The sequence below is a fragment of the Aquarana catesbeiana genome, linkage group LG01, assembly GCF_042186555.1.
Source record: "Aquarana catesbeiana isolate 2022-GZ linkage group LG01, ASM4218655v1, whole genome shotgun sequence".
NCBI classification, from domain to species: Eukaryota; Metazoa; Chordata; class Amphibia; order Anura; family Ranidae; genus Aquarana; species Aquarana catesbeiana.
The window spans coordinates 569,037,542-569,153,196 of NC_133324.1; the positions used below are offsets into that span (position 1 = coordinate 569,037,542).

Below are 115,655 nucleotides of genomic sequence, written 5' to 3' on the forward strand. Positions count from 1 at the left end.
ATGGTTGTTCTTCTGGAAGGTTCTCCTCTCTCCACAGAGAAATGCAGGAGCTCTGTCAGAGTGACCATCAGGTTCTTGGTCACCTACCTGACTAAAGCTCTTCTCCCCTGATCGCTCAGTTTGGCCAGGCGGCCCATACTAGGAAGAGTCCTGGTGGTCCCAAACTTCTTCCATTTATGGATGATGGAAGCCACTGTGCTGATTGGGACCTTCAACGCTACAGAAATTTTTCTGTACCCTTCCCCAGATCCCCCTTGGACTTCATGGCTTGGTTTGTGCTCTGATATGCACTGTTAACTGTGGGACCTTTATATAGACAGGTTTCCAAATCATGTCCAATCAACTGAATTTACCACAGGTAGACTCCAATCAAGTTGTAGAAACATCTCAAGGATGATCAGTGGAAACAGGAGCTCCATTTTGAGTGTCATGGCAAAAGCTATGAATCCTTATGTACATGTGATTTCTTTGTTTTTTATTTTTAATAAATTTGCAAAGATTTCAAACTTCTTTCACGTTGTCATTATGGGGTACTGTTTGTAGAATTTTTTAAAAATAATGAATTTAATACATTTTGGAATAAGGCTGTAACATAACAAAATGTGGAAAAAGAGAAGCGCTGTTAATACTTTCCAGATGCACTGTAGTTTTGGTCAATGTTGTCATTCATTAGTTCATTTGGGACTTCATTATTTTTGCACTTTGTTTACATTTTCTTTCTTCATTTTTATATATTTATATATTAAGCCCTGCAATTTATGTTTGACTTTGCAAGAGAAGATTCCCTTATTTTAGTAAATGAGGCAAAGTTCTGCTGACTTTCATCATCCAATCATGTACGAGAAAAAATACAGGTTTTTTTTATTTTTCTGGCATGTGATTGACTATTCCTTGCAAAGTGATTATATACTGTATTTATATATACAATATATATAAAATAATCCCATTTTGTTGCTTTGCAGCCTAAAATAAAGACAGGCACTGTTTTTTGTTTTATCCAGCTGTGCAGCTTATAACATCCAAGTGAAAGATATAACACCATGTCAGAAAAATGTTTAAAAAAATTCAAAAACAGAATTACTAAGTTCGAAAAAGGATCACCCCCCCCCCCCCACCTCCTAAAAATGACTTGTAAACTCAATCAAGGTGTAGCTAATCACCTTCTCAATGGCACACAAACCCATTTATCTTTCAACTGTTATTAGCTGTGGTCATTTTGATTAGCTCAGCATGAAAAGAGCTTTCCTGGAGCATTTTAATCCCTGGTAGTGCAACTGAAGCAAACAATCACTTATGGGTTGCACCGTCAAATGATCTCCGGGATAAAGTTGTGGACAGGAACAAGTCAGAAGATGGATACAAAAACATTTCAAAGGCTTTATCAATGCCAAGAAACAAAGTAAAGTCTATTATTAAGAAGTGGAAGGTATTTGGTACAGAACAGACCCTCCCTGGATCAGGATGCTGTTCCAAATTTATGACAAAGAGTAGTCATTGTGTGCGTGTTACAACAATATCAGAAATTCTCCACAAATGTGCCTTGTATGGGAGGGTTGCAAGAAAAAATCCACTCCTCAAGAAAGGCCACATGCAGACATGACCGAGCTTTGCCAAAATGCACCTTGAAGATTCTGAGGCCACATGAAAGAAGGGTGTTATGGTCAGATGAGACTAAAATGGAATGATTTGGCCTCAGCACCAAATGATATGTCTGGTGGAAATTCAATACAGCTCACCATCCAAATAACACCATTCCTACAGTAAAGCATGAAGGCGCTAATATCCTGTTATGGGGGTGTTTGTCTGCAGCAGGGACTGCAGCACTTCTCATGATAGAAAGAAAATGGATGGGGCAAAATACCGTTGAATTCTTGAGGAAAATCTGCAGCCCTCTGCCAGAAAGTTGTCAATGGAAGAAGACATGACAATGGCCCAAAGCACACAGCAAAAATGACCACATAGTGGTTTGAGAAGAAAAGGGTGAATGTCCTTGCATGGCTTAATCAGAGCCCACACTTAAACCCCATGGAAAATCTGTGGAAAGTAATGGCCCGGAGACAGAGGAACTCTAGGGGGAGGGCCAGCATGACTTGGGTGGGGCAGTGAGGCGGAGTTGTTAAGGTAGTGTAATTAGGATAGGAGGTGCTGTGGGGGGAGTTTTAGATAAAAGTGGGGGGCGGAGTTATATCAGGGTCAGTGTGAGAGAGGAGCGGCCGTTAGAAGAATTGGAGTAGAATCGGCACGGTCTCCGCGTTACAGCATGGGTGACTTGGAGACGCTTCTGTCTCAGCTTAGGGAGGAGGCGGCGGCCAGAGGCACGGGATGGCTGCAGGCTTCCGTTGCTAGTTTGTTACAGGGCCCCAGCCAGTCCTCCTCTGCTCTCCCCACCAGCCCCCCTCCTCCGGGCCGCACACGTGCTAGGCGGTCCAGGCCGCCGGAGCGTTTTAGCCCTGAACCGGATCGCTCAGGGAGTCGGGCAATGGAAGTGCGGACTCCGCCGGCCAAGCGCAAGTCAGCAGTGGCGGCGGCAAGCGGGGACAGGCACGGAACTCGAGCGGTGCGGGAGACGAGCGGCGCGAAAGTGTCAGGTACCGCCCCCCCTGCAGACAGTATGAGACGCATGGCGGCTGCCACGGCGGGCTCTCAGCCTGGCCGGAGGGAAGCCCGGCGAGGGAGAGATGCCTCGGCGGGTGACGGCTACGGGGCCGTAACGGCCGGGGCCCGTATTCCTGAAGGGAGGGGAAGAAAGAAAAACTCGGCGGGTGCCCCGCATGTTCGTGGGGACTTGGATGAGTCACAGTCCGGATCTACGGCCAGGCGGGCTCCCCCTGCCCGGCCCAGGGCTCAGCTACAGTGCCTTGAGGAGACAAGTGATGGTGCGGCGCGCAGGGATGACGTCTCTGTGTTGCGCTCAACGGCGGCGGTGAATCCTGCTGTGCGGCCTGCGACGGTGGAGCGGAGAGAGGCTGGGAGTTCCCAGGACAGCCTGTCTGAGGGTGAGCTGGATGATCGTGCGGAGGATGAACTACAAGAGCCGGCGCGTGCAGCGGGGATTGCGGCTGGATGCCCCGTGCGGCAGCGGCAGCCAGGTGAGCACCCTTCTGTGTTGTCTTTGTCTTCTTCTAATGTTAGTAAAGGGGGGTCTGTTATTGGTGATGTTGTAGGGGTGTCAGGGGCTCAGGGTGTTCTAAGTAATTTAGGGCAAAGTGTGGGTTCCACGTCACTGGGGTCACAAGACGTGGGGGTGGTGCAGACATTGCTGGCTGGTTTGCGGGAGGTGCTGGCGCGCTGTGAGGCTGGTCAGCGGCCGGTGGCGGGCGCTTCTCCGGTGGCGGCGTGGGCTACGGCCCACGCGGCCGCACCACAGGATGTGGTGAGGGTGGGTCCGGCATCGGGTGCAGCGGCCAGCTCGTTGGTTGCTGGGGTGGGGACGGAGATTCCTGTCACACCGCCGGCGACGATAGTGGCCGGTGCTGCAGCGAAGGTTGGGGATGCTGCGACGGCGGGTAAAGGGACAGCGGGATTGGATGGGGTACGTTTGGCGGATTCTGCCAAATGTGAAGTATACGTCTGTTTTGAGGGGCCCTTGGGCGCTCATTTAAAGACAGAAGTGAAAGAGCGTATTTGGAAGGGTGAATATGTCGAAATTTTCTCCTTGTTGCCCTTGGAAAAGTTTAACTTGGACAAAGTTAAGCCGGACGAGAGCAAAAAAGAGGAGGAGGAGAAGCGGCGTTACCGTTTAATACCGCGCACTTTTTCAAATTGGCTCCAAGCGTTTGCAATTCTGGCAAGCGTTATTGGGGAAAAGTCGCCCGAGCATTGCTCTGCTCTTTTCTGCTACCTTGACTCCATTGGCGAGGCGCAAAGAGTGTACGGCGGTACAGCCTGGTTGCGCTACGATGAGCAATTCAGGCAGAGGAAGGCAGTACGCCCTGCGTTAAGGTGGGACCACAAGGACATTAGTCTTTGGATGAAGTTAATGTCATCTCCAAGAGGTTCTTCGGCTCCCTTTCAGGGTGGGGCCGGGGGTTCGGCTAGTTCCGGACAACCGGCCAGCAGTCGCATGGGTTTCTGCTGGCAATTCAATGCCGGTAACTGCAAATTTGGGGCAAAATGTCGATTCCGGCATGAGTGTTCAGCATGTGGAGGGTCACACTCACAGTTCAGGTGTTTTAAACAAGGCCGCGGAAAAGCGACAGAGGCTGGAAAAAGGGATGACACCAGTGAGGGTAAAAAGGATGGCTCCTTTTTTAAGGCGGTACCCTGATCAGAAAGCAGCCGAGTTATTAGAGTTGGGATTTACGGTCGGTTTTAGGTTGAGTAGCCGGCTTATAGTGGTTCCGCCTATGGCGGATAATTTGAGGTCGGCCAGGGAACACTCCAGCATTGTTACGAAAAAATTGTTAAAAGAGGTTTCATTGGGGCGCATGGCGGGCCCGTTTGAGTCCACCCCAATGCCTGATTTGGTTGTTTCCCCGTTAGGTGTGGTCCCTAAGAATGAGCCGAACAAATTTCGGCTCATTCACCATTTGTCATACCCGCGAGGGTGATCAGTTAATGAGTCAATAGACCCTGATTTGTGTAAGGTGTCTTACACATCTTTTGAAACGGCGGTCGTGTGGGTTCAACGTTTTGGAAGAGGCGCATTGTTGGCAAAAACGGACATTGAGGCGGCTTTTCGCCTCTTGCCGGTTCACCCAGATTGCTGCCGTTTGTTGGGGTGTCGCTGGCAAGGCAAGTTTTTTGTTGACAGGTGTTTGCCCATGGGGTGTGCGATTTTATGTTCGTTGTTTGAACAATTTAGTTCCTTTTTAGAATGGGCAGTGCGGGATGTTTCAGGCTTGTCATCCGTCATCCATTATTTGGATGATTTTCTATGTATAGGGCCTGCGGGTAGCTTGGTGTGTGCGTCATTGTTAGCTACAATTCAGCAGCTTTTTGAGTCTTTCGGGGTTCCGTTGGCTACTGACAAGACGGAGGGCCCAGTTACGGTTTTGTGTTTCTTGGGGATTGTTATAGACACGGTGGCTATGGAATGCAGATTGCCATTGGACAAATTGGAGGGTTTAAAACGGGAGGTGGCCGCGGCGTACCGGGCAAAGAAGATACAGCTTAGGTCTTTACAATCGCTGCTAGGCAAATTGAATTTTGCCTGCCGCATCATGCCTATGGGGCGGGTTTTTTGCAGGCGCCTTGCCGCCGCTACGGCCGGAGTCCGGGCCCCACATCATTATATCCGGTTAAGTAGGGATCATAAGGAAGATTTGAAGGTATGGGATTCCTTTTTGGCTACCTACAATGGCCGCTCGTTGTGGATGGATGCGGTAGTTTCAAACTTTGATTTGGAACTTTTTACTGACGCAGCAGGGTCATGCGGCTTTGGGGCTTTTTTATCAGGGGAAGTGGAGTGCTGGGGAATGGCCGGTGAGTTGGAAGGAGGGTGGCTTGATACGCAACTTAGCGGTATTGGAATTGTTTCCGATTGTGCTGGCGGTGGAGCTTTGGGGCTCAGACTTTGCGAACCGTAGGGTGCGTTTTCACTGTGATAACTTGGGGGTTGTACAGGCCATTAACAATAACACTGCATCTTCCCCCCCAGTTGTGCGTTTACTGCGGCACCTGGTGTTATGCTGTTTGTGTATTAATTGTTGTGTGTCTGCGATTCATGTTCCGGGGGTGGACAATTCTGTGGCTGATGCGTTGTCTCGTTTCCAGTGGGACAGGTTTCGTCAACTGGTGCCGGGAGCGGATGTGTCCGGGATTCCTTGTCCCGAGAGGTTGTGGAGCATCGCATTGCCATCGCTCAACGGTTGATACATCGATCGATATCCGCAGCCACTCGGGCTGTGTACAGTAAGGTCTGGGAGGAATGGGAGGCTCTGATAGGTGAAGTGGAGGACAGTTCCCAAGATGAAGGGAGGATTCAGATGCTGCTCTATTTTATAGGCAGGAACTTTGAGGAGGGAGTGTCTGTTTCTTCTATGTCTAGTAAACTGTCGGGACTGGCCTTCATGTTCCAGTTGGCTGGGCAAAGGGACGTGACAAAGGCATTCATGGTTCGGCGTGCTATGCGTGGATATCGCGCTGGTCGAACGGCTGCCGACAAACGACGCCCGGTTTCATTTGAGGTTTTAAGGGAGGTAGTTGGGCAGTTGGGGGATGTTTGTTTTTCGCATTTCGAAAAGGTTTTGTTCCGGGCCATTTTTGTAATGGCTTTTTTCGGAGCTTTTCGGGTAGGTGAGATGGTGAGTAAGAATAAAAAGGGGGATGGGGGGTTGGAAGTACAGGATGTTTGGTTAAGGGGGGACACGCTGGGGGTATTTTTGAAAAGGTCCAAGACGGATCAGTTAGGGAAGGGGAAGTGGGTGAAGTTAAAAAGCATCCCGGGTTCCCCTGTATGTCCGGTTACGGCAGTTGATGAGTTTTGCGCAATTAGGCCTCGTGTAGGGGGGGTCTTCTTCCAACATGAGGATGGTAGGGCGGTCTCGCGTTTCCAGTTTCAGGCGGTTTTTAAAAAATGTTTGGAGGCTGCGGGTTTAAATGTAGAGAATTACTCTTCTCACTCATTTCGCATTGGAGCAGCTACGGAGGCGGTTCGGTGGGGATTGGATGAGCAGGTGGTGAGGAGTATTGGTAGGTGGGAATCATCTAGGTTTAAGTTGTATGTTCGTCCTCACTTACTTTAGTAATATAATCCTACAGGGTTGGGTGAGGGCTGCTGTGTTGACTAAACATAATAATGATAGACAGCATTTAAGTTCAGAAAGCCAGGGGTTTTTAGCTGCCAGGGAATGTAGGGTGATGTTCGTTTTTCTCCTTGTATTCCTTTTGTTTGTTTTCAATGTTTTTTTTCAGATTCGGACTCCTGTTTGGTGTGGATCCTGGGACACTCTTATGTGTATTGGGGAGCCAGGAGGGCTGATGTTAGGAGGGGGGGCAGGTTGTTGGGGCTGACAGAAGGGGAGGGAGTAGTACGTTGGATCGGGATTCCGGGCATGCTCTGGTCCAGGGTAGTACCCGAGATGCATAAGTTCGCAAGTCTGGATCGCACTCCTGATGTGGTTGTGATTCATGCGGGTGGTAACGATCTGGGGATTCGATGTGCGAGAGAGCTTATACGGGACATTAAGTTCGATCTGCTTCGGTTACAGTCATTTTTTCCGGATACCATTTTCATTTGGTCGGATATTGTGGCCAGGTCGGCTTGGCGTTTGGCTCGCTCTGTGGCAGGACTGAACAGAGCAAGGATAAAGGTCAATAAAGCCGTGGCAAAATTTTTTGTTCGTAATGGCGGTTTGGCAGTGCGTCATCGGGATTTGGAGGAAGAAACCTGGCGTTTTTTGCGAGCGGATGGTGTACACTTAAATGCAATTGGCCTTGACCTGTGGCAATTGGCTCTGCAAGACGGTGTACACCGGGCATTTCGGGTGTGGAGGGCGACACGCACGTAAGGTGTCACGTGCGCGTGCTGTGGCGGCAGGTCTATGGGGTCCTTGAAGGCGGGGCTGAAAAATAATGGAGGTTTAAGGGGGTTGGGCCCTACGGAGGTATGGGCGTCCTTCTCCCTGGTATGGAAACAATGGTGGAGCAAGTTGTATCTGGAAGGAGGTAGCTGTTTGTCCCCGAGCTTTCGTAATTACACGGCGGGGGGCCGTTTATGGGTATACCGATACAACTAGTTGGTGGTAAAAAACATTGATATTTGCCTTCAAGGATCTCTAGACCAAAAAAGGTTATTAGGAAGGTTCAGTTTGGTAAAATGTTTATAAGAATATATATTATGCATTAAGTTATTTGTTCACAAAGTATTTTTTGTATTTTATTTTGTTGTAATAAAAGGCTGCTATGGCCATTCGACTCCAATAAGAGTAGTGTCGTGTGGTCAATGGTGGGTAAAAAGGGGGGTAAGATAGAAGTATCAGTATTTCACGGTAGCCTCACTTATAGACACATCCCTTAGTCAAGTAATGGCCCGGAGACAGAGGAACTCTAGGGGGAGGGCCAGCATGACTTGGGTGGGGCAGTGAGGCGGAGTTGTTAAGGTAGTGTAATTAGGATAGGAGGTGCTGTGGGGGGAGTTTTAGATAAAAGTGGGGGGCGGAGTTATATCAGGGTCAGTGTGAGAGAGGAGCGGCCGTTAGAAGAATTCCCACCCTCCCTCCCCTTTTTTCATTGATGGATACAGTTACGGGTATTAGGGGGGAGTATGGGATGTTTATGTTTCGGGTTATTGTTTATGAGGTAAGAATTGGGGATGGTTAGGATTTTGATTGTCGTAGCAGCGGCAGGTCTATGGGGTCCTTGAAGGCGGGGCTGAAAAATAATGGAGGTTTAAGGGGGTTGGGCCCTACGGAGGTATGGGCGTCCTTCTCCCTGGTATGGAAACAATGGTGGAGCAAGTTGTATCTGGAAGGAGGTAGCTGTTTGTCCCCGAGCTTTCGTAATTACACGGCGGGGGGCCGTTTATGGGTATACCGATACAACTAGTTGGTGGTAAAAAACATTGATATTTGCCTTCAAGGATCTCTAGACCAAAAAAGGTTATTAGGAAGGTTCAGTTTGGTAAAATGTTTATAAGAATATATATTATGCATTAAGTTATTTGTTCACAAAGTATTTTTTGTATTTTATTTTGTTGTAATAAAAGGCTGCTATGGCCATTCGACTCCAATAAGAGTAGTGTCGTGTGGTCAATGGTGGGTAAAAAGGGGGGTAAGATAGAAGTATCAGTATTTCACGGTAGCCTCACTTATAGACACATCCCTTAGTCATGACTTGAAGACTACAGTCATCAAACTTAACAGAACTTGAGCAGTTCTGCAAAGAAAAGTGGGCAAGTCAAGATGTGCAAACTTAGTAGAGACATATCCCAACAGACTAAAGGCTGTAATCAAAGCAAAAGGTGGTCCAACAAAATACTGACACAAGAGGGTGATCCTTTTTTCCAACCCAGTGATTTTGTTTTTTGTTTTTGGTTTTCTGACATGTTGATGTTATCACTTTTACTTGGATGTTATAAGTTGCACTGAGTAAAAACAGCTGGATAAAACAAAACATGTGCCTGCCTTCATTTTAGGCTGCACAGCAAAACAATGGGATTATTTTAAAGGGGGTGATTCTTTTCTATATCCACTATATACAGTATCTCACAAAAGTGAGTAAACCCCTCACATTTTTGTAAATATTTTATTATATCTTTTTTATGTACACTGCAGAAATTAAATTTTGCTACAATGTAAAGTAGAGAGTGTACAACTTGTATAACAGTGTAAATGTACCGTCCCCTCAAAATAACTCAACACACAGCCAATAATGTCTAAACCGCTGGCAAAAGTGAGTACACCCCTAAGTGAAAATGTCCAAATTGGGCCCAAAGTGTCAATATTTTGTGTGGCCACCATTATTTTCCAGCACTGCCTTAATCCTCTTGGGCATGGCGTTCACCAGATATAAACAAGGCAAAGGACAAATCCAAGGAAAGATCCAAGCTTACTCACCGACCAGCCCGTTGACAACTGAATCAACCTATCTAACAGTATGCAGGAGGTAAGCGAGTGGGGATGGGTGGTGAGGTTGGCTTCAGGTACAATATATACTAGGCTGTGGAGATATCAATTGACAGTAAGTACCCATGCAGCCTAACTACACAGCCTATGTATATAATCATCAGTAGCGTGATTATAGTTTACACAAAACATTTTAACAGTTCAAGGTAGAAAACTGAGAGGTAAAAAAACAAAACAAACAAAAAAAAAGAAAAAACAAAACATGTTAAAGGATAACTAGGATCTGAACCTGTGCAACCCAGGTAGGGTTGTGGGACCAGCAGGGGCTTTCTGTCCATTTGGATGTACAGAGTTCACATTGGGGTATAAGCCGCTGGACCCCAGTTGTATGGAACCTACAAATGCTAGGCAAGGGTGAGGTTCCTCATGGAAATACAACCAGGGATAGTTCACAGAACGACGGAGAATGACACATTTCGCTCAGTCTGGTATGAAGGCCTTAGGATGTCTGAATCCATTGGCTAGTGCCCGTGAAGATTTTTCCTCTTAAGTGGGATTTTAAAGGGTGGAAGTCTCAAGAAAAAGGTATAACAAAAAGTATAAAAAATTATCAAAATTTTATTGTATCAAAAATTTAAAAGAAAAACATGTGCTAGAATGGAAACAATGGATAAAAGCAACAATGGATGCCAGAATTAACAAATGATGAAAAATACAACCAGGATATACATGACAGGTCGACAGAGCTACACAAAACCCCACAAAGGCTATGTCAGCAAGGAGCCAATTGACAGTGCAGGTCCAACGCGTTTCGAGGCTTTATATAAGGATTGCGACCTCTTCTTCAGGGGCTAGAGGTAAGGTGTATATCTGTCTGCGAAACATTGTTACAAAGAAAGAGACAAAAAAGACACACAATGAAAAACATATTGATGTCAGAAAATCATGCATATATACAACTATTTACATAATCAGATTGTGATGTAATTACAAAAAATGTATCCTAACCATGCTATTGCAGGGTCAATACTGTATGGCATCCACCCCAAACAAGGGGGAAGGGGAGAACGGTAAGCCACCGGGGCCCAGATCCGAATATCAGCGACGCCGCCACACAACCAGGACCGCCAGCAGATCAGGACCAGACACAGAGGGCGTCACGTCCCTCAGCTGTATTTTAAATTCTCTTTATCAAAATCTTTTTGATAAAGATTGAGATTTTGATAAAGAGAATTTAAAATACAGCTGAGGGACGTGACGCCCTCTGTGTCTGGTCCTGATCTGCTGGCGGTCCTGGTTGTGTGGCGGCGTCGCTGATATTCGGATCTGGGCCCCGGTGGCTTACCGTTCTCCCCTTCCCCCTTGTTTGGGGTGGATGCCATACAGTATTGACCCTGCAATAGCATGGTTATGATACATTTTTTGTAATTACATCACAATCTGATTATGTAAATAGTTGTATATATGCATGATTTTCTGACATCAATATGTTTTTCATTGTGTGTCTTTTTGTCTCTTTCTTTATAACAATGTTTCGCAGACAGATATACACCTTACCTCTAGCCCCTGAAGAAGAGGTCGCAATCCTTATATAAAGCCTCGAAACGCGTTGGGCTTGCACTGTCAATTGGCTCCTTGCTGACATAGCCTTTGTGGGGTTTTGTGTAGCTCTGTCGACCTGTCATGTATATCCTGGTTGTATTTTTCATCATTTGTTATTTCTGGCATCCATTGTTGCTTTTATCCATTGTTTCCATTCTAGCACATGTTTTTCTTTTAAATTTTTGATACAATAAAATTTTGATAATTTTTTATACTTTTTGTTATACCTTTTTCTTGAGACTTCCACCCTTTAAAATCCCACTTAAGAGGAAAAATCGTCCATTGTATATGTATAAAGGGATGCGGGTTGGTTGTCTCATTCCATAAAGCTCTTGTCACCACCAGTTTCTAGTGCCCGTGAAGAAGACCCTTTCCGGATAGAGGATTGACCCGGCTGGGTGCGCTTCGGTGTAACGGTATAGGGGTGAGCGGCCGAACGGGCTGGTGTTCGGGGCAACGAAGCCTCAGACATCTGGGCAGGGGCTGCCATTTGCAGGGATTCCAGTAGGCGCTGCAATGACTCAGGTGAAGTACAAGAGTGTTGCTGACCCCGATAGGTAAACTGTAGGGCAAACGGAAATCGCCATGTGTACTTGAGCTGGTGCTGCAGTAAGATTTAGAGCTGGGGCTTAATGGCACGACGTTTGGCTATAGTGAGGGGAGCTAGGTCAGAGAAGAGTTGGTACGTATGAGCCTGGAACAGGAGACCACCTTTATTGCAGGCAGCAGATATGATTTGCTCCTTTGTACGGAAGAAGTGCAGTTTGAGGATTATGTCACGAGGTGGTCCTTCTGCTTGGCGGACAGTAAGGGCCCTGTGGATTCTATCAAATTCCAGGCATTCAATTAGTAGCGATGGAGCCAGTTCTTGGAATAGAGTGGTGCTAAAAGATGTCAGGTCATCAATGGTTTCAGGGATGCCATGGAGCCGCAGGTTAGATCTGCGTGAGCGATTCTTTGCATCCTCCAGATGAGAAAGGAGCATATTGTTCTCATCACAAAGTGCTGCATGCCCCTGGGCATGTTCCTGCATTGTAAACATCATATCATCCACCCTGGTTTCTAGGTCTGCTGTGCGCTGGCCCAGCTCCCTGATCTCACGGGAGAACCTATTGGTGATTTGGTCAGAGGTAGTTTTAAGGGCCTTCTGCAGCATCACTTCGATATGCTTAAGGAAGTCTTTCTGGAACATACCTGACTGTGGCAGCGCAGGAGAGCCACTCATGTTGAACTCTGCATCGGCCTCATCGTCGCTGTCCATCAGTCCAGATCTGGCTGGTGATGCTGCTTGCTGCTGTGCTAAGGCCTTAGCTGCCACTTTGGAGGTGGCACGGGCCAAAGCCTCTTTGATGAGTTTCGGTTTATTTTTACCTCGGTGCCCCGTCAAAACCATCACGAGTGAGCAGGCCGTGTTCCGGAGGCTGATCGCGGGGTGTGCCGGTATGCAGAGTGGTTCAGAGCCTGTGTAGAGTCCCAAAGATGCAGCGGGGAATGCAGAGCTCTAATGGGTTACATCCACCATGTCGAGCCTCGTGCATGCCAGGGAACCTTTGATTTTTATACATGTCATGCAACATGTGCTCCCAAAGTCGGAGCGTATGTCGCACTGGTGTGAACCGGGCCTAAAGGTGCAAATTCTAATATATTGATCACATTCTGAAAATGTAACCAATTTTATAGATCTATGACTTTTATATAATGACTTGTGTTGATCCATAAACCTACTCAGACTTGATAAACATACTATAGGCTGCCAATAATTGAATATGATTTATTAACCTTTGGGAAATTAGAATTAGATAATTTAATGACCAACAGTAACAAAATAGGATAATTTGAACAGAATAGAATTGCTTTCCCTCGTTTTGCAAATCCAAGAATGGAATTCTTTTCGTGTGTGTGTTATATGTGTACAGAGAGACCTGAAAGAGGTGAGAGACACACACACACAAACAGAAAGTATGCAAGGTTCAGTTTGAAAAGGGAGGTGTCATCAGTGGAGGAGGAGGTGGAAAATGAATGCAGAGAAGACAGAACTGAGTCTCTTGTTCAGTAAGGCAGCTTATAATGTGAAAAAGATTCCCTACAGCTAACAAGAGCCACCATGATGAAGAGACTTCAGTGATTTTACACTTGAATTAGATGTTACAGGAACTTTAAAAGTAATTCAAGAAATGCAGTAGATTTAGGACACCTTGCTACCTGGACTGATGCAAACAACAGTGATATAACCCTTATGAACCAGTAAACTACTTATTCAAGCCAAGGGAAGTAGCAAGATTGAGAATCCAACAACAGATTGCTGAGTCAAGTGTGTTCAAACCTGAAGCAAAATTTGAACATTCTTAAATTTACAGTGTCTGTAAAAACCTGCATAGAATAATGCCTCCTCTCTTCTTCATCCCTTTCCTTTTACTGCTGATGTCACGTGGAGCACAACCTGATGGCCCTAGAGGTTCCTGGCGTCGCAGATTTCGATGGGAAAGTAATGGACGAGTTTTCAGCCTCCAGAGCTCAGGTTCTGATCACAGAGCTGGTACTTTCTACATTTCAGAGGTACATAACCCTGTTAAACCAAGGAGACCTGCAGGATCTCAGACAAGAGACATCATCAGTAATAGTAAACCAAGTCATGCTGAAGAACAACTTAACCTCAGTCAAACTCCCACCCAAAGGAGTGATACTCCTTTGAGAATTTACACAAGCAATAAGGAACATATATTTTCTACCCACAAAACCAAAGGAATTCAGCAAGAGTCAATGCAAAGAAATGATATCACACAAGTATACCCTACAACAATTAAGAGTAAAAAGCAGACTTCAACTCAGTACCTGGCAGTCACAGAAACAACAAGTACACAGAGAAATGAAGCTATGCATAGGGTATCTACGCAGAGCAGTGCAATGCAAACAAGTAAAGCAACTCCACAGTCAGCATCCCAGAGAAGTTATGCAACTTCTGCACAGGTTAGTGATGTTCTGCTGAGAAATGATATCCCATTGCATAATACTATAACTCAGAAGAATGATGCTACACAGCAGAGGTCTGTCACCCAAAGGAATGAAATTACACATCGGACCTCTGTCAATCCAAGGAGTAACATTACACAGTGGAGTCCTGTCACCATGAAGAATGAAGTATCAGAAAGCACTGGCATCACTCCAAATAGTAATGCAATTCAAAGGGCAATCACCACGCAAAGACAATTAAATTCTGTAAGCTCTGACAGGGAGACACCCTCAAATGCCCGTCCAATAGGCTCTCCTCCTGTCGCACAGAGAATGGCTGGAGATGACCCACGAAACCCTTACAGACCTCGAAATGTTTTGACATCCAATTTAGCCCCTGCAGGTAGAAGACCAGGAGCACGGCCCTATCAATATGGTAAGTTTATTTAGGGTTTATGGGGCCAGTTCACTAGGTTGTGAGTTTAACACGTGATCATTTTTTAAAATTAAAATGTACACATAAACAAATAGGTCACATACAAAATCATTGCTTAGGTGCGTAATTGTTGTTTACAGCCTCAAATAGCTATATAAACTTTGCAAGATTTTATTTCTCATAAATAAATGCTTTTTTTTTTTTTTTACTCACAAAAAGTTAACTTACCTTCCCCTCAAGGGGAAGGGCCCATTCACACTTGTGTGTTGTGATAATTGCCACCACAATGCATGGCAATGCACCTGCTCTGCGTGCGGTGCTTTGTAATTCGATGTATATGTCAGCCAATGCTCTGTACCAGGGGCGTTGCTAGGTGGGAAAAAGACCAGGGCAGGGGCTTCAGCCCGAAGTCCGAGCCCAACACCGGGGGGGGTTAAGTGTTGTGTGGCGGCAGTGGGGGGTAAGCTCATTTGCTGGTTGCTGCCTGGCTTACCAGTGCCCATCAATGCTTACCACTAAAAACTGAACTACCTGACCCACACTGACCTACCTGACACACACTGATCATTACACTGACCTACCTGACATACACTGACCTACTTGACCCATACTGACCTACCTGACCATTACACTGACCTACAGTACCTGACACACACTGACCTATATGACGCACACTGACCTACCTGACGCACACTGACCATTACACTGACACACACTGACCTACCTGACACACACACTGACTATTACACTGACACACACTGACATGCACTGACCTACTTGACCATTACACGTCAGACTTCAGGTGGCCGTGACCTCCTCCTGCAGCTCAGCCGTAGTGTGTGGTGCACCCATCCCAGTAGACAGCAGGCAGCCAGGCAGAGACAGGAGAGGACAGGAAAGCCGCCGTGCAGGGATCTCGTAGTGCTCAGTGCAGCCGCATTGTAATTCCCGGCTTATGGAGCCTGCAGCACCTATGATGGACATCATACATCCCGCGGTCCCGGCATTGGACCAGTGGGACGTCCATCTTAGGCGCTGCAGGCTCCAGAAGGCGGGACCTGCTATGTCACTTGGCCACGCTCCGAGTCAGATCGGTCCCCACTCGGGGCCAATAATAGATTTGTGAATGCCCGAGACCTGGAGCCTTTTGGGGGCCCACTCGGGGCTCCAGCCCCCCTTAGTCCCCCTCCCGACGCCACTCCTCTGTACACTAAAGTCCAATGCACCACAATGCTAGGGGACAAGGTGGAGAGTGTGACGTCACCGCACCATCTCTACACCTTGTCCAAATCAGAGAATGCTTTGCATTAAATTCAGAAAATGCAAAGCATTCTTTGAATGGTGCCCATGCCAGGCGGCTAAGTAGTGGTGCCTACTTCAGTGATTTCTAGCTTTCAGGGGCATCAGCCAGGTATGGTATATGCATAGTTACATTGGTTTAAGCTTAACCAGTGTAACTATGTATAAAATATCCAAACCTGGAATTTCTTTTTAAGTGTGATTGAGCCCTTAGATAATTTAAAATATATTGGTCTTAATTTATAAAGCTGATACACCAGGATGAGGGCCTTTGTCGATGGTATCAGTTTGAGACGCTTCTGAAATCATTCAGAATTTATTGACAGGTACGTTACTTTGTTCTGACCTGTATTTTATTTGATTCATGGGGGTTTTGCATTCACGTATATATAGAAATTTAAAACAAGTTTGAAAGAACAAAAGCCAATATACACCAACCCTAAATGCCTAGTACACACAAGAAAATCGGACAAAAAATACCGCTCTCTCAGCGATTGTCCAATAATCTGATCATTAGTACACAGTTTTCAAGAACAAATCACGACAGTTCATACAAAACTGGATAAGCACGAAACTTTTCTTGTACGATAACAGAATGAACAATTTTTATGTAATTAGTATGGTATGTGTATAAAACAAATTGTGTGACCATGCATGCTCAGAAACAAAAAAATACATTACAATCAATACAATACATTACATCACTTCTGAAGTTGTATTCAGTCGTATGCAAATTTTCGGAACTTAAGAAACCTATTAATAAACGTATTCAAATAGTGAAGCGCTTTCCATCTCTATTTTAAGTGATACATTTTATAAAGTGAAATCCAAAAATTCCCCATCTCAAACCACCTCTACATATTCTAACCAATTTTCATATATGCAAAATAACAAAATTTATGTCAATATAAAGTGAAGTACAATCAAATAAAATGTCCCATACACCATCCAATCTTCGTGCAATTAGTAACTTATAATCAAGTTTTTGAAAAAGTGATTCCTTCCACATAATCAAACACACCCAAGTGCCCTTCACCACAGCTTTTGGGTACCTTCTCATCTGACAATATGGACCCTCCTGCTATTAAGGGTCAACTGCACTTTCTTTACAAAGATAGGCTTCCCCTCCTCTTCATGTGCTGAAAATACTCAGAAACACGATTCTCCAAAGGTAGATGGACCAAAAACGAAATACAGAGAGCCCAATAGTGCAGACTGATAATATGTATTTATTTAAAAGATTAACATTGCACTTACATATCAAAAGATTTCACAGGCATATAAACATATCCACTTAATATCAAAAGATGGCGTCTAAGCTCCGCCCAGCATGATGAAGTCTTTGCGATAGCCAATCCGAACGCAATGCATCAGGCAGGGCGGTGACGTCATCACAACGTATTTTCAGCACACGGAGAGAAGGGCAAGCCTATCTTTGTAAAGAAAGTGCAATTGACCCTTAATTGCAGGAAGGTCCATATTGTCAGGGGAGAAGACACCCAAAAGGTGTGGTGAAGGGCACTTGGGTGTGCTTGATTATGTGGAAGAACAAGAACTATTGGACATACTACAAGAACTTGAGTATCGTTCACTAATTGCACGAAGATTGGATGGTGTATGAGACATTTTATTTGATTGGACTTCAATCTACAGTATATTGATATAAATTTAGTTTTTTTGCATATATGAAAATTGGTTATAATATGTAGAGGTGGTTTGAGATTTTTGAATGTTACTTTATAAAATGAGATGGAAAGCGCTTCACTGTTTGAATAAGTTTATTTATATTTAATGGTGGTGTGATAGCACAGTAAGGTGCTAGATATTTATTTATTTATTTAGACCCCTTTCACACTGAGGCGTAATTCAGACGCTAAAGGGCTAAATAAAGCGACTGTAACGCGCCTGAAAAACGCCTCCCTTGCAGCCCCAGTGTGAAAGCACTCAGGGCTGCTGCTTGCAGGACGTTAGAAACAGTCCTGCAAGCAGCATCTTTGGAGCGGTTTAGGAGTGGTGTATACACCGCTCCTCCACCGCCCCTGCCCATTAAAATGAATGGACAGTACCGCGGAAGCCCTTGCAGAGCGATTCGGCAGCGGCGCTTTTCGGGCGCATTTAACCCTTTCTTCGGCAGGGGCGAAGTTAAAAGCACCCTGCTAGCAACCGAAAAGCGCCGCTAAAATGCGGCCCGCTGTTAGTGTGAAAGGGCTCTTATACTTAAAAATATTTTTTAGTAAGCGTGGGGATCTTTTATTTATTTATCTTATCTTAGTAACCTATTGGTTTTCGATATGAGACTAGCATGCAAAAAAAAAAAAAAATAGCAACGATCATTTGTCCAATAGTCTTGTCGTGTAAATGAGGCTTAAGCATCTCAGTTATGTACATTACATTTTCAGCTAAACCCAATAAGTTGTAAGAATAAGTCACTTTTCTAAAACAGCTTTGTGATATGACCCTAATATGTGACCATAAAAATGAGCAAATCATTTATTTTATTTATATAATAAAAAGTCCAGCGCTAGAAAATATCAAATGCAAATATACAAACTGGAAAAGGTGCAGATGTGCACACGTGAACCGTAGTTAATATATAATATTCATGTGAATATAAAATAATGCAAAAAAACTAAAAATGGCTAAATTGCAAGCAAGAATAAAGTGCAAATTAAACACTTATGCAAAAAGTTCATTGGTGATAAAAGTTCATAAGAAAAGATCCTCATGAAGCATGGATCCAATAGGTGAAATCATGTGAAGTGGAAAATATAAACTTGACCACGTGAAACCCGTCACCACAGAGAGATAAGAGGCTTACCAGAGAGCCAGCGACCACCCTTATTCAGGGGGGTCAAAAGGCACTTGTTGGATCTGAGATCCTGTGAAACGATGACACGATGTCCTGGTGCGTCCCTCTGCAATCTGGGACCTTATAGAGGGATAAACCGATGTCCAGGTTCATCCCTCTCTGGAAATCCTCACAGGTACCAAGCAGTGTTCAGATCCAATACAAATGAAACCAAGGCCAGATTGCAAAAAATGCAAATATGCAAAAAAAAGGAAAAACTCCAATAGTGCAATAATGCCTCGTGGGGTTACTTTAATAAAGAGAAATGCAATGCTGCATGTAAAGCTAAGAGACCCACGTACGAGTCAGGCATTAAAAATGGTAAAATAGAATTTCAAACAAAAGTAAAATCACATCAACATGTGAAAGCGACCGCGCATGCGCAGAGCGTGTGTGCGTAACGTCCTGACGATCGTTGCGTCAGATATGACGTCATCAGGGATACGCCCACACGCCTGCGCCAACGCTCTAAATAGTCACCTAGCAAGACAGAGGAGCACTACCATTGGCTGAAACGAACGATCCAAAGGCACTCATTGGATAGATATAATAGAAAAAATAGGAGGGCATGTCTTGTGTATGTTGGTCAGACCATCACAAAAGGGAGTCCGTAAGCCAATAAAAACACAGGACAGCAAAAAAACATGCCAGCCCTCTATAAACCGCATGCACCGCCATGTGGACAAATGTGAACAATTAATCTGTCAGAAAAAAGAAACATTAGTGATAACCACCCCAAAGACGGATAATTTTGAAAATTGGGTGGAGGGAAGGGGACATCACTGTTATTAATAAAACAGTTGATGTCCCACTCCACATTCAAGCCACCAGGCACATGGGACCCCAATTTAAGGATCCAGTTAGTCTCGGCCCTGGAGATGTTTTGCTTCCCATTGCTCCCATGCCAATAGGGCACATATTTTATATTTTTCAAGGGCAACAAAGGTAGTACCCCTACGGTACCAGTTATGCTTAAGGTCATAATGTTTTGAAACATTATGCTTATCAAAGCCATTACGAATGTTCCTTATGTGTTCCCCACTCAAACATGCAACATTTGTTTAGTACACCCTACATATTCCAGGTCACAGGGGCACCGAAGAAGATAAACCATACATTACTTCTCAATGGGGTAATTGACCCCCGTTCCAGTCGAGGTTAATAGATTGATCTTCCTACCCCGATGGGCATTAACCCCTTCCCGCCGACCGTACGCACATCTGCGAACTCGGATTTCTGGGGTTATACCGGGATGATGCCCGCAGCTGCAGGCATCATCCCGGTACCATTGTTTCGAGCCGGCGATCGGCTACCCGTATATAACAACCGATGCGGCTAAAAGCCGCTCGGCTGTTATACCGGGGGAGCGGGAGGGGACATCCCCCCCTCCCGCCGCCTCCCACCGCTCTTACCGGGCCTCCCGTGCGATCGGGAAGCCCGGTGTCCAATCGGCCGCCTTTGGCGGCTGGGGGCGGGCTGGAACGAAGCTGTGGGTGGCTTCGTTCAAGCCTTCTCAATGTAAACACGGAAGCGACGTCATGACGTCACTTCCTGTTTACTCGGTTGCCAATGGCGCCGGTTTTTAAAAAATATACAGTGTTCAGAATCGCCGTTTTCAGCGATCTGAATACTGTGAAGTGCAAAGGAGGGATCGGGGGTCTTTTAGACCCCCGATCCCTCCATAAAGAGTACCTGTCACCACCTATTACTGTCACAAGGGATGTTTACATTCCTTGTGACAGCAATAAAATAAAAACAAATGTTTTTTTTAAACACAATTTACAAGTATAAAAAAAAATAAATAAATAAAAAATTTTTTTAAAGCGCCCCCGTCCCCGCGAGCTCGCGCAGCGAAGAAAACGCATACGGAAGTTGCGCCTGCATATGTAAACGGTGTTCAAATCACACATGTGAGATATCGCCGCGATCGTCAGAGTGAGAGCAATAATTCTAGCCCTAGACCTCCTCTGTAACCCAAACCTGGTAACCGTAAAAAAAATTTAAAGCGTCGCCTATGGAAATTCATAGGTACCGTAGTTTGTTGCCATTCCACGAGTGCGTGCAATTATAAAGGGTGACATGTTTGGTATCTATTTACTCGGCGTAACATCATCTTTCACACTATACAAAAAAATTGGGGTAACTTTACTGTTTGGATTTTTTAAAATTCATGAAAGTGTCCCTTTTCCAAAAATGTGCATTTAAAACACCGCTGCACAAATACCGTGTGATATAAAATATTGCAACAATCGCCATTTTATTCTCTAGATTCTCTGCTACAAAATATATATATAATGTTTGGGAACTCTAAGTAATTTTCTAGCAAAAAATACAGATTTTAACTTGTAAACACCACATTTCAAAAATAGGCTTAGTCATGAAAGGGTTAATCTTACAGGCATAACACTTGCCACACAAGTAACACCCTTGTAGATCACCAAAAAAAGTGGGTCTAATAGGAGGATCTGGAACATTCGGAGCAATTGTGTTCCTTTAAATTGGGAGCACCCCTAAAGATAACACGGGGCCGCTCAGATAAGAGAGGACCTAGGACTCGATCATTCTTAATGATCAGCCAATGCTTTTTAATGATCCTGTTGATCGCCCAGTGTTGACTGGAGAATGTGGTAAAGAAAGCCAAACCATAGTACTCCACGTCAGCACCCTTGTACCACTCTCTCCACCAGCAGTTCCCAAAGTTCCCTATTACTGACCTCAATTATAAGGGAGTCCAAGGCTTTGCTATCGTAACCTTTAGCTACAAACCTAGTTTTTAAAAATGCAGCCTGCTTAAGAAAGTCTCCTGGATTGGTACAGTTCATTTTCAAGCGTAAAAACTGACCCTTAGGTACTGCCATTAACTATGAGTGATGGTGACAGGAATCCAACAAGTCAGTTTGTTTAACCACTTGCCTACTGGGCACTTACACCCCCTTCCTGCCCAAGCCATTTTTCAGCTTTCATCGCTGTCGCACTTTGAATGAAATTTGCGCGGTCATGCTACACTGTACCCAAACACATTTTTTATCATTTTCTTCACACAAATAGAGCTTTGTTTTGGTGGTATTTAATCACTGCTGGGTTTTTTCATTTTTATAAAAAAAAAAAATTTGAAAAAAAAATGTTTTTTACGTTTTTTCTGTCAGTAAATTTTGCAACTAAGTAATTTTTCGCCTTCACTGATGTGTGCTGATGAGGCGGCACTGATAGGCTGCACTGATGGGCATTCATGAGGTGGCACTTTTATGGGCACTGATTAGGTGGCACTGATGAGGAGGCACTAATATGCCACACTTATGGGCACTGATATGTGGCACTGATGAGCACTGTTAGGTGGCACTGATGGGCACTGTTAGGTGGCATTGGTGGGCACTGATAGGCAGTACTGATGGGCACTGAGAGGCATTGATGGGTGGCACTGATGGGCATTACTGATGGGCATTGATTGACAGCAGTGATGGGCATTGATGGGCAGCACTGATAGGCGGCACTGATTGCCAGCACTGACTGGCATCGCTAATGGACACTGATTGGTGGCACTTGTGGGCAGTGGTGGGCACTGATTGCTGCCACTGGTAGGCACTGATAGCTGGCATTGGTGGGCACTGATTTGTGACACTGTTTTGCAATATTGTAATCAGGGCACTGATGATCAGTGCCCTGATTACATTCCTAAATGTCCCCCTGCATGGAGATGCTGCTGATCGGCTCGCCTCGCCACACACTCTGTCAGTGTGAGGCGAGGAGCGCCGATTACGGCACCTTCTTGTTTACATGTGACCGGCTGTGATTGGACACAGCCGATCACATGGTTAAAGAGCCGCGAATGCGGCTCATTACACAGACCGGGGTCGCGTCGTGTCCTAGCAACAAGCCCCGCGGGCGCACGAGAATGGCTGTTCTGGAAACCATCATATGACGTCATCCCAGAACGAGAGCTGTACCTCCCCGCTGTCATTTGGCAGTGGGCGGGCGGCAACCAATTAAAGAAGGTAGAGGTGACTATTCTACCTTCTTGTATTGTGATCTTTAGATCCGGAAAATGGATTTCTGTGGGACTTATCTCATGGCTAAGAAAAATTCCTCTGTCATTATCATTCAAATGGGTCAGAAAAGCTTGAGCAGATTCAATGTCACCATCCTAAACAAAAATGATGTCATTGATGAATCTTTTTCACACAACAAGCTCAGGGCGTCTGTTGCGTAGAATCATATCCGGTTTGAACTTTAAACATTACAAATCCTTTACCACCAGGTCAAGAAAGACATAAATAATAGGGGCCATATTACCTGGATGGTTGAACATTGATGCGTTTGACAAGTCAGAGTGAGTGGCAGATGTGTCCCCGGCCAACTGTCTAGTTGGATTACTCAAAATATACCTTTTAATATTTAATTTACGTGTATATTTCTGTATGTCAATAAAGGTCTGAATTTTTTTTTTTTTTTAAATTGCGTGGGGGAGTATATTATCAGACCTTTATTGAGAATGGTTATCTCTCCTTCAGACAGTTCCTTAGTGCTGAGGTTGATGATACCACTTTCGCCTAGGTGTTCTCTCTCTTGCGTCTCCATTTCTTTTGTGGCCCCCTCTGATTCCCTCCTGAAAATCCCATTGATAGTGATTCCCTGATAGATACTGATTGTGTGAAGGGTAGGGAGCAGGGTGGCTATTTATAATCCTAGGTTCCATCTCTCTCACATTGTTGCCAAGAGGTGCATACCTATTAAAGATATCCACCCTATAATAATTGGTGGAATCCCTCACATCATGAGAACCCCGTGGGTTTGAATTGTCATGATGTGTATGATTCCCCCCACAATGACGCCATGGTGGAGGAGGACTTCCATAAGATGACTACTGATTGCGTCGGAAGCCAGATTTACCTCTATTTGTGTGTGATTATAATATAATTTCCCAGGAAAGGAAACTCTTTAGAGCTTACTTTTGGGACATGTCACACTATTGATCCATATAGTCACTGGCAACAACTAGACAGCAACAGATAATATTTACCTGGTTTTACACTTTGCTTCCTCGCTGGCAGGATGAGTGACCTCTTGCTGGCAAGTGACATTTTGCAGTGTTTCCATCAGTAATGAAGTGATGGCTCATATGGACAGCAGAGTTACTGTACATATGGAATCAGGGAAGTATTTGCTCTGCATAGTGATTCTGTTTTATTATAAGGGACAGGATTGCTAGTGCAGCATGGCCCTTAGGGCTCATTCAGATTGGTGCTGAGTCTTGTCCTCCATGCAGAGCGGCTTTTTGCTGTGTCTTCTTTGACCTAAGAACTGCAGCCCGTAGAAGCGGATGCAGATGCAGTGGCTACATGGACACAGTTGCATGTCAAAATTTGACATGCGGGTAGGAGGGGGTGCATGGATCCAAACATAGACACTGCTCAGAGGTGGATGCAGAAGCAGCAAAAAATGGCTCTGCAGGATGGGACTCAGCACCTGTCTGAATGAGCCCTTATCATGAAGTCAATACAAAACATAAAGTTAGTCTATTTATTTCACTTACAGCAACTCATAAAAGTGAGTACACTCCTCACATTTTTGTAAATATTTTATTACATCTTTTCATGTGACAGCACTGAAGAAATGACACTTTGCTACAATGTAAAGTAGTGAGTGTACAGCTTGTATAACAGTGTAAATTTGCTGTCCCCTCAAAATAACTCAACATACAGCCATTAGGTGTCCTTTTATGAAAGTGCGGTAAAATACCGCTTTTCAGTTCTCAGGCATTCTCAGAGGAGATCGCTCTCCTCTGAGTGCCTGTTTATGAAAGTGTGTAGATCGCTTCTCATGTTGAGTTGAGGAGCGATCTACAAACGCCGGGAACTCCTGAGAATGGCTTCTCTCACTATAATCTCGCGTGATATAGCGGGATTACAGTATGAGGAACCATAAAATACAAAGTGTAACACAAATCAGCACACATTATTCCCCAACATATTAATAAAATAATAAAGTTAAATTCCCCCTACACAATATACATTAACCTAATTATAAAAAAAACATTGTTTTTATCAATATTTAAAGATCATACATGTCCCTATTTAAATGTGAATGGTGTATAGTAAATGAATGTAATGCACATATGTAATGCAGCTATACACCATTCATATAAATGCAAAATACATTTATAATCATTAAAAAAATAATTTTAATAAAGTATACAAGTATAAATATTTATTAATAAATTAAAATAAAATATATTTCATAATTGATAAACATAAAAATTAATAAACTGGTGCAATGCGAGAACACTGCGAATCCACTGCGGGTTCCCGCATCGCACCGACTCGCATGTCAGTTCACACTGCCATATGCGAATCGCTGGGGAGTGTCAATACATTGTTAACGACACCCCCAGTTCAGCTTGCATATCGCACTGCGAACTGACAGTCCGGACATGAATCGGATCGCATATGTGTGAACACACATGCGATCCGATTCTGGTCCGAACAGAAAAAAGGGTCCTGTGCGTGTTTGCACCGAATGCGGTACGATATCAGCCATACTACCTGTATAGCTGATATCGCAACGCACAGACATCGCATGTAATGTGAATGGCAGTGTGCTGCGAATTACATGCGATGCCTGTGCGATGTCCGGCATCGCACAAGTGTGAACTGGGCCTAAAAGTTAACAACACCCCCAAATCAGTTCGCATATCGCAGTGCGATCTGCAAACTCGGACAGTAATCGAATCGCATGGGTGTGAACACCCATGCGATCCGATTCTGCTGTGGACCAAAAAAAGGGTCCTGTAAGAGTTTGGTCCGAGTGCAATGCAAATTTAGCAATACTATCTGTATGGCTGAAATCGCATTGCACAGAGATCGGATGTGATTTTGCACTGCAGTGCGGTGCAAATCACTTCCGATCTCGGACACCGCAGCAGTGGGAACTGGCCCTAAATCATATTGCATTTGCACCAAAATGGTACAGGACCCTTTATTTGGTCCGCACTGGAATCGGATCGCATGGGTGTGAACACCCATGCGATCCGATTCCTGCACCATTACATAGTTCGCACTGCGATCTGTGAAATGATCTGGGGGTGTCATTAACTTTACATTGACACCCGCAGTGGTGCGCAGATGTCAATGTAGGTGCGATGTGAAAACCCACTTAGGAATCACGCTGGTTCACGCATCGCACAAGTGTGAACCCAGCCAGAGACGTGAACATCTAAAAAAATATATATACATATATCTATATACTGTATATATATATATCTATATCTATATCTATATATAGATATAGATAGATATATATATATATATATATATATATATATATATATATATATATATATAGATTATATATATATATATATATATATATATATATATATATAGATTCTATATATATATATATATATAGAATCTATATATATATATATATATATATATATATATATATGTAAAAATATATATAATAGATGTATCTATCTATAGATATATCTATAGATAGATATAGTCTATATATATCAATAAATATCTATTTACCTATCTATATATATATATATATATATATATATATATATATATATATATATATATATATATAGATATATAGATATATACATATCTATATAGATATATACATATCTATATAGATATATCTATATATATCTATATATCTATATATATATATATATATACACACACATATATATATATATATATATATACACAATATAAATTCCTATCCTGCTGGTTTTGGGGTGTGTACTTTCTCCAGAATATCAGCCATTTTCAGGCTTCTCACTCTGATTCTCCACTTCTGAAATGGTGAATCAGAAAGTGAGAATTCTGCCACAGATCGCCAGTGAGGTGCTGAGATAGCACCTTCATAAACTGGCCGTTTCTGTGAAGTCAGTTACAAATTCTCACTGTGCTGAGATAATCAGCGGAGAACATGTTCTCCACTGATTATCTCAGTTTCATAAACTGGTAATGAGCTGAGATCAGCGGTGAGACTCGGGATCGCTGCTGATCTCAGTTTCATAAAAGGACACCTTAATGTCTAAACCGCTGGCAACAAAAGTGAGTATACCCCTAAGTGAGAATGTCCAAATTGCGCCCAATTAGCCATTTCCCCTCCCTGGTGCCATGTGTCACAAGGTCTCAGGTGTGAATGGGGACATTAAAGACAAAAGAACAGCACCAATCTAAGTGTAGTAGTTTAAAAGTACATTTTATTCACAAATAGTCGCACTCACTGAATAGCAGTTGTATGTGGGCACATCATAGGGTAGCAACCAGAGGGTGTCACAGGAGTCCAGGGAATCTTTTGGCAGCATGATCCTGTCAAGCTCGGCGGCGCTGGTGGTTTTCCGTGTCCCAGGCTTGATGTGGAGGGCGCAGATTGCCTGAGGAAGGAGCACGCATGCTCCGATTGCATGCATCACTTTGTAACCTCCCACCAGCAAACCACCTGACACAGTGACGTCTGGCTGACTTCTGCTCTCCAGCCAGCAGCCTTTCTAGTGTGGATCTCCAGACTCTCACTAACCCTGAGGTTATTACCCAGGATTTATGGACTTTTAACCTTATTTTGATTTATTTTAACTTTGAGTTACCCACATATTAACCATTTTGTTATCTTTGAATGTTTTTAATAGTTCAATTGCCTCCACCACTATCATTTTTCTTACTCCCTCCCCATACTATACATTTGTGTATGGTTAGAAGGCTGACTTGCCTTTATCCTATCCCAACTTGTGCCTGGGAGTGCCCTGGCGCGACAAATATTGTTTTTTTTTTTTTAGGTTTGAATGGGGAGCAGGTGTGTTAAATTTGAAGTTATCGCTCTCACTGTCTCATACTGGTCACTGGAAGTTCAACATGACACCTCATGACAAAGAACTCTCTGAGGATCTGAAAAAAAGAATTGTTGCTCTACATAAAGATGGCATAGGCTATAAGAAGATTGCCAAGGGCCTGAAATTGAGCTGCAGCACGGTGGCCAAGACCATACACCGGTTTAACAGGGCAGGTTCTACTCAGAACGGGGTGGGTGTTTTTTTTTAAGCACGTGATTAGAGCCAGAGGCTCTATTAGGCTTCGAAAGAGGGTGAGCTCGGGGCGCAAGCACTGCGCCCTGAGCCTACCCAGTTGTGTGACAATAGCGAATGAACATTCGCTATTTTCACACTGAATCTCCTCCCCGCCAATCAGGAAGCGGGTCATGAGACCCGTTTCCCAATTGGCCAAAATAACAAGCGATCCTATTGGTGAGGAGAGAGGAGAAAGGAGAAGACATAGAGGCTGCCAGAGGAGACGCAGGGGATGAAGCTGGCGCCTGGAGGGAATCGCTGCCTGGCGGTAAGTGCGGGGTACATCGACCGACGGTAAGGGGGGGTGCTGGTGGCCTGACCTGAATGACCAGGGGGTGACTGTGAGTGCATTGTTGACGCCCTTCATTCTCCCCCCCCCAAAAAAATTTACCACCAGCTGCCACTGGTTACTATCATATAATAGTGGACACATAGGGGTTGATTTACTAAAAGCAAAAGCGCTGTTCACTTTGCAAGAGAAGTTACCCTTTAGCATGGAAATTTTCCACAGAACTTAGTGAATGAAGTGAATCTCTGCTGACATCCACCATCCATTCATGTGCATACAAAGAATGCCGTTTTTAATTTTCATTGCACACGATTCCAGAAGGAACAAGTTCTGTTCTGATATGTTTCGTGCTAGGCACAATGTTTTTCTCTTTGATAATGTGCTGTGCCTAGTGCAAAACATGTCAGAATAGAACTTTGTTCCTGCCGACTCTTTTAAAAAAGGAAGATTATTATTTTGCATCTCGTGTACAGTAGTCCTGTTGCTGCTACAATTGTTTACTTCAGTGGAGCGGAGCTGAGCCAAGCCAGCACCTGAGATATGATCTTGGACTGTGAAGCCTGATCTCATCTGGAGTGGCATGTGAAGTATTGACAACGTGTAGCCAGCATAATGACATCACAATTACATCAGGTATGTTACTAAGGTACCAGGGGAAGCGCACCCAATTAAAACACCTCTACTTGTATATAAATAATAAAGCACCACCAACTGAATTTATATACAATTATCATATTAGTACTCCTATGTCAGTCAGTTATCTGTCCTCAACTGATTTTGCTTCTGATAAATCTGATTTGTTACAATTCAGTAGTGGTGTATTTCTCATGTTAGCTTTAATTTGCAGGTCTTCCTGATTTGGTTCCTGATGCTCTATTTATCCAGAGTGCCACCTATATACAGAGAGTACCCATGTACAGCCTTCGGTGTGCAGCAGAAGAAAACTGCTTGGCAAGGTAAGAGAAAATTAGGCACATTTAGCTACAAAATAAAGCAGAGGTTTGATACTGATGAATGAAAACTTGATATTACTTGGACAGCTACTTTTCAAGTATGATGCAACAACGTTTAGGTATGCGTATGTAGTGCTTATTCCTGAAGGAGTTGCTTGATGCGTTGGGTCCCCTGTCCCTGTGCCTACGATTCTGCGACTAGCACCACACACACTAACACACCTGACTGAGCAGGGAAATTTTACTGCAGATATCTGTATATACCCCCCCAATGGCTTAAGGAGCATAGAAAGTAGGAATGACACAGCAAATGGTCAAATAACAGCAAATAGTATATTGCAACAAGGTAGACAAAAGAAGAAATATACTGTAATAAATCATCGATTAGAGAATTATACTGCACTGGTTAAAAAAGTAGGAGAAATATACTATGAAAATTAGGCAATAGCAGTAATATACTGAGGAAACAATAATTGTTATAAAGCACAACCTCTCCTAATGCCTGTCATGGACAACCCTAACTAGGGGTATTTATATATATATATATATATATATATATATATATATATATATATATATATACACACACACACTATATTACCAAGAGTATTGGGACGCCTGCCTTTACACGCACATGAACTTTAATGTCATCCCACTCTTAGTCCATAGGGTTCAATATTGAGTTGGCCCAACCTTTGCTACTATAACAGCTTCAACTCTTCTGGGAAGGCTGTCCACAAAGTTTAGGAGTGTGTCTATGTGAATGTTTGACCATTCTTCCAGCAGCGCATTTGTGACGTCAGGCACTGATGTGGACGAGAGGGTCTGGCTCGCAGTCTCCACTCTAATTCATCCCAAAGGTGTTCTATTGGATTGTGGTCAGGACTCTGTGCAGGCCAGTCAAGTTCCTCCACTCCAAACTCACCCATGTCTTTATGGACTTGGATGCATACCTTGGTTGTAACTAGAAGTTACGGTTGTCTTTCTATCATTTCAAGCCCATTTTCCTCTGACCTCTGGCATCAACAAGGCATTTTCCTCCACACAACTGCCACTCACTGGATAGTTTCTCTTTTTCGGACCATTCTCTCTAAACCCTAGAGATGGTTGTGTGTGAAAATCCCAAAAGATCAGTTTCTGAAATACTCAAACCAGCCCGTCTGGCACCAACAACCATGCCACATTCAAAATCACTTAAATCCCCTTTCTTTCTCATTCTGATGTTCGGTTTGAACTTCAGCAAACTGCCTTTACCGCATCTTGATGCCTAAATGCATTGAGTTGCTGCATTTGATTGGCTGATGAGCAATTTGTATTACCAAGCAATTGAACAGGTGTAGCTAATAAAGTGGCTGGTGAGTGTGTGTGTGTGTATATATATATATATATATATATATATATTTATATATATAGTCAGCAGTGTTCAACCCTATTTCTTCTACTGGCCAGCTCATTGGGGCCCAGCTATTGTGGTGGAGCACTCAAGGTAATGTCCCTTTAAGAACTGATGAAGGCACTGCTTCTGTAGTTCTTGCAAACAATTCTGTTCCTTATTTATCAAGGTGTAAAGCAGGTTTGGTCAGTGGCCTCTTACCACTCTAAATCTGTAGGGGATCTTTTTCTACTCACTGGCAAAGTGTACCCCAGTCAGTGTCCTCAGCGTCCAGCTCCTCAATTGGGCAGTTCCACCAGCATTCAGGTGGTCCTCTGATGCTCCAGGATGGCTGCCACTGTCTCTCTTTTATGCAGGTGAAGTAGTCCACTCGTAGCTTCATTCTCTCTGCAAATTATTCTGTGACAGACCTAGCCAGAACAGAGGCTGTTAGAGAGGACTATATGCAAGCCTGTTGCCTTTCGATTATGGGCCCTGGATTTTCAATGGAACAATACTCTTTGTGAGGTGAATGCGAAATCCAGGCTGAACTGTACTAATCGGACTCAGTCGTGTATATATGTATATATTGTATGGGGACTCCTTACTGTAGATTTGTGTCCCTGAAGAGGGAGGGGGGATTCCTCCAGCAGCCCCCTGCTGATAAGACTGATTCATTCTGTTGGGACACATCCTGTGAGGAGATGCTGGTGTCATCAATTCCAACTACCTGTGTTTATGTTAATTGAATGAGCTAATGACATTGTCCTCTATACAATGTAGGAGACGGGACGACTGCTATTGTGTTGATATAACTGTGTGAAGCTCGGTGACCACAAGTCTGGGCGAAAGGTCATGTCTCAGTCACCTAGGCTGTATAAAGGATTAGATAATTGGCTCATGTTAATTAGGTTACAGTTGTATTGTTAGAGGAGGTTCCAACGGCATATAAAGTCTTGTAATTTTGATTCTAAATAAAGTGAGTTCTTGGTAGCAACAAGCAAGTGTCGCCTTGTTTGTGCTCAGAGAGGTTGGGATATCTGTATACAGACTGGGAGGAAGTGGTATATGACGGAAGCACTCAAGCGGAGTGTGGGACAATCCGTGACATATTCCCTCTTCCTTTACTCTGGGAGAACTTACAAAACTCCTCCTCCTCCTTAGTGCCTCTGAGAATTTCAAGAACAAAACTGTAGCACAGTCTAAGTCACATTTCTCATCAGAGTCTCTAGCAGTCCACACCCTTAGTTCGCCCCATAGTGGATGGTGCTGTGTGTGTCAATGAACACACATAGACTGGCTCGAGATCGAGCCTGAACAAGCCCTCACATAACGGCCAGCGAACCCCCCCTCCGGAACTTTCGAGCATTGCAAATGTCCAGAGACGAACAACGAACCCCATTAACCCCTTCCCGACCGGCACACGCCGATGTACGTCGGCAGAATGGCACGGCTGGGCAAATGGACTTACAGGTACGTCCATTTGAATTCCCCACCGTGCCATTGCGTGCACGCCGCCGCCGGCCGGGAGCTCTGTGAGTCTGGTCACGGGTCCCGCGAACTCGATCGCCGTGGGGATACCCGCGATCGCCTCACAGAGAGGACAAACAGGGAGATGCTGATGTAAACAGCATCTCCCCATTCTGCCAAGTGTCACTGATCTCTGCTCCCTGTCATCGGGAGCAGTGATCAGTGTAGTGTCACAGCTAGCCCATCCTCCCTACAGTTAGTAATCACTCCCTAGTACTGACTTAACCCCTCCCTGCCCCCTAGTGGTTAACCCCTTCACTGCCAGTGTCATTTACACAGGAATCAGTGCATTTGTATAGCACTGATTGCTGTATAAATGACAATGGTCCCAAAAATGTGTCAAAAATGTCCGACATGTCTGCCATAATGTCGCAGTCACAATAAAAATCGCTAATCGCCGCCATTGCTAGTAAAAAAAAATTATTAATAAAAATGCCATAAAACTATCCCCTATTTTGTAAACGCTATAACTTTTGCGCAAACCAATCAATAAACGCTTATTGCGATTTTTTTTTTTTACCAAAAATATGTAGAAGAATGATCGGCTTAAACTGAGGAAAAAAATGTTTTTTTATATATTTTTGGGGGATATTTATTATAGCAAAATGTAAAAAATAATGCGTTTTTTTCAAAATTGTCACTCTTATTTTGTTTATAGCGCAAAAAATAAAAATCGCAGAGGCGATCAAATACCACCAAAAGAAAGCTCTATTTGTGGGGAAAAAAAGGACGTCAATTTTGTTTGGGAGACACATCGCACGGCCGCGCAATTGTCAGTTAAAGCGGTGCAGTGCAGAATCGCAAAAAACGCTCTGGTCAGGAAGGGGGTAAAATCTTCTGGGGCTGAAGTGGTTAAAGTCTATGGGACCTGAACTGGAAAAATCAAAAGTGCCCATTTTGAAGGCTTATATGCAAGTTATTGGGCATACAGAGGGTATGGGGGTCCCAGTACTGCCCTAGGCGACATATAGTAATGCAAAAAACGTTTAAAAAAAAAAAAATTTTTTAAATGAGCAGTGACTTAATGATGCTTAAAGTGAAACAATAAAAATGAAAAAATCCTTAAATATAGTGCCTGTAAAGTGGCGCATCTGTACAGTGTATAGAATCTGCTGCAGCAAAAACTAAATTTCTAAAGAAACAAAAATGAAATTTTCCCTACAAGCTTTCCTTATTTTGTAAACAATGGCCTGGGGAGCCAGTCTGTATGATGAGGCCACAATTTAGTGTACTTGGAACAAAATTTGAGATTTTTTGGATAAATTCTGGTGTCTGTTTTGCAGACTTTGGATACAAATAAGGTGCAGAAACATTGGGCTTTGGGTGTTGGTGGTGCCTTTACACCATAACTGTTAGGAAAGGGCTCACCTGTTGGTGGCACTGTGGCAGATCCATAAAAGACACATCTGAGCATGTGCAGGTCAGCTACCCTACCTGCGTTAGCTAGCCTTCCCAAGATAGACAGTGCAGGAGGGGGAGGATCTGTGCATAAAGGATAAAATAGCCTTTTTACACAATGCAGATGATTAACCCCTTAAGTTCCACAGTGAGTATAACAAGCATGTACATATATACAGACTGATTTTACTGTTGTAGGTTTAGTAACACTTTAAGTCCTGTCTGTCCTGCTCTGGTTGCTTTGGTGTTTTGGTCTCCATGTGCCCCTGACCCGTGTCCCTGTGATCCTGCACCCTGCATCCCGTTTCCTGTTCCTGGACCCCTGCCTTGCAGCCTGATGCCTTCCCACCTGCTCTCCCTGTGTCCTGTTACCTTTTCCCTGTCCTGTCTGGCTCCCAGCTCCCTATGCTTGATCTCCTGTGTATGACCCTGGCTCTGCTACAATTATGATTTTGCATTCCCTACTTGCTGTATATACTTAGTTTAGGCAGTTGTTCATCGCGTGCCACTATCTGTTTGGTTATCTGGTTTGTTTTACACAGTTTGGCATGTTGGATGTGCGTTTACACTTATGCTATTTCCTTATCTTTTAAATAAATGAAATTACTTTATACTGTACTTGTGCCTGATATTCTCTGTAGCAGTCCACACATTTCTGGTCACACTGGTTCCTCACAGTAACCCTATAGAGGTACTGTAGATGAAAGCAGGAATTGGCCTTGCTGTAAAAAATTGAAATTATATGCCCCGGTCAAACATTGGGGGAAAAATTGGGCTTTGGGTGTTGGTGGTGCCTTCACACTGTAACCCTGTAGAGGTACTCTTGATGAAAGCAAGAATTGACCTTGCTGTAACACATTGAAGTGATATGCACCTGTAAAACAGGTGCTGATAAATTGGTCCTTGGGTGTTAATTTCAGATAAAATCAACACCCACAATGTTAGGTAGCCTAGACAGTCTTGCAGAGATTCCACATCAGCGACATCTGCATCAGACGCTTGATAGCTGCTGCTAATCCAGGAATGATTCATTTTGATAAATGTCAGCCAGTCAACAGAGTCATTTTTAAGCTCCTGAATTTTCGTGACAAGGATCTGGTGCTGAAGGAGGCCCAAAATGTGGGGGAGCTAAAGTTTGAAAATTACAAGCTTCTCATATTCACCGATTACTCCATTGAGACCCAGAGGCTGAGGAAGTCCTTTGAGCAGGTCCGAGCATGCCTCAGAGAGAAAAACCTCAAATATAGCATGCTCTTCCCTGCTAGACTCCGGGTTCAAGATGGAGACTGCGTGCGCTTCTTTACATCACCCGAGGAGGCGTCCTCCTGGTTAGAGACTGTTCGTCTGAGATAAAGACGGCCTCCATCTTCAGTACTCCTGCTCTGACCTCACTCCCACAGGTACTGTTTGCCTTTGGTTTTCCTTTTGTTGGGAGCACTGTTTGCTGAACTGTGGATTGGGCAGTAAGTTATGTTCTACTACCTCCTCGCTGCCTTTTCTTAACTGACCGGAGCAGGGGGCTCTCGCCTATTGCCTCATTGGCGATGTCCTGTTGACCCGTCCTTAATAATTTTTGGACCTGAGCCCTATCCCCTGGAGTCCTGAGAATACTTACTGTGAATCTTACGGCCCATTCTACATGGACCTTTGGCTTGTATCCTTCCTGTCCAAGACGTGCCTGGAACCGTAATGAAGCCTTTTACCCCCAGCTTACTGGGAGGGAGACCTGCACTCCATTTATCCTCCGGATGACCCTAGCTGTTGAGAGTTAACAGGCTAGTGTACTGCATGCCTTTTGCACATGCAGCCCCCGTTGCATGGCGGTTTGCTATGCCTGGGTTGGGAACTTATACCTGCCTTCCACCCAGAACTAGGCTGTCTCCTGATCGCCGCTCTACACACGACGGCAGGGGAGAAAAGACTCAGACAACAGTCCAAGGATCCCAGGACCCCCCCAAGTCACCAGCCTGAGGCAGAAGATACCCCAAGCCCCAGCCCAAGACCACACCCACCCGACGACCTGGAGGAAGGAGAGGTGGAGGAAGTGTGTGAGGTTTCAAGCCCACCAAACTTATTATGAGCCCTGGAAACCTGTGACCTTTCATGAAGTGATGTTAACAACAAGCTGCTGGCAAAGAGTTTTATTCTGAATGCTTTATTACTCCCCAATTCTGGTGAGTTTAACCCCCTAGGGGAGAGTGTTTGCACCGGGTGGATTTCCTAGCGATCGGTGGAAGGTGCATGCGGAGGAATGTTTTCATGATCACCTGATCACCTGATTAATATTTGTGAACAACACCCTGAACTTTACATCACTGCCCTTTATAAGGGACTTTCTCCTAAGGGACTTTTCTGTTATAGGATTTTCCTTTGCATGTGTTGTTGGCCACATGTTTTAGTTGCTCAACATTAGCGCTGTCTAGTGTGATGATTTAGTCTAATTTTGGATTATTTTCTAACACAGTGTTCACATTGACAGCTGCTTTGCCTTATCCCGGGTCTCCTCTCTGCTTAACGGCAAAGTGGAGTCTAATTTAATTTTATTTATGTATTTATGAATGGTTTTGAATATTTATATAGCTGCAAATTGATGTTTATTCACATTTATGCACTCTTGAATATTTTTATACATCTGCATTTCGGATCAGCATAGTGACCTGGCGCTGAGTAGTGTTTCTGCAGGTCTGGTGAAACACTTTTAGTTTTTTATTTTGGGAACTTATACCGCCTCCAGTTTTAGGGGGGGTCGGTGGGGAGGGGGGGATGTTTTGTTTTGTTTTCTTTCTTTTTTATTGTTGTTACCTTGATTTCTATGATTATATGTATGTGACACGAGTACCTGCCGACATTTTATGCTTAATCTTGCTGGAATGCTCATCGAAAGATGTCTTGCCGCATGGTGCTGGTCGACCTAAACGAATGCTGTCCCCTAAGTATCCTCATACGTTGCTGACTCCACCTCTTCTATGGCGTCCCTCACTCTGATCTCCTGGAACACCAGAGGCCTTATTTCTCCCATCAAAAGGTCACTGGTATTCCAGTTTCTGAAGACCTACAAACCTCACATCTGTGTGTTCCAGGAGACCCACCTGGTGGGGCAGAAGACGCTCGGCCTTAAAAAACCGTGGGTGGGTCACCAATACCACTCATGCTATTCTAACTTTGCCAGGGGTGTAAGTGTCCTTATACGTAAGTCCTTACCATTTAGGCTGTTAGACTTAGTGATCGATCCAGATGGACGCTACGTAGTGCTGCATGCTATGCCGGAGTCATTAGAAGTAGTGTTCATAGGACTTTATATACCTCCCCCAGCCTCTATCAAACTACTCCATAAGCTCACCTCTCTTATAGCCAAATACGGTACTGACAACGTAATCTTTATGGGAGACTTCAACATGCCACCTTTTCCTAAACTTGACCGCTTCACCTCTGGGGGAGGCTCCTCATCAGATCTCTCCACGTGGGCAGATGCGTACGGCCTGGTGGATCTATGGAGGTGGAAACACCCCCTTGACAGGGCCTTCACGTGTCACTCCGCTACATATAAGTCTTTCTCCCGCATTAATTTGATGTATGCGGGGGGCCTCATCCTCCCTAAGGTTAGTCAGGTAGATATCCTCGTGAGAGGGATTTTGGACCACACGCCTGTGTTGCCCCAACTCTCACTTGAAGGTCATCCCTCGGATAGGCTCTGGAGGCTTTCCAGATTCTGGACATCTGATCCTGGAATACACCCTGGCCTCCTACAGCAGCTACAGGCGTATTGGTCCCACAATCCTGGGATGCCTTCAAGGCTTTCTGCAGGGGCCAATATCAGTCACTCATAGGGGACATGCGTAGACAACTGAGGGCCGACCTGGTTAGAGCTGAGGGAGAGGCAGACTCACTAGAAAAACAGTATGTCCAAACTAGGGACCCACTGGTCCATGACCGACTCCAAGAATGTACTAGAGGAGTCCTTTTGCTCCGCACCTCCCTGACTAAAATACCACAAATTCTCGTGTCCTTTCGCAGGCTTTGCAGAATAAAAGAGCCCATGTACCGCAAGTTTGCAGAGGCATGAGAAGCAGAGTCCTCGTGGTCACTGAGGATTACAGGATCTGAAACTGCCTCCTTCCAGCCATGTACTACTCCCAAGAGTTCTGGGGACAGAAGACCATCTCTTAAGGTTTGACGTATGTCTTCCCCTGCTTCAATGCCTCCAACACTGCCAGAATTCTTCTCCTCCCTCTCCTCTTTTGTGTTCTGCGGCGTCGCAAGAATGGTGTTGGCATTAAGCAGGCCTTGAGAGGAAAGGAAGTCCTCATCTTCCTCCCACTGCTCTGCCTTGAGTTCCCTGTCCATAATGCCACGCAGAGTCTGCTCCAGCAGGAACACAACAGGGATTGTGTCACTGATGCATGCATTGTCACGGCTCAAAATCCTTGTCGCCTCATCAAATGGTGACAGTACAGTGCATGCATCCTTTAAGAATTAGAATGGGAAGTTCCTGTGCTGTCTGTGCTCAGTAAAATATAAAGAATCATTAAAAAATAGCCTATAATATTTACCATATAATCAACAATATCTACTATAACAAATGACAAAGCATAACAATAATGCCCCGTACACACGGTCGGACTTTGTTCGGACATTCCGACAACAAAATCCTAGGATTTTTTCCAACGGATGTTGGCTCAAACTTGTCTTGCATACATACGGTCACACAAAGTTGTCGGAAAATCCGATCGTTCTAAACGTGGTGACGTAAAACACGTACGTTGGGACTATAAACGGGGCAGTGGCCAATAGCTTTCATCTCTTTATTTATTCTGAGCATGCGTGGCACTTTGTCCGTCGGATTTGTGTACACACGATCGGAATTTCCGTCAACGGATTTTGTTGTCGGAAAATTTTATATCCTGCTCTCAAACTTTGTGTGTCGGAAAATCCGATGGAAAATGTGTGATGGAGCCTACACGCGGTCGGAATTTCCGACAACAAGGTCCTATCACACATTTTCCGTCGGAAAATCCGACCGTGTGTACGGGGCATAAGAGTTTATATAGTGCTGTGATTCTTCAATATCGCAATGGTTCCTTTAAAGTGCCATCCGTGCAGAAAAAGTTCTTTAAAAAGTGCAATCCGTGCAGAATATATGGCAAAGGTGATGAAAGTGCTGTGCTCCCCCTTCCTCCTAGACCCTCACTCACCAGCTATCCATGTAAAGATTACCTGTACTGGTGAAATATATCTTGCATAGATGTGTCTTTGTCCTCTTCCACATGTCCCCAATAGTTAAACATACTCATAGGATAAGAAATAGAGCATACATGGCGGGATATCGTTTAAAAAAGTTTGATTATAAAATAATATCCACTCACATGTTAGTCTTTCATGACAAGCATATAAAATGCCGTACAATTCATGGTTTACGTTCCAAAATCCAAAAAATGGCATCACTGGAAGTCTCCATACCTAATGCATTTCACTCCACCCCGGGAGCATCATCAGAGGCTGGAGTCTTCTGGTCGCTGGTGACCCCTCCCAATGCTCCCTCTGGCCCTCCTACTACACCCATTGTGAGCTTTCACTTATCTGAATGGTGGCACTGGCCACTAGTATATGGATTGTGGGGCGGTATTCACCTGCGGTTTGGTCTTTGTAATTTGCACCAGAACATATTGTATTTAAAAAACCAACTAAAAAAATATGAAAAAAATCATATATATATATTGCGTTATATAAAAATAACATAAAACATTGGAATATAAATAAAGAAAATAAGAAAAAAAATTATAAAAGTCTACATCTCCACTAGTGCCACTTCAAAGTTGCACAATCTAGAGTGTGACCCCGGAGTGCAACCCCAGCGTGACCTCGAGCGCATCCCCAATCCAACCTTGCACTCTTTAGATCAAAGTCGCATAAAAAAAAAATAGCACCAAAGCAGTGCAGGCACCCCTTCAAAGCTGCCAACCTTCAAAGTCGCACAGATGGAAACAAGTGCCATTAAAATCAATGGGCCGTGACCTGTCATGCAACTATGTGTCGAAAGTCGCATGACAAATCACACCAGTGGAAACGGAGCCCAAATGTGAAAAAAAAGTAATGCAAATGAAATACAGAAAAAAATACAAATATAATTAAAGCAATGATGTTTCTGAAAAAAAAAACTACCTACTCTTGCCCTCTGTTTCCCTTGCATAGTAATTAGGATATGTGAATATATACACAGTATGTTTTTGGGGGCCTAAATAAAATAGTAGCAATCTATGTAAACAAGGTTGGCTAAGATATTTTTAATAATTATATATAAAACAATTATTCTCTAACTCGACATTCAGACCTGTTGGAATCATAGACTTCAGTTTATGAATCCAAAATATTTGTTTTGTGAAACCTCCTGCTTTTTATTACTCATTTGCCAATAATCTTCTATTTTCTCGATGGCACATACTTTTAATTGTGTAGGGTTCATTCCATGGTATTTTTTAAAATGCTCTGAAAGGCTATGATATTTGAAACCCTTTTTAATATTGTTCAAATGTTCTCTCAATTGGACTCTCAATTCCTTGGTAGTTCCTCCCACGTACTATAACCCACACATACACTCCAACAAATAAGTGACATGGGTGCTATAGCACGTGATAAACTTTTTAACTTCAAATTCTTCTCCTGTTTGCTTTAATTGGAAATGTGTGTTTTTTTCTTTGGCCCGGGCACGTTTTGCATGTCATACATTTACCACATCTAAAAAAAGCCAGTTTGGTCCAAAAAAGTGACCTTTTTTTTAGGGTGGGGGTCCGGAACACATTTTACAAATCTATTTTTGAGAATTGGAGAATGTCTATATATAAACTGTGGGTTTTTGGGGAGATTTTTTTCTAATATGGGGCCTCTGTGTAGTATGGGCCAATGTTTTTTAAAAGCTCTTTCCATTATTTTACATTTTATACTGTCTACTGCATTCAGTATTGAAGGCTATGTTGTAATCTTTTTACTGATTCTTTTGTTTTGGTTTTAGTAGTTGTTCCCTATTCATAGATTTGATTTGTTGTTTAAACCTATCTATGGTATTGGCTTGCAACTCAAAATCTGCCTCGAGGTCACAGTTTCTTTTAATCCTTATAAGTTGGCTTTTTGGTATGGCTTCCAACCATCTAGGATGGTGCCCACTGCTTATCGGGATGTATCCATTCCGATCTGTTTTATTAAAATATGTTTTCGTGCACAGCCTATGATCTTGGCGGTATATTTCTAAGTCCAAAAAATGTACTTTGTCCTTGTTATACTCTGCTGAAAAGGACATGTTGTATCTGTTAACATTTATTTCCTTTAAAACTTATTTTAGTGTTGCATATGACCCCTCCCACACAGTAAAAATATCATCCATATACCTTTGGCAGATTTTTAGTTCTGTTTTTCTCCTATTATAGATGTTCTCATCTTCCCATTTACTAACATAAATGTTAGCAACTGTCGGGGCATATTTCACTCCCATCGCTATGCCTCTTTTTTGTACATAAAACTGTTTATCTTGCCAAAAATAATTTCCTCCCATAGCCAATTCTAATTTGTTTCTTTTTAACTGTGTTTTCTTATTGAGAATGCATTCAACAGCACTAAGTGCATCCTTTTGTTTGATGTTGGTATATAAGGAGTCCACATCAATGCTGGCCAGTATGCAATTTTCATTGACTATTGTGGTTTTGATTTTATTTATCAAGTCTCCACTGTCTTTGGTATAGGATGGATAACTTTGTGCAATTGGCTGGAGAAAATTATCTAAATATTCTCCAATCCTAGAGAAAAGTGAATTAATTCCACTAATGATGGAACGCCCTGGTGGTTGTCAGCAGCCATTGGCGTGAGGGAAAAAAGCCGAGCCGCCCTGAGCCTGTCGTTGTGCCATACTCAGCCAGGTACTTGTTGACAGCCCTCTGCTGCATGTGCAGCTGCTGCAGCATTGCCAAAGTTGAGTTTCACCTGGTGGCCATGTCACAAATCAGGCGGTGTACAGGCAGATGGAATCTGAATTTCAGCCAACCAAACACTGGCTGTGTATGACCATCTGAAATGGCTACAGACTCTACTAGCCTGCATTAGAAGATCTTGCTACCCTGGATACCTGTTTAAGAAATGCTGCACCACCAAATTGAGGATATGTGCCAGGCATGGCACATGTGTCAACTTTCCCTGTCGCAGGGCGGACAGGAGGTTAGTGCCATTATCACACATCACCATTCCTGGCTCAAGCTGGCGTGAACCACCTCTGGGCCTGCCCCTGCAAAGCTAAAGGAATCTCTGCTCCAGTCTGGCTCCTGCCCCCTAGACAGACCAGCTGAAGTACTGCATGGCATCTTTTAGCCTGACTCGTTGAATAGCTCCTTGAATGCTTAGGGGGTACTGGTGGTTCATAGGACAATTCAGCAGAGGAGGGCATGGAGGAGGGGGTGGAGCTGACAAATCTTGCATCATCACCACCAGCTGTATGGAGATGTGGTGGCAAAACAAGCTCCAGCACTGAGCCCTGTCCTTCATCCTTCCTAGTTGCAAGCAGAGTTACCCAGTGTGCTGTAAACAAAGTATAGCGTCCCTGACCATGCTTGCTGGATCACATGTCAGAAGTAACGTGGACCTTGCGGCTGACTGCCTTGCCCAACAGTGCCACAACATTGCCTTCCACGTGATGCTACAGAGCTGGAATGGCCTTACATGCAAAGAAATAGAGACAAAGAACCTGCCATTGTGGTACACCACATTCTGCAAATTCATGGAAGGGGGCAGAATCTACCAGATGGAAAGACAGGCGTTGTAAAGCCAGCGGCTTGGACAAGCTGTAATTTAGACGTTGGGCATGGGGATGGCAGGGACTTTATTTTTTTTTTGCTGCAGCAGCTGGGGCAGATAAATTTGCCTGCTATACTCTAAAGCTGGTGGTGTGTTGCTGGCAGACGTGCTGCAAGCACCTGTGACTAGGGATGGGCAGAACGGACCCCTGTTCGGTTTACAGCAGAACTTTCAAACACTGAATAATGAACCCCACTAAAGTCAATGGGACCCGTACGTCAAAAGTGTCCATTTTGAAGGCTTATATGCAAGTAATTGGGCATACAATGGTTATAGGTGTCTGGGTCCTGCCCTGGGGGACATGTATCATTAAAAAAAAAGTTTGTGAAAAATGTACTTTTTAAATGAGCAGTGTTTTTTTTAAAGTAAAAGCATAAAAATGAAAAATTCCTTCCAATATATTGCCTGGGGGGGTCCCCTTAGTCTACCTGTAAATTGGCAGATCTGTACCATGTCTAGAATCTGCTGCAGCAATAATTGCATTTATAAAGCCAAAAAAAATGAAATTTTCCCAGCAAGCTGCCTTTATTTTGCTCAGCAACAGCTGGGGAGCCAGTGTGTATGATGAGGTCACAATGTAGTGCACTGGGAACAAGATTAGAGATTTTTTGGATACATTCTGGTGTCACTTTGACTTTGGATAGAAGTAACGGGTGCATAAAAATTGGTCTTTGGGTGTCGGTGGTGCCTTCCCACTGTAACCCTATAGAGGTAATCTTGATGAAAACAAGAATTGGCCTTGCTGTAAAAAATTGCAATGATATGCACCTGTCAAACAGGTGCTGAAAAATTGGTCTTTGGGTGTTAGTTAATTGTGCCCATGAAACCTATACCAAAAACATTCTTCCAGATGAAATGATTAAACACCCTCAAAGCTAGGCAGCCTCGAAGTCCTGCAGAGATTCCATATCCCAAATAGACTTAATCAGTGATATCGGCATCAGGGGCTTCATAGTGTTAATCCAGGACTGATTCATTTTTATAAAAGTAAAACGTTCCACGGAGTCTGTGGACTGACGAGTTCTATTATCAGTAACAAAATCTCCTGCAGCACTGAATGCCCGTTCTGAAAGCACGCTGGATACAGGGCAGCCCAACAACTCAATAGCATACTGGGCAAATTCTGGCCAGTGGTCTAGTTTCATGACCCAGTAAGTCAGTGGATCGTCAGCTGGAAAGCTCTCATCTCTCTTTTGGCCCAGAGGTAATCGTCCACCATGTGATGCAGACGCTGCCGGTGGGATGTGGAAGCTGACAGCCCTGGGCGGCGGGGACTAAAAAAATTCCGAAATGCCTCACTTAGAAGACTCAAAATGACGTTTTCCACCACACTGTAACCTACTGGAGTCAGGAAAAATGTTTAATAAAATCCTCTTTAATATGTCCTCAAGAGATTTTATCTTCTGCACTCTCTGTGGGGACGGGACAGTAACCTACTGGAGTCAGGAAAAATGTTTAATAAAATCCTCTTTAACGCGTCCTCAAGAGATTTTATCTTCTGCACTCTGTGGGGATGGGATGAGTTCTGAGACCTTCCCCTTATAACGGTGATCAAGGAGGGTTGCAAACCAGTAATCATCCTTCTTCTTTATGCCACATATTCTTGGGTCAGGCTTTGAAGCATGAGGTTGCCCATGCACCTCAAATTTGCAGAGGCTTGAGAAGCAGACTCCTCTGGGTGACCCAGGTTGACAGCATCTGGAATTTCCTCCTCTCAGCCAAGTACTACTCCCAAGGGTCCTGGGGTTGGAAAGCCATTGCTTACAGATTGACGCATGTCTTCCTCTTATTCGTAGCCTACGAAAGTGCCAGAATCCTCCTCCTCATCCTCCTCCCCTCTCTCCTCCTGTGTGTTCTGTGACATAGGAATGATGGTGTCTGGATAAAGTGGGCCTTGAAAGGAAAGGAAGTCCTCCTCTTCCTACTGCTGCTCTGCCCCCAGTGCCCTGTCCATAATGCCACGCAGAGTCTGCTCTAGCAGGAACACACCAGGGATTGTGTCACTGGTGCATGCACTGTCACTGCTCACCATCTGTGTGGCCTCTTCAAATGATGACAATACAGTGCATGCACCCTTAATGATCAGCCATTGGCGTGGGGAAAAAAAGCCGAAGCGGCCTGAGCCTGTCATCATGCCGTACTGGCACAGATACCGATTGTGGTACATCACATTGTGCGAATTCACAGAAGGGGACAGAATCCACCAGGCTGAAAGGCAGAAGTTGGAGAGCCAACAGCTTTGACAAGTTTGCATTCAGACGCTGGGCATGTGGGTGGCAGGGACTGTATTTTTTTCTGCTGCAGCAGATGGGGCAGAGAAATTTGCCAGCTAAAGTCTACAGCTGGTGGTGTGCTGCTGGCAGATGTGCTGATAGGACCTGGGACACCCTGTGCTATACCATCAACCCTGTCAGTGGATGCTGCTGAAAGGTAATGACTCTGTATCGCAGGGGAAGACTGAAGTGGGTAAGGAGGAGGGACAGATTTGTGCCCCTTTTGTGTGGCTTTTAGGTGCTCTTGCCAATGGGCTGAGTGGTTAGACGTTAAATTCCTTGTTAGGCATAAGGTACCAAAATGGTTGGTGTTTTTGCCATGTTTGATGTGCCTGAGACACAGTTTGCAGATAAATAAATTTATTCCTGCGCTACCATGTACAGAGGGAGAGAGAGAATATAGAGATAATGAATATAACCCTAGGAAAAGCCGCCTGCTCCGGATAGGGTACACCCTGCCCCTATTGGTAAAATTAATCAATAAAAATATGGTGCTGCGCTAATCCATTTGAAAACAATATGGTACATAAATATGTGAAAATATAAAAAATATATATAAAAAGTATTGAAGGTGCTAATATCTATTGATCAAGATATCTTGAAGGTCTATAAAGTGACTGTGTTATACTGACATGCTGATGTAAAACTTAAAACGTGATAAAGCAACATGTAAACAATATCATCTGCAGAAAAATCACAAATAAATATAGTAACAGTAACTGGCTCCAATAAAATTCATATAAATAATGTGCAAACCAGGCACACAGCAAACGGACACAGAAGATAAAGTGACTAGTGCAAACGGACAAGGTATAAGTGACAACTGACTAAAAAAATTGTGACAATAAACTGAAAAAAGTCCACAAATAAAAGTGCATAAATGGTGATCCTCTTTGGGCAAGTGAGGTGACTAGCACAAATAGTGATATTTTCTTTCTTCGTGCAACACACCACACATCGGTGGGCAGTGGCCCCTTACCTGCAGGTAATGGGGTAATAGCATTAGCCAATTTTAGGCATGGCGGCCCTTATTCAAGATGCAGGGATGAAAAAAACTTCTGAATGGCGGAGTGCCAACTTCAAACCAGTAGTGGGGGCGACAATCTTTGGTCCTATCCTCGCTAGCCTCATATGGGAACTGCGTCCCTCCGAGTAATGTACCGGGGTCACCAGATGGGGAAAAGAGCAAAGGAAGGTCCCACAATAGCGTAATATTGTTTGATAATAATATTGTTTATTTAAACAATAGTAGTACTCATATTTCCAATAAACATAGAGTGCCTGTCCCGTCCCGTTTTGGGACGGGACAGGCGAGGATAGGACCAAAGATTGTCGCCCCCGCTACTGGTTTGAAGTTGGCACTCCGCCATTCGGAAGTTTTTTTCATCCCTGCATCTTGAATAAAAATCATGCCTAAAATTGGCTAATGCTATTACCCCATTACCTGCAGGTAAGGGGCCACTGCCCACCGATGTGTGGTGTGTTGCACGAAGAAAGAAAATATCACTATTTGTGCTAGTCACCTCACTTGCCCAAAGAGGATCACCATTTATGCACTTTTATTTGTGGACTTTTTTCAGTTTATTGTCACAATTTTTTTAGTCAGTTGTCACTTATACCTTGTCTGTTTGCACTAGTCACTTTATCTTCTGTGTCCGTTTGCTGTGTGCCTGGTTTGCACATTATTTATATGAATTTCATTGGAGCCAGTTACCATTACTATATTTATTTGTGATTTTTCTGCACATGATATTGATCACATGTTGCTTTATCACATGTTTTAAGTTTTACATCAGCACGTCAGTATAACACAGTCACTTTATAGACCTTCAAGATATCTTGATCAATAGATATCAGCACCTTCAATACTTTTTATATATATTTTTTATATTTTCACATATTTATGTACCATATTGTTTTCAAATGGATTAGTGCAGCACCATATTTTTATTGATACAGTTTGCAGATAGCAACAGTGCGATCTGCTGCAGATGTGCTGAAAAAGGCCCAGACAGCTGAGCTTTGGGGAGTGGGCCGGGAGATAGCTGCAGAATGTGATGGAATAGCGTGGCTGCTCTCTACTCTTTCTTGATTTCGGCCTCCTTGGGGTTGTGCCGCCCCACCTTCAGTTTTGCTCTATCTGGCACCCAAGTCGCATCAGTGACCTCATCATCATCATCATCTCCATCTCCTTCATCTTCATCATTACCACTGGAGACAGCTTGGCAATACGCTGCGTTTTGGGGAACATGAATGCCAATTTGTCTACCAGTGTTCCTCCCTCTTTCTAGGCTCATGTTCCTGTCATCCTCAACCTCAGAACCAACATCTGAATCCAGTATTGGCTGGGCATCATCAAAGAGCAAGTGGCTGGCGCTGTGGTCAAATAACTCAGCTGACTCCTCAATGGCTGTTGTTGGGGCTATGGCAGGAATAGATGTGGACAAGGAGGCAGATTTGTGCACTCTGGCAACTGCAGGGGACTGCACACTTGTCTCTACTTGCGTGACAGAGGATGAGGAGGATGAGGAAGGTTTAGTAAGCCAGTCCACCACCTCCTCTGCATGCTGTGGTTGGATAGCACGGGCAAACTCACTAAACAGAGGAAATGATGCCCTGCCTGCGGACTGACCACCACATCTACCTTTTCCTGTGGACACATTTGTTGCTGGCCCCCTTACAGTGGGAGGGAGGGGGCGGTGCTTATAAGCAAATGTAAAGAAGAAGCTGAAATCTGTACGTAGATGCACTTTAATCAATGTAAAGAGATGTTTGATGCACTTTAATTTGAGTACTCACACTTCACAGACACACTTCATGGATACACTATAATATACTGCAATATAATGCACACAAAACTATATGGCGTTAAACTGGCAGTAACGCACGCAAAACTATATGGCGTTAAACTGGCATTAAGGCATGCAAAACGATATGACGTTAAACTGGCAGTAACGCACACAAAACGATATGGCGTTAAACTGGCGGTAACGCACGCAAAAATATATGGCGTTAAACTGGCAGTAACGCACGCAAAACGATATAGCGTTAAACTGGCCGTAACGCACGCAAAACAATATGGCGTTAAATTGGCAGTAACACACACAGAAGTAAATGGCGTTAAACTGGCAGTAACGCACACAGAAGTAAATGGCATTAAACTGTCAGTAACGCAATCAGGCAGAGTTCAACCGTCACTACACTGACCCTATCTGAGCTGCCCCTACTCTAGCTATACACTAATGTCAAGATTACTGACATGGTCTCACTACACTTAAACTATATGAGCTGTCCCTACTCCACACTAATGTATGTATGAATGACACGGTCTCACTACACTACAGTGAAACTATCTGAGCTGTCCCTACTCTAGCTGCACACTATGCAAAGCTGAATGATAGTCCTCCTCATTACACTCACACTATCCCTAGACTGACACTAAACTAATATTCTACACTGACAATTGAAGAAAAATAGCACAGTATAGCACACTAACTAACCTATAGCACTGAATACTTTTATACTGTGGGGTGGGGATTAGCCATGATTGGATAAAGTCATGATGACAGTGTCCAATCATGACTCTGACAGTGCTCTGTGCCTTGATTGGCTGAAGCTTTCACTGCTTCAGCCAATCAGGGCTTGCAATGCATTGTGGTCGGTTCGGGGGGCTGAACAAACGGTCAAACGACCCGTTTGTTTCGGCTGTTCACTGAACAACCTAACAAAGAAAGTTTGGCCCAAACTTATGCTCGGGCCCAACCGTTCGCCCATCCCTACCTGTGACACCCTTCCACCCTTCGCTATACCATTATCCCTGTCAGTGGAGGCTGCCGAGAGGTCATGAGATATAGCGGGGGATGTAGACCTGAAAGGAGAGGAGTGAGGGGAAGAAGAATTGCTTCCCTTTTGTGTGGTTTTCAGGTGCTCTTGCCAATGGGCTGAGTGGTGGGAGGTTAAATGCCTTGTCAAGCATGTTGTACCAAAATGGCTGGTCTTTTTGCCTTGCTTGATCTGCTTGAGGCAAAGTTTGCAACTTGCAACAGTGCGATCGGCTGCACATGTGTTTAAAAAGGCCCAGACAGCTGAGCTGTGGGAAGTGGGCCGGGAAATAACAGTTCCACAATCTGATGGAATAGGGTGGCTGCTCTCTACTCTTCCATGATGGCTGCCTCTAGAGGACATTCTGCCTCGCTGGGGTTGTGCCTCAGGCTCACTTTCCTCCTCTGCTCTATCCGGCACATCAGTGACCTCAACATCATCATCATCCCCTCCATCCTCATCATCACTGGAGCCAACTTGGCAATACGCTGCGGCTTGAGAAACATAACTGGCAGTGTTCTCCCCTCACTGTAGGCTCATGTGCTTACTTTCTGGACCAGTGCCTGTTGTTGTTGTTTAGTGAGCTCACCCAATGGGTCTTACAAGACATACTGTTGCTGATACTCCAGGTATTAGTGGTGAGATGTACTGGCTACACTGGCAAAAGTCTGATGAACACTGTATAGTAAGTAGGGTTGTCTTTGCTGAGATAACCCTTTGTAGCAGTGTTACTTCAACTCCTTGGACCTTTAGCCATTCCCCTTTTTATAGCACAGGTGAGCTGGCTAGGACCAAAATCCCAGAAACTAAGCTAGGATTATTTAACCCTTTCCCCAGCCTTGGCTCACTAGACTATACACACTTCAGCCTGCCTAAACCCTGTCTCTCTAACGATGGAGCTAGGGGACATGTCCCCCAAAGCCTGATTCAGGAGACTAAACGAGTCCCTATTACAGGACCCCAAAATACAGACACTGTTTAAACAGGAACTCAATTCTTGTCTGAAAACAATAGTCAGGACACCTTCCCATTGATAACCTGGGAAACATACATATGCAATACATATTTATAGATGTATTTGATCAAACAGGGCTCTAAAATCAAGAAAGAAAGAGATTCTCAGAGATCTCTTCTCTCATGGACCAAAAACACAACTGTAGCAGTAGATTTCAAAGTTCAAAATTCTAAAATTCTATCAACAAAATGCTATTTTTTACATAAAACTAAAACTGGTCAAAAGCCATAGAAACATATACACTATGGGTTCAGCAATAAACCAGGAAAGTTCCTAGCAAGGGTGCCACAAGAAAAATGGTTGATTGCACATATCCCTTACATAGAAGCTAAACCAGGAACAAGAAGCTAAATTAGCTCTCAAAGACAGGTAAGGACTGTAAGGCACCTAGCCCAGACTGGTTTTCAGAGCCCTACTATAAACATAAAATCCTATCCTGAGCACAGAATTTCTGAAAGCACAAAACTCCCTAGATGAGATAACCTTCCCTGCAGATTCCCAATGGGCCCACAAAATAGTCATACCCAAAGATGGGAAAAACCTCTCACAATGCTCCTACTACTTCCCTATTTTAAAACAAGAGAAGTATGTTTTATTTATTTTTTTTATTTACCCATTATACTTACCTAGAGGGTGCACCATCGGACGATGCTGCATCTGTCCCTCGCCGCCTCTGCACTGAGAACCGAGCCATCAAAGACAATGGCTCGGTTCTCTCAGCTCCCCAAGCGGAGAGCTGCTGCATGTCAGTCAGCAGCTCTCCTCTCTGCCCCTCCACGCTCATTGGAGCGCTGAGCTGTGCAGGGGCGGGGAGCGGCCATGTCAGTCTCTCAGCGGCTCGCTGAGAGGCTGTGACAGGCATCAGTCCAGGCACCTGGCAGATCCAGACTTTATTGTCACGATGATGCGGTGCCTGGACTAATTCCAGTGACGTCAACAGAGAGTGGACTTCAGACCACTCTCTGCTGAAAACAGGTCACAAGAGTACCAAATGAATTGCACTCCCATGACCCATAGGAAAAGCCCAGTCAAACAAGCTCAGGCTGGACTTCTCCTTTAATGCTGAATGTGGATCTTAAAATCTTTACTAAAATACTGACTATATGGTTAAAAAATGAATAAAAACCAAGCGCTGATGTGGACAGATATGTGTGATATAAATAAATTGTGCTTAAAAATATATATATACCAATATAGTTAGTGCTATGAAAAAATCAGTAAATTAAAGCTGCTATCAATATAGGGTGATCAGATAACCAAACAAATAGTACTAAGTATAAAATTGATGCGCTTTAAATAAATAGTGCACAATATGCTGCTGCGACTAAGCTTAAATCCAGGAATAAAAAATGCATACATGTGAATAAAATAAATGAATAATTATGGTGCTAATACATGTGTTAAAATTGCCAAAATAAATCTTCAAATTGGTGATGTGACGGTGAGTATAAATAAAATAATAATGACACTCTGAGTACAATGTCCAGGCAGAGATAAATAGTGGGAGAAAGTAAAAAAAAAAAAAAAAAATTTAAACAGTTCCTTCCCTTAATCCAGATTGATTGACTCACTGGGTTAGATCGTTTGTACCAGGATATTTAGTTTTTCTTGCATCCCACTTCAGCAATTACACTGCTGGTGATTCGGCTCTCAGGATAAAGGTTTTATGCAAAGCAAACAAAAAAAAAAAAAAAAAAAATAGATCATTGTGCAGTGAACTTACTAGATAGTACATAAGCAAAACAGGGACAAGAGATACACTCACACACTCCCGGTCTATTAGAAGCAAAATAAGCAGATTGCAGTCAGCCGCTGTGGACGAGGTTTCCCATAGAGAAACAGCTGCTGTTAACCTTCAGGTGTATTGCAGCACTGAACGTCCTAAGCTCCTCCCACGCGTTACATCACTGACACGTGACTTTTTCAAGGATCCTTGAAAAAGTCACCAGTAGCCCTAGCCCTACTTCCATCACGGGGTCTGGATCAAATCTGTCCCCAGCTTCTCCTTGGAACACATCCTTGAGGTCTATTGGCTGATATCCAGTTGGCGGCCCTTCCTGATGTTTCTTCACCCCACCAGAGAAGTCAAGAAGGGAGACAGAGGTTCCACCGTTCCGGATATCGTTTTCCAGCCTAGGTTTGGCTCCATGCACCATTGACTCCATGTCATATGACAGTGGAGTCCACGTCATCTGGTAAGAGTACCCATCTTATCTTACTTCCTGATGTTTTCATTCTGATGCCCCATATCGAGATGTTGGTTTACAGCTACGGAAGTTCTGTACCCCGTTGTTGACTCAGTCACAGATCCACACCGTGCACCATTGACTTTATTTTTTAGTTTCACATCATTTTTTGGTCCATACCAGTTCCTCTTAATAATTTGAGTTTGGAATCATCCATTTACCATATGTGGACACTTTATACTGTGTTTGTTCATTTCATTTCACTTATGGTTTTTGCACATATGCTTTACTGTTCAGTACAGCATCTCTTACTTAATTGTTTCACTACACCCTAACTTCCTATTACTTCTTAGCGCTGCATTTTTTTCCCTTTTTACACAATGCACAGGATTAATCCCTTAGATTCCACAGTGAGTATAACAAGCATGCTTTACTGCATATACAGAATGATTTTCCTGTTGTGGGTTTAGTAACACTTTAAGATCAAAGAGACCTGTTTGGATTACTTTAAATTAAGCAAAGGCGCCAGACAGAGCTGTCCTCTATCTCCATCGATTTTCATTCCCCCCTGGAGCCTCTCTTGTGTTATATTCGATCCAAACTTGATATTAGATGAGTCCCCACTGCCTCCACCTGCGAAGTTGCGGCAGTTGTTTTTTGTCACACACCCTGAAACCACACTGCCCAAACGTTGTCACCACTGAAAGTGAACCTCACAAAATCAGAGGCCTTAAACTTCAATGTACACAACTGACCCCTGACTACAGTGAACAAAACTTCCCACTGAAGTGGGCTTAAAACAACAAAGTATTTAGGAGTAAAAAATGCCTTTTCAGTAGACAAGGTCTTTGCTATTAGCTCCCCCTTCCTCTCCACATTTAAAAAGGTCTAAAAAAATGGTAATAGGGAAATTGTTTCCTGGTTTAGGGGGAATAGTATCCTAAAAATGTATCCCCCTGTGAGTTCTCTATCTACTTAAAACCTTATGCATCAAAATCTGCAGCCCATTCATTAAAATCTACTTTGCAAGGAATTTCAAATCTTCCCCTGGACCCACAGAGAACATAAAGTAAATGCTTGTAGTCTAGCCAAATATAGGGTGGTCTAAATGATAAAGGCTCTAGACTGGTGTAAACATTCTTACACAAAACTATGGGTTCAACTGAAATAAGGGCAATTAGACCCACTACTACAAGGTGTTTTCTGGCTCACATGTTCACCTGAGCCACAACAAGAACCCACCCCACAATAATTTTAACACTCCAAGTACTCACACACAGGACAAAATGATCTTCATATACTTTCCCTTTATAGGAAGAAGCCCTTCCCACCAGGTGGGAATACCACTGTTAAAAGCAAACAAATTCAGAGTGAATCACTTTGTGTCCTCCAAAGGATAAAGGGTGACCCAAATGCAACATTTTTTACTGTTCTTAACCAAACTATAGGAGATAGTGAGTACCAACACTTTTGAACACCTATGCCTAGACTCTACTGCTCTAGGTCATGCCTTCTCCTATTTCTTTTGCCTACTAAATAAACCACTAGCTGGCTTCTCTCCACAATACTTACAGAAGTATGAGAGAAAGAGAGACATTGGGACCACATTCAAAGCCAACCTATGAGGCTATATTCTCTATTTTGCTCATAAATCTTCTCATAAATCTATAGCTAACACAATACAGGAATTAGGTTTTAAAATCATATCTAGGTGGTAAAGAATTCCTTAGACATTACATACTGTAAGATCTTTCCACAAACTTCCCCTCTGTGCTAGAGATGTCAACAGTCAGTCAACACTATACTGTACTACTTCATACCTTTTAAGACTGTCCCATTGGGCCCTTTTGGGATGAGTCAATCAATATCTAAGAAACTTAAAGATACTGACCTGGGTGTCACACTTACATGTCCCATGTTCTACTGCTGGGTCTTTCTTTCTGTGTGTGACTGGGCTTGCTGCCTGCATATATTTCTTTAACAACAAGTATATCACGGTTCCGTCAGGAGTTATATTCTAAAGTTTCTCCAATGTGGCTTCTTATGTACTCATAGAAAACAAAATGTCCATCATTGCACAAAATTCCACATTTACTTTAATTTATAAAAGGTTTAAAAGTTACACTCACATGCATATGTGCCTTATGCCGCGTACACACGAGCGGACTTTCTATCCTACTTGGTCCGGCACACTTTCCGACGGACTTTGTCCGCCAGGTGCGCCGGACTTTAAAACGAACGGACTTGCCCACACACGCCGGGATTTTCCGGCGGGCTAAGTCCGCCCGTCTTTCCGACGGACTTTCGCCGGAGTTCCGGCGGACTTTCAGAATGAACGGACTTGCCCACACACGGACAAGTCCGTTCATTTTGAACGTGACTCAGGTGCGACGGGACTAGAAAAGGATGTCAATCTTGCCGCTTTTATCGGCGAGATTGACACCTTGCGAGCCCCGTCGCGGGGCATACCAGGCCCTTAGGTCTGGTATGGATTATAAAGGGGAACCCCGCTACGCCGAAAAAACGGCGTGGGGTCCCCCTAAAATCCATACCAGACCCCGATCCGAGCACGCAGCCTGGCCGGTCAGGAAAGGGGGTGGGGACGAGCGAGCGCCCCCCCCCCTCCTGAACCGTACCAGGCCGCATGCCCTCAACATGGGGGGTGGGTGCTTTGGGGGAGGGGGGCACCCTGCGCCCCCCCCCAAAGCACCTTGTCCCCATGTTGATGAGGACAAGGGCCTCTTCCCGACAACCCTGGCCGTTGGTTGTCGGGGTCTGCGGGCGGGGGCTTATCGGAATCTGGGAGCCCCCTTTAATAAGGGGGCCCCCAGATCCCGGCCCCCCACCCTATGTAAATGAGTATGGGGTACATGGTACCCCTACCCATTTACCTAGGAAAAAAGTGTAAGTAATAAAACACACTACACAGGTTTTTAAAATATTTTATTAAACAGCTCCGGGGGGGATCTTCCTCCGGCTTCGGGGGTCTTCTTCCGGCTTCGGGGGTCCCTCCGCTTCATCTTCTCCCGGCGTCCGGTTGGTTCTTCTCCGCTCTCCGGCCTCTTCTCCCGGTGTCGCAGGTCTTCGGCCGGCCCCTCCGCTCTCTTCATGTAGCTCTATTGCGAGCGGAGGTCCGGACTTCTGGGCTTCTTGGCTTCTTGGCTTCTTGGCTTGGCTTGGCTTGGCTTCTCTTCTCTTCCCCCAGATGTTGACACGACGCTCTCTCCGGCTGGACTGGTTTCTGAGGGCTGCGTTGTGACTTATATAGGCGGAGACCCCGCCCCCATATGATGTCACAGTCCCTGGGCATGCTGGGACTGTGACGTTTTAGGGGGCGTGGTCGACCACGCCCCCCGACCACGCCCCCTAAAACGTCACAGTCCCAGCATGCCCAGGGACTGTGACATCATATGGGGGCGGGGTCTCCGCCTATATAAGTCACAACGCAGCCCTCAGAAACCAGTCCAGCCGGAGAGAGCGTCGTGTCAACATCTGGGGGAAGAGAAGAGAAGCCAAGCCAAGCCAAGCCAAGAAGCCAAGAAGCCAAGAAGCCCAGAAGTCCGGACCTCCGCTCGCAATAGAGCTACATGAAGAGAGCGGAGGGGCCGGCCGAAGACCTGCGACACCGGGAGAAGAGGCCGGAGAGCGGAGAAGAACCAACCGGACGCCGGGAGAAGATGAAGCGGAGGGACCCCCGAAGCCGGAAGAAGACCCCCGAAGCCGGAGGAAGATCCCCCCCGGAGCTGTTTAATAAAATATTTTAAAAACCTGTGTAGTGTGTTTTATTACTTACACTTTTTTCCTAGGTAAATGGGTAGGGGTACCATGTACCCCATACTCATTTACATAGGGTGGGGGGCCGGGATCTGGGGGCCCCCTTATTAAAGGGGGCTCCCAGATTCCGATAAGCCCCCGCCCGCAGACCCCGACAACCAACGGCCAGGGTTGTCGGGAAGAGGCCCTTGTCCTCATCAACATGGGGACAAGGTGCTTTGGGGGGGGGGGCGCAGGGCGCCCCCCTCCCCCAAAGCACCCACCCCCCATGTTGAGGGCATGCGGCCTGGTACGGTTCAGGAGGGGGGGGGGCGCTCGCTCGTCCCCACCCCCTTTCCTGACCGGCCAGGCTGCGTGCTCGGATCGGGGTCTGGTATGGATTTTAGGGGGACCCCACGCCGTTTTTTCGGCGTAGCGGGGTTCCCCTTTATAATCCATACCAGACCTAAGGGCCTGGTATGCCCCGCGCTCGCCGCAATAGGAAGATTTGTTTTTCCTATTGCAGCGAGCGCGAGATGCAATACCATCCCCTCGTGTCGTATTTGGTCTGTCGGACCAGCCTACACACGAGCGGGCTTTCCGTCGGACCAGCACACACACGAGCGGACTTTCCGCCCGAAACTGAGTCCGACGGAAAGATTTCAAACATGTTTGAAATCTAGGTCCGGCGGGCTTTTGGGAAGAAGTCCGCCGGAAAAGTCCGCCGCCGCCCACACACGGGCGGATTGTCCGGCACACTCTGGTCCGCCGGACCAAGTATGCCGGAAAGTCCGACCGTGTGTACGCGGCATTAGACCAGCACTGAGTCTGTCCAGCATTCCAGTAATGGCCTGTAATGGGCGCTCTGTATGCAGGGAACCAGCGTGCCATTTAAGCCTCAAGGTGAGCGTAGTTCATAGGCAGGATGTGATGTCAGCGTCGCACAGTTAGCCTTAATGCGTTTCGCATAACATATGCGTCATCAGGAAGCTTCTGTCTGTTGCGTCACTGACGGAACCGTGAACACGGTGAATAAATATATGAAGAATATAACTAATGGGACTTGTAGAACACACAATTTTGCAAAAGTGTTTGTGTTTTGTTTTCATTTTTTTTTTATTTTGATTTTCTGTCTCACTGGATCTAAGGGGCATTGCATGAGATAGTAATTGATGGTTTATATGCATTGTTTAATATTGATATTATATTGACTTAATCAATTGGTGGAACATTCATGCAGTACAAGGGTGAGCGCAACTACCTAATACAGTTTTCAATATTTTTACCATGCATTCTTTTATTGACTGGTCTCTCTTGCATCTCTTTACTGCTATGGCAAACTCCATCACATTTTTCTTGTACACAAATAAGTTTTAATCCAGAATTTTCTCTGTTTCCTAGGTCAGCCTACTCCCCTGACATCTCTGATATAAGTTTCCGGGTCCTTCTTCGCTTTCCACAAAGGGTTAAAAATCGTGGAACAGCAGATTTTTTGCCAGTGAAACCAAGGCATACTTGGGAATGGCATAGTTGCCACCAGTGAGTTCTAATTACCTCTTATGACATTATCACCCTCTTTTACAAATGTCCTATTTGCACTTATCCTCCCTTGTATTTCTATTCAAAAGGCATTATCACAGTATGGATTCATTTAGTCACTATGATCTCCTGCATTCTGCAACCCAACGTAGGGTGGCAGAGGGACACAAGGCCAGCTTCTGCTTGGAAGATACGACATGTGATTTAGGAATGAGACGACGATATGCCTGCACAGCACACACCCAGGTGATAATAAAGGAATATTTACTTATGGAACTTAAAACTAAAAATTGTTGTTTTACAAGATAATGGGTAACTTAAGGCCTCATGCACACTGGACGTTTCTACAGCTGCTATTTTTGGATTTAGGTGTTTTTTCTACAGCCAGTAAACTCCCCAGCATGTTATCCTATGTGTCCATGCACGCATAGGCTGTTATCAATGTTTTCTAGCTGGAACCCCCCCCCCCCCCAGAACTAGTGGGTTTGAGTTTTTCAGCTGTAAAAATGCCCTAACTGATAAAAGCTTAAAAACAATAAAAAACGCAGAAAAACTTGGCTATTCAGCTTTTATCAGCGTTTTTGAGCCATAGGCTTTTGTGGGAGTATAGTTTTGTTAAAAAAGCTAAAAAAAACTACAGCTAAAAAAACTAAAAATAGCTACTGCAAAAATCCTGCAAAACTTATTCTACAGCTACAGTTTTTTACAGCTAATGCTGCTGGCATTGTATAATGTCCAGTACAATATAATACTAAGAGAGGAAGATACATTAAAAATCTTTAAAGGAAAACTATGGTTTTGAGTCAATGTTATTTAATTTTTTTTAAGCTCATAAGCATTTAAACTGATGTTTTTTTCTTCTTTTCTATTATGTATATAAAATATCTTTATACATATTAGAAGATGAGTGACTGCATTGGCTCATTCATTTGTGTATGTGTTAGTTGCAGATTGAGCTATTCAGCTTTGAAACCATAACCTTTTAACATTTTTTTAAATTTATATGACTATATTAGCAAAAAAAAATGTGTTGCAGCAAAATTGCAGGTAGAAAATGCAATAACCCAAAAATAAGAGACATCAATAACCAGAGAAAAGGGAAACATTCCACAATTACACTATCTTTTTCCTTCTGTTTGAGATACAAACTGACATCCCATCTATAGTTCAGACCTTTGGAGATCCTGGAGCAGAGTTTGAAGATCCAAAATACCTACCGCTCCCGGGAGTATCTGATATAAGTCCCTTCCTCTAGCTGCAGAAATTATCCTTGAAGCTACGTTAACATCTGAAAGAAGACCTAAAACACGTGGTTTAGGATCTAGTTAAAGTGGGGAGACCATGCGGTCATGTAGGAACTTAATCATTTGCACCCAGTAAGCTTGAATATCAGGACAGGTCCACATTAAATATATTTTATGTATTTTTTTTTTTTTTGGTTGAATTAGGTGGACTTGTGTCTTTTTTCAACTTGACTAACTATGTAAATGAAAAAAGTACTGGAATAGCCAGCACATCTAGGGCATAGTGGGCTGTAATTTAACCTCTTGCTGACCAGTGCACAATGATATACGTCGGCACAATGGCATGGCTGGGCAAATGTGCATACGGGTACATCCCCTTTAAATCATGGCATAGTGGCCGCGCGCCTGTCGTCTACTCCGTGAGCGTGCCCGTGGGTCCCGCGGACTTGATGTCCGCCGGGGGCCGTAATCGTGTCACGGAGCGGCAGAACGGGGAGATGCCTATGTAAACAAGGCATTTCCCTGTTCTGCCTAGCAACAAGACAGAGATCTACTGCTCCCTGTCATCGGGAGCAGTGATCTCTGTCATGTTCTAGTGAGACAATCCCTCCTACAGTTAGAATCACTCCCTAGGACACACTTAACCCCTTGATCGCCCCCTAGTGTTTAACCCCTTCCCTGACAGTGTCATTTACACAGTAAATAGTGCATTTTTATAGCACTGATCGCTGTATAAATGACAATGATCCCAAAATAGTCTCAAAAGTGTCCGATGTGTCCGCCATGTCGCAGTCATGATAAAAATCGAAGCTCGCCGCCATTACTAATAAAAAAAATTAATAATAATAATGCCATAAATATATCCCCTATTTTGTAGACGCTATAAATTTTGCGCAAACCAATCAATATATGCTTATTGCGATTTTTTTTTTACCAAACATATGTAGAAGAATTCATATCGGCCTAAACTGAGAAAGAAATTTGTTTTTTTATATATATTTTTGGGGGATATTTATTATAGCAAAAAGTAAAAAGTATTGCTTTTTTTTTAAATTGTCGCTCTTTTTTTGTTTAGAGCACAAAAAATAAAAACCGCAGAGGTCAAATACCACCAAAAGAAAGCTCTATTTGTGGGAAAAAAAGAACGTCAATTTTGTTTGGGTGCAATGTCACGCAATTGTCATTTAAAGTGACACAGTGCCATATCGCAAAAAGTGCTCCGATCAGTAAGGGGGTAAATCCTTCCGGGGCTGAAGTGATTAAACAATATTTAGAAATTCTTAGTGGAGTTAAATAGGCTCTGTGTATGATGTACAATTGTGTCAATCGGTCAGAGAGTCTAGGTGAAGTCAGCTTTGTGCCTTCTAGTATTTCGTCCCATTCTGACTCCCCTACAGAGCCGACATCTCCTACCCAGTGGGCTCTGGCCCTATCAACTACTCGATTAACAGTGGGGGTACGCAGTGTGGTATACAATGCAGATAATAATTTAGTGGGATCTTTGCCAGTGATTATGTCCACTAAGGGTAACTTTGCAGAGGGGGTATATTCTCCGGGAACTGGGTTTGGAGGGCATGACATAGCTGTAATTACCTGAATAGCATGTAGGAAGGGAGCTCAAATTCCTCCTTCAAAGACTGAAAGGGCCTCACTCCTGTGGGACTAAGCACCTGATATAGGTATATTATACCCTTTGAAGCCCATAGATCAATGTCCGGGATAGAGGATAGTTCCTGTAATTGGGGGTTATGCCACAAGGGGATGTGTGTATGGTAGGGTAGGGCCTTGATTCTGTTAAGAGCTGTCTCCCTAATACGCCTATGATGAAACAACATGGAGTCTCGGGGGCTGACTGCAGCTTGGTGTTCCTTACCGCTAAAGAGCATCTGTAGGGGGGAGTGCACAATGCAGTTTGGCTGTCTACAGACTAACGTTTGATACCTAAAAACGTCCAATTTGTGAAGGTGGTAAAAGTGAGATAGTTGGGCTGCTGAGTAGTAAGAATGGAAGTCAAGTAGAGCCGTGCCTCCTAAGGTGGTAGGGTTTTTAAGAGTGAGCCAGGACAGGAAATGCCTTCCAGGTCCCCAAATAAATGTATTGAGGATAGTGTCAATTGTTTTAAAGGTTTTCAGGGGGAATAGGACTGAAGAGTGTGAATACATATATATATATATATATATATATATATATATATATATATATATATATATATATATATATATATAGGAACTCCTGCCCAAGTTCCTATATATCACCTCTTGGTAAGGTTTACCCTACCCATCACCCCCAGTGGAAGTCTCGCCCAGGATTGTGTGCGGGCTTTCAGAATAGTAAGTAACGGTTCTATGTTATTGTTTATATAGTCTTGGGACACTCTGGTAACTCGATCTCCTAAGTCCTAAGATTAGGGAAACACTATTTAATGGGAGGGAGGCTGAACTGCTCGTTGGTGGATATGGGTCTAAGGGAAGGATTTGCAATTTGCTCCAGTTAATTTGCAGCCAAGAGTGTGAACCAAACTCCTCAATAGTCTGAAGGGCAGCTTGCAGTGAAGGGCCTGTGTCCTCTAAATACAGGATCAGGTCATCTGCGTACATTCCTACAGTTTCTATGAGAGGGCCTGAGCAAAGACCGTGTACATCTGGGTGTGTTCCAAGTGAAATGGCCAGCAGTTCTGTGGGCAGGGCATAAAGAAGCAGGGACAATGGGCATTCCTACCGGGTACTGCATCTCAGGGGGAAAGAATCTGAAACCCAGCCATTCACTGACACTCGAGCCACTGAAAAGTAATACAGTAATTGTACCAATTTAATAAACTTTGAATCAAACCCGAAACCTCTCAAACATTTCCATAAGTATCCCCATTCCACGAAATCAAACACTTTAGCAGCATCTAAACCACCACTGCTCTGGTACCAATTACATCATGACAAGCTTGGATATTCATATAAAGGCAGCGAAAATTCATGGCCATGTTTTTCCCGGGCATAAATCCTGTTTGATCAGGATGTATAAGTGATAGAATTACTTAGTTAAGGCAAAATTTTAATGTCCACTTTCAACAATGATATTGGCCAGTAAGATTCGGGGTAGTGGGCGTCTCTACCCGGTTTGGGAATTACAATAATCACGGTTTCTCGCATGGACTCAGGTAAGGTACCAGACTCAAAAATATGGTTATGCAGTGACAATAATTCAGGGATTGGAACTTCTGAGTATGTCGCATAAAAGTCCAGAGGTAGACCATCATGTCTGGGGGCCTTGGCAGGGGCAAGGGAATGCAGCAGTGGCGATTTCATCCACGGAAAGGGGAGCCTCAAGATCTGCTACATGGGTCTCAGTCAACTGTGGGAAAACAATATTCTGTAAGAAAGCTTGGGTTTATGACACAGAAATGTTTGTTTGTGAGGAGTATAGTGTACCATAATAAGAACAGAACTCAGCAGCAATCAATGAGGGGTCAGTAATAGGAGCCCCCTGTCCATCCACTAAAGTTACTACTACCAGAGGCCTGGAGTCTTGATGGGCCAGATGGGACAAGAGTTTTCCTGCCCGCTCTCCCTGCTCGAACACTCGCTGCCGACAAAAGAAAAGCTTCTGTAACTGGTCAACGATCCGAGTTTGGGATTTGAGTGCGGATATGTTGGCAGGCGTAGGGTCTGACATGAAAGCGTTAGCAAGGGAAGTTAACCTGACGCTTGTTGAAGAAGGGCTTTGGAGGAGGCCTTCAAACAGCTTATACGTCTGGAAAGGCAGTTAGCCAGAAAGGATGTAGTCACCAGGAGTGGGGCATAACCTGCGGGGCTAGGTGGAGTATTACCCAATAGGGAGCGTGGTCTGACAAGGTTCTGGGGTGAAAGCCTGCCTCCTCCAGCAGAGGGAGCAAAATGTCAGACATCACTATGAAGTCTAAATGAGACATGGTAGAATACATTGCTGAAAACCAGGAGAAGGCTTGGATGTTTGGATGGCTATACCGCCACATACTGTATCTGTCAGCGCAAAGTCTGTGAATAAACGGCTTAAGCGAGTGCTAGCAGGTAGTGAGGGGGCCAGATGTAAATGGTCTAAGGCTGGGTTAAGGACCATGCTTAAGTCCCCTAGCCATATAGCAGGAGTGGCAGGATGCTGGGCCATAAACAGGACGCCTTCATTAATCACGGCAGAGCTATAGGGGGAGCAATGTAACAGGCCAGGATCAGGTAAGGCCTACCATATAAGGTAACATGCATTAAAACAAACCTGCCCTCGGGGTCTGAGCGTATAGAGATTGGGGATGAGCTGAACACCGCCAGTTCGGTTCGCAGCAGAACATGCGAAAAGGCAAATTTGTTTGAACACGCGAACACCGTTAAAGTCTATGGGACACGAACATGAATAATCAAAAGTGCTAATTTTAAAGGCTTACATGCAAGTTATTGTCATAAAAAGTGTTTGGGGACCTGGGTCCTGCCCCAGGGGACATGTATCAGTGCAAAAAAAAGTTTTAAAAACGTCCGTTTTTTCTGGAGCAGTGATTTTAATAATGCTTAAAGTGAAACAATAAAAGTGAAATATTAATTTTCGTACCTGGGGGGTGTCTATAGTATGCCTGTAAAGTGGCGCATGTTTCCCATGTTTACAACACTCCCTGCACAAAATGACTTTTCTAAAAGGTAAAAAAGGCATTTAAAAGGGGAACCCCATGCCAAATTTTTTTTTAAAAATGGCGTGGGGGTCCCCATCAAAATCCATACCAGAACCTTCAGGTCTGGTATGGATTTTAAGGGGAACCCCGCGCCAAAATAAAAAAAAAATGGCGTGGGGGTCCCCCCAAAAATCCATACCAGACCCTTATCCGAGCACGCAACCTAGGCCACAGGAAAAGAAGGGGGGACGAGAGAGCGCCCTTCTGAACCGTACCAGGCCACATGCCCTCAACATGGGGAGGGTGCTTTGGGGTAGCCCCCAAAGCACCATGTCCCCATGTTGATGGGGACAAGGGCCTCATCCCCACAACCCTTGCCTGGTGGTTGTGGGGGTCTGCGGGCGGGGGCTTATCAGAATCCAGAAGCCCCCTTTAACAAGGGGACCCCCAGATCCCGGCCTCCCCCCCGTGTGAAATGGTAACTGGGTACAAATGACTTGTCCCCAAGCCGTGTCATGTCATTTTTACCATTTTCACACTTTTTTGTGAAATGGTAGGGGTACATTTGTACCCGGTTACCATTTCACACAGGGAGGGAGGCTGGGATCTGGGGGTCCCCTTGTTAAAGGGGGCTTCCAGATTCTGATAAGCTCCCCGCCCGCAGACCCCCACAACCACCGGGCAAGGGTTGTGGGGATGAGGCCCTTGTCCCCATCAACATGGGGACACGGTTGATGGGGACCGACAATTCATTATAGCCGCGAGTACTTTTAAATGACTTTTTTCCTTTAGAAATGTCATTTTGTGCAGGGACTGTTGTAAACACGGGAAACATGCGGAACTCTACAGGCATACTATAGACACCCCCCAAGTACAAAATTTAAAGGAATATTTCACTTTTATTGTTTCACTTTAAGCATTATTAAAATCACTGCTCCCGAAAAAACTGACATTTTTAAAACTTTTTTTGCATTGATACATGTCCCCTGGAGCAGGACCCAGGTCCCCAAACACTTTTTATGACAATACCATGCATATTAGCCTTTAAAATTAGCACTTTTGATTTCTCCCCTTTTAAAGGGTGTTCCACGGCTTTCGAATTTGCCGCGAACACCCCAAATTGTTCACTATTCGGCTTACTTTCGACTCGAACATCGGGCTCATCCCTAATAGAGATAATCACAAGCTGAACCGTTTTAGCTATTACAATTGAAACTCCCCGGGAATAAGGGGTATGGGTAGCATGATAAGCCCATCCTATCCAAGGACGTTTAGGGCGAGTTGGAGCTGGCCAGTGATATGCGTCTCCACCAGTACCACAATATCTGCCCGATGGGACTTGAGGCAGCTGAAAACAGCAGAGCGCTTCAGCTTGTCACGGATCCCACGGACATTCCATGTGAGAAATTGTATGGGGCCATATGGAGGATGTAGCGATAGCAAGCAGGAGTAATACTATCTTAGCTCCCAAAGCAGGTTTGCATAGGTTATAGTATAGTAATTAAAGAGGATATGTCCGAGCCATGAAGTACCTATAAAAAAAGAGCACCATGCACATAACGATACATTGCAAATAGAAAACCTTAACCAAAACATAATAACCTCCCAAACTCCCCACCCTGCTCTCCGCAACCCAAACATAGCAGGAGCATAATACCCGTAACTTGTACAGAACGGATGGTCAGAACTGAGAGGTCCATACTAGAAAAATGAGGCAGATGATGGAAGGGGAAAAACATCCCCCAAACCAGAAAAAAATAGAATCAGGGTAGTATGGAGTTTTAAGGTTCTATGGGGGCGAACATACGCTGGGAGAGGAACTAGCAGTAGGACTCATATTGTGGTTAGAGTGTTGCAATGTTCCACAGAAGAGCTGGTATAGTTCTTAAAGTGTCATTAAACTCATTAATATGAAAATAGTTCCTCTGCAAACCCCCCCCCCCCCCATCAGTGCCCACAGCTTATAAATCTTTTTACATTAAAATACTGCCACTATATACCTTTTTTGCTGATCTGTATACCACGGTCACATGATAAACTGTGCAGTATGTCCAGTGCTTTCAGGCAGATTTCCACAACAGCCTGTATACATGCCCACATGTGTGATGTCAATATCATGTGACCTGAACAGTTCAATTGAAACAGGAAATGTTCTCTCCAGCAATAGAGACTAAACTGAGCACGTGCAGGATGGCTCCCCTCACTGCATTATATGGCCTTGCAAAGATAGACAGTGCAGGAGGGAAGGATCTGTCCATATAGCGTCAAAGAGCCTTTTTACACAATGCAGAGGATTAACCCCTTAAGTTCCACAGTGAGTATAACAAGCATGCTATTCTGCATATACAGACAGATTTTACTGTTGTGGGTTTAGTAACAGTTTAAGTATGCCCGTGGTAGATGAAAGTGAGAATAGAAGTTTGAGTGGGAAGCCAGGGGAAAGAGATCATCACCAATTGGTGAAGAAGCGTAGTGCAGTGCCCATTTGGATACAGAAAGCTGGGAGTATAGGTTGGTACCCAGAAGGGCTAAAACATTGTAGAAACTCCATCTGCAGCCACCAAAAACATTAGGGAGAGTTCCAACTGGGAACAAACTTGTTCAGGTAACAAAGTGGCTTCAAAGGCTTGTACGTAGGCATCCAGTATAGTGCAGGGAGCTGCAAATTGCCCATAAGTGAATCGGCTTACTCACAGTAAATGAGGGGAAGCGTCCTCATCATGCAGGGCAATTTCTATCCGCGTCGTGTTCATCCAGGTCTTCAAAAAAATGCACCCAATCATCACTCCATATATGGAGACGGGCTGCAAACAGCACGCCGTATGTCAAATGGTGTATTCTGAGGCGTTGTTTAACCACTGAAGGACAGGAAATATTTGCCCCCTTAATGACTAGGCCTTTCTTTTGCAATACGGCACTGCATCGCTTTAATTGACAATTGTGTGGTCATGCGACGTTCCCACAAATAGAGCTTTCTTTTGGCGGTATTTGATCACCTCTGCGGTTTTTATTTCTTGCGCTATAAAAAAGAGCAACAATTTAAAGAAAAGACAATATTTTTTACTTTTTGGTATAATAAATATCCAAAAAATGAAAAAAAAAAAAAAATTTCTTCACCAGTTTAGGCCAATATGTATTCTTCTACATATTTTTGGTAAAAAAAAAAAATATATCGCAATAAGTGCATATTGATTGGTTTGCGCAAAAGTTATAGCGTCTACAAAATAGGGGATATATTTATGGCATTTTCATTATTATTGTGACATTGTGGCGGACACTTTTGGTAACTTTTCAGAAACTTTTGACACTTTTTTGGGACCATTGACATTTATATAGCAATCAGAGCTAAAAATAGCCACTGATTACTGTATAAATGTCACTGGCAGGGAAGGGGTTAACACTAGGGGGCGATCAAGGGGTTAGGTGTTCCCTAGGGAGGTGTTTCTAACTGTGGGGGGAGTGTAGTGACTGGAGGAGGAGAGAGATCATTGTTCCTGATCACTAGGAACAGCAGATCACTCTCTACTCCCCTGTCAGAATCTGTCTGTTTACAGATCCCCGCTCTGGCCCTCGGAGGAGTGATCGTGGGTCGCTGGCGGACATCATGGCCGCTGGCTATATGGATCAGCCCTGGGGGTGCATGCCCCCTAGAGTTCTTAAAGCAGCCTATGGCGATTCGCGCAGCCATGCCAACCTGCCACAGTATAATGACGGTGGCAGGTCAATGAAGCGGGACCGCTGCTTTTGGAGCCCTGCCGAAAAGTCTGGGAAGACCGATATATGTCCGTTTTGAAATGGGATGTTACCCCATTCTCGTGTCAGTTGCAGGACTGCATCGCAATCTCAGTAGTAGAGTTTTGCTATGAAGGTACAAGGCTGTACACCCTCTGGAGACTGGCAGGCTGGCATGCGGTTCGCGCGCTCCACCACAAATGTGGTGGAGAAGGCCTCTCTGCCAAATGTGTTAGTCAGGAGATTCTCTAAAAAGATGGCAGGGTCAGGGCCCTTGGATCCCTCAGGGAGCCCGATGAAACAGACATTACAGCGGCGAGTTCAGTAATCCTGATCATCCTGCTTTTGAGCGAGCTGCTGTATCTGGCAGTGAAATGCTTCTGCAGTATGTTGTGAAGGGTGAAGAGTGTCCTCTGCTAAGCTGATCCTCCTCTCCGCTTTCATGACCGGTCTCACAGCTTGGTCATGTCCTGCCTGATTAGAGAGATATCTACCTTAACCTCCTCTATTTTAGTCGTCAGGGTCACCTGGCAGGTGGAAATTGCTTCCAGTACCTTTGCAGTATCAGCCGCGGTAGATACAAGCGCCATCTTGTTCCGAGGGGCCCCGCTCCTGTCTCCGATATTTCTCAAGAGAAGGAGTGGCGGTGGTGTTTTTCCATGGCAGGGACATGAAGAGAGAGGTTTACATTCTACAAGCAGCAGTTGATAAGGGGTGAAATCAACAGATGTCAGTATCAGGATAAACCAGGAGCAGAGCTCAACACACGTGCATCCTACTTCATTGCCATCCAGACCACGCCCCCCAGAAAGTATCCTTTTTAAATAACTAAACACAAATGAGGTCATATCACCCCCTTCCCCTGCTTCGATACATTAGACAATTTATTGCACTGGGGTTAGGCCCATCCAAGTAGTATTCCCCCTATTCTTATTCTTAGCAGCATAATAGTGCAGGCAACATATTGCAGGGAACATGCTGTGCAAGTGATCACATATATTACATATGGCATATTACCCTACTTTTCCAGTATATTCAGTTCTTTCTGAAAAAAAAAAAAAAAATCACACAAAAGTTTTTTTATTGCCCATATAAATTCCCCAGTTGGGATCGCTCTGATTGTGTGTGAGGAGGAGTTGCAGCTGGGAGCTTGCATGTCTGTATTTGCTGGGCAGTATTTAGCTATTGTACAAGTAGTAACCCTCTTTGCTGTTTCATGCTGTCATATCCAAAACATAGTTTTGTTATAATTGGATGAGTACTGTAAATTTGAATATTTTATGTTCGATTCACAAACGGTTCCAGCCCAAATGTCATAATTTCCCATGATTTTGAAAGGTTGCCAATGAATCTTTCCTATCACTGTACATTGGTCTAATGTATCTAATCATTTTCAAGAGGTGCATGGGGGGTGATATTACCTCATCTGTGTTTAATGGTTTTGAAAATACATTTCTTATAGCTAGAGGAGGGAACTTACATCTGAGCCTTCAAACTCTGCTCCAGGATCCCCAGTGGTCTACACTAAAAGGTGGGATTACAGGATGTCAGCTTGCATTTATAATAGGTTGAACAAGATACTGTGTATATTCTAGAATGTTGTTGGATTCTGGTTTGTGGTCCAAAGGGAGTCTTGCCTTGGCACTAGTGTTCTTTGAGCAGATGCAGGACAAGGAGGTAGATCACAGTTATTGTCTGTATGTCTCAGGCATGTGTTTGATAGAAATTATTTAACATCAGGAAAGTACAGGAACACCTAAACAGGAAGGAAATAGAAAGACACAAGGCAGGTTTTATCTTTAAATAGAAATTAGAGTTTATTATCTGAGAGACAATAGCCACAATTATTGTTTGGCGACTGAACAGTATGTAAGCAGCTGGATTAGGCTTCAACGTAAAAGCGAGAGATCAGGCATGTTAATCTTAAAATAGAAATTACAGTGTATTATTCAAGAGACAATAGTCACAAATATTGTACAGTGGCTGGACACTATATAAGCAGCTTGGTAAAGCCACAATGTAAGAGGGAGGAACAATGCAAGTTTTTTGTTCTACTTACCAGTAGAGTTAAAGTGATTTTAAAGGCATTTTTTTATTAACAATAAAAAAAAAAAATGAGGTTATACTTACCTACTCTGTGCAATGATATTGCAAGAGTGGTCTCTTACCTTTTCTTTGGCAGTTCTTTGCTGACCCTGTTTGCTCTTTCTTCTTGTGGGTGCCCCATAGCAAGCTATGTGCTATGGGGGCACCTGTGCGAGCGGACTCCTAATCCGTGCTGTGTGCATCCATAGACACCCACAGCACATCTCGGCCATACCCCCTGCTTCTTCCTTACAGGATTTGACTAAAAGGAGCCTATGGCTCCTGCTGTTGCCTGCGTCTCCTTTCAGACCAGGAAGTAGAGGAGCAGTGCTGCAGATGGGACAGCACTGGATCGGCGAGAAGAGCTAGGCAAGTGTTTAATGATAGGGGGGGTTTCAAACCTAAAAAATTAATTGTTGTCAATGGTGCCTGTTCACACCTGAGCATGCAAACAGTGCTAACATGCACCATACAGAAGAATTTACTTTTTAAGTTTGAGTGTTTCTTTGTAGATTCAAGCTTCAAGCTACAAAACATTCAAGTGTAAATACAGCCTTAGACTTTAGAACCACATTAAAGATTTGAGAGACAGTTGCCAAAAATAGTGTTTAGTTGCTGGACGAGAATATAAGTGGCTTGATAAGGTCACAATGTAAGAGGGTGAGATCAGGCAGGACTTATCTTGAGTATATAAGCAGCATATTGTAAGAGAGAGGGACAACACAGATTTTTTCTTCAAACAAACATTATAGCAAATTATTTGAGGGACAATTGCCACAAATATTGTTCAGTGATAGACAGTAAGCAGCCTGTTAAGGTTACAATTTAAGAGGGAGACATGATGCAAGTTTCTTGAAATAAATATTTAGCATATATCTTTAAATATATATTAAAGTGTATTATTTGAGAGACAGTGACCACAAATATTGCACAGTGCCTTGTGAATGTGTCAGCAGTAGGTAAGGTCTCAGGCATATACACAGCTTGCTAAGGTCACAATCTCCATGCATATTGTACAGTGGCTGGATAGTAGATAAGCAGCTTAGTTATAATGTAAGGGGGAACAATGAAGCAGGTTTTATCTACAAATTGAAATTAAAGTGTGTTATTTAAGTGACAATAACCAACAATATTGTACAGTGGCTGGACTTTGTGTAGGCATCTTAGGCTGGGATGTAAGAAGAAGAGACAAGACAGGTATTAAATCTATATAAACTTTTTAGTTTGCAATATTTGAGACACAATAGTCACAAATAATACTGTTGCTGGATAATATGTGCAATTTGCAATGTAAGAGGAAGAGATGGGGCAGGTTTCATCTGGAAATAGAAAATAGAGTGTATTGCTTGAAAGACAATAGCCACAAATATTGTTTAGTGGCTTAATTGTATGGCAGCAGATTGGTATGGCCACAATATAAGATAGAGACAAGGCAGGTTTTAAAAATGAAATTGGCATAAATAATTTAGTGACTGAAGTATATTATTTTAAAGACAACAACCACTAATATTGTTCAGTAGCTGGACAGTATGTAAGCAGCTTGGTAAGGTTGCAATGTAAGCTGGAGAGATGAAGCAGGTTTTACCTTGCAATTAATATTAGTGGCTTTTATTTGAGAAATAATAACCACAAATACAGCTTAGAGACTGAACAATATGTAAGCAGCTCTGTAAGGTTGCAATGCAAGAGAGAGACATAACATGTTTTATCTTAAAATAATGGATGTTCCTTGGTCTCCTTCTGCTCAGCATCCTGAAGCTGGATGATGTGATCCAAAGAGCTGAACTGCTTAATCGCTTGCTGACCGCCATACATACATATATAAGGCCTGTCAGTAAGTGGTTATAGTAGCTAACGGCTGTGACTAATAAAGCCTGGAACAGATGATGAATTTGTCACTTTCAGTCTCAGAGCTGTTGTTCCCTGATTCTTACACCCAGGGAAATAGACAATTAAGCATGATCTGTACTTGTACATTGTGGGTCTAATAGACCCCTAATGTCTCCATAAAGAGTACCTGTCACCTGCCCAAAGCTATCACATAGGGGGCTTGTTAGACCCATTGTGATAACCATTAACTTAAATGAAATTAAATTCACAATTAAAATTGAATTTACAATTAACTCTACACTGATAACCTGTAAAGGCTTTAAAGTGTCACCTATGGAAAAGTTCAGGTACCATAGTTTGTCACCATTTTTTGGGTGCACTCTATATTGAGTCTTGGCAATGAAATGATTCCCCTGGCAGCTGAAATAATTGCCCTGGTAGCCCTGTGTTATTTGAGAGACAATAGCCACAAATATTGTTCAGTGGCTAGACAGTATTTAAAGTGGGGTTCCACCCAAAAAACAAAAATACCTGTAAAAATTCTAAAAAAAAAAACAAAAAAACATTTGGATATTTTTTTTTTTTCACTTACCTCTAAATGCCTGTTGCTAGGTGGTCCATCGTAGTCTGCCTGTTCCTTTGCCTGGGCTGGTGACATCACTTCCCCCCAGGCACAGGAAGGGCTCCGCTCTGCTCCCTCCCTCCTGTCAATCATCTGGGACCCAATACAGGTCCCAGGTGATTGAGCGGCCAATCACGGCGCGCGGCGCAGCTCGCGCATGCGCAGTGGGTGCCAGGCTGTGGAGCCACAGCCCGGTGCCCACAGTTGAAATGCCGGCGCCGACAAGCGGAGGGGGGGGGACGAGCGGAGCTTCGATCCCCCGCATCGCTGGACCCAGGGACAGGTAAGTGTCCAATTAAAAGTCAGCAGCTGCAGTATTTGTAGCTGCTGACTTTTAATTTTTTTTTTTTTTTGACGGCCCCCCTGGGTGGAACTCCTCTTTAAGCAGCTTTATAAAGCAGCAGTGTAAGACTTCATGTAGCCTACCCTGGCAGCTCCTAAACTTGAGTTTGGAAGCTTTTGGCATTTTTTTTTGCCAAAGCTTCTAAACCCAACTCCATAAACACCTATGTGTCAATGTACACATAAGCTTTAAGCATAGCTTAGGAGCTGCCATGTTTAGTTGAGCTTCATTCTCCCACTCCTGAATGCAGAAGAATCGTGTTCAGGATAGAAACGTTTTAATAGCCAGCTGTGGGAAAATGCAAAAAACGTCAAAACCACAGTAAAAACGTGCCATGATTTTGCTGCATTTTGTGTTTTCTCGTGGCAAATGTAGGCTAGTGTACATGAAGCCTTAGAGGAAAAGGTGAGAGGTTTTATCTTGCAACTGATTAATTAAAAACTCTTCTCCTATTTCCTTGCTTAATGGGGATAGTAAAAGTGTTTGTAGAAGGGTCAGTGATTAAGGCCTCTTCAGCTGAAATGGATTAGCCTCTTGGCCATGTATAGATTTTTATGCCATTAAAATATTTAATAAACTTTTGAAACAAAGCTGCAGCAGAGTGGCAGCTTTTTGCACTTTGGATTCTGGTTTGTGGGCTAACAGGAATCCTGCCTCGGCACCAGCTTTCCTCAGGTATGTGTTTGATAGAAATTGTCTAGCATCAGGACAGTACAGAAGCACCTAAATAGAAAGCAAAAAGAAAAAGACAAGGCAGGTTTTATCTTGAAATAGAATTAGAGTGTATCATTTGAAAGACAATAGCTACAAGTATTATTCACTGGCTGGTCAGTGTCTAAGTAGACAAGTGCATGACGAAAAAATGAACTTTGTTCTAGTTATTTAGTTTTGTTAACTTTGGTTGATTAATTTAATTCCTATTCGGGATTCGTATTCTGAATTAGTTTTATGTCTTTTTTCGCATTTTCTTCGAATCGACCATTTTTTTGGTTTCAAAACCTTTGAATCGATAAAGTTTGAATCAGTTGAATCCAAAATTTTAGATTTTGTTTTCTATTCGAATGTGGCAAAGGGAACAAACAAAAGAAAAATCTTCATCAAATGAATACAATGACTCTTCAAATCACCCTTGGCTTGACAGCATTATTTCAAAATGGTACTCTAATAACACACAGTCTTTTATTTCAGAAATATGTTTACAGTTCGAATTTGAATGGAATTCAATGTAAAATTCAATTTAAACTATGAAAATTCAGGCAAATTTCGTTTCATTATTCGGAGCATTTGGTAAACTTCATTTATACTGTAAATCCGGTATTTGGATATATCCGCATCTCCAAATAACGAAAAAATTTGGGTCAAAATATAAGGGGAAGAGACAGGGTAGGTTTTATCTTGAAATTAATATTAGTGTTTATTATTTGAGAAATAATAGCCAATACATTTCTTTAGTTGGTGACAATATGTAAGCAGATTGGTAAGGTCACAATGCAGGAGGAAGAGACAATGCAGGTTTTATATTGAAATAAACACTAGAGTCTATTATTTAAGAGACAGCAGGCACAGATATGGTACAGTAGCCAGACAGTATGTAAGTGGCTTGTAAGCCACAATGTATGAGGGAGGGATGAAGCAGGTTTATCTTGTCTTATCAAAATGAAATCAGAGTATATTTTTTTGAAAGACCATACCCACAAATATTGTTCAGCTTCTGGACAGTATCTTAACACCTAGGTAGGGTCACAATATAAGAGTGACAGATGAGGCAGGTTTTATCTTAAAAATAAACATTAAAGTGTATTATTTTAATAAAAAGTAGCTACAAATATTGTGCATTGGCCAGACTGTATGTAATATAAAAGCAATACAAGAGGAAGAGGTGAGGCAGGTTTAAAAGGAGAAGTCCAGCCTGAGCTTTTTAGGCTGGGCTTCTCCTATGGGTCACAGGAGTGCAATTCGTTTTGCACTCCTGTGACCTGTTTTCAGCGGAGAGCGGTCTGAAGTCCGCTCTCCGCTGAAGTCACTGCAATCAGTCGAGGCAGCGCATCATCCCGACTTAGGAAGTCTAGATCCTCCAGCTGCCTGGAATGATGGCAGTCTCAGCCTCTCAGCGAGCCGCTGAGACGGCCACTCCCCGCCCCTCCACAGCTCAGCGCTCCAATGAGCGTGGAGGAGCAGAGCAGGAGAGCTGCTGACTAACAGTCAGCAGCTCTCCTCTTGGGGAGCCGAGAGAACCGAGCCATCAGCGGTGTTCGGTGGCTCGGTTCTCACTGCAGAGGCAGTGGGGGACAGATGCAGCATCGGTCTGATGTTGCATCCACCTAGGTAAGTATGAATCTAGAAAAAAATAAATTAAAAAATACTTCTTAATTTTGAAAAAAACAGTGTATTATTCTAGAGACAATAGCCACAAATATTGTTCACTATGTAAGCAGCTTGGTTTGGCCACAATATAAGGGGAAGAGACAAGGCAGAGTTTTTTCTGGAATAAAAATTAGAGTGTAATATTTGCGAGACAATAGACAACATTTTCAGGGACTGGACGTGTGTAAGCAGGTTTGTTAGGCCACAATGTATGAGGGTGGGATGAGGTAGGTTTTATCTTAAAATAAATATTATAGTGTATTGTCTGAGAGGCCATTGCTACACATATTTTAGTACTGAAGCACAGTAATAGGCTGCAAGCTTTGAGGTCCAATGCAGGAGTTACCCTGCAGTAAACATTACAAAATTTGGCAGCTGTGGTTCAGCTGCAGACACATTGTGTGGCACTTTTACAATGCTGGTGCAGAGGATTGGTAGCAGGAGCTGGTAAAGATGGCAAGTGCCAATTTTTTATGGTCAAATGACAATTAAAAATTTGTCTGTGGGGGGCGTGGCCAGGCTGGGCATGTGAGTGAAACAGCCTCACAGAGCTCCCGACTAATATCCTGCTACCGATCCTGATTAAAGAAAGTGTGTATTTGCGCTGCCTAACCACATGCCGACCAGCCACCGCAGTTGCACTATGTAACGTCGCTTTGTCCTGTGGCCACTAGTGAGTGCATGGCGGTCTCGATCACTGCTGGGCTCCCGCGATCGCCGCTGAGACATGGAGAACCGGGAACTGTGTGTGTAAACCGGTCCTCTGAGGGGAGGACAGACAGATCGTCTGTTCATACAGAGTATGCACAGTCCCTGCACAGTCCCCATCCCCCTTCAGTTAGAACACAAACTAGGACACACTTAACCCCTTCACTGCCCCCTAGTGTTAACCCGTTCACTGCCAGTGACATTTTTGCAGTAATCAATGCATTTTTAATCGCACTGATCGCTGTATTAATGCCAATGGTCCCAAAAATGTGTCAGAATTGTCCAACGTGTCCGCCATAATGTCGCTGTCATGATAAAAATTGCAGCCATTGCTAGTAAAAAAAATTGATAATAAAAATGCTATAAATCTATCCCCTATTTTGTAGACACTATAACTTTTGCACAAACCAATCAATATACGCTTATTGCAATTTTTTTACCAAAAATATGTAGAAGAATACATATCGGCCTAAATGGAGGAAAAAAATTGTTTTTTTATATATTTTTGGGGGATATTTATTATAGCAAAAAGTAAAAAATAATGCGTTTTTTTCAAAATTGTCGCTCTTTTTTTGTTTATAGCGTTAAAAATAAAAACCGCAGAAATGATCAAATACCACCAAAAGAAAGCTCTATTTGTGGGAAAAAAGGGACGTCAATTTTGTTTGGGTGCAACGTCGCACGACTGTGCAATTGTCAGTTAAAGCGATGCAGTGCCGTATCGCAAAAAGTGCTCTGGTCAGAAAGGGGGTAAGCGGTTAACTACTTAAGGACCAGGCCATTTTTGGCAATACGGTATTGCGTTGCTTTAACTGACAATTGCACAGTCGTGCGATGACATACCCAAACAAAATTTATGTCATTTTTTCCCACAAATAGAGCTTTCTTTTGGTGGTATTTGATCACCTCTGCAGTTTTTATTTTTTGCGCTAAAAACTAAAAAAAAGAGCGACAATTTTGAAAAAAAAAAACTATATTTTTTACTTTTTGCTATAATAAATATCCAAAAAAAATTTGTTCATCAGTTTAGGTCAATATATATTATTCTACATAATGTTGACACTTTTTTGGGAACCAGTAACATTATTACAGTAATCAGTTCTAAAAATATGCACTGATATTGTACTAATGACACTGGCAGGGAAGGGGTTAACACTAGGGGCGATCAAGGGGTTAAATGTGTTCCCTCAGTGTGTTTACTAACTGTATGGGTGACTGCGTGACTGGGGAAATACACAGATCCGTCTTACTGCATAGCAGAAAGACAGGATCTGTGTGATCTTCCTTGTCAGAACAGAGATTTGCCCTGTTTACACAGGCAAATCCCTGTTCTGTCACTGCGGGGAACGATCGTGGGTGGCCGGCGGACATAGAGTCCGCCCCATCCGCTGATTGGTCCCCCGCTGCCCAGTGGGCGCGCGCCCACAAATCGCCGTGTATGAGCCGATGTACACTGATGGCGATTCACGGGAACCAGCCTCGTACAACTGCGGCGGCTGGTCCTTAAGAGGTTGAAACAGATTGCCTAATTATTTGACCAACCTCTGGTATTAAGTGAACATAATCATAGGTGCTTAAACATATTATAGAAAATGTCTCATATTAAATTTATATTCATATGACATCAACCCCTTATACACTTAATGACATAAAAAAAATTCCAAAACATGAAAAACAACAATAAAGTGAAAGTAGCACTCCCTCATAAGCTATGTACTACAATTCAAATACGTCAGTGTTTAGGGCCCTTCACCCTTAAAAACTTTGTGCTTCACTGAAAAAGCTTCCAAATAGTCCGCAGTTTATATCCAAAAGCATAAAGAAAAAAGAAAAAAGGTGCAAGTGTCGAGGGCTCTTCACCCTTATAAACTATGTGCTCCACCGCCACACAGGTGCTTCCAAAACATGAAAAACAACAGTAAATTGAAAGTAGCACTCCCTCATAAACTATGTGCTACAGTTCAAACAAGTGTCGGTGTTTAGGGCCCTTAAAAACTATTTGCTTCACTGAAAAAAGCCTCCAAATAGTCCACAGTTTATATCCAAAAGCAAAAAAAAAAAAAAAAATGGTGCAAGTGTTGAGGGCTCTTCACCCCTATAAACTATGTACTCCACCACCAGCTAAAATGCTCGCTCACCTTGCAAGTGGATCTGTAAACTAATGCAGATTAAACAGGCTTTTAGGACAAAAAATCCTTCTATAGGTATGACGATCATCTGGTCTCATCCACAAAGTATGGCTCCTAGATGCATGTGCCGACCTCAGCTGGCTGTATCTCCATGCACTTCGCCGTACATATAGAAAACGTCTGCATATAGTGTAGTATGTTCTAACAATTACATAAAACTCAGCCACTCCTGAGGTAAAATACTCACGTATTAATAATGTATAAAAAAGCATTTAAAAGTGCCAACACAGAGCTCACAAGTAAGGTTCCAATAACACTGGGTCCGGGACTGACGTCACCTGGCTCTGCATCCACACGTAACGCCACTAACCCATGTGGCATCATCAGGAAGTCACCACTCCTGATCAGATCTGAGCTATGATGACCCGAGGAGGCAAGGGAGAAGAGACAGCCCTGGAGATCCAACCTGGTGCTGCTGCTGCACTGCCCAGAGGAACACCACAAGGCTCTGAGAAACACAAAGACACAGGCAATAAAGCAGGTAAGGGTCATAAAAAAGTTGCCCCCAGAGATAGGCTCTCCTATACACAAAGAATCACAAGGCTCCTCTGCAGCCCTGGAGGAAGAAGCTGACCCATCCCAGTATATAGAGACAGAGCATGGGACTGAGCCTGACACCATGTCTCTCCCTGACAGTGATCAGCAGGTAGACACTGCAGATATGATAGAGGGAGACGTACAACCTACCCTAAGTCAAATCTTACAAGCTGTACAGCATTGCACTACTTCAGTTAACTCAGTTAAGGAGCACTTAGGGGGGCTGACAGAGGAGGTGTCACTGCTGCGACAAGACCTCCAGAAGATAGAAGAACGAACAACCGATGCTGAAGGCCTCATCAGTGATCTTGAGGACAAACTGCCTCCACTGATTGCTGAAACCCGCAGAGCTGCCCGTATAGCCACTGCCACAAGTGACAAAACAGATGATATTGAAAATCATCTTAGACGAAACAATGTTTGCATAGTGGGGCTGCCAGAAAAGGTGGAGGGTCGTGACCCCACAAAATTTGTCGAGAAATGGCTGCTGGATCTATTCAGGAAAGAAGCCCTTACCCCCCTGTTCGCTGTTGAAAGGACACATCGTGTTCCTGCTAGGGCTCTCCTAGGCAACGCACCTAGGCCAGTCCTGGTGTGGATACTACACTACCGTGACAGTGAGAAGATTTTAAGGCTAGCAAGGTTTTAAGGCTAGCACCAGAGTCTCCTTTTAGCCCATATTCTTGGCTGAGGTGCAGAAGAAGCAGGCCAAATTCCAGGATGTCAAGCAACGCCTTAATTCGTCATATTCAATGCTCTACCCTGCACGGCTGCAAATTACAGCCAGAGGTCAAGCACACTTCTTCAACTCAGCCAGGACAGCTGCAGACTGGCTGGATGTGAATGAGTTCTCTCTTTGTGCTAGGCACCTAGACAACACTGAAACCTGAGACCGTTTCCTTGTTCTTCCTCTACAAATGGGCACATACCTTTGATTCGGTGGTTCTGAAGGGCGCTGCACTCTTTTACTGGAGTCACTAAATTGTTGCTATGTTTACCGATAAGCTCAGATGGAGGCACCCCCTCATCAGGGATTGTGAAAAGCTCTCTACGAGATGCCTCACCACCAAATGCAAATGCACCTGATAGGTGTTATCTGTTGGAAAGCTTTGCCTGAAAGGCACCATTATAAGTTAATTTAATTGATACTCATAGCCAGGAAGAACGGTTTCTCAACCTTCTCGACTGTTTTTTTTCTGAGTTAATCTTCGGTATTTTTCAGGAGATTTTGTTTTCTGCATTTCCGGAGCTATCTTGTTCATCTACAATAGTTACTAGGCCTAAGCAGGTACTTTAGTAGTATGAGATGCAGATGCATCTCACTTGCCACATTGAATAAGCTCTTATCATTAGTCACATGCCGGATATACCTCTGGTTACCTGGAACGTTAGGGGACTACATGATCCTTTAAAGAAGGTGATGGTGAGTACGATCCTCCATAAGTACCATCCTGCAATAATAGGCCTCCAAGAGACCCATCTCACACCAGAGACTCTTAGCTGTGTAAAGTACTCCTGGGCACAAAAGATATATCATGCCACGCATACCTCATCCTCCAGAGTGGTGTGTGTCTTTGTAGACAAATCTCTTGATTTTCATGAACTAGCTGTAGAGGGACACTTTTAAATGCTATACAAGCGGAGTATTCATATCCTCAGTTAATAATATAAAGACAGAATCTAAAAGTCACGAAAAACTTCTCACTTAGCATGTCCAGGAAAGGGAGAGGGTGTATATTTCACAACCCACAGGCGAGGCTTGGCTCGCTGCACAAGATGCCCTGACACAACTGATTAACTCCAAAGCTGAAAAAAAGAGGGTTTTTTTCCAAGGTAACCTTTTATGAAGAGGGGGACCAGACTGGTCGCCTGCTTGCAAAAATAGTTATTGTACGCCCAGCTCCTGCGATTGGTGCCCTAAAGCTTCCTACAGGGGACTATGCCAATTCCCTGGAAACGGTTATGGCAGAACTAGTGGAATTCTACTTGGATCTCTATGCCTCTAAGGTCTCCTAAACCCCAGAGGCCCTATCAAGTTATTTACAGTCTATCAATATACCCATCCTATCAGATGCACACAGAGCAAGTCTGGATGCTCCTCTTAAATTAGAGGAGATCCGGGAGCTCTTTTCCCAACTCCAAAGCACCTGGGGATGATGGGCTGCCAATGGAGGTATTCCAACAATACACTGATATCCTTTTACCTAAGCTGCTGAAAGTATTCAATGAGACCCATGAGCATGGACGGTTACTGCCTTCCATGAACAGGGCTAGTATTATTTTGCTTTTGAAGCCTGATAAGCCAACTACAGAGCCTAATTCCTATAGACCTATTTCCTTGTTACAAGCTGACATAAAAATTTTGGCTAAAGTACTGGCTCGGAGGCTTAAAAAAGTAATTGCCGATACCGTTCATGCGGACCAAGCTGGCTTAATGCCTAATAAATCCACTGCTGTCAACCTCAGATGACTTTATATAAACATGCAAACACCAGCTGATAACGGAGGGGCGAGAACGCTTTTGTCGCTGGATGCGAACAAAGCGTTTGATAGCGCGGAGTGGTGCTATTTGTGGGCAGTGTTGGAAAGATTTGGCTTTGGAGAAAAATGAGGGTGACAGGACCTCACAGGTATTTTCACTGGGTAGGGGTACTAGGCAGGGGTGCCCTCTCTCCCCCCTTCTATTCGACTTTGCAATAAAACCAAATTAGGACCAGCTCTCTGGTTGAGGGCTTTAAATATGGTGTACTCCATGAAAAGATCATGTTGTATGCAGACAACATGCTGCTTATGATGGGAGACACAGGCCACTCTTTGCAGGCGGTAATGGACATAATCACTGAATTTGGCACTTATTCAGGCTTCACTATTAACTGGACCAAATCGGCCCTGTTGCTGCTGGATGGAGCTCTTGACCCCCGGTTATTGAGTTCTAGTGGGGCAGTTCAGATATATGGGGATCATAGTCTTGGCTGAGATTGTGGACTATTGCCGTTTGAACATATTTCCCCTGCTGTCATGATTTAGGGATAAGGTGAAATTGTGGTCTAAACTACTGCTGTCGATGGCGGGTTAAGCTAATTTAGCAAAAATGATCTTAATGCCCCAGCTGCTCTATTTCCTCCACAATACACCTCTGGTTATACCCCTAAAATAATTTGAGTGGTAAATTCCAAATTGCGCTCGCTACTATGGAAATCGGGCCCTGCTAGAGTCAGGCTGGAGAAACTCCAGAGGTCCAAGGATAATGGGGGCCTAGCTTTCTTGAACCCCTGGTATGTAGTACACTACATGGCAGCCCAGCTGCAGCAGCTGCTGAACGGCATGAATGGTGTATCGGCCAAGGGGGAAACACACACTGATTCCATATTAGCCCTGGTGTTACACTGTGTAGAGGCTCAGACTCTCCCAGAAGCCCTTGAGGCCCAGCTCTTCTTAAAGTCCAACAAAAGGTACCCCACGTATAGGTTACTACATAAGATGTGGTTCAAAGCAAAACAACTACAAAGAGTGTCAGGAGTTACTAGTCACAGTCCCATCTGGAACAACAATACTTACTCAGAACTGGCAAAGCTGCAGTGTGCAGCCCGGTGGCTAGCATATGGTGTTACTCACATCTGTCACATTTTAAGCAATGCCAGGTTGCTCCCATTTGCCCAGATGCAAGCCAGAAATGGATTGTCAAACAAAATGTACTTCCCCTACTTTCAAGTGCAGCATGCCATTAAAGCGCAAGCATCCTTAGAGCAGGCGGTGTTATCTCCCACTCCTCTTTTCAATATGATGCAGCAATCCACATCCACTAAAGGGTTCATCTCCAGGTGCTATGCGATGCTGCTGCCAGAGTACCTGGAGAATTTTCCCAACAATATATATATCAGAGAGGCAGTGTACAGAGCACTGTTCCAAAGTTGTAAGCTGATCTTGCAACACTGGATCTCTCAAACCTCTCCAACTTTAGAGATGTGGTTAGCCAACATGGGATTAACTTTGAGACATGAGTGCTTAATGAATCAGCATAGAGGCAGCCCGACCCAGTTCAATAAGATCTGAGGATGCCAGCTAGCTACCCCTGGCTTGGCTCTATTAGACCAAATTCTTGATAGGCTATTAACGTATGAATTCAACCGCTCAGTGTGTCCTCACCCTTGGAGTGAGTTTAATTTAAAGTACCGGGGAAGAGATATGATGGAGAATGTCCTCCTAAACCATATCTAGGGATGCACACACTGTGAGCATGGCCGTCTATAACGCAGGGCAAATGGGGCATCTGCCCAGGGCCCATTCATTGTTGGAGAGCCCCAAATTCTGATAAGTCAAGTGCATTCATTTTCTCCTCCATTTTATCCAGCTCGGAACTGGTAAAGTGAAGTCAGGTCCCCGCAGTGTCTCTTCTACTGGTCCTGCCCCTTATTTCAGTCTGAGTGGACTGAGCCTCTTCCCCGGCGACATGCTGCATTCTGACCCGACCCTCCCTCCTCTGGGGGCGGCTGCCCATGACATCGCTCTGCACAGTGAGTAAACTGTCTCCCTCTGAGACACTGTGTGCTGTCCTGAGCCAGGATCCCCCTCCCATATCCTCTGATAGCTTTTCAGAGAGTCTCAGCTACTGCAGAACTTCTTGGGGGGGTCTTGTAGTGCAGGGCAGTGTTTGGCTGCTGCTGCAGATTTGCTTGGATTTGCTTGGAGGGGGAGGGCAGGGCAGGGCTGCTGGGTGTTGTAGTGCAGGGCAGTGATTGACAGCTGTGGGCTCAACAATAACCCCCTCCCTGCTTCTCCACCCTCAATAATAACCCCCCTCCCCGCTTCTCCACCCTTAATAATAACCCCCCTCTTCGCTTCTCCAACCTTAATAATAACCCCCTCTCTGCTTTTCCACCCTTAATAATAACCCCTTCTCTGCTTCTCCACCTTTAATAATAACCCCCTCTCTGCTTCTCCACCCTTAAGAATTAAACCCCTCCCCGCTTCTCCACCCTTAATAATAACCTCCCTATACGCTTCTCCACCCTCAACAATAACCCCCCTCCCCTCTTCTCCACCCTTAATAATAACCCTCCTCTCTGCTTCTCCACCCTTAATAATTAACCCCCTTTCCCGCTTCTCCACCCTCAGCAATAGCCCCCCTCCCCGCTTCTCCACCCTCAGCAATAACCCCCCTCCCCACTTCTCCACCTTCAGCAATAACCCCCTCCCCACTTCTCCACCCTCAACAATAACCCCCTCCCCGCTTCACCAGCCTTAATAATAATACCCCTCTTTTCTGCAGAAACAGCAGTGCGCTCATGGTTAATAAGCGGCAATGTAGTATGGGGCCCCCCTCCATACTACACTGTGTAATTATGTGGGAGGGATCCTGGGTATTAATGGGGGGTAGTATGGGGGAGGGGGCCTGTGTAGTGATGGGCGTAGTATAGGGGAGGGGGTCCTGTAATTATGGGGGTAGTATGGGAAATGGGGGTCCTATGTAATGATTTGGGTAGTATAGAGGAGGGAGTCCTGTGTAATGCTGGGGGGAGGGGGGGATTGCATGGCGGTCCCCAAAAAAATGTTTGCCCAGGGTCCACTCAATATTAAAGACGGCCCTGACTGTGAGATATAACGACTAATGACCTTTCAGGTCATTCAGGTTAGTCTTTGGCTATGTCCAACAACATTATTCTACATATATATATATATATATATATATATATATATATATATATATAAAAATGTAATACTTCGGAATGTGCATTGTTTGTTGTACTGTTAAAAGTTGTTAATAAACTTTATTCCGAAAAAAAAAAAAAAAAAAAAGGAAAAAAAATAGTCTGTGGCATCTGCAGCAGGGGGTTTGTAGTCATTGGTAATCCAAGATTTGTTCATTTTATTTACAGTGACGTGGCTCATACTGTCAGGGGGCAGGCATATTTGCCTCTCAGTAACAGAACCTCCTTCTGCGCTAAAGTCTTTCTTAGACAGTACACTGGCTGCAGGACAAGGCAGAAGCTCAAAAGCATACTGTGTGAGCTCCAACCAGTGGTCCAGCCTGGATGCTGCCTTATGCCCTGTACACATGATCGCACATTCCGACAACAAAATCCATCTGATTTTTTCCGATGGATGTTGGCTCAAACTTGTCTTGCATATACACGGTCACACAAAGCTGGTCGGAAATTCCGAATGTCAAAAACACTGTGACGTATAACGAGCCGAGAAGAATGAAGTTCAATAGCCAGTGCGGCTCTTCTGCTTGATGCTGAGCATGCATGGCACTTGTCCGTCGGAATTGTCTACACACGATCGGAATTTACGCGAACGGATTTTGTTGTCGGAAAATTTTAGATCCAGCTCTCAAACTTTGTGTGTCAGAAATTCTGATGGAAAAAGTCCGATGGAGCCTACACACGGTCGGAATTTCTGACAACAAGCTCCGATCGCACATTTTCCGTCGGAAAGTCCGATCGTGTGTACAGGGCATAACAGTTCTTGGAGTCCTCGCTTCTACCAGTTTTCACATCAGCCCTAGACCCTATGTCAGGGGTGTCCAAACTTTTTTCAAAGAGGGCCAGATTTGATGAAGTGAACATGCGTGAGGTCCGACCATTTAGCCTGACATTCTTTGAACCATTAAAAGTGTGTTTGTCTGACCACTAATACACTGCCCAACAAGAATTCTCTTGCCTTTGTGATAATCTCTTTTGTGGCCCCAAGGAATCCCTGAGTGTCAGGACTAAGGATGAGCTCGGGCGTGTTATTTGGATATACCGTATTTATCGGCGTATAACACACACCTTTCCTTTAAGAGGGAAGTTTCAGGAAAAGAATTTAATTTTAAATAAAGAACTGTGAAGCAAAATAAGGGTCAGTGCCCATCCGCGGCCTCGCCATTGCCATGAATGCAGCCTCGCCATTGCCATGAATGCAGTCTCTCCATTGCCATGAATGCAGCCTCACCAGTGCCATGAATGCAGCCTCACCAGTGCCATGAATGCAGCCTCACCAGTGCCATGAATGCAGCCTCACCATTGCCATGAATGCAGCCTCACCATTGCCATGAATGCAGCCTCACCATTGCCATGAATGCAGCCTCACCATTGCCATGAATGCAGGCTCACATGTGCCATGGATGCAGCCTTACCATTGCCATGAATGCAGCCACTGAATGCAGCCTCACCATTGCATCAGTGCAGCCAGATCGATGCCCATCTGCAGCCTCGGAGGGGACAGGGAGGGGGGTGGGATGAGCGCCAACAGATTACATACAGGAGAATCTCCTGTTTTCAGGGGGGCCTCTTCCTCCTCCAAGGAAGCGCTGATAAATATAGTATATATCCAAATTACCAGGGGGCCACATTAACAGAACGCGGGCCGCAATTGGCCCGTGGGCCGGACTTTGGACATGCCTGCCCTATGTAGTCAGCAATCATGTGTCCAAATACTGCCTGTGAGGGGATGCCTGCAAGTGGACCTTGCTGCTGTGGTTGAAAAAAAAACTCCTAAAAGTGGTCTGAGGCAGTTGCTGCCTCTGCTGATCCTCCTTCAGAAATGGGAGAACCAGGAACATGATGGTCATCGGTGGGGATCTTGCCACCATCATAAAATGTGGCAAACAAGTTCTTATGCAGCACCTCCCAAAAGTGCTGTATTTTTTCCCTTTGGGGTGGTAGGGGTAGAGTGCCGATTTTACCCTTGTGTTGGGGGTCTAATAGGATGGCTACCTAATAGTGGCCCTTCCTTTTTATGTATTAGTCGTTGTACAGGCATTTGATCCTTAAGACCCTATTAATCACAAATGCCTGCAGCAGAGGACCCCGAGTCCTTGGTGCTGCTGAGAACAACATTGTCCTCAACAATTTCACCCCACAAATGTACAATTTCAGAGTTTGGGAGTGATGCCAAACTGATGGTAAATAAGTCCAAATAAACTTTAATCGTTCATTGTGTGATCAAATATAGCCAATGTGTTTTGAGGGCCTAAAGTATGCCCCAAGCATCTAGAGTGAGTCAAGCTACTTGACTTACTCTGGAGACATTTTTTTTTACACATACTCTTATTAGTCTAACTTGGTCATTCTAGTATCAAAGTCTACTCAAGTGTACACAGTATTTAAACCTGAATGAAGGGGAGTTATTTAAGCCTTCAAAACCTTTTTGGAACCCATTTACCATCTTTGGCACTTTTTTGCTGCCTTGTTCTCTAGTTTCTTGTGGCACCTTGTCCTCTAGGTGTGGCCTCATTAGAGCCAGTGAGCTTTATGGATTAGGTTGGCTTTCTTTAACATCAAATTACTAATTATCTTTGTTCTATGCTCCTCTTGAACGTTTGTTTTAGCAATAAAAACCTGACAGGGATCCTAATCCCTCACCACCCTATTCAAAGCAAAAAATGCTTGGCCATTAGATACACATTAACTATACAGTTTTACCCTAGCACTTATATTTAACCTAAAGGGCATCTAAAGTCAACAGCAAAAGTTTACTTTGCAGCTTATCAAATCCTCAAATGTGGGTGCTGAATTTGTTGTCTTTTATAAATATATTTCTCTAGTCATCTTCCAGGATGGCACACTGGTCCACCTGACAGGAAACACAATCAACACATGAGGTTAAAAGGCCCCTTCCTTCCCCCTGCACCTCAGTTCTTGATTGTGCTTCCCGGCAGCGTAACGTTTGTTATTTTTGTCAGACCTGGAGTCGGTAGTGGACAGTCCCCCCCTGGCAGCTGGACGCCAAAGCCAGGGAGGGCTGCAGGTCCAGCCAAGGCTCAGTCCCTTCTCAGGGAGCCCCAATGGCCGGGTTTCTCCCCGGCAAGGAGCCTCCTGGGCACAGAGGGGTATCCTGGAGCTTCTGTGGGCACCCTCCCTTACTTTCCACCCAGACCAGGTGCATGGGGGCTGAAGGAGCCGGAGGGTCAGCTGGAGTCCAGTTCGCTGGAGGGGTGGAGGGCGTCTGTTTCCTGCAATTGCTGCTCCCTAGGGAATGCTGGTAACACTCCTGAGATAGGAGTGAGCATTCTGACCGGATGGAGCAAGATGGTGCAGCTTCCGTTTCCGGGCGGCATCATTTCCGTTTACGGTCTAAGCCAAATTGGCGGATCTGGAGAAACTAGAGGCCAAAACGTTCCTTCCAGCGGTGGGACTCCAGGAAAGTGGTGCCGATCGGCGGCGTCTTGGCCATAAGAATCCGGTGGAGCCAGGCGGAGGTCCCACAAGCCCTCTCACTTCTGGATCCTCACAACAGGGCTCCTTGGAACTGAACCAGCGGGGACCAGGTATGGAAAGAGAGGAGGACACAGCGGTGCCTACAACCCAGGAGGAGGCCACGGGTGGTAAGTCCTCCTCTGTCTGGCAGGTGGTGGGGTAAGAGGGGTCTTACCCACACCCCTTGGGGGGGCAGGAGAAAGAGTACAGACTGTTAACGTTTGGGTTCTGTCTTGTCTTTTGTCTCCTTAGAACCCAATGGATCTGCTCAAGGGGCCCTCAAGGCTAAAGGCAGAAACCCTCCTCCACCTAGAACAAAAAGGTGTGGGTATTGCAAAGAAAAGCTCCCACAAGATCATGTAAAACCTTTTTGTTACAGATGCATACATAAATTGTCGGGAAAGGAAACCTCACAGGTTATGAGGGACTTCCTTCCAGTACAGTCAGAGATGTTTTCTATGCTCCAATCTCTGAAGACAGTTATAGCATCTAAAGAAGGGACTAGCACTAGTGGCAGAGAGACTCTGTCCTCTAGAGAAGGTACTTCCTCTAAAGAGGGTACTTCCGACAGAAGTCCAAAAACCCCGCAGAGGCCTCCGTCCTCTGTCACTTCGGGAGTAGATGAGTTTGAGGACCTGGAGGAGTCAGATGAAAGCTCATTAGAGGAGGGGGAAAACTCAGACTCTGAGAGCCAGGATAGTGATAGCCCTAAACGTAATAGACACCTTTTCCCGTGGAGGACATGGGGCAGTTACTCAGGGCAATCTATGCCTCTGAGGATATCCCAGAACCTCCAGTTCAGACGACAGCCCGGGATAGGATGTAGAGGGGGTTGGGTAAACCTCAGTCCAGGGTAATCCCAGTTCATCAAACTCTTAAAAAGGTAAGCATGAGAGAGTGGAAGGACCTGGAGAGAAAGGTCCTTAAGCTCAAAACTTGGAAGAGGAGGTTTCCCTTTGGGGAGGAAGAAGAGGAGAAGTTCTTCAAGACCCCAAAATTAGATGCAGCCCTATCACAGGTCTCCAAGAAATCTGATTTGTCATTTGAGGACTCAGGTAACATTAAAGCCCAAATGGACAGAAGGGCTGAAACGCTACTGCGAAGAGCGTGGGATGCCAATGCGACAGCCATGGCTCCTGCCTTGGCGTCAGCCTACGTAGCAAGGAATGTGGATGCTTGGCTGGATAGGCTCTCCGGCCATGTTGCTAGAGGGAGCAATTCCAAGGAAGTCACATATAATAAGATGTAGCATACTTAGCAGATGCGGCAGTGGAAGCTGTTAGGGTCATAGCTAAATCAGCGGCCCTCCTTAACTCCGCAAGAAGGGCCGTGTGGGTTAAATCGTGGGAACGGGACCATATGTCCAGGTCATGGCTCTGCGGGTTGCCCTTTGAGGGTTCCCAGCTTTTTGGGCCTGGCTTGGATCAGGTCTTATCACGATCAGCGGAAAAGGGGAAAACGTTTCCGGTAAAAGCCAGGAGAGAGAAAGGCAAAAAGTATTTTCGTGCCCCCTTAACCAGGGCAAATTCAACGCCAAGAAGGACGTGAATAGAAGGTGGGAGAAGGGAAAGAGCGGACAGAAGTGTGGCCTGCTCTTTTCTGGACCTAAAAGACACCAGCAAGCAGTCAAAGTGACGCCAGCGTCAGGGTAGGGGAGGGACTTTCTCGCTTTGACCCTCATTGGAGGAAGATCTCCGAAAGTCCCTATATCTTACAGATCTTGACAAAGGGATATCGGCTGGAACTTCTCTCCCCTCCCCCTCAAAACTTTATTCTGACCCATCTCCCCAAGGATACTTTGAGGGCAGCAGGGTTGATGGACAACTTGCAGGGATTGGCGAACCAGGAGGTGATCATCCTCGTTCCACTGGAAGAGCTCTACCACGGATTTTACTCCCATGTTTTTGTAGTCCAAAAACCATCAGGGAAATTTCGCCTGATATTAAACCTCAGAAAACTGAACAGGTTTTTGCGACAAAAGAGCTTTCGGATGGAGAGCATATACACTGTGCGCAAGCATCTATTGAAGGATGCTTTTACGGCCACAATGGATCTGAGGGACGGGTATCTCCATATCCCGATTGCCCGGGAACACCAGTCCCTGTTGAGATTTGCAGTCCTTACAAGCAAAGGGATACAACACTGGCAAGCTCTTCCCTTTGGACTAACTGCAAGCCCAAGAGTTTTCACAAAGGTCCTGGCAGAGGTTGTAGCTTACCTGCATCTACAAGGGGTATCCCTTATACCCCATCTAGACGACCTCCTGATCTATGGGCAGTCTCTAGAACAAGTGAGAGTAAATATAGACAGAGTGATCCTCACTCTGGAGACCTTGGGCTGGATAGTGAACCAGGAGAAATCTTCTCTCGTACCATCCCAAATAAAAACCTTCCTAGGAAATCTGGTGGATGCAGGGGCTCAGAAACTTTTTCTCACAGAGAATGTATTCCAGCGGTTCCCTGGGCTCAGCTCCATTTCAGGGAGCTGCAATTTTTCCTACTATCCTCCAGGGACAAAAAGAGGGAGTCGCTGGACGGAAAGGTGTCCATTCCAGCAAGGGTAAGGGCCACCCTAAATTGGTGGCTGGGTCAGGACAGGCTCACGCTGGGTCCTTCCTGGGCCCAGTGGAACCCTATAAGCATTACTACCAATGCAAGCACTTGGGGTTGGGGCGCTCACTTGGGAGACCTACAAGCACAGGGATCCTGGACCCCGACCCAAGCATGGGCCTCCTCCAACCACAGGGAGCTCCTTGCAGTGGGTCAGGCATTGAAGGCTTTCGGAGGCAGGATTCAGAGACTAGAGGTCCAAGCCCTGTCGGACAACGTGGCAGCTGTCTCTTATCTGAACCGTCAGGGTGGCTTGAGGTCCAGGAAGATACTGAACCTGGCTTTGGATATTCTAAATTGGGCCGAAGGAAACCTTCAGTCCATATCGGCGGTCCACATAAAGGGGACCACCAATGTGGTGGTAGATTGCTTAAGCCGACAGCCCATCCACCAGGGGGAATGGAAGTTAAACCAGGACATATTTCTCCAGATAGGTCAGATGTTTGGAATTCCAGAGATACACCTTGTCGCCCATAAAGGGAACAGAAAGTTGGAGCGTTTTTTCTCTCTCACCAGAGAGGGGGGATCTCAGGGAGTAGATGCTCTATCTCAGGACTGGGATTGCTACCTAGCATATGGTTTCCACCACTAGCCTTAATACCTCGGGTTCTAAAGAGGTTGGCCCACTCAGAGTGCAAGCTGATCCTGATAGCCCCCTGGTGGCCAAAGAGGACATGGTTTGCTACTCTGAGAAAATGGTTGGTTTCTCCTCCATTCCGTCTCCCGCCCAGGTGGGATCTCCTTCTACAAGGGCCAGTCCTTCACCCCGACCTGTGGTTCTTTAAGTTGACGGCATGGCTCAAGAGGGAGATTCTCAGAGACAAAGGATGCTCCAATAGAGTAATTGAGACCTTCCTAGGTAGCCGGAAACCGGTCACTAGGAAGATCTATTTAAGAATCTGGAATTTCTTCTCACATTGGTGCCAGGATAGAGAGGTTTCTAATCCTTCGGTACCAGTGGTACTTGAATTCTTACAGGCTGGAGTGGATCAGGGGATTGCGCCGAACACCCTGAAGGTACAGATAGTAGCCCTGTCTGTATTTCTGGACCAGAGGCTCGCGCTAGAGCCCCTGATTAAGAGATTTCTACTAGCAAGGTAGAGGTTAACCCCCGTAAAGATTAATAGATTCCCACCATGGAATCTAACGCTGGTCCTGGAGGCGTTGACAAAAGCGCCTTTCAAACCAGCTCAGGAGATCACAGTTAAATTTTTGACACTTAAGTTAGCCTTTTTCGTGGCCATCACTACAACCAGAAGGGTAAGCGACCTGCAGGCCCTGTTGATTAAGTTGCCTTTTCTGTTGGTACTGAAAGATAGAGTGATGCTGAGACAAGACCCACTATATCTTCCCAAGGTCACATCACAGTTTCATTAATCTCAAGAGATCATTTTGCACTCCTTTTGTGAAAGCCGAAAAACGAGAGAGAGGAAACATTTTATTTATTAGATGTCAGGAAGTGCTTTCTGACATACTTAAAGTGAAAGATTTCAGGAAGTCGAGTCACCGTTTGGTTCTATTTAGCGGCCCTAAAAAGGGAGGGCAGGCATCTAGTTCTACTGTGGCTAGGTGGATCAGACAAACCATAGGAATGGCTTATGAACAGACAGGTTCCCCAGTACCAGTTAACCTTAAAGTCCATTCAACACGATCTTTGGCAGCCTCTTGGGCTGAAAGAGCTGGGGCCTCAATAGAGCAGGTCTGTAGAACAGCCACATGGGCGAAGCAGCACACCTTCTTGAAGCACTATAGAGCGGAACTGCTATCGCCTCAGGAATTGACATTTGGAAGGAAGGTCTTACAAGCGGTGGTCCCACCCTAAGGTAGGCCTTGAACTTCTTGTCCATCCTCTCAGGTTGTGCCATCCTGGAAGATGACTAGAGAAAATTGACAGTTACTTACCGGTAACTGCTTTTCTAGGATATCTTCCAGGACGGCAGGCATACTTCCCACCCATGGTTTGATGTAAGTACTACGGGAAGAGTTTCTCTCTCGCACCCGGATAACCTATCACTTTGGGAGAACTGAGGTGCAGGGGAAGGGAGGGGCCTTTTAACCTCGTGTCGATTGTGTTTCAGTGGACCAGTCATCTCTCAGGTTGTGCCGTGATGGAAGATATCCTAGAAAAGCAGTTACCGGTAAGTAACTGTCAATTATCCATATTTTCACCTGAAAATGCTGACTTTGACCCTAAGAACACCATCCCTACAGTCAAAGATGGAGGTGGAAACATGCTTTAGGGGTGTTTTTCTGCTAAGGGGACAGGACAATATCACCACGTGAAAGGGATGATGGACGGGCCCATGTACCGTCAAATCTTGGCTGAGAACCTCCTTCCCTCAGCCAGGGCATTGAAAATGGGTTGTGGATGGGTATTCCAACATGACAATGACCTAAAACACATGGCCAAGGCAACAAAGGAGTGGCTTAAGAAGAAGCACATTAAAGGTCCTGAAGTGGCCTAGCCAGTCTCCAGGCCTTAATCCCATAAAAAATATGTGGAGGGAGCTGAAGGTTTGAGTTACCATACGAGTTTCAGCCTCGAAACCTTAATGACTTGGAGAGGATCTGCAAAAAGGAGTGGGACAAAATCCCTCCTGAGATGTGTGCAAACCTGGTGGCCAGCTACAAGAAACATCTGACCTCTGTGATTGCCAACAAGGTTTTGCCACCAACTACTAAGTCATGTTTTACGAAGGGGTCGAATACTAATTTCACTCATTAAAATGCAAATCAATTTACTATTTACTATTAACTTTTTTGAAATGCGTTTTTCTGGATATTTGTGTTGTTATTCTGTCTCTCACTGTTAAAATAAACCTACCATTAAAATTACAGACTGATCATTTCTTTGTCAGTGGGCAAAACTGACAAAAACAGTGGGCAAAACACTGGAACACTGTGTGCTGAAGAGAAGCTAGGCTGCAGAGAGGCACTGCTCAGCACACTCAGAGCAGGCACATGACAGCTGGGGAGTCCCAGGAGACAAGTCATAGACTGGAGGAGAGAGTGGGTTTGGCAGGGGCATGACAGGGGGTGTGGCAACATATTTCAAACCCAATGGCTTCTTTCTTTATCTGCTGTCCTGATTTGAACTAAATACTTTCCATTTTCACATATCTACTATAGGTAAGAGGTTTTGTTTGGTACACATAAGATAGCTGGGAACTGGAAGGCTGACAACATTAATTAAGATTTTAGTTTAGTGCATAGGAATTTACCAAGAAACAAGATTTCTGGCAGGATAAACAGTTATTATTCTGTGCTTGAATATACACTATATTGTCAAAAGTATTGGGACACCTGCCTTTACATGAACTTTAATAGCATCCCAGTATTAGTCTGTAGGGTTCAATATTGAGTTGGCTCACCCTTTGCAGCTATAACAGCTTCAACATTTGGGAAGGCTGTCAATAAGGTTTAGAAGTGTGTCTATGGGAATGTTTGACCATTCTTCCAGAGGCGCATTTGTGAGGTCAGGCACTGATCTGGATGAGAAGGCCTGACTCGCAGTCTCCGCTCTAATTCATCCTACAGGTGTTCTATTGGGTTGAGGTCAGGACTCTGTGCAAGCCAGCCAATTTCCTCCAACCCAAACTCGCTCATCCATGTCTTTATGGACCTTGTTTGTGCACTGGTACACAGTCATGTTGGAACAGGAAGGGGCCATCCCCAAACTGTTCCCACAAAGTTGGGAGCATGAAATTGTCCAAAATGTCTTGGTACGCTGACGCCTTAAGAGTTCCCATCACTGGAACTAAGGTGCCAAGCCCAAGCCCTGAAAAACAACCCCACACTATAATCCCCCCCTCCACCCAATGATTTGGACCAGTGCACAAAGCAAGGTCCATAAAGACACGGATGAGCGAGTTTGGGGTGGAGGAACTTGAGTCCTGACCTCAACCCGATAGAGCGGAGACTGTGAGCCAGAACTTCTCGTCCAACATCAGTGCCTGACCTCACAAATATGCTTCTGGAAGAATGGTCAAACATTCCCATAGACGCACAATTCCCATAGACGCTCACACTGGAGCGGTGCGCTTGCAGGACGTTAAAAAAACTCCTGCAAGCAGCATCTTTGAAGCGGTGAAAGAGCAGTGTAGACACTGCTCTTTCACCGCTCCTGCCCATTGAAATCTATGGGGCAGCGTGACTATACCGCCGGAAAAGCATGCGCTTTGTGGGCGGTTTTAACCCTTTTGGCCGCTAGCGTGGGTTAAAACTGCCCTGCTAGCGACCAAATAGCGCTGCTAAAAGGACGGTAAAGTGGCGCTAAAAATAGCGCCGTTTTACCGCCGGTGCCCGCACTGCCCCAGTATGAAAGGGGCATAATTGTAACCCGACAGATTAAAAAAAAAAATTTCTGTAGTTCATTAAAGTTTGTTTTGTTTGCAGTATATAGCTTTTGAATGGTACGGCATGATGCCTGTAAATAAAATCGTTGTCGATTCTCTTCTTACAAGATGCTAACCAGAATAATACTGTGTTCTTGTATTTCAGGGGCTTAGTCCAGGATGTTATGATACATATCATGCCAATATTGACTGTCAGTGGATTGATATAACTGATGTTCCCCCTGGGAAGTATATCCTTAAAGTGAGTAGAGGAGGTATTTTGTCTACATGCACCTATATTTATATAATGTGATACAAACCAAATCAAAATGATTATTTCAGGTCTCTGTGAACCCCAATTTCCAAGTCCTGGAATCAGATTTCACTAATAACGCTGTGCGTTGTGATCTGACCTACACGGGAACCTATGTAATAACTCGTAACTGCCATCTTTCAAGGTAGGGAACAACATGGAAATGTTTTTATTAAGTAGACCTTCATTTGTGTAAATGTGTGGGTTTTGGGAGTGGGGGGTGAAGGTGTTACAGATTATGCCGGGTACCGACATCCTATTTATGGTATCTCACACTTGAAACAATTCTGAACCTTCTAAGCCCAGATAATCACACTCACAGTCATGTTCCTGGAAGAAACACCTAACTTACAGGCATAAATAAGTACAGGTAGTAATAGAGAAGTGAAATTTTTGTTACCATGCCCAAGCGACGTAATAGCAATATAAAAATTAAACTATCAATAGAAACAATATTTTTATTGGTCCGATTAAATGAAAACTTACCATACCTTTACAGTATGTATTACACACCACTATGGGGCCAATTTACAAAGGTTTATCTAAAGTGCAACTTCACCTTAAAACACCCACCCAAATCCTACCCATCCAGTCGCAGCTCTGGCATTTTTACCTAAGGCAGCAGAGTTTGATTGGCATAGCTGCCTCTCAAGCTCACCCATTGAGTTTAATAGGTCCACTCTGCAACTGCGAGCCAAACGCTTGGTTCACAGTTGTTGTGTGGTCTTACAATGTCAAACTGCTATTCAGCAATTTAAACAGAAAGTAAAAACACAAACCAGAAGGCAGCGGTAGCACCTCCTGAATGCCTGTCAGCTGCTGCTATATCACCCTCTAAAAAGCAATCCACCACAGATTTCTTTTCAGAGGTGGTAAGCATTACCGCAAATGTGGAAGAGACCTAAACACTGACACACAACGTCCATTCCATTACTTCCCAGACACTTCCCATGTTACCACGCCCCCCAACTTATATCAATGACCAACCATTTCCCAACCCATAGATGACCTATATCATTCATCAACCAATTCCCACCCCCAGCATACATACATACATACATACCACAGGCCTCTCCATACCTTCTGCTGACAGGCATCACTCCCAGCTTCTTCCTACCCCCCAATTGACAGACATTATTCCTTAGTCGCTTTCATCCACCACCTCCCCAACATCCCTCCCTGGTTACTCCACAGACACCCCCACTGAAAGTCATCCTTCCCCAAGTAACTCACCTCCACCCACAGACATTCCCCACACGGTCATACCTCCACACTCCTCTCCTGTACATACTGCCCACTGTGATACTCCCCACACTCTTCTCTTGTACATACCGTCCACTGTCATACCCTACACACTCCTTTCCTTTACATAACGCTCACTGTCATACCCTCCACACTCCTCTCCCGTACATACTGCCCACTGCTATACCCCCCACACTCCTCTCCTGTACATACTGCTCAGTATCATACCATCCACACTCCTCTCTTGTACATATTGCCCACTGTCATACCCTCCACACTCCTCTCCTGTACATACTGCTCAGTATCATACCATCCACACTCCTCTCTTGTACATACTGCCCACTGTCATACCCTCCACACTCCTCTCCTGTACATACTGCTCAGTATCATACCGTCCACACTCCTCTCCTGTACATACTGCCCACTGTCATACCCTCCACACTCCTCTCCTGTACATACTGCCCACTGTCATACCCTCCACACTCCTCTCCTGTACATACTGCTCAGTATCATACCATCCACACTCCTCTCCTGTACGTACAGCCCACTGTCATACCCTCCACACTCCTCTCCTGTACATACTGCCCACTGTCATACCCTCCACACTCCTCTCCTGTACATACTGCCCACTGTTATACCCTCCACACTCCTCTCCTGTACATACTGCTCAGTATCATACCATCCACACTCCTCTCCTGTACGTACAGCCCACTGTCATACCCTCCACACTCCTCTCTTGTACATACTGCCCACTGTCATACCCTCCACACTCCTCTCCTGTACATACTGCCCACTGTCATACCCTCCACACTCCTCTCCTGTACATACTGCCCACTGTCATACCCTCCACACTCCTCTCCTGTACATACTGCTCAGTATCATACCGTTCACACTCCTCTCCTGTACATACTGTCTACTATCCCACCAAATTTTTGTTACAGTGATGAGTGTAAAATTTTGGATAACCTTTCTGTCCTAGTAATAAATAGAGAAGGTGAATCTCCCCACCTGAGACAGAAAAAAACAAAAGAAACCTGACAAGAGTTTCAACAGTTCTCTACTCTATCCAAAACTTTTAAAATATATAGACTATTAATATACTGTATGTGTGTGTATATATTTCTATATTATACACACAACATTTTTAAATTTTCTTTCTTATAAGTTTTTAACATTTAAACAATTATTTTTGCTTGTCACTTAACATTCTCAGCACTTTCACTTTATTTCCTTAGCATATGACGTCTTCTTAGGATGACTATGAATACAGCTCTGCCTGAGTCTAAGTACATGGACGATCCAATGGGATGATCGATAACGGATTTCATGTAAATGGAAAAAGAGGCAATGCTTCTAAAAATTTGACATGTCGTGTAACCTGAACAATATTGTCATTCTAATATTTTCAATAAAAATAAAATGTATGTGATTATCATTGAAGCCAGATTCATATGCTGTATCTCTAAATTCTTTTTATTGAAATTATTTTCTGTCGTAATTTCCAAACATGATTTAAATATTATCCAGTAGGAATATTCTGATTGCCATAAAGAAACGAGTTTTACTTTAAAATGAGAAATATTTGAAAAATAACTGAGCTTAGAGGTGTTAAAGGCTAACTCCTTGTAGACAATGTTACACCCATATTTAAAGTGTAACATGTAACATGGTTGCAACCCCCCCCCCCCCCTTCTGACAGCAAGTGGGGTTCTTCTCCCCCATGGCAGTTGTCACTTTTGACTAGAGAAAGGAATACATTTGAGAATGCTGAAACTTCATGAAAATATTTGTGAGACACTTCTTGCGCTGAATGGGGGATGAGGGTCAGAAATCTGAAAATGAACAACTTTTATGAAATATGAATTTTTAAACCTTCTTGAATCATATTTAGTGTTTTATGTTTTTAAATTATGTGTGCAATAAAAGATGAAAAAATTTGTAAAATATGGTTAAGTATGGTAATTTAAAAGTGCCAACAGCCTTGTAGAAATTATTTGTTTCAATTTTGCACCTGAACTCAAAAAGTAAAGATTGACCTGCTGTATATCTTCAGTGTGAATATAAGGTAATGCTGCCTCTGACTGCTAGTCTCCTTTGGTAATGTCACTATTATGCTTTTCTCTGTTCTCCTTGCTAGAGTCTCTGACATGAGAAAGCAAAGCCCTGCCTCTACCAAGATTATTGCCTCTACACAGACACTGGGGAAAATAAGGTATGATAAATCAATCATGGGGAAAAAGTTTAGCTGATTGCCATTAGTTTTCTTTTTGTGAGGCACAGTTTAATCCCTCTTTAACCCCTTGGCGCCAACACCTCCCAATCCTTTAAGGGGTTTTGGATGTCGGGAGGTGGGATTTATGATCATGTGACCTCCGTGATTGGCTGTTATACGACTGAAAATTCCTTTCAATGAGCTGCCAATAACTGTTTTGGGAGCACACAGAGCGCGCGCTCTTGGCACAGCTGTTTTTGCAATATTGCACGCAAATATGCGGCTGCTCAGTGCCAAGGCCCACCTGCTGAGAGGCCACATATTTGCATGCAATCGGCGCTAATTACACGTGTAAAGCTAACTAATTATTTAGCCAAAAAATGTGCATGTTCACACACATTTAGGATGCTTAATATTCTTCAACAGCATTCCTAATGGATCCTCCACCTACACTCTAGGCCCCATAGTCGCTGTTATAGTTATACCACTGAACCCCCCAAATTTTTCAGTTTGCATCCTATTGTTCCGATTTCAGCAGAAGCCTCTCCCTTTCAACCTTTCATTGAGAATGAATAAAACCCTGTCCAGGCTAGTATCAAGTAACTGTACATACCACCACTCTCCATTCCAGGTGGTGCCCCAGGTCCTTGAGGATCCCAGCAACGTTTCTGCTAGACGCCGAAGCAACTGTAATATAAGAAAAAATAGACTTTGCCAGATATTGGGGGTTGTTTACTAAAGCAAAAGCTGGTGCAACTCTGCATAGAAACCAATCAGCTTCCAGGTTAAGCCAAACTGAACAAGCTGGAGTTAAAAGCTGATTGGCTACCATGCAAAGCTGAACCAGTTTTAGTAAATCTCTCCCATTGTCAAATACCATCCTATTCATATAATGAATGAATGACAGTTCCTAATTTCTCTGACCATGCATACTATTAATGCATATAGCCATGTGACTGCAACTTGATACATACACCAGGCTGGTAATGGTGATATATTGGTGTGAGGAATGTGTAGCTAATATTAGGCCCCTAATGCTAACTAAGTATAATTTAATAGCTGCTTTCAACATGATTACTGGCTATGTCGCAAAGCACCCATCAACTCAAACTGGTTCTATAAATATGACAGTGACTTTGGAATACTCCATTTGGTCCTTGGGTGTAGATCAGGGATCTCCAAGCTATGGCCCTCCAGCTGTTCTGGAACTACACGTCCCATGATGCATTGTAAAACTCCGACATTCACAGACATGACTAGGCATGATGGGAATTGTAGTTCCTGAACTGGAGGGCCATAGTTTGGAGACCCCTGGTGTAGAGGATAAGGAAAATGGAAGCTTTGCAGCATGTCTTGACTATGACTGCATGCTTTATCTGTAGCATGATTGGCCAAGATGAAGAACCAGGTGGATGATGTCACAAATTCCACCTTAGCCGGTAAGAGGAGGCCTTGTAGTCACTGAAAAAAATACAAGGCTTCTCCTGAATGGTGGAGAGGCATGAAGTCTGGCTCTGTTAATATTCAACGGTAGATGAGAAGTTGCCTGTAATGTTTCCAGAACACAGCGTTGCTTACACTATTAGCTACTACAGTCCATTATACTACACAAGTAATTGTGTTTTCACCCGTGTGCACATCAGGATGCACTCGCCACATCCTTGTGTTGTACCTCTTTCCCCAGTGCACTAGCTCGACCTTTCCATACTATACCCTCCACAATCCTCTCCAGCACACACCATCTGCTGATATACCCTCTGTAATTCTGCTGATATACCCTTTGCATATACTGCATTCTATTACAAATAGGTGGGGATTACGCAAACAAGAATCAAGAGTACTGGTCTTTACAATTGAAAGATATCCAGCACCACTATCAGCTCAGAACTAATACAACCCATGGCAAAAATTATGGAATCACCAGTCCCTGAGGATGTTCCTTCAGTTGTTTATTGTTGTAGAAAAAAAGCAGATCACAGACATGGCCAAAAACTAAAGGCATTTCAAATGGCAACTTTCTGGCTTTAAGAAACACTAAAAGAAATCTAGAAAAATAATTGTGGTGGCCAGTAACAGTTAGATTTATAGAACAATCACAGGGAATAAATTATGGAATCACTCAATTCTGAGGAAAAAATTATGGAATCACCTTGTAAATTTTCATTACAAACACTAACACCTGCATGCAGCTTTTTCCCCATCTGACAATCTCCTCTCTAGGGAATGTAGTTCAAAAGCTTTTGATCAGCAGAACAGAGTTTCTCTTCTGCACTACAGTTCCCACAGTGCATTGCTGCCTGATCCAGTCTATTGAATTATTCCTGCTCAGAAGATCCTTCCTCTTGCTGAAACAACTGTTAACCAGTTGCCGACCGCCGCACGACTATATACGTCGACAGAGCGGCACGGGCAGGCAAAAGGACGTATATGTACGTCCTTGCCTGCCCGCGGGTGGGGGGTCTGATCGGACCCCCCCCCGGTGCTTGCGGCGGTCGGCAAATCTCCCACGGCGATCGGAGGTGAGGGGGAGGCCATCCATTCGTGGCCCCCCCCTCGCGATCGCTCTCAGCCAATGGGATCATTTCCCTGCCTCTGTATTGTACACAGAGGCAGAGGAAATGATGTCATCTCTCCTCGGCTCGGTATTTTCCGTTCCGGGCCGAGGAGAGAAGACTGCAATGTAAGTGCACCAACACACTACACACAGTAGAACATGCCAGGCACACTAAACACCCCGATCCCCCCCCCGATCGCCCCCCGATCCCCCCCAATCACCCCCCCGTCACAAACTGACACCAAGCAGGTTTGTTTTTTTTTTTTTTTTTTTTTTTTCTGATTACTGTATTGGTGTCAGTTTGTGACAGTTACAGTGTCAGGGCAGTGAGTGTTAGGCCCCCTGTAGGTCTAGGGTACCCCCCTAACCCCCCCTAATAAAGTTTTAACCCCTTGATCACCCCCTGTCACCAGTGTCGCTAAGCGATCATTTTTCTGATCGCTGTATTAGTGTCGCTGGTGACGCTAGTTAGGGACGTAAATATTTAGGTTCGCCGTCAGCGTTTTATAGCGACAGGGACCCCCATATACTACCTAATAAATGTTTTAACCCCTTGATTGCCCCCTAGTTAACCCTTTCACCACTGATCACTGTATAACCGTTACGGGTGACGCTGGTTAGTTTGTTTATTTTTTATAGTGTCAGGGCACCCGCCGTTTATTACCGAATAAAGATTTAGCCCCCTGATCACCCGACGGTGATATGCGTCGCCCCAGGCCGCGTCAGATTAGCGCCAGTACCGCTAACACCCACGCACGCAGCATACGCCTCCCTTAGTGGTATAGTATCTGTACAGATCAATATCTGATCCGATCAGATCTATACTAGCGTCCCCAGCAGTTTAGGGTTCCCAAAAACACAGTGTTAGCGGGATCAGCCCAGATACCTGCTAGCACCTGCATTTTGCCCCTCCGCCCAGCTCGGCCCAGCCCACCCAAGTGCAGTATCGATCGATCACTGTCACTTACAAAACACTAAATGCATAACTGCAGCGTTCGCAGAGTCAGGCCTGATCCCTGCGATCGCTAACAGTTTTTTTGGTAGCATTTTGGTGAAATGGCAAGCACCAGCCCCAGGCAGCGTCAGGTTAGTGCCAGTAGCGCTAACACCCACGCACCGTACACCTCCCTTAGTGGTATAGTATCTGAACGCATCAATATCTGATCCGATCAGATCTATACTAGCGTCCCCAGCAGTTTAGGGTTCCCAAAAACGCAGTGTTAGCGGGATCAACCCAGATACCTGCTAGCAACTGCGTTTTACCCCTCCGCCCGGCCCAGCCCAGCCCACCCAAGTGCAGTATCGATCGATCACTGTCACTTACAAAACACTAAACGCATAACTGCAGCGTTCGCAGAGTCAGGCCTGATCCCTGCGATCGCTAACAGTTTTTTTTGTAGCGTTTTGGTGAACTGGCAAGCACCAGCCCCAGGCAGCGTCAGGTTAGTGCCAGTAGCGCTAACACCCACGCACGCACCGTACACCTCCCTTAGTGGTATAGTATCTGAACTGATCAATATCTGATCCGATCAGATCTATACTGGCGTCCCCAGCAGTTTAGGGTTCCCAAAAACGCAGTGTTAGCGGGATCAGCCCAGATACCTGCTAGCACCTGCGTTTTGCCCCTCCGCCCGGCCCAGCCCACCCAAGTGCAGTATCGATCGATCACTGTCACTTACAAAACACTAAATGCATAACTGCAGCGTTCGCAGAGTCAGGCCTGATCCCTGCGATCGTTAACAGTTTTTTTGGTAGCGTTTTGGTGAACTGGCAAGCGCCAGCGGCCTAGTACACCCCGGTCGTAGTCAAACCAGCACTGCAGTAACACTTGGTGACGTGGCGAGTCCCATAAGTGCAGTTCAAGCTGGTGAGGTGGCAAGCACAAATAGTGTCCCGCTGCCACCAAGAAGACAAACACAGGCCCGTCGTGTCCATAGTGCCCTTCCTGCTGCATTCGCCAATCCTAATTGGGAACCCACCACTTCTGCAGCGCCCGTACTTCCCCCATTCACATCCCCAACCAAATGCAGTCGGCTGCATGAGAGGCATTTTTATGTCCTCCCGAGTACCCCTACCCAACGAACCCCCCCCAAAAAAGATGTTGTGTCTGCAGCAAGCGCGGATATAGGCGTGACACCCGCTATTATTGTCCCTCCTGTCCTGACAATCCTGGTCTTTGCATTGGTGAATGTTTTGAACGCTACCATTCACTAGTTGAGTATTAGCGTAGGGTACAGCATTGCACAGACTAGGACACACTTTCACAGGGTCTCCCAAGATGCCATCGCATTTTGAGAGACCCGAACCTGGAACCGGTTACAGTTATAAAAGTTACAGTTACAAAAAAAGTGTAAAAAAAAAAAACACAAACAAAAATATAAAATAAAAAATAATAGTTGTCGTTTTATTGTTCTCTCTCTATTCTCTCTCTCTCTATTCTCTCTATTGTTCTGCTCTTTTTTACTGTATTCTATTCTGCAATGTTTTATTGTTATTATGTTTTATCATGTTTGCTTTTCAGGTCTGCAATTTTTTATACTTTACCGTTTACTGTGCTTTATTGTTAACCATATTTTTGTCTTCAGGTACAGCATTCACGACTTTGAGTGGTTATACCAGAATGATGCTTGCAGGTTTAGGTATCATCTTGGTATCATTCTTTTCAGCCAGCGGTCGGCTTTCATGTAAAAGCAATCCTAGCGGCTAATTAGCCTCTAGACTGCTTTTACAAGCAGTGGGAGAGAATGCCCATCCCCCCCCCCACCGTCTTCCGTGTTTTTCTCTGGCTCTCCTGTCTCAACAGGGAACCTGAGAATGCAGCCGGTGATTCAGCCAGCTGACCATAGAGCTGATCAGAGACCAGAGTGGCTCCAAACATCTCTATGGCCTAAGAAACCGGAAGCTACGAGCATTTTATGACTTAGATTTCGCCGGATGTAAATAGCGCCATTGGGAAATTGGGAAAGCATTTTATCATACCGATCTTGGTGTGGTCAGATGCTTTGAGGGCAGAGGAGAAATCTAGGGTCTAATAGACCCCAATTTTTTCAAAAAAGAGTACCTGTCACTACCTATTGCTATCATAGGGGATATTTACATTCCCTGAGATAACAATAAAAATGATTAAAAAAAAAAAAAAATGAAAGGAACTGTTTTAAAATAAGATAAAAAAGCAAAAAAATAATAAAGAAAAAAAAAAAAAAAAAAAAAAAGCACCCCTGTCCCCCCTGCTCTCGCGCTAAGGCGAACGCAAGCGTCGGTCTGGCGTCAAATGTAAACAGCAATTGCACCATGCATGTGAGGTATCACCGCGACGGTCAGATCGAGGGCAGTAATTTTAGCAGTAGACCTCCTCTGTAAATCTAAAGTGGTAACCTGTAAAGGCTTTTAAAGGCTTTTAAAAATGTATTTATTTTGTTGTCACTGCACGTTTGTGCGCAATTGTAAAGCATGTCATGTTTGGTATCCATGTACTCGGCCTAAGATCATCTTTTTTATTTCATCAAACATTTGGGCAATATAGTGTGTTTTAGTGCATTAAAATGTAAAAAAGTGTGTTTTTTCCCCAAAAAATGCGTTTGAAAAATCGCTGCGCAAATACTGTGTGAAAAAAAAAAATTAAACACCCACCATTTTAATCTGTAGGGCATTTGCTTTAAAAATATATATAATGTGTGGGGGTTCAAAGTAATTTTCTTGCAAAAAAAAATAATTTTTTCATGTAATCAAAAAGTGTCAGAAAGGACTTTGTCTTCAAGTGGTTAGAAGAGTGGGTGATGTGTGACATAAGCTTCTAAATGTTGTGCATAAAATGCCAGGACAGTTCAAACCCCTCCAAATGACCCCATTTTGGAAAGTAGACACCCCAAGCTATTTGCTGAGAGGCATGTCGAGTCCATGGAATATTTTATATTGTGACACAAGTTGCGGGAAAGAGACAAATTATTATTATTTTTTTTTTTTTTTTGCACAAAGTTGTCACTAAATGATATATTGCTCAAACATGCCATGGGAATATGTGAAATTACACCCCAAAATACATTCTGTTGCTTCTCCTGAGTACGGGGATACCACATGTGTGAGACTTTTTGGGAGCCTAGCCACGTATGGGACCCCGAAAACCAAGCACCGCCTTCAGGCTTTCTAAGGGCGTAAATTTTTGATTTCACTCTTCACTGCCTATCACAGTCTCGGAGGCCATGGAATGCCCAGGTGGCACAAACCCCCCAAAATGACCCCATTTTGGAAAGTAGACACCCCAAGCTATTTGCTGAGAGGTATAGTGAGTATTTTGCAGACCTCACTTTTTGTCACAAAGTTTTGAAAATTAAAAAAAGAAAAAAAAAATTTTTTTTTTTGTCTTTCTTCATTTTCAAAAACAAATGAGAGCTGCAAAATACTCACCATGCCTCTCAGCAAATAGCTTGGGGTGTCTACTTTCCAAAATGGGGTCATTTGGGGGGGGTTTGTGCCACCTGGGCATTCCATGGCCTCCGAAACTGTGATAGGCAGTGAAGAGTGAAATCAAAAATGTACACCCTTAGAAATCCTGAAGGCGGTGATTGGTTTTCGGGGTCCCGTACGCGGCTAGGCTCCTAAAAAGTCCCACACATGTGGTATCCCCGTACTCAAGAGAAGCAGCAGAATGTATTTTGGGGTGCAATTCCACATATGCCCATGACCTGTGTGAGCAATATATCATTTAGTGACAACTTTGTGCAAAAAAATAAAAAAAAAATAAATAAATTGTCACTTTCCCGCAACTTGTGTCAAAATATAAAATATTCCATGGACTCAACATGCCTCTCAGCAAATAGCTTGGGGTGTCTACTTTCCAAAATGGGGTCATTTGGGGGGGGGTTGTGCCATCTGGGCATTTTATGGCCTTCAAAACTGTGATAGGTAGTGAGGAGTAAAATCAAAAATGTACGCCCTTAGAAATCCTGAAGGCAGTGATTGGTTTTCGGGGCCCCGTATGCGGCTAGGCTCCCAAAAAGTCCCACACATGTGGTATCCCCATACTCAGGAGAAGCAGCTAAATGTATTTTGGGGTGCAATTCCACATATGCCCATGGCCTGTGTGAGCAATATATCATTTAGTGACAACTTTTTGTAATTTTTTTTTTTTTTCATTATTCAATCACTTGGGACAAAAAAAATGAATATTCAATGGGCTCAACATGCCTCTCAGCAATTTCCTTGGGGTGTCTACTTTCCAAAATGGGGTCATTTGTGGGGGTTTTGTACTGCCCTGTCATTTTAGCACCTCAAGAAATGACATAGGCAGTCATAAATTAAAGACTGTGTAAATTCCAGAAAATGTACCCTAGTTTGTAGGCGCTATAACTTTTGCGCAAACCAATAAATATACACTTATTGACATTTTTTTTACCAAAGACATGTGGCCAAACACATTTTGGCCTAAATGTATGACTAAAATTGAGTTTATTGGATTTTTTTTAGAACAAAAAGTAGAAAATATCATTTTTTTTCAAAATTTTCGGTCTTTTTCCGTGTATAGCGCAAAAAATAAAAACGGCAGAGGTGATCAAATACCATCAAAAGAAAGCTCTATTTGTGGGAAGAAAAGGACGCAAATTTCGTTTGGTTACAGCATTGCATGACCGCGCAATTAGCAGTTAAAGCGACGCAGTGCCAAATTGTAAAAAGTGCTCTGGTCAGGAAGGGGGTAAATCCTTCCGGGGCTGAAGTGGTTAATCAGTTCAGCACCACAGGACAGCAGCTACAGAGAGCTGCTGCATCCAGTGTTTCTCTCACTCTCCATTCTTAGGCTGGCCATAGACAGTTCGAACTGCTCGACAGAAGGAATTCCCTAGTCAGCACTGTCTGTGTCGATGGGGGAACTCACGGTTGCAGGAAATAAATTTGCACCGTCTAAGGGCAGCCTTAGGCAAGCACCTGGCTACAGATGGAACACATTATAAGATAGGGTTTTCCTGATACCGAGCATTTGCGCGAGTACTTGTACTCGCACAAATGCTCATGATGCCTGATCCGATACCTGGATAGACGGTGTTTCATCAGATTAGGTGACACGGCACAACCGGAAGTCAGCAGGCGGAACAACGGAAGTGGCGCGCCGTGTCGACCTCAGCAGCTGGACATCCCGACACCCATCTTGTACACCCTGCACTCCCCGGCAGAAAGCCAGCAGCGGACATCTTGTTACACCCAGCCCGAACTATATGGGCTGGGTGTAACAAGATGGCCGCTGCTGCTTTTATGCGGCCGAGTGCAAGGAGTACCAAGATGGGCATCGCAGGCAGCCTTTCCTCTCATGGTATTTCAGTGCCTGCCCATCAGTGCCCATAAATGCTACCTATCAGTGCCCAATGCCCATAAGTGCCACCTATCAGTGCCAGCCACCTGTCAGTGCCATCTATCAGTGACAGCCACCTGTCAGTGCCACCTATCAATGCCATCAGTGCTAACCATCTATCAATGCCAGCCACCTTGTCAGGGACATGGCTGTCGCAGGACTGGCAATGTCACCCAAATCCAACATGAACGCCCACAGAAAGTTCAGATGCATGCAGGAGTGCACGGCACGCACACGCAATACGACGCGTGCACGGAGGCGCACAAGTGGCGTGACAGACGCTGGAGCCAACTGCCCTATTTAAACTAGCTATTAGAGACAGAACATTGCTGGATTATCTCAGCTTCCCTGTGTGCCTTGTGATTCAATTCCCTGACCTGTGGACTACCCGTTCTTGACCTGGCTTGCCTTGACCTCGCTTCCTTATATCCCAGTTTGACCTTTGGCTTGCATCTGGACTTTGCTTCTGTTCCTGTCTCCTGTGTATGACCTTGGCTTGCCCCTGTTTATGCTCTGGACTGATTTATCCTGTATCACCTCTGGCCTGGCTCCTGGTTTATCCTCTTACCAGGCACTGCAAGCACAGCTATTGCTATCAGCCAGCTACAGTCATCCCTCAGTAACCAGCTCATCTGACTACAAGCAAACACCTGGCAAACCATGCTTCTTTGAGCACTGCACTCCCTGTTTCCAACTCCAGGGGCGCACTGCTCTTAGCCCTCTTAGCATCTCGATCTCCATACACGCACCTGACACACCTGTCAGTACCACCCATCAGTGCCAGCTATCAGTGCCATCTGTCAGTGCTCATCAGTTCTGCATACCAGTGCCACCTAGTCCTATCAGTGCTGCTTATTCAGTGCCATTCAGTGCAGCATATCAGTGCCACCTAATCTGTGTTGTGCTTTGAAAACTGTCACACGACATTAAAAAAAAAAAAAAAAGTAATCGGTATCGGCGAGTACTTGAAAAGAAAGTATCAGTACTTGTACTCGCTCTTAAAAAAGTGGTTTTGGGACAACCCTAGTATAAGAATGTTATTGTATAAGGATGAGCTCCAGGGTGTTCGCACACTCCACGTGCCGAGCCCGCCAGGAAGTCAGCACGGCGCTGCGCTAATCACAGGCGGTGAGACATTTTCCGATCTCTGCAGCCGCGCATCGGGACAATGTCTCACTGCCTGTGATTAGCACAGCGCCGTGCTGACTTCCTGGCGGGCTCGGCCCGTGGAGTGTGCGAACACGCCAGAGCTCATCCTTATTATTGTAATATATTATTAATATATTTGTAATATATTTAGTGCCAAAAAATTATTTTTTTTCATGATATGGAACTAAATGCTTTCTGAAGATAGATGAGATAAGCTTCTCTCACTCAATGTTCTGTTTGTCTCAGTTTGATTGAACAACAGATGAGATGGACCTTAAGCTCAATGAGGGGCTTCTGTTGCATCCATTGTCCAACAACTGTGGTAGTGGTGACAGGGGATGTGAAGATACAGCGTAGCATAAGGGCCAATGTCGCAGACAGCACCAGCTGTCAAATATGAGAACCAGATGACTGTGGACCAACAGGTAAGAAGCAGATACAGGACCATGGTAGCACATAATCAGAAGGAAGGAGTGTATCCAGTACCCAAACCGAAGGTTGTCTAAAGCCAACAGCAGGGTGCCAAATCAGAAGGCAAGGACAGTGTCAGTATACATGCTCAGGTTAGCGGAGCTAGGCAGCAAGGTACTAGAACATAGGGCAGAAACTGTGTCAAGATACAGGCTGAGGACAGTTAACAGATGGGCAGCAAGGTACCAAAGCAGAAGGCAGGATGCAGAGTTCAGAACAAAGGTTGAGGTCACAATAGCAGACAAGAATCCAGAGACAGCTGAAAGGCAAACTGGGTCATACACAGAAAAGCAGAAGTAGCAGGTCAGGTCACAGATTTATTAAGAACTAGCTAAAGACCACTCAGCAACCTGTCCATGTCATACTCCATATTATATAGGCTGCTTGGAATCAATACCAGTGCCAAGCGCAAGCTGCTTAACGTGCACACAAATGCACATTTAGCAGTGACCTCATGCACAGGACCAAATGTATGCGCCTGGCCCTGCATTGGCCAACAACTGGAACTCACTGGCCCTTCCTTACATTTGGTCTAATACTTGGTATTTATGAATAAAACAAACTTGGTCTGAATGTATATACATTTATATAAATGAGTTTATTCCGCTTGGCAGGATTTTGGTCAATAATTTGAAATCACTATTTATGAGAGAGATAATAAGACAAGAGCCAATAATCTTTTCTCTCCATTGGAGAAATGTGTACACTTTATAAAATGAATTTTCTGATGGAGAAATTGTATTACCAATTTTAATGCTATTAAAGTAGTCACAGAAATGGGAGTCTCGAATATATGCATATTTTTATTTTGTATATGCTTGTGAGCCCATTAGGGTGTGGAGCTTTGGGGGGTTTAAGTTGTTTTATGGCCAATTTGATCTCCTTACTTGTAAATGGATCATTTGCAAGGTGATACACAGATGAATCAAATCCTCGGACATAAGTTGTACCTGTTAATTTGCAGTCGTCTCTTCTCTGCATCCGTTCAAAGTGCAGAAATGATACTAAGGCCTCTTTCACACGTGCCGGATCAAATTTTGCTCAGCAGGGGATCTGCCCACTGATCCCCTGCTAAACTGAGAGGAGCAGCCGGCAGTTTGGTTGAAAGACAATTCAATGTTTTTCTGGGGAGGAAGGAGAGTTTCCCAAGGTTCCAGCTAGAGAGGTGGGCCCAGATGACACAGGAGGCTGCCATTTCCCAAGTCCCCACAGAGAGACTGGCCCTCAGTGAGTCATTATCATTGCACCACCCCTTCTCAGTACCCGACATCGGTGGAGACAGGTAAGGGAGCATGCTTTCCAGTAGAGCTGTGTGTTATAGGCAGTGAAAGTGTCATGTCAGATCATTCTGACAATGATGCATTGAGGTGGGAGCATACAGGTGATACTCGAAAAATTAGAATATCATGCAAAAGTTTATTTCACTAATGCAACTTAAAAGGTGAAACTAATATATGAGATAAACTCATTACATGCAAAAGCAAGATAGTTCAAGCCGTGATTTGTCATAATTGTGATGATTATGGCTTACAGCTCATGAAAATCCCAAATCCACAATCTCAGAAAATTAGAATATTACATGCAATCAATAAAACAAGGATTGTACATAAAACAATATCGGACCTCTAAAAAAGTATAAGCATGCATATGTACTCAGTACTCGATTTGGGCCCTTTTTGCAGCAATTACTGCCTCAATGCGGTGTGGCATGGAAGCTATCAGACTGTGGCACTGCTGAGGTGTTATGGAAGACCAGGATGCTTCAATAGCGGCCTTCAGCTCTTCTGCATTGTTCGGTCTCATGTCTCTCATCTTTCTCTTGGCAATGCCCCATAGATCCCCTATGGGGTTCAGGTGAGGCGAGTTTGCACAGTGGACCAACACCAGCAGATGACATGGCTCCCCAAATCAACACTGACTGGAAACTTCACACTGGACTTCAAGCATCTTGTAGTGTGTGCCTCTCCATTCTTCCTCCATACTCTGGGTCCTTGGTGTCCAAATGAGATGCAAAATTTGCTTTCATCAGAAAAAGAGGACTTTGGACCACTGAGCAACAGACCAGGTCTGTTTTTCTTTAGCCCAGGTAAGACGCCTTTGACATTGTTTGCTGTTCAGGAGTGGCTTGACAAGAGGAATACGACATTTGAAGCCCATGTCCAGGATCCGTCTGTGTGTGATGGCTCTTGATGCACTGACTCCAGCCTCAGTCCACTCCTTGTGAAAGTCCCCAACACTTTTGAATGGCCTTTTTCTGACAATCCTCTCCAGGCTGCGGTCATCCCTGCTGCTTGTGCACCTTTTTCTTCCACACTTTTCCCTTCCACATAACTTTCTATTAATGTGCTTTGATACAGCACGTTGGGAACATCCAACTTCTTTTGCAAATACCTTTTGAGACTTTCCCTCCTTATGGAGGGTGTCAATGATGGTTTTCTGCACAACTGTCAGGTCAGCAGTCTTTTCCATGATTGTGATTCCTACTGAACCAGACTGAGGCTCGATTCACACCTATGCATGTTGCTTTTGAGCGTTTTTGGAGGTTTTTTTTTCATGCTTGCCACGTTTTTGAGCAGCGTTTTTGCCGCGATTTGCGTTTTGCGTTTTTTTTTTTTTTACAGTCAAAAAAAAAAAAAAAAACGGCAAAAACGCATCAAAAACGCATCAAAAACGGTGCACTTGCGTTTTTGATGCTTGTCCATTGAAATCCATTACATGCAAAACGCTGCTTTTTGCATGAAAAAAAGTCCCCGACCCTTTCCAAAAATGCAGAGAAACAAAAAAGCATTGATGTGAACATGTTCCATAGGAACCCATGTTAAAAAATTCCCGTGCATTTCTGCAAAATGCAAAATGCATCAAAAAACGCGCTAGTGTGAATGGAGCCTGAGAGACCATTTAAAGGCTCAGGAACCCTTTGTAGGTGTTATGGCTTAATTAGCTGATTAGTGGGCCACTTTGAGCCTAGAATATTGCACCTTTTCACAATATTCAAATTTTCTGAGATTGTGGATTTTCATGAGCTGTAAGCCATAATCATCACAATTATGACAAATCACGACTTGAACTATCTTGTTTTGAATGTAATGAATCTACCTCATATATTAGTTTCACCTTTTAAGTTGCATTAGTGAAATAAATGAACTTTTGCACGATATTCAAATTTTTCGAGTATCACCTGTATGTGGTTTCCTTTTGTGGTGCCCCTTCCACATATACTGTAGTGAGCACAGTGATAATGAAGAGTAAAGAGAAACTTTATAGTGCCTTGAAAAGGTATTCATACCCCTTGAAATTTTCTACATTTTGTCATGTTACAACCAAAAATTTAAATGTATTTTTTTGGGATTTTATGTGATAGACCAACACAAAGTGGCACATAATTGTGAAGTGGAAGAAAAATTATGGTTTTCAATTTTTTTTAATAAATAAATATTCTAAAACTGTGCCTGTGTGGACTGCCCGTCCTCAATACATTGTTGGTGGGTGGTCTGCAAGTGCTTAAAGTGAATTAAAAATTGCAATACATATTATGCCTGGGAAGTGGCCCCTCTGTACAATGTACATGACCTACTACAGCGACACTGATATTTACCAACCAAACTGTGTGTATCTATAGTTAAATTTTTTTGTTTGTAAATTAGTAGTAAATTATGTCTTATTATTATTACAGAGGGCTTCCAGATTCCGATAAATCCCTTGCCCACAGATCCGCACAACCAGTGGCCCAGGGTTGTGAGGAAGAAGGCCTTGTCCTCATCAACATGGGGACCATGTGTTTTGCTGGGGGGAATCCCCCTTCTGCTCTTACAAGAGTCTGGTGTGGATTTTCTGGGGGGGACCTCACTTTTTTTTTTGCATGGAATTCCCCTTAAAATCCACACAAGGCCTGAAGGGCCTGGTGCGAATTATGGGGGAACCCCTGCATCATTTTGTTAAAGTGTTAATTCACCTTTAAAAAAATGTGAACACTGGACACCGCCCCCTTCCAGGGTCCCGCTATACGTACCTCCGAGGCTTTGGGCTGTCAGCACCCCGCAGCCAGGCCAATGGACTCGGTGTCCAATGCATTTATTCTGTAAAGGTGAACCAGCCCTTTAAAAAACAGTCCTCGCCTTTTTGCTTACATGACCAGCGATTCTGGGGGGACATCACTGGTAATTAAGACTTTTTGAAGCCTGCAATCATGGTCGTCCTAAAACAACCACTGCAGGAAGCAGTCATGTAGAATAGTGGTAGTAATAAAACTATTATACATGACAGTTGGCTCCCACTAAATAAATAAGTGTTCGGGTGTTCATCCGAACAGCCAAGGTCCAAATTTGTATTTAGATCGAGCCTTAGGCTCATCCTTATACCTTAAACCACTTCCCATCCGGGCCAATTCTGGCACTTCGCTCCTACATGTAAAAATCATCATGCTTTCTAGAAAATTACTCAGAACCCCCAAACATTCTATATGTTTTTTTTTTTTAGCAAAGACCCTAGGGAATAAAATGGTGATCGTTGCAACTTTATATGTCACACGATATTTGCGCACCGATTTTTCAAAAGCCTTTTTTTGGAAAAAAAAAGTTTCATTAATTAAAAAACAAAACAGTAAAGTTAGCCCAATTTGTTTGTATAATGTAAAAGATGATGTTAGGCTGAGTAAAAAAGATGCCTAACATGTCACGCTTTAAAATTGCGCACACTTGTGGAATGCCGCCAAACTTCGGTACTTAAAAATCTCCATGTTTATAGTTACAGAGGAGGTCTTGGGCTAGAATTGTTGCTTTTGCTCTAACGCACACGGCGATACCTCGCATGTGTGATTTGAACATCATTTACATATGTGGGCGTGACTTACTTATGTGATTTTTTTTTTTACACTTTCTTTAAAAAAAATAAATAAATTTTGATCACTTTTATTTCTATTACAAGGAATGTAAACATCCCTTGTAATAGGAATAGTGCGTGACAGGTCCTCTTTATGGAGGGATGTGGGGTCAATAAGACCCCACATCTCTCCTCCGGGCTGGAAACACCCTCAGCCGCGTCCTCAGCTTTGTTTACTTCCGCCGGCCCGGACAGGACGTCGCGCCCAGGCCTCCGAGGGTCATAGAGATGACTGAGGACCATCATCTGGGGGTCACCAGAAATCGCTATGGTAAACTTCCAGCGGTGACCGATTCATTCTCCGGCTCACCGATCGCAACGGGTGAGTTGGGAGAACTACCGGAGGGGCATCCCCTCCCGCTGCCTGTCAGAAAGATTAAGCGGCTGAACTGCCGCCATGATTAATCTTACGGTGCACAGAATCGCTGGGAAAAGAAATTATATCTGGATGATGCCTGTAACTGCAGGCATTATCCAGATATCCCCTCTCAAAGTACATGACGTCATAAGACGTACTGCAGTCGGGAAGTGGTTAACCATTCAATAGATTATTCCGACCCATTGAATATTGTTTAAGCTAATTGGTATAAAAAATGGCCTTGTTAATTGTCACAGAGGCAGGTCTGGATTAATTTTTAGAGCACATTTGCTAAATTTGCTTTTACGTGTGTTCTTTCAACTCAGAAATTTCATGTGTCATGGAAAAAATAATTTAATTGACAAGGTTCCCAGATTTTAATCTATACACAGTTTAGGATCTTAGACTTGAATATGCATTCTAGTGATGCAAAACTAGGAAACCACACTAAGTAAAAAAATTATGCACATATCAAGCGGTGAAAAGGTTGCAGTCTTATGACTGTCTGGCTTCAAATCTGCAATTAGGCAGTGCAAATGTTCACAATGTAATAGAGACAAACATCCAAAGACGATCCTTATTTCCTACAGCTTTAGTTTTCTCTTTGCAACAACGTGCTTCTTCACACAGATACATGCTAGTTTTGATATATCTGTGTGAGACAGAAAAAAATCTACACATGAGTGTGAAATCCGCAGTCTCGTACTGTTCCTTTTAAGGCCAGGCACTCAGTAATTTCCTTATTAAGAAAGAGAAAGAACAGTTTACACAAAGCCACAGGCCTGTACGGGTCTAAACATGCAGGCATTGAATAACCAGATGAGGTCATAAGTCAGCTAATTGTTAATAAAAAAGCAATGCGACAGGAATTAAAATGGACTACAGCACTGGAAAAGAACTTCTAAATGTGCAGCTACTAAAATTACTACCGATACATTTTTTCCCTGCTTAAAACCAAGCATAGGCATCATTGCAGCAAGGCAGAGCACGTTTGGCTAATAACAAAAGGAAACCTGAGCTACAAGAAATTTAGAATCTGACATCGCTGATCTCTCCTTATAAACATAATAGCTGCCCAGCTGTTATGCTCATAATAGTTACAATACTTTGATTCACAGACCTTGAGTACATAAGAGCAGGAATTCTGATTTTTGTGGTTGTTTATCTGTTCTGTGAATTACAAGTACAGCCAGATACCTAACATTTTATAGAGTTATAAGCAATCACAGCCTCTGGATTTCTCAGCATCGACCAGCCAACAGAACATAAAGTTGGCAGGGCCAGCGCCAACACTGCCAGTAAATATTTAAGTTGCTGGCTCAAATTCTGCCTGAATTTTAGTGCTGGAGTCTGCCCGTTTTCCTTAGGACCTACAAATTAAATAGGCAACTGCCAGGAAACTTTAGGAGCACTACAGGCAGTGGCGTCGCTAGGGGGTGGCTTTTGGGGCTATAGCCCCGAATCTGGGGCCCATAGCCCCGAGTCTCTGCAGGGGACCCCAAGGGGAGGGGGGCTCTCTGGGGGACCCTGATGCAAGGGGGAGGCTCTCTGGGGACCCAGATTTTTAAGGGGGAGGCTCTCTGGGGACCCAGATTTTAAGGGGGAGGCTCTCTGGGGACCCAGATTTTAAGGGGGAGGCTCTCTGGGGACCCAGATTTTAAGGGGGAGGCTCTCCGGGGACCCAGATTTTAAGGGGGAGGCTCTCCGGGGACCCAGATTTTAAGGGGAGGCTCTCTGGGGACCCTGATGCAAGTGGGGGGCTCTCTGGGGACCCTGATGCAAGTGGGGGGCTCTCTGGGGACCCTGATGCAAGTGGGGGGCTCTCTGGGGACCCTGATGCAAGTGGGGGGCTCTCTGGGGACCCTGATGCAAGGGGGAGGCTCTCTAGGGACCCTGATGTAAAAGGGGGCCTCTCCGGGGACCCTGATGTAAGTGGGGGCTCTCTGGGGACCCTGATGCAAGGGGGAGGCTCTCTAGGGACCCTGATGTAAAAGGGGGGCTCTCCGGGGACCCTGATGTAAGTGGGGGCTCTCCGGGGACCCTGATGTAAGTGGGGGAGCTCTCTGGGGATATATACACACACACGTATATTACTGTATATACATGTGTATGCCCGCCCAAGCGTATGACTTTCTTTACTATGCTGCTATGGGCTCTAGCCCCAGATCTTTTGTAGACCTAGCAACGCCCCTGACTACAGGACTTCTGATACCAGCACAGCTCACCGGTTCTGTGGGATGATATACTCATGGCAAGGGGGTAGCCTGCACATTTTTTTTTTTTTTTTTAAATCTAAAAGAATTTTTATTAGTATTGAAATGGACATAAAGTAATATCAAAGCTGACAAAGATGTAAAGATGTACACCTAGATTGTACACATTAAGTCAAAGGAATGTATAAGCTGGGGTCTCTGCAATACAGCATACACGGAAGGAATGCAGTAGATAAACAATTGGTAGATTGTCAAATTTCTGAAGACAAATTAAATGAGAAACAGCCTCACATAGCCTGGCCACAGGTTCACTTTAAAAGATTTTGCCTTTTAAAAAAGTGGAACCAAATTAGAAAGGGGAACAGAATGCATTTTTTTGGTCTTTAAGGTAATAACGGAAATCTTGTGTTGTGTGTCCTTGGGCATGATGTTTAGAAGTTTATCACTTTTGTGATTATCATTCAGACATTTTAGCGTTTCTTTATACGAATATTATAGCTTGGCTATTCAGGGCAAAGTGACAGGTTCTCTTGTAACAGCCCCCTCTCCCAACCACTGATATTCACCTTTTCCTTGCTCCCCTGTTGCTCTGTCCCACTCCAGGGCCAGGAATTATTTTTAAAATTGATTTATAATCACCAATACCAAATAAATTCAAATATAAAACAAATACAATTTCTGATACCGCCTCAATGTACAGTCAGTACAGCAAGTACTTGTGCAGCTTAAGGCTTCTGGGCCTTATTATTGGTAGATCCCATAACAACCAGGTTTCTTGTCTCATGTAAGAAATTCAATCTGAACTCTATACATACAATATTACTAAAAAAAAACA

The 115,655-nt window shown here is 44.2% G+C and overlaps 1 protein-coding gene across 1 annotated transcript; it reads left to right on the forward strand.

Moving 5' to 3' along the window:
• The first annotated feature begins 13,135 nt into the window (after positions 1 to 13,135).
• On the forward strand, positions 13,136 to 96,824 carry LOC141106451 (uncharacterized). The gene is made up of 7 exons (XM_073597240.1): positions 13,136 to 14,493; positions 28,859 to 28,967; positions 56,547 to 56,684; positions 56,774 to 56,930; positions 93,257 to 93,352; positions 93,433 to 93,548; positions 95,881 to 96,824. The coding sequence occupies exons 1-7, from the start codon at positions 13,491 to 13,493 to the stop codon at positions 95,885 to 95,887; spliced, it is 1,626 nt and encodes a 541-aa protein (XP_073453341.1). The 5' UTR covers positions 13,136 to 13,490; the 3' UTR covers positions 95,888 to 96,824.
• Positions 96,825 to 115,655: the final 18,831 nt, after the last annotated feature.

Bases quoted from the DNA above. Each gene is read 5' to 3' on its own strand.
- LOC141106451 (XM_073597240.1), top strand. From the start codon at position 13,491: ATGCCTCCTCTCTTCTTCATCCCTTTCCTTTTACTGCTGATGTCACGT. The intron at 56,685-56,773 runs GTGAGTTCTAAT...TCTATTCAAAAG, and splicing joins GAATGGCATAGTTGCCACCA to GCATTATCACAGTATGGATT. The intron at 56,931-93,256 runs GTGATAATAAAG...CTTGTATTTCAG, and splicing joins CCTGCACAGCACACACCCAG to GGGCTTAGTCCAGGATGTTA.